Genomic DNA, 118,034 nt, shown 5'->3' on the forward strand with positions numbered 1-118,034 from the left:
ATGAAAGAAATATACTATATCAAATGCAAGCATTGTATAGAACTGCATTGCGCTGCACTGTATGTAAGTGAAAATTTTATATGCTTGTGTGTCCGTGTGTGTGTGTGTGTGTGTGGTTGGGAGTGTGGAAAGCTGGCTGGCAATGGAAGTGCTGGATTCAGATGACTAAGCAGAAGAAATGAGTTGGGTTTCTGAATATAAACTCAATTCAGTCCATGCCAGACTGTCTCTCAGCCTAGCCAATGATCCTGAGGGACTTTGGGGGACATGAAAACATTTCTGACTTCCAAGTGTTATTTCTGACCTTTAGATTGATCGGCTTCCAGGTGGCCGTTTGGCCTAAACGATTTTGCTACCTCTCACTTAAAATTTCAACTCAATTATTCGTGAGGGATGGGACACTCACACATGTTGCCCGCTGATGAACTGCTGGCTGCTATACTGACCCTCAGAATCTGCACTGAGGTGATAGATTTAATTCCTTTAACAAAGATCAATACATAAGCTGATGAGTATAGGAGGAAGGCTTTGGAAAGACAAGGTTTGGCCATTGCCCACTGGTCATGGGGGAACATCAAGCACTGCTTGATAATTTGACAACTTAATAGTTTCTTGATCCTTTTCGGTGAATTGAGTTTCTGATTGCTCCTGTCCTTTATAAGGTCAGAGGTCAGGGTCAGCTACTGAACAGCATTACGTTGCTCAAGGAGACATAAACTAATTTAGATTTTCACACAGAATAAGGGTGACACTGGCTGAAAACTCTGGTTTTGACACTGGTATGACTCACAGCAAGCTCACACCACACTCAGTCTCAAACATTATGATGTGTGTGCAGCAGGTGATGCTGCACAGCTTCTGCAATTTGAAATAATCCTTCACAGCTCTGTTCAGACCAGGATTGACAGAAAAATGAGAAGAAAATGAAAATATACAGGCTGATTTTTATTCGAATAAAAACACATATCACATTTTAAATGTCATTTTCAGAAGAAAAACACTAGTGATCTAACACATGGCCAACTTTCCAGTTTTGTAAACCTATTTGTGAATGCATTGGTAATGTTATAAACATGCCAAGTATATCCAACAAGTGGTGGCAACAACTGACGCAACATGAGGCAAGAGCTGAGATTAGCTGTGTAGTGAGGGTGGAGTTAATATGTTAGTCCCCTGAGTAACTAACATCCTTACTTACAATCTTTAAAGGCATGTTTTCTGTTTGTCTCTCTTTTTAAAGTATATTTGGCTTACATATTCTGCTTGTTTTGCAATCAGTTTATGCTATATTCTTATTTAAATTGTATTTTTTTTTTTAAAGTTTTCTACTTTTTAACATTATGTAGGTCATTGTCCTGTTTCCTGTTTTGCCACCAGACTGATTTTCCCATGATACACTTTTGAGCTTCATCTCACTAAACAGGCTTCATTGTAATGTTAAAGTACGACTTTATCTTCATTTAATAATTCACCTTGATACAAATAACTATAACAAGCATGATATTTGAGATTAAACATAAAATACTCAAATAAACATTGTGGCTAAATCCAATTAAACGAAGCGGTTATGTGCACTGCCCCTTTAAGGATGTAGTCAAAACAAAGCGTGGACTAGCCAGCCGCACGGAAGTGGTTTTGTGTCGGTGTCTCCCCATAATACTATGTGAGGAATGAGAGCTATTATGTATTTCAAATTCCGTTATCTCTCGTTAAAGCTTTTTTCCATTTAACTGAAAAAATTCCACCTATCGTTGAATTTATTTTGACATTAAGTAAACGGAGGATAGCTGGCTAGCTAGCTTGGGAGCTAGCTTGACTAACGCAAGCAGCCATGCCGCCCTACTCTGAACTGAGGAAAACCAACCACTTCTACTACTTCATCAAATTCACCTTAAATATCTACTCAATGCTCTTTTCGGTAAGTGCACGACCAAGTATTCCCATCAGCATCTAACGTACATTGATAAGTTCTGCTGAGCTGTATCTGCTCATGGTAGTGAACCACCCAGAAAACCATCACAGACATTAAACCAAATTTACTTCAAAACATTCGCGTTTAAACGTATCATCTCCTCCAAGCGTGTATATAGTGTTTAGAGCATAACATCAGGTGTATTACGAATCTACACATATTACTGTACAATTCGGCATACAACAATAAAAACAAGCACGACTCTTTTAATTATAATTTCAAGTTTTAAACCTGATCTGTCACAAACCTCAGCGAGCTTCCACCGATATAGCGTCATGATTTATTGATAATAGATGCTCTATGATGAATAGCAGGCATTCCGTATTCTCCATTGACTCTAGGTTTAATATTGTACGTGTGAAACTGTTCATCTATCGTTACTATGAGCGATATTAAATCACTATATTCGTCAATGGGATTTGGTGTGAAATTCTCTTGACACTAGCTAGCTGTGATTGATTAGCTTTCAAAGCAGGTATCTCCACATCATGCTAACTCATCTGTGATGAAGACAAGGTTTATGGGCAATCAAGAATGAAAACAACACACTTATACGATTCTATACATGTAATGTGTTTGCAATACTAATCCGTTCACTAGGTAACAAACAGCACCGTGGTGCAGGGCGTTGATCCAGTTAAAGGGATGATAATGTGGGTAAATAGTTTAGCCGACAGAAAATAAGAGAAGGCTGAAAGGAGCTTTTGTTAGTTACACACTGAACCAATTCAAGTCCATTTTCTGAATGAAATCAATCACATAATTTAAATATATTAGATATTGCTAATTCACACAGTTATCCATTCTATAGCTTTATATCTGGAGTTTTATCATAGCCATTGGTTGTCATACATTTTGCCTGATGAGCTCAAAGTGAACGTTTTTTGGTACAGAGAGAATGTTATATCACTCAGTAAAAAAAATGTGTTGAGAAAATTGTGAAACTTTATTTATATCTTCATTTCAGTCAGGTTTAACTGCTCACCATTGCCCTAGCTGCTTTAACTTGATAGTAACTTTAGACTATAGCAAGAAGACTCATCCAAAGTCACATTTTATCCAACTGAACAAGTGTGTGTCATTCTGGGCTGGAAATTGGAGAAATAAATGGGGGGAAATTACTATATGAGTTAGTATATCCAAGCCAGATGAGGCACATATTTTGAGCATAGCATTTGAGCATTTCCCTCACTCCCTAACCCAGTTCTATTTTACACCGATCTGTCAATACACGTTAATGAATTTGGTAAAGTTTGGTTGAAGCTGGATAGTTTGCCCACACCACCATCCACTTTGGCAGTCAAATAAACAGTCTACTTAGTTGCAGAGCGTCAGCCATGTATTTGTGTTTGTTAAAGTGGCAACCGGGGGGGGGGGGGGGGGGGTTAATTTGAGCAAAAAAAATCCAGCAACCAAACACTGGACGAGTCAGTGAATTTCTTCCTGAGACATTAAGTAGTAAAAATGAGCCATTCTGAGCCTTCATCACCTCGATTACATACCCCTGTGTTTTGTGGCTGGCATCCCCTTCTCTCCATCTCACCCATATACCACTTTCATCTCTGGGAACAGCATTTGGAATAATGTTCAATGTGCACCACTACATACACACATACACACACACACGCAAACACACACTCCCCAAAGCACATTATCGAATATGACTCCAAAACATGGGTAGTTAGCATTCCCTCAGTCTCTTTCATACAATACTATCTCTCCTCTATCTCTCCCTCTTACTGCTGTGATTTAGGACAGTGTAGCTCAGCTCAGTGCAGCAGAATACAAAAAAAAAACTCCTTTAGCCCCAAGCTAACAATGTAGACTTAATTAAAGCTGTCTTTGCTGTTGTAATGTGAAATTTGTTTAATGTCCTTTGACAGAAATAAAGCAGCAAGTGGGATTATTTTTGCCTAATCCACTTAACAGGACCGGTTGATTGATTTTCTTGATATTTTTAATAAGCAGCTACATTTTATTGCCATTATAAAAGAGTATAACGCTTACTTCCAAAGCAGGCTCCCATACATACAGTATAGAGGCTGGGGTTTGTGTCTTTGCACAGTATCCCTCATACCACTGGACTGTGACAAAGTATGTTTGACTCCATTTCTATAAAGTCTTCCTTCTTATCTTCATTACTGCAGCGGTGAAGGTAAGGAGGCTGACACTGGATGTGGGAACAGAGCCAAACGTATCCGCCAATGCTTTATAGAGGGGTCGAGAGCAGTAAATGGAGTTAAAGTAGATGGACCCCACTCTTAAGGCAGATTGCCTCTGTCTCCGATGGGAAAATCAATAGCAGGGAAGCAAACGCTGTTGGTCGCTTTTCTGTTTTTTGCAGAACTCCCCATAGTGCAATGTAAACAGTTGTGTAACTCTCTATTTGGCTATTGACGATTTGTGAATGTGAGTTCCAAAAAACAGAAGAGTTAGACTTTGTTAGGCATGTCAATATAAAGTAGTGTGACAGTTATTTACTGTGAGGCAGTCATACAGTGCTCTGTCAGTCTAAAGCAAGGCTGTGGACTGGCTTTGTTTGTGATGATGCTCTCATGTAACACCACTATATACCCCCCATTTTTCAATTTTCGGTGGCTCTAATCATCCTTTCACATTTTGTAACCCTTATCCAACATGATGTGAGTACTCAGGACAGCTTCAGCACATTTTAATGTTCTGTACCAGGAATGAAAATAATAAATTGGTCAAATTATAATTATTGTGCAATGCAGACCCATAATATCTGGGGAAGAAAAAGAGCACTTCCTGCCATGTGTGACGGAGGCAACAGTTGAATCTGACAGTGATTTAGATTTGATGAAAAAATGTTGTTTACATTTAAAAAAAACGGTGACACAGAGATCAAAAGTAATGTAACATAACTAGGGCCTGACTGATAATGGATTTTTGGGACCGATAGAGATATTAAAGAGCATATCGATGTGTCATACATTTTTTGCAGTGATCCCTTAAATGTAGTTATCAAACACTTAAAGATATGTAATGTAGGCATGACATTTTACAGTTTGACGTTAAAATTGTATAAAATGATGTCATAGCACTGAAACAGTAAACTGCACTGGGAATTTAATAATTACAAATAACTAAACAAAATAAACAATATATATATATATATATATATATATATAAAGAAAATACATGTCAAATGCCCTTTACATGCTGTTCATATTTTAAGTCCCTATACCAGATGTTGAACAACACGTATATTTTGCATCCATACATATCTGATCAGTCATTTATAAATAGGTGATCTCATGTTATCTAGATCAAGACAACATGACAGCCATAATTATTTGTATTAATGTATTGAAAGTGAAGGATGGAACAATATTTGAATAGTAGATTTCATTTCAGTAACTCAACACTGACCCAGAACACCCTCAAATGAATCATTTTGAAATATTTCCATCTTTATATATTCTGGGTCACCGAAAAGTCATAAAGCAATTGCTTAACAAATGTAAGTCAGGGTGTTGTATGACTTTCACTTATTTGACTCAAACAGTGTGTGACTGTGAGGGTTACATTTGCAGCGGCTGATCCTGCTTTTAATTTGAAAATTCAGTCAAAATAACAGAATCATAACACAGTCATCACAGCAGCCATCTGTTGTTGTCGTCCTGTCGCACACTGTGATTCCATCATCACAGGTTTGCAGCTCACCCAATCAGCTGTCTTTGGCTTATCCCGTCTCAATCTCTCCACACTAAAGACCGGAGGAGGGCCTTTCATTCACTGCTTCATTCCAGTAAGTGGATCTGGTGGCAGTGTATGTGGAGTCTTATCCTGCCTGGAGAAGCAACAAACCCACTTAAATTAATTTCATTAGTGTGGATTACAGTGGAGCATGTCAGTTGCCCTTTTGATAGTGTAAATACTGTTTCACAGGATTTTCCACAGTCGTATAAATCAAATCCTAAGGGAACCACTGAAACCTTTATGAATTTTGATTTATGATAATAAGCATTGTCACTTTCAGATAAATAGGTCAAACCATTGTGTGGCTGCTACAGGTGATGCTAGAGTAGAGAAACATCTGTTTAAGGCATTGTTTCCATCTACATGCAGCTGTTATTATTTGGCATGTATTTTCCCACAATATTGTTTTGAGACTGAAAAAAAAAAAATTAAATTCCATCCCAAAAGGCCCCATGACAGTCAATATATAAACATATATAGCCCAAAAAACTCAGCATCGTTTGTTCTCCATACACACAATTGTCAAGGTTGTCATCTCATTGAGCCCTCTCCCTCTTCCTCTCTCCAGCTGATGGGTCTTTGTGTGCTGTGCGTGGGGGTGTACGCCGAGGTGGAAAGGCAGAAGAATCGAACCCTGGAGGGTCTTTTCCTGGCTCCTGCCGTGGTGCTCATCCTGCTGGGCTTGGTGATGTTCACTGTGTCTGTGGTGGGCATGGTTGGTTCCCTCAGGGATAACAAGACCCTGCTGCACATGGTAAGCATGGGAGGACGAGGAGGAGGAGGAGGAGAAGGAGGAGAAGGAGGAGGAGGAAGAGGAGGAGGCGGGGGAGGCGGGGGGGATTGGGAGTATGTGCTGATGGCATGTCTTATAAAGTTTATACATGTGTGTTTATCTGTGTGTAAATATAGACACACATTAAAACTGAGAAAATGGTGGTGCGTTCAAAGTTTGTTCATCAGCAGCAGCAGCACCTCATAAAGTATTTAAATCAGTGATCACAGCTGTTGGTTTTGCCAATAACGGAGAAAGAGCTCAACGGAAACAGTGATATATTATTGTGTTTGCTTCCCAGCTGTCTAATTAGCTTGAGCTAAATAACCAGGAAGTGAGAATTAGCTTTAAAACAGGAAGTTATTGATGTCTCTGCTTATGCATTGATGAAGAAGATGAGGTGTTGACTCTCTGCTGAATGAATGTAATATGTTCCTCTACACGCTGCATGTCTCAGCACTGGTACTGGTACTGGTAGGTAGATGAAGCCAAGCGAATGCACTGTCTGATGTTGTCTTTCTGCCTTTCCCACAGTTCCTCTGTGTGCTCTGTGTGTTGCTGCTTCTCCAGGCGGTCGCTCTCACCGCAGCTCTCATCTTTGAAAAGAAGGTAAACCATTTGTTTTTCCTTTTGTTTTGCACCACATGTTCACACAATCTGCACACTATTGTATTTTATTTTGTCACAACAACCTTCAAGTCACAGTCAGGTCACTCCTTCATTGTGCTGTATCATTTTTGTCACCGTTCATAACGCTGACCTATCTCTCTCCTCTGTGCCTCTGCCTTTTTACAGACCTCCACCTTGTTTCAGAGCAGTATACGAGAAGGAATAAAACACTACTACGATGACCTGGACTTCAAAAACATCTTGGATTACGTGCAACAAAAGGTAGCGCCGTGTTGTTCTAGGAATAGGAATAAAATTGATTCTTTTTTATATTTAAGGTCATGGTCAACTGTCGGTCCGTGATATAAATCGTGACATTTAGAGATTCTCATCCCTCCCAGTTTGTACCTGTGGGATGTGACTCAGACAAGAACACAGTTATTGTTCCTCTGATGTTTTTAATATTCATCTCTGTTTGTTTTTTTGTTGTTTTTTTTTTCATCTGCCTTATTAAACATGTGGTGTCTTCTCTACAGTTATCTCTCCCAGCAGTGGCATGTTGCTCAGTGGGGAAGCTGGATCTGATGTTATAGGAAGAAAAGAATTAAAGCCTGACAAAATAACAAAATAAAGAGTATAATAGAACAAAACCACACCAGCACACACACACACACATGGTAGAGTTATATTACAGGACTTTTAAAACGCTGACAGCCTTAAAACATCTTTTCTTTTGCTATTCTAAATACAGACTCTTTGAAATGTTCAGGTGTTTTTAGAGCGGGAAAAAAACTAAAGTGGTGTGTGTCTCCATTAGAAACCCTCAGGATGGATGAGAAAGGTTGGGTACAGTTGAGCTGTGGCAGCCTGCAGGTATTAAATGTAACAAGAGAATAAATGAAGTGGAGCAGCCTGGTAACCGACATTGGACATTGGATTGCTACATAATAGCAGCGTGCCATCCCCATTTATTCCCTTGTTTCCTGTCTGTCTCTTACCCAAAGGCCCAAAGGCAAAAAAGCAAAAAAGCCCAGAGCAGAAAATCTGAATGAATAAAACAAAAAAAGAATGAATAAAAAGAAAACTGTACAAGTGGATATAAAAGAAATGTTGCCTTTCTGTGTGAGACTCATATTATATCAAAGTCAGTACAGATGACTTTACTACTAACTCCACTGAAGCGTGTACTAGATGGTTTGATTGTCTGATTATTGAACTTGAAAACAGATTGGCCGTAATGGCTATATTTAACCTTTCCAACACGAGCTCAGAAAATAATCTCTTGTTCTTCAATCCCACATTTTCACAGTTTGGAGCCTTTCTATGGAGGGATACTTACAGTTTTTTCATCATGTGCGTCGATAGGGAGGACAATAAATCCTGCTTCCTGCCTCTTGCCCATTTTTTCTTTTCTTTTTTTCATCCCTCCGCTTGTAAAAATGTCTTATCTGCAAAGCCAGAGCAGTGCCCCGTACAACAGCATGCAGCTGAGGTTAGGCGATCACAGAGATAGTCTCCTTCATTGTCTGGGAAAGGTCTCAATACAATGAACACTTTATTACATTTTGTCCGTGCGACACTTTTTAAATCATTTTAATTTATAACCTTTTGACAGATTGTCAGAAACTCTGCGGTCTGTACTTTCAACTTTGGATTTCTACAGGAATGCAGTGCACAGAAAGATAATTTGTCTGTCTGTGTAGAGGGAGTTGGGATCAGTGGGAAGGGACCTAAAAGACACTTAAGCTCCTAATTGTCTTTTATTGTTTTGTTTTCTAGTTCTCATGCTGTGGAGGGGACGAGTATAAAGACTGGGGAGTCAACCAGTACCATTTCTGCAATGGAACTGGTCCACTAGCCTGCGGGGTTCCGTATACCTGCTGTGTTCGTGGCAAGGTGAGTGCCAGCAACACACCACACACCCACACACACACACACCCACACACACACACACACACACACACACACACACACACACACACAGTACAAGCAAGCTGTCACATAAACTCTGTGAATAGTCCTGTTACTATAATTATCGACTTATAGTACTATAACGTAATTATGGACATCATCATGTCTATATATGGACTTATCGTATAATACATGGACATGACCCTTATAATTTTTTGACCTCAGTATTACCACACTTCACATTAGCAGCTAAGAGGCTATTCATGTCACATTGGCTAAACAAGTAGTGTCCTCCATTCCTCACTGTGTACGTCCTGAGTGGAGACTGCAGAAGAATTAAAGGTAAATAACTCTGTCCCCAACCATAATGGCAGAAGCGTAGCGCCCACTGTACAATCTCACCCCACCCCACCCCACCCCCCACTCCCTGCATTATTATGCTATTATATTGTCATTATATCAGCGGTATAAAATGATCTTCAAATGACAATAATATTGTTTATCGCGATTATTTCTGAGACAATATATCGTCCAAGAAAAGAAGTTACAGGCCTATCTCTGAAAAACATCTGCACCAGCTGTGTGTAGTATATCTTAAGAAGCAAAGTTATTAAAATGTAAAAACATGATGAAAGTTGCATGACAACACACGCAGCATATAAAGCACTCGAGAAAAAAAAAATGAAACCAGAAGTTAACTTTCACATTTATTTGTTACACTCTCTATTTTGATTGACATTTCCAGCTTATTTGATCTTGTTCCAGCTGTGTGGGATGTTAGGAGACTATTTTCACAGCAGTAGGAAAAAGCACAGGTGTTACCAATAACCTTGACTGTGACTCTGTTCCATGCTCCATGCAGGAGTCTCAGTGAGCCAGCATACACAATACACAGGCAATGAAACCTGCACACGTGAATGGACTGCAGCCAAGGTTCATGTTAGTAATGACACCTGGGCCTTTTCTAGTATGCCTACTGTTAAAAAAAAAAAAAACGCTTGTGCAACAGACTACAGTTTCTTAAACAACCATCAGCCTCCAGATTGAGGGTTGGAAAGCACAGGTGAGACTGCTGCCATCAAGCGACTTGGCAGCTAACTTTACCCCTCATTAGTTTACTCAGCTGTCAAGGGAACAAAACTCCAAAACTCTGCTCGCCTACCTCTCAGAAGATGCAACAATCAGGTGTTTAGGTTGTGATGTTCAGCCTGAGGCCACTACAGCTTGCATGCCTGTATGAGGTGTGGGGGGTGCTCCTTTTATCTATTTGAGTTTCAGTGGTGGAAAAAATAAAATGCATAAAGCCACACAGCTGAAAGTGACTGTTGGTATATGTAGAGGGTTAGAGTTGTTGTGGCAATGGAATTATCCAACACACTTAACTTGACTGAAGTTTCATTGATTAGAGAGATAAAGTGTGTTTTTGTCACACCCAGCAATAATATATCACATAAATTAGTGTGTGTTGATTCTCTCTCTTTCTTAGATAGATATCAGATTAAACCAGTTCAGCCAGTTAATTAGCTAGTGTTGATATCATGTGATCAGGTGGGCGATACTCCTACCTGTTATCAATACCAGATAATTAATCCTACACCCTGCTGACTGATAGTATAGACCAGGAGACTCAAACTGACTTTAGTTCAGTGGCCACATATAGCTCAATTTGATCTTAAGTTACCTGTGAAATCATTGTATAATAACCTAAAAATAATAAATATATATTATAACTTTACTATAATAAACCACACATACAGATTGATGGACAGCCTGAGATGTCTCAATCTTTATTTTGAAGGTGCTGATTGACATTTTCACAACATGTTTTCATAGATTTTTCCAAAGTGTATTCTGGTCAGGTTGGGGAAAAAACCTCCTGAAGCAGCAATTTATATGAAGTAGACTCCTCACAGTTGAACTTGATCCTGAAACTGTGCACCTCTCAACCTTCACCAGTGCATTGATATTAGGTGTCAGCAGCTGCCAGTATCAGTTTGTCATTCATGTTTTGTTTTATTCATGCTCATCGCAGAAAAAGCTTGTTCACAATAGATGGGTCGTCCCAAACATGCACAAACTTTTTTCAGCCTGGACTGTCAATCTGGGGTTACCCTGGTAACAGATACTGATAAAATATGCTGAGGCAGATTTGTCTTTTATATCTGAATCGCATTGCAGGTCAATTATGCTGTTATATTATCATTACATCATTGGTATAAAATGATCTTCAAATTACAATAATATCATTAATCACAATTATTTCTGAGACAGTATATCGTCCAACTAAAGTAGATACAGGCCTATCTGTGAAACATCTGCACCAGCTGTGTGTAGTATATCTTAAGAAGCAAAGTTATTAAAATGTAAAACTTTTTTTTTTAAAAACATGATGGGCGCGCAGGTGGGCGAGTGGTTAGAGCGCATGCCATATACGACCCCGGTTCGAATCCCAATCGGAGGTCCTTTGCTGCATGTCACCCCCCCCCCCCTCCCATGTTTCCTGTCGATTTACTGATGAATAAAGGCGTCTATGCCAATAAAATCTAAAAAAAAAAAAAAAACATGATGAAAACTGCAGCAGGTTTGTAGTGAGCAATGAAAGGTATCCTGTATTATGACAACACATGCAGCATATTAAGCACTAGAGAAAAACATCTAAGCAGAAATTCACTTTCACATCTTTCTCTTTATATTAATTGTCCTTATATGATCTTCCAATGACAATAATATCGTTTATCGCGATTATCTCTGAGACAATATATCGTCCAACAACAGTAAGGTATAGTGATGGGTCTATCCAAGCCTTTACTGTGAATGGTGAGCAACAATAAGTGAGAACAGCAGTGTTTTATTGAAAAATTGGAATTACTTTTCAAAGTTATCAAGCAGGCCAGATTGAACTACTTGGCTGGCTGGTTCTAGCCCACGTGCCGTATGTTTGACACCCCTGGTATAGACCCACAAACCATCCACTGAGTCATTGACGTCTCCTACTTTATCAAAGCAAGAAAAAGACATGCATTATTTACACAACAGAGACATCATTTCAGCCAGCTAACAGGAGACATGTAGCAATTGGAAGGTATACAGCCTCTATGAGGTTTCTCTCTAAATGAAATGTTGGGTCCCTAGAGGCCCCCACTCCGCCCTCCATATGTGTGGTATCACTCCTGTCCCTCGCCTCAAAGCACCGATACGGTCTCTGAAAGCAGTGGAGCTGTGCTGGAGAAATTAATGACAGAATCATCCAATACTCTCACACACACATACACACACACACACACTACAGATAGAGGGGTTGATTAGAAAGGCTGAACATTGGCTCGGTTTCTGCTGTTATCAGGTCCTACCTGTCAGGGCAAGGAGTCATTTTTGCTAACACTTAAGTTCACGCTCTGGCTGGCAGGGGACAGGTACACACACACACACACACACACACACACACACACACACACACACACACACACACACACCTCCCTCCTCCCCTGTGAGGAGCATTGCATTTTCACCTATGTCCCCACGGTGTTGTGTGTGTGTGTGTGGTCACCTTGGCTCTAACTTTCTGAATCTTTCCAGATGGGAGAAGTCATCAACACTCTATGTGGATACAAGACTCTGGATAAAGAGGTAAGAGGAGCGGCTGTACACAGATTTGAATCATCCATGTGCATCCTAACTCAATTTAGAATATGTCAACATTTGTTTCCCCTATGATTAAATGATGCCTACTTTCACAGCGTTCTTATATTTATTTTCATGTTACATTAGTTGTAATTAGTGTTAATGGCTTGTTTTTGTCATAATGAGTAGGCTGAGGTAATACAGGAATTAAAATGTTTTTAAAAAAAATCAGTTTTGCAAATGTTTTCTGTGTAAGGCAATGTGTTAAACGTGTTTCTACATTTTTATCCAAGAACTATTAAAGGACAGATTCACAGTTTTTCAAGTATGTCCTAAAACAACAGTCAGGTGCTCAGCTGTAATCATTCCTCCTGTTCATACTGGCTATTACAGCATCACCTTAAAATACCTTTTCAATGTACGGTGAAAATCGTTAAAGTGAAGGCGGATCAAATCTGCAGTCCTTGTTTTGAGCAAAAATGTATTTAAAGTTTGTGTAAAGTCAGAATAAATATGTGTTCTGAGTTTGACATACCACAGAAAAGTGTGTTGTTAACCACCCTGCCAAATTTAAATGATTAAAAAAAATCGCCAAATATATGAAATTAGGCTTCAAAGTTGTGTAAAAAACGCTGTGGGAGTGCCCGCAGAGTCCACTGAAACCCCGCCCGCCCCCTACCAAGTGTCACCTGTCAATCAAAGTCAACACCTCTACCAGAAACTTGGACGCTACATCTGAGAGCTTTCTGCTGCTAACTCAGCTGCTAGCTCGGCGGCTAACTCAGCGGCTAGCTCGTCGGCTAACTCGGCAGCTAACTGGCTAACTGTAGACTGTAGTAGTAGTAGTGTGTGCTGAATATATTTATACCTCTACAGCAGCAGGGGTGGTTTATGCTAACGCAGCTGTGATTTTCAGTCCCGCCCACTAAATCCTGAACACAGAAATCTTGAAACACAGTTTGTGAAGCCTAGCTCCACAATTCAAATCTAAACGGTTGAAATGCTTTTTACACATTTTTTAGAAATACATTCATGACGTATTTAATGTGTTTAGAAGAAAATGTCTGAATTCACTTTACACGGTCTTTAAAAGTTAAAAAGGTTCAATATGAACAGGAGGAATGATGAGATGTGTCAATGGTTATTTGGGAACTGAATGTTGTTTTAAGACACAAATGAAAATGTGTGTCTGTCCTTTTTAAGAATAGAAAGGTAACATTTATGAAGATAATTTGACAATAACATAGACAGTATGTCTGTTTGAGAGCACTACCTCTTGTAAAATAGGGCATGTTTTTAATTTATAGTGTTTCATTACTTTTAAGGATCATACATACTCTTATTATCACAACTTGAATTTTATATTCATTTTAACAGTGCAGTAGACTGAATGGACACACAGTTCAGGAGTTTGAGAGCTTTATTGGTTTAACTTTCTAGTCTTTTTTTCCCCAGTGGAGTAAAATGTTCAGTTTGAGTTTTAAACAGCAAACTTTCCTCCTCGTTGTCTTCCTCTGCTCTGCATATCAGCGTGAAACCCTGCATGAGATGATCCACGTGCGAGGCTGTATCCACGCAGTCAACCTCTGGATGAGTGACAACATTGGAATAACCATCGCGTTCTGCTGCGCCATCGGCCTGCCACAGGTAATTTAAACCTACTGACACTGAGCTGCGTTTGAAGCCTCATTTCATTTGAAGGTTCCCAAAAGCTAATTCAAATTTTTAAAAATGTTCATCCTAGCAGCACTATTTGTCGCCTTATGCTTCATTAAAGAAATGTTGGAGGTTTTGGCAGAAAGATCACACCCTGTCAGAATACTTGATGCCAAATACAAAAAAAGTATCTTTTCTAAAACTTGCTTCAGTTGTTGACAGTTTCATTAGCTCTGAATTCACCTCTTACTCATTGAAATGTCCAAAAGTGTCTTCTAATGCATAAATTTAGATATGTAACAGCCCCCTTCACATAGTCGTAATTATAATAATTACTTTCCTGAAACAGCTGCATCCATAGAATTGACTCTTTGCTGAACTACTGCACTAGAATACATTTAGAGTCCATACAAGCTGCAAGAAAAACACCTATTTGTCTAGTTAATAGAGCCCTGTTTTGTTCTTGAGGAAAAACTCCCTCATTTTAACTTCATTAACAGACCTTCATTGTGGTTGAGTCTCATTTTTTCCCACGTGTTAATAGTGTGAAAACATCGGTACGGTCTTTAGACTAAACTAACGCTCGAGTGTTTAAAAATTGAGATCTTGAGTTATTGTAAATCAAAATAGCACTTTAATGTGTTGAGGCTGTGAGCACGTATTTCATTGGCTGTGATAGAAGGTCAAGATGGCAGGGCACAGTTATTGATAACAGAGCTTCATGAAGGGCTTTATAGTGGTGAGATGGACCGCTGCCATAAAAAGAATAATACACCTGTGAGAGGAAACATTAAACATCAGGAGGAGGGATGGGAGCACATAACTGTTATTTAAAGACTTGAAAAATGTCAACTCATCCTTTTAAAACAGCTGAAAGTAGACGAGTCATTACAAGAAGTACCTGCAATACAATTAGTCTTGTTACGCTTGATTTACACACACACACACACACACACACTTATGGTCATGATGACTTTAACCCTTACCTACTTAATGTTCTGATAATTAGTCTCTACAACAATTCACATTCATACATCCCCCATCAGTCATTAAGGAATTCATTAGATCAATCCTTAATGAAGCTGTCAGAGTTTGTCTGGAGGAAAAAAGACCTTCACTATCACTATATTACAGTCCAGGAGAACATTTGATAGATTATGAGGGGTGCACAGGTCAAATTTGGATAGTTGCATATATTAAAATATGTATCAGCTGCACAAAAAATAAAAATATGATGGGTTTTTTTGTATATCTGGGGTCACATGTTTTTTTTGTAGAGCTTTCCATGTAAAAATGGGTCAAATTTGACCCGTAACAGTATATAAGGGTTAAGGCCAATTGTGATAATTGATTATTGATAATTGTTAAGTCATTCAACAGTCAAGAAAAGTTTTAATTGGGTTAGTTGGGCTTGTTTAAGATAAGAAGGATAACTTATAATAATAATTATAACAAAAATAATAATGAGGCATTCTATTTAAAGTCGCCTTTCAAAGCACCCAAGGACACTTACAAGACACATAAAACAACAACAACAACAACAACAACAACAACAGTACATTAAACAATATAAATCAGCTAACATCGATATGGAAGTTAATATATATCACTTTGACATTTTTAGGCAACAATGAAGCATTTAATGAATTGATTAATCATTCAAACACTCCTTTTAATCAATGACAATAATCATCAGCTGCATCTATGCTACTGTCTATAATGCCCCCCCCCCCTCCAAACTCAACACTTTCAACCAATCATCACGTCTCCCACACAGCTGCTCGGCATCATCCTCAGCTGCGTCTTCTGGAACCTTCTGGTGGACATGAGCGAGTCGGCCGACATGGTCGACTTCAAGATCAAGAAATCGGAGTTCGCCTACAGCGAGCTGGACCTGGCGGGAGCCGGCTGGTGCATGTGCCTGCCGAGGGACGGGGGCTACCTGCCCGTCCCGGCCTCCGAACCCGAACTGGACCCCATCGACGTTCACCTGCGGAAGCTCAAGAAGCAGCAACCCCTCACGCACGCCCAGCTCCGAGAAATGCAGCAGTCCAGATCGGTCACCGGGCTGGACGAGGTGGACATCGGCCGGAAGCAGAAAAGAGAACACTGAGCACTCTTTTCTTTTCTTTACTTTTTTTTTTTTTTTTTTGGTTCCTCTTTCTTGCCTTTTTTTTTTAGGTTTTGCCTTTTTATTTATGGGGTCATTGTAATCATTTGTCGGAGTTGTGTTGCGCTACTTGATGGTTGAAACCTCTCAGTTATTGGATCAAGACAATTCAGTCAGCTAAAGGGATCAGAAGTATTTTGGCACTTTGTCAATGAATTTGTTTACACTAAAATATGAAGGCACAACATTGGCTTTTTAAAACAAATGTTTCTTTTCTGTCTTATTTGTGAAGATTGATATTGAAAGATTTTTTTTTCTTGCCATCGTATCACATTTTATCTCTTTTTATATCTTTTAGCCTTTGAAATTGAGCTACGTCTCACGTGCTAAAGCTTACCTCAGGCTGTTTTGAAAATAGCCCAGAAGTCAGAGGACAGTACTATTTGATGTATAAATTAATGGTAGCTTGAACAGAAGTTTTTTCAGTGTACGAGAAATAGGAATAGCCAAGTATGTCTTGCGTGTAGCGTCTGTGACGGATGTGTACAGTTTGTGTATTATTTCTTGATTGATATGATTTTTTTGAATTTGATTTTGTGCAATCAGTGTACATTGTAAGACTGATAGTTGTGGAATTATATGGGATGCATGTTTTGTACTGTATATGAAGTAAGTTATTTAAAAAAAAAACTAAAAAAAAAACAAGCAACAACTCAGTTTACATGTTCTCATAGGCTCTCATGGGGGAGGGGGGTTCAATCTATTCCATTTTTCAATAAAACTTTTTATTCCTCCCATCTTTTAAAGGAATGACTAAAGGGTTTATCCAGACTACAAATCCAGTGAAAAGCTATTCTATGACGATTTTTTCTATCTGAGTTATGCACTGTTTTGAGCTTCCCCCTAGCTCCTGCCTTGTATCAGCACTACTGTTCTTGTCAATAAAGCTGAATTTGTCTACTGATTTGTGCACTTCATTACTTTTTTTATTGCTGAATGTGTTGTGTTTGTCATGTAAGCAAGTCAAATCTTAATCTGAAAAGCAACTAGTATCTGTAATGATTAGAAATGGACAGAAACTGAAAGTAATATTGATTAAGAAGGATGTAAATTATAGAATTTATACAATTAGTTTAAGTATTACTAACACTGATCACTCTACCTGTGTATATCCTCTCCTGTTCCACACACTACCTCCTGAACCCCCCCCACCCCCACCCCCACCCCTCCTCTGTGGATGAGAGACATCAGCCACATTGATTCAATCCAAGCAAGCACATGAATGCACACAATTCTCTCCTTATTCATTTCTTAGCTCTTCCTTTTTCATTATGACCATCAAGAGACAGCAGGTGGAATAATTATGGGAAGTAGAAGAACTGCATCAGCTCAAAAAAAAGTACTCCTTAGGCCTGAGTGTAGAATGATTCTATAATATGGACGTGAATGTTGTCGTTCCAATCATGAGACGCACACAGTTATCAGTGTGGGAACAGGCTGGTGTTTGGAGGCTTTGTATCATTTTCAATTGTTGCAAAGAGAGCACATTTTGAGCTCACATACAATTGCTATAGGATTCTTAGAAAATTGCTGAAATTGCATCAAGCAGCATTTCAGCAGCCAGCAGCATATGTTGTCAACAATATATAGAAATGTGCTGCAGAGCCGCAGATAGGCTGAATAATGTTGTTTTAGAGATTGTCATCTTTCCCATCATCATCATCATCATCATCATCATCCCCACTTCGAGGGCTATTAAGATGAAAGTGTGTTTTTTTAAATGGACAAGATGACACAAACTTCACTGAATTTACATTTCTGCCACTGGTAAATCTGTAAAGTCCCCTTACATTCAAATATATGTTTTTCTTCTGGTTCATGCAATTGAAGGTTTGAGCTTCACTGTGCAGAATGATGTTTGTGCAGAGTGTGTTTTCACATTCATCTGCTAAAAAAGTGAAATGTTTTTTCTGAACTCACCTAAAATCTCACTCACATTCGTCTATGAGCAGGATTTGTGACATCACAACTTTGGAAACGCTGGAAGGTAGTCGTGGTCCAGAAGACAACTGTGCAGAAACACTAGGTATGGACTTCATAATGTAATATAATATAATATAATATAATGTAATATTATATTATATTATATTATATTATATTGTATAGAATAGAATATTTATGATATAATATAATATAATATAATATAATATATAATAGAATATGTATGATATAGTATTGACTGTATTTATGATAATATGTATTGTATTATATTGTATTTTATTGTGTCAATGAATATGTATATTATATTATATAATAATGTATAATATACATATTCATTGATTTTTTAATGATTGAAAGAAGATGAAGAAGAAGATACAATTTTATAATTTATTTTAGGTAATTAAACTTTTTTATGGAAAACTCATTACAAATGATTAAATTTGATTTAATAATAGATTTCAATAAGTAATTTCATGTCTGAAAACATGTGATCTTTAATTAAAGGTAGCAATACAGCAATTTATTATTATCACATAAAATGTGCTAAATGTATCAAAGGTGAAGGCGCACCCTTTCATGTGAATGGCCATTTAATAGGTTTATTATTGTATATTATGTCCTTGGATAATTAAAACTGATGCACACACGTGTAAGACAGCAGCTTCTCTGTTATTCTAACTGTTCTATATACCGTTGAATAGTTCAATCTTTAACAATGCATTATAGTTTATAAACATGTATGTTTATATGAATGTACAATAACTATAGCTTGCAGGTAAAGCAGTAGAAGCATAAAAATAGCACAAAAAAAAATGAGTCATGTAAAGTGCAGGTAACTCAAAAATGTATTAAAGTACTTCCTGCCACCACTGCCCTAAACACTGCAATGCCTCTTAATGGCTACTAGGGGTCAGACTGTGGGTGAGGGAATATATTCAGGCCTGTCAAATTGTCCCACATTAGAGGTTTGTAGCATGTCTGTCATTTCAGTTGTTGTTTCCTTTTAGATATTAATTTGTGACAACTTTTTTGTTTATTTTGTTTTTCTAGGGTAAAGAACATAGTAATGTCAGTCACTTGCATGACTCTGAGGTAACTCTTACTTCTCTCTCTTAACATATGTAAGACAGACAGGTGTCCACAGCTCTGTGCAGCCAGGTTTCTGACTTCAGCTACAGGGAAAACTTGACCAAGCAACCTGCAGTCAATTTCCTACTAAATGCTGCATTTATATTTGGTACTTTTACCAGAAGCTGCTCCTTCGAGGTATCAAGTCTGCAAATATCCTGCACAGGACAGTTACACAAAGGCTTCTCATCACGTTTTCCCTTTCCTATTAACCTCTTCATAAACTCTACGCTCTCTAAATCTGCCTCTTCGAATCTGCGGTCTCACTCCATTAGAATTTAACAGACTCCCTTTAATAGACTATATCTACTCGTCCCTGCTCTATGACTTTCTACAATGTGAGGAGAGGAGGGAGGATTGTCATGGATGATCAACTGATCGAGCGTTTATTGATTTATAGTTGAGAGGTAACCCCCCCTCCTCTCAGATACTCACTCTGAATCAACAGTCCTCTGTCTGGTAGATTTCGTAAGTTTCCTAACTTGTTCCTAAGTTATTTTGTGATGAACTGCTGTAATTAACTTTTTGAGTGTAGCTATTTTTCCCTCAACCTACCCTATCCACCTCCACTTTAGTTACTGATTTTCTCCCACAGATGCTTTCAACAACCTCCAGAGAAGGGAGGGAATTGTTACTCTCAATTAAAGATGAGTCTACATATATCTAAATCTATTAGCATGCTTGTGATCGTGAAACTAACCTGAAATCAGAACAAATCATCATTAATTGCTCTTTTTACAATTACATTTATGGATCATTGCAATAACAAAGATATCACCTACCTTGATTGAGAACGACAAAGCCCCTAGCCTACCGAGAACCAACATTACCTAAATTCCCATGAGCACAGCAAAGCAGTAAAGCCCCAACTCCTCTAAGTGCAGAATATGCTAAATTAATGCTTCCTCTCTTAATGAATTGAAAAGTAAAGTGATCTTTTCTCATATTCTTTGTGTTTCTACAATTGGGAATGCAAAGCATGAGGCTTCAGAGTTGATGAATGGCTGCCCATTTAATAGTCATTAAGGACACTGTGTGTGGAAGACACAGTTTAATCCTTCTTGGAGAAGTCATTTCAGAATGCAACTGAAAAGCCCATTTCCACAATATCATACATCTTTTAAGCATCTTTAAGCAACAGAACGTTGGAGTTCTTCTAACTGTTACAAACAAAGGCTGAACAAGGGACTGGTGCTTATGATCTTTCAAATTTGAATTTTGTTTTCGACATGTGTTGGTTTCCTCATCTTGGAGCCTGCCTCCTCAGTGCAGCTGTAATGAGTTTGTTGCCAAAGTGCAGGACTTCATCAAGTGGCCTTCAGTATGCTTAGAGTTGAAGAAGATCAATAATGGTCATGGTCTAGTAGGGGTAAAAGGTTCACAGCTTAAAGAGTCGATCCACGCAAATGACAAAAAAGCAAAAAGGCATCCCTCCTCTGGCCATGTAGCTAGTTTGAGTTTTATCTGATAAAATCACAAACAAGGAGTAAATCTACACATTGCCTTCAGATTATTTGAAATACTTGTTATCTATGTGTACTGTGTTGTGTTGTGGACCTCTCATCTCTACGTTCACTGAGAGATGGAGAGTAGTAGCAGAGGCAGTGAAAGAGGAGTTAATGTTCATATTCAATGGCCATTATGAATAGCAATCATCAGACTTGGTGGCTCCCAGTGGAAGCCTACAGTACCATTATTGATCTGCATCTGTGTTAAACCCTTTAGATCCTTTTCCCAATAAAAAGAACCTGTAGATGTATAGTGGAAGGTCATACACCTAATGATTGTATTCTTGAGTAGCTTACCCCGTCCTGAAAATAAGATTGCTTGGCTGAGACATGTAATGACAATTCTTTAAGGCCTTGAAATAAAGGGAGTAAAGATGAGAAAAACACCCTGTGGTTCAAGAGGTTAACAGCTGGCAGACATGGTGGACTGAAAGCTTTGTGGCTTTCTTTATACACAAACTTTAATAGAGACTACACTGTGAATGCAGACAGAAAGGAGATTTGTCTGTACACAGTATATACCATCATTACCAAACCAGGAATGTCATTATGTACCTTTTAGCCATGCTAGTGGTGTAGCTCCATGCATGACAATGCTGGTACGTCCACTGAAATATCTCAACAACTATCAGATAAATTGCCATGAAATCTTATACAGACCTTCATGGTGCCCCAAGGATGAGTCCCTCTGACTGTGGTGATGTCCTGACTTTACTTCTAACACCACCATAAGGTTAACATTTGTGGTTTTGGGTGAATGGTCTCAACCATTATTGGATGGATTGTCACAAATGTATACAACTTCAGAAAGATCTGATTTTATCTGACTGGGTATGCCACTCAACTCCTTGTTCAGGCAGTGGTCATCTCTTGGTCTCACTACTGTAACGCTGCTCTAGCAGGACTGCAACCATGCAAAGTAAAACCTCTACAAATTGTCCAAAATATAGCAGCATGTCTGGTCCTCAACCAGCCAAAAACAGCTCACGTGACTCCAGTTTTCATTACACTGCATTGCTTTTATGTAGCTGCTTTTGTTAAGCTCAAGTCACTAATGCTTATATACTCACTGGCAAAGCACTCACCAACCTTCTTGCTCACTACGACCTGTGAATGAACAACGACTTGTTCTCCTGTCATTGTTCCCCTGTGTAGTCCATGGAACAATGGAACAAACTCAATTAGCTCAATTAGCTTGAAGATCTACCTCTTCTGAGAGTACTGACCCACCTAATATGCTCTTTCTCCATCTCTCAATCCTTCTACTACACACTTCCATGATACTTGTCCCTGCAAGCTTTGTAGCACTTAAGCTCAGGTGCAACGTGCAGCTGAATGTTGATGAACTTATTCTTGAAAGCTTCTCCTTTACCTACTGTGGATAGGATAGTACTTCATTTGCACATTGCTTTGGACAAAAGTATCTGCCAAATGAATATGTCATGTACCCCCCAACATGGTGAACATGGTATATATTGTACTACTTGCATTTAACTCAAAGCACCACTGCTACCCTGGCTGAAATGTATTTACCCTTCTCTTTCAATTGATATCTAAACTATCATTTCTAATTCTGATCAGATAAAATCTCTAACTACTCTTCCCTCCACCTCCAAATCCATTTTAACCCGCGGTGTGTTGTCACAAGCAGCATCCTGTAGCTTCCTATCCTTTATCAATTTTTCCACAATGCCATATATTGATCTGCTGGTTCAATATATTGAGAGACTTTCTATTGGTGGTTGGTGTCAAGCATATTTTGAAACAACTTCCTGCCCGGAGCTCTGTGCCCAGTCCTAGTTTGCCCATTATTGAACCAGTCATGAGAGAGAGAGAGACAGAGCGAGAGCCATTCAGACAGACGGTCAGACAGACAGACAGAGACAAATAGAAAGAAGCATTTTCCTCTTTGCTGCATTCGTCCCATTCGATCCCGTTTGTTGGAGCTTGACTGGCATGTTTTCATTGATGCCACCCTACAAGCAGCGAAGGCCTTTTCTCCTTTCACTCGTTCCAGCTGACAACTAATCCAGGTAAGTTGTCTCCTACTTTTGACTTATTGTCTTCTACTGTTTTTGTTGTTGTTTTTCTGTCTTGGCATCATTGATTCCTCGCTCCATCTCTCTGTGCTCTCTGGTCCGAACTGTAAACATTGCTATTTCATTTTATTTTCTCAGCTTGTTGAATCAGAGATAGTGTACACAGAGTAGAGTTCGTTTCTCAGTCTTTCTCTCCTTAGCTCAAGGCCTAGCATATGTTAGTCAATGATGGGTGAGAAAAACAAGAGACAAAAGACTTGTAGCCAATTAGGAGAACTGTGGGTTCTCAAATATCACCAGTAGACCAAGTATTGCCAAAAAGCGGTTGCATCTGATATTTCATGTTAAATGTTTGTAGCAGTTTAGAGTGTATGTTTTCATCTGTAAATATCTAAAAATCTTCAGAAACAGTATGGAGTCATATTAAAGAGGCTGTGCTCATCTCTAGTTTAAAGTTGGTGGTTTAAGTGGAAGGTGGTGAGTTTGTCAGGGTTCGAGGTTTTTGGTTCTAATATATAACATGTATAAATGTGTGACACCATCGTCTTTATGGAGTTAAAAAAGGGTTATTTTACAAAAATGTAAAAACGTTCAGAGGAACTGATGAGACAGATAGTAATTTCTTTAAACTTACTGAAGCACTAATGAGCTCCACTTATCCTAATAACTCCAATCTCTCTCTCTGTAACTCTACCTTGAACACATCAGTTCCTCAAAAGTGCACAACTACTTAAAACTTTAAGTGTTATTTCTGATGCATTAATAGATATTAAATGCTGTCTGTACTCTGTAATGTTAACGACTCATTCATGAGACAGAATGACATGTTTGATTTTTTTGTACCATATCTGTACCATATGCACATTGCTGCCTGAGGCTTGTGTACATTGCATGCATACTCGCAGAGCACATGAACACATAATCCCAAGCGCACGTGAGCATGATTGTGTGTGTGTGTGTGTGTGTGTGTGTGTGTGTGTTGGTGTGGGGTTTTTGGAGGCAGGGCGAGCCCATCGATCAGCTCGTGAGGGGGGCAGTCTGTAGCTCTCGCTCCATCTGCCCACTGGGTGTGAAGGACACCGATGTGACAGCACTAATTACAGAGGCAGGAAGCCAGAGCTACAAACATTCACAGCAGCAGCTCAACCGGGTTCTGCTGGGCTAAACTCATCCTCCACCAGCCAATTTACACCTCTCATCCCTCCGGGCTGGACTGTATTTCAGGAGTGACATGCCAAAATAAGATATTATATAGAAAGAGTGAAGTCTAAAGAAACAGTGCTTTGAGTAAAAGGATATAGAAACAGACATGCTTGGAAAAAAATAGATCAAACTCTGCAGTGAAAGAGAAAATTCCCAACAGCAATTCACTTGTTTGACTTTTGCAGCTGGTGCATTATTAACCTTGTAATATCTAAAACAGTATTTTAATAATTTCTTTGAACTGATCAGCTGGAAAAAGTATGAATAACAAATTGATTTAATTTGAGTGGTTTTATTTCTGACACTGGAGGTCATTTTTGAATTATAAAGTAATTAAAATTTGCCTTGAATTTAGAATCAAAGGGCTATTTTGCAGGACTTGGTGTATGTATCCTAATTGTTAACTGCCTTACTGTAAAAGTAAAGAGGAGGTTTGTTCAGTACTGGCTGATGTTTATGCAGTGAATGACCACTTCACTTGGTGCTATGTTACACCATTAAAGCATGATATAACTTTGTGTAAAAGTAACCATGCATCTTCATACGTTCATTAACATTTTTTGTTATACTCACACATCCAACAAAGAAAATCAGAATTCATTTGGAGTCACGTTCTGCCTACATGAAAAAACTGGTCTCCACCAACTGCTTCACATCAATAAAGTGCAGGTCATAAAACCAAAACAATGAACTTACATGTGAGTTTGTCCCAATAAATGACACCTACTGTATCACATTACAGATAGTCATTTGATCGGTCCACAAAAGGCTCAAAACTACAGACATCTCTCACCCATTCTGCCCTCTTTGGCACAATCCTTTATTTTCAGTGGGTGGCAAAACATTAGTCAATTAGTCAATTCCCTCTGGTCAGTGGTAACAAATGTCCTCTACTGCACTAGGAGACAAAATAGATGGGTCGTCTGTCAGCAAAATGAGATGTGTAACATTAAGTTGTCTTGCAGCTAAATGGAAAATAGATATACATTGGAAAAAAGGAACTTCAAACTGCTTAAGCAGGTGGATGGAAGAGTTTATAGACTTAATAGGGATGAAAGGAGCTGCTGCCACACTGAGGCATCTTGATCTGGGCCTAGAGGGATTGCAGGATATAATAAGATCATATTTGAACTCTTCAAAAGATTATATGCAATGATGTTTAATATGATGAGCTACAACATGAAGATTTTCAAGGATCTTTTATTTTTAAAAACCCCAACAGCTACATTAAGTATTATTGTGTATATCATTTGATGTGCTGTTATGATTAAAATAGTTGATTAATACATGATCCTTCATTATACTTATGTAGATAATCATTTCATATAAGTACTGAAGTCTGATGGTTTGCCAGGCAGTGTGATGCAGTAGCCCTTCCCACAGCCGACATTTTGACATGACAGCAGTTAAAGCACAGCTATAATTCATAAACACGTGTCACTTGAATGGGAAGTGGGAGCACTTATGTAGCGCAGACTAATTTAGGTCAGCCAATTGAAAAGTCCTGGTGTTATGCACAGTTGAGTTCAACACAGACCTGAAACTGAAGCCTGAACCCGGCTCATACTCTTTAATTTTATCCAACATTACTTACCATTTAACTCACAGTGATAATGCATGTCTCTTTCCCTCCTCCACTGGGAATCACTGTGTCTACATGCATGAATGCAGAAGATCAGCACAGAAATGTCTTAATAAAGGCTGATATATGCCTGAAGCTCAAATGAGACATCATTTATATTAGTTACACCAGGACTTTCCCTGCTATGACAAGTTAAAAAGTTTGTTTTAATGCTGCATAATTACTGTAAAGATAAACCCACTGAACACAACTTGGCTGGCCAGGAAGTTCTAACCAATCTAAACAACTAATAACACGACTAAAGGGGAAACTGGATATTTGAGATTTGGATTTGGATATTAGATTATTAAGCACAAACACAAATTTACTCAATAAATGCTAATGTTGCACAGTGTTTGCTGGATGTGTATCACAAATTATTTGCATGTCAAAAATAAGTTTTCAATATTTTAGGCTAACATCGCAACTTCAGGCCAAACTGTATCTCATTAGTTTTTTCTAATGTGCATTTTAATAATGAAATGAACATTATTATTATGATCTGTGCTCTGTCCTCCTCTCATATATAATTTTTTGTGTGAATCAATGATAGAATCGAATATTAAAAAGAAGGGGAAAAAAATGCTGCTGATGGCTGAGGCTGCCCCTGCTGTGGTGTATCTGGTCCAGCTGATGATGTGACCTCGGTACAGAAGTCTGAACATACATGCCAGAGCCAGTGTTATTGATTTTACATGACAATCTGACCAATGATGTCCACATTTTTTCACTTTTTTATTGAAATCTAGAAACAAATCATAATTACACACAGTACATAGAGTGCATCCAGTGCCAAAGTGCAAAACATCCATAAAGTGCATAGAGTTCAGGGATAAGTGTATAAGAGTGCTGTCAGTTCATTAGTCCAGTATGTTCCCACATGCTGCAATGATTATGATAATTTGTACAAAAAATAAAGTGTAACCAATTCTTACATCTTCTCACAGGCTTTGTTTGCTTCATTGCTTGTTTTAAAATAATTAAGAAAATTCCCTGTCAAGAGCATTTAGGTAGTTGTATCTAGCTTTCAACTACTGTACATGTAACTGTGAGTGTGTATATATATATATATATACTCCCAAGCTTCTCTCCAGCCGGAACACGGTGGCCTTAAATTCTGCTGGTGGCATTCATTGTGTGAATTGGTGTCACGTGCAGTAAGTTACCCTCACATTTGTTTTAATTATGCACATTTCCATCGACTTGGCCTCGCTTTTAATTATTTTCCCATTGATCCACACTGTAACCTAACATGCAGGTCATCGAACAAAATCTTCTGCTGCTGCTGCTGAAGCAACATAGTGTACGTACGTGTGTGTGTGTGTGTGTGTGTGTGTGTGTCATGCAATCACACACACACACACACACACACACACACACACACACACACACACACACACACACACACACACACACATATACATACATACCTAAATCACTGAACGTACAATGTACAATTACATGAACAGTAAAGGGGACACAACAAGGACATACGACAACACACATATGCTAATGTTATATATTCCTGAGTTGTCTTTTAAAAATTCAAAAATGGCCAACCTTTGCCTCTTTTCCTCTTCATCAGGATGGACCATGGAGACAGAGGGATGGGCGTCTCTCACCTTCGCTATGAGGACGAGGAGGGTGAGTGTGTGGGCACGCATATTATACACTGTATACACTGCTGCTCTGCTAATAGCAACATCAAATTAGGTCATTGCACCCACTTTGTCTCTTAATATGATGCCGAGACAGTAGTTTCATCACACTAAGTTATAGCTCCTAATTTGCACTGAGAGTTTGTGTGGGTGAATGCAGTTAATGGGCTGAGTGTGTGTGTGTGTGTGTGTGTGTGTGTATGTGTGTGTGTGTGTGAGTTTGTGTGTGTGTATATACAGTATGTATTTTAGTAGTCATGTCAGTAGTCATGTGTGTAGGGGGGCTGAGTAATTGTGTATGCATGTGGGTGTATTGTGTCTTCATAGTGTGCAGCAGGTTAGAAGGTTGTGTTTTCCCAAACATCCAATATTGGTTTACACCACCCTGCTGTTTAGTTATTCCACATGGACTTTTGTGTGCAATTAGTTTTACAGAAACGTCTTCATTGCCAGCAGATGATCAAATCCACACCATCCAGGTTTTTGTGGCAATATTGAGATTACACGCAGCAAACACTGAGTCGGAAAGCTACAGGACTGAATGATTCTGAATAGACTTGATTTGCTTTTATTTGCGACCGTGCCAACACAGAACGCTGCTGTTGTCAATAAGTAGATATGAGCTGTGAAACATAATTTATTCAGTTTGTTAAAGTGGTTTAACATTCATGAAAATACTCCTCTGAGTATGAGGGATTAATGAAAGATCTCATTAAACAATCTGCAAATGTTATTGGCTGTCAGTCAATTATTTTTGGTGACTTTCATCAAACATTCATTTAAGTCACTTGTTTTGGGAAAACTGCAGTCTTATTAAAGCTTGTCCCTCAACTAAATTGCCAGTTTTCTTCCACAGAAACCAATAATGCAGCTTTAGTTTTGCATTAGAATGTACAACCATTTGTACAGTGGGATACATGAATATGTACTCATGTAACCATTTACTAACCCTCCAACTTTTTCCACAGACCATCAGTCCATCTACATCGGTGTCCCAGTGCCTCGAGGATATCGACGCAAGCGCAGGCGAAGGCGTTCTAGTCGTGAGACCTCCGATTTGGAAAGGGACAGCAGACGCTACAGTCACCAAAGACACCACGAACATGACCGGTACAGAGACATAGACATTGAGGAAGGACTCATGGATTCAAATGATCAGAGTCTACAAGACATCAACCGTACAAGTAAGTCAGTGGCCATGGGAGTCATGATCTTCCTTGAACCACTTTGACAATACACTCACAAGGTCCTCAAATCATTTGGTCAGTTTTTACCTGTATCTCCTGTATCTATCTGTTTCCCTTGTGCTGGATTTCTATGCGATTTCGATTGGCTGCTTGGCTCTCTCTTAAATGCCAACCTCTACCAAGGTACTTCTGTGAAACCAAACATTAGAGTGGTGTCTGAGTCAAGAGTGTTATCGATCTACCTCTCATCCAACTCTCTGTAAAAAAGTGAATGAAAAAAAGAGAGAATCTCCCAACATTTTGAACTATTTATTTAAAGACCATGAGGTTGGTCTTAGATCTGGTTTTTGTCCCACAGTTACTTCATAAATACATTTTATGCTCACAGTATGGAGGAATTACCAGGAATTACTTCATGCTCCTATGCTTTTGTGATTTATTTTGTACACAGTTTTATGACTGTAGGAAAAACTAGGAACAAAGGTTATAAAATAAATAATGATACAGGCAATAAAGAATATTTTCTTTGCCAATTCTAAAAAAAAACCTTTTCTAACCTTGCTTTAAAGTACTCTGTTGAGGACAAACACTACGAACAGCCTCTAATACACTTCTCATTCTAATTAGTGTGCTGTGGCTGCAGGGGAGTAAGGCTGCAAAGAGAAATAACTCGAGAAAGCTCAAGTGAAGTGCGGTTTATAGAAAATGTCTACTGTACTGCTGTGTCAGTGTGGCTTTTGCTTCAAATATCTTTTTTTCTCAAAATCCAAAAGTCTAATCTCGACATGAATCAGACTGTGTCAAGTTTTACAATTTTGCACTCTATCATTTGATTTAAATTTGCTTCCTTCCGGCAGTATTAACAGCAAACAGCGGGAGCCTGAGACATGGGCTGAGAGTGTGCTTCTGTTTCAGGTTGGAGTAATGAACAGCCTGACAGAACACTGCTGCTTTGGCTTTCAAAGAATTTGGCCGGGAAGGTTTCCCGCCTTGGTGAATTACTGTCGTGCAATCAGTAGTACGGCAAGCAGAGGAGTTAACTGGACTATATGCACAAATGCATACATACATTCTTTGTGTGTGTTGCAGTACGTGTATCAATAATTCATATGTTGCCATGGCATGGACAACAGCAGGAGAAAATGGTGCCCAGCATGGTATAAACAACTTAGAGAGTACAGGGAGGAAAATAGACTCTGATGATCGTCATTCTGTTGAGCGCTTGTCTGTGGCAACCACAGCAGTTAATTTGTATTCACACGGCTCTGAGGAATTAGTAAACTACATGGCAAACCCTACTTTTTCTCTGGCAATGCTTTCGCCCATTCAGAAAAAACAACATGTAAGTGGAATCCACTCCGGGTTGCTGTCAATGCAGCCCGTCAATATTATTGATCACTGGTGGCGTTAAAAGACACACCTCGTTTACTGTAATTAGCATACAGCTCAGTCCATAGGGTAGCAGCATTGTGGCTAGCTGACAGGTCATTACCCTGCAGCACCATTCATGAAGCTGGAGTCCTCGCTGAATGGATTGTATGTACAGGAGGCACATGATTGAATACCTATAATCAGGTAGTAATCTGCATGTAGGCTTCAATACAGCAATCATTACTGCCAGTACAGTAGAGGAAATACTGCACATGGAACAATATACAACAGCCTACAGCTGGTTAAACATGGTGAATTATAATTACAAATACCATGTTCATTGATTAAAATCAAAGATCAGTGGGTAGGTTCAGTATGATAAGTGATGCATATTGTTTAGGTGAAAGGTCAGCTTTGATTTGATCTCCCAGGCCAGGATAGGGGACACCCTGTGTGTATGGTGGAGATGCTCTAGGCTACAGCGCTGAGTCCCAGGTCACTAGTGTCATTTAGCCCAGCTGGTAACTTCCAAAAACAGATTAAAAATATATGTATTAAAGTATTAGATTCACTTTGATTATCTGACTTTTAATTTAAAAAAAATCTGTTTTTATTTTCATCTGATTTCTTTGGGTTTAAAATGTGTGCTTAAACTTGGTTCTATCTTGTGATTTTTTTTCACAACCATCTGCTATGCAGATAAATATCCATATGCTTATATTTGTATATACATATGCCTATCTTTTTAAAGGATTTTGGTGTAAAATCCATTTGCTTTTTAAAGCACTATATAAATAAAATACACTTGAACTTATTAAAAGTCCAAATTAAATGGGGGTTTTTCATCTGGTTATTGTTCTTCATGCATCTAAAACCGAAGGGGAAAAATCTGAAATCAAAGGGAAAAAGTTATATTTTGTTTGGTTTCATGATGGCGCCCCCTAGTTTTGTATTAATTTGTCAGAATACCAAGGGTTATCCAACTATGAGCTGGAGACCTTGTTTCCATACAGCCAATCTAATCTTTGCATAAAGCAGCAACGTTCTATCATAGGCAGAGCAGACACACTGAGCCTGGTTGCATCCTGCTACACTAGTGGCTGCAGCACACTAGTCCTGCTAAAGTCTCCTTCTTGTATAACTTACAAACATGAACACACATATTGTCCTGCAGCTTAGCTTGTTGAATAAACCACCAAACAAACATTCACCAGCAAAAAGTGCACCACTAATCATCACATTTTTGACTGAAAAATGGGACAAGTAAATGGTGTTTCAGTTGGACTTCCAAACATCTTTATAACATTATTTTACATGTTTTGAAACCAAACATATCATTTGAAATCATTCTTTCATGTCATTAAGTGTCCCCAGCAGCAGAGCGGCTACGTTACATCCTAAGTGAAGAAGATGACATGCCCACGCCGACGCTCTTCACTGAGATGGACACTCTACAACGAGAAGGGGATGAGCTGGAGTGGAAGGAGTCTGCCAGGTAGATGATTACACTCACAAACTCATACATGGACATAATCAGTCACAGTCACAGTCCTCGAAAACCCAAATGCTGTTATGTGTTATGTTTGTTCTAGATTTAAATCTCGAAGAATATCCTCATGAGATTTGCCTGGTTAAATACGTGCCAGCTTCAGACAGATTTGCAAACTATGAAAAGTCATATTCTGCAACACCCTCATGAAACTTAAATTTAGACATACATTTCATGTCTAACATTTTGACTTGTTAAACATAGGTGAAACTAACGATGATGGCATACCATTTAGATGTGTAATTTCCAGAGTCCTAGTATTCTACACGGTGACTCTGTGGCATGGATTAGTAAGATGATTAAATGCAAAGGGTCATCATTGATGTCATTAGTTCCACCTGTACTTCTATGACAAATCAAAATGTGTACTGTGAAGTGGATTAATTGCAAATGCAAAATGAAGCATGATTCTGCAACTGCATGACTAATACCTATCTCATCCCAAATGTTTTCAGAAACTTGTTAGATAGTTTAGAAGAAATTTTATGTTTCCAGAAGAGATAACATTTTTTCGATGGCGCATTTGGTGAGTTTGTAAATTCAGGTGTAGGAAGAACTGTTAATTCCCTGTTGTACAGCCTATTTAAAATTAAGTCTGGCTTAAGCAAATCCACCCTAGATTGCAACGAAAATTGTGCGTTTGCTTTACCAAACCATGTAGTGCTAGGAGGTCTAGGAGAAGATTTCAGTTCAAAACAGAGAAGTACACAGGAAAGTTTTCACACACTTTTTTGGTGCTGTCATAAAAGAGATTCTTTGATATGATACAACACAAGTCACACACTGAGCAGCACAGGTTTCCTCTGTGGGTGAACTCAACAAAGGTCTTTTCAACACTTTGCTTCCCATTCAGACCTTGGAGCTTTCAAGTCCAAATCACCAACAGAGTAGAGTCGTTTGATCAAAGAAAGCCCAAAAGTTGTGCATTCATCACGTGTTCTGTCTCTCAATCTGCCTCCAGGTGGGTGAAGTTTGAGGAGAAGGTAGAGGAAGGAGGAGAGAGGTGGAGTAAACCACACGTGTCCACGCTGTCCCTGCACAGTCTTTTCGAGCTCAGGACGTGTCTTCAGACAGGGACGGTTCTGCTGGACCTGGAAGGCTACTCACTGCCTCAGATAGTTGGTGAGATGTTCAAGACCACTGATAGTTATATTTCTAATGGTGTGAGTCAGTTGCAGTACATCCATATCTCTGGTTTGTTTATCTAGCTAATGAGGATGAGGATTTAGCCTCAAGTAGTTGTACATACTCTTGTTGACAGCTGCATTCAGCCAGTGCCAGTGTAGCTTGTAGTAGCTTGTATGTACATTAAGCTTTCATGTCTCCTTTTACAGCTAGCTGGCATATACAAAATAGCTGTCTACACTAAAGACAGTTTAGACTACTGGGTCACAATAGTCTAACCAATATTTTTGAACTAATCCACTGCACAACAATCTGTTTCTCTATTAATTGTCTGAGTTGTTAAATATTAAAACCTTACTACTACTATTTATACAATTTTCATCTCAGTTTTTCTCTCTATATTCTCTCTTCACGCCAAAACGGAAGCTGCAGATACATTAGTATGTAGTTGTCAATAAATCAATAAGATAATCCATTGAAAAAGAATCAATGGCAGCATTTACAGTTTCATTTCCTAAACTACTGCTTCTATACAGCAACCGCTGGTAGTTTTAACACAGTGTACAGCACACAGCAGAATATTACTGATTAACAGTATAAACCATAATTTCCTACCGGTTGCTCAAGTGATTAAGTAGGATAATTTTAGACTAATATCATTAATTTATTTGTACTGAAAAATTAAAAAATTGCATAAACATAAACATTTGATGAAGTATTAACAGTTGGGTGTGAATGGCTCAGAGGCAAATTTTCATGAAAAAAGAGGAAAAACAATTAACTTGATAACAGCCTGATAGTTTACAGCTCTTTCCAGACAAATTAAGGCATTTTCCTGACATAATGATGTTTATTTTTCATGGTAAATGCAATGCTAGAGGGGAAAAATTGTAGCAGGTTCACCACAGTCATCTATTTACACTGCATCACATTATTAATTCTTCATCTTACTGAGCAGAATTTGTTAACTGCGCAAAAATGTATACATTTGGCTTTTAAATATAAAATTAGCATGTTGCATGTAACAGTGTGCATCCCATATTTACACGCATCAGAATGGGACCTTGATATAGATATGTGTCATTTTCATATTCTGTTCCTTGTCAGCCATGCTGCTAGTAGAGCAAAATGTCATTTAGTTTCTTGATTGTTAAATTGAGCTGTGATAGCAATGTATCGACTAACCAGCTAAAATATGTGCCTGTTCACTATTTTTGGTGAATGTTTTCTGCAGGGAGTTCTCTAAATTGTCTGACAGAAGTAAGTTTGGCTTATAAATGTGAAATAAGCATGCTGTGTGTCTCTCAACTCATCACCGAAAAAAATAGGGGGGGATAACAGTTTCCATGGCAGCTAATCTCAGGAGAATCATTCTTTACACTGAACACCAAACATTGCTTTACTGCTATTTAGTGTAAACTCTTGTTGAAGTTAGGCACACTGACATTTAACTGTCAGACTACAAGTTTGGCTTTATAGTCTAGCAATATAACAGGGTGTTGTATATATATATATATACATATATATATATATATATATATATATATATATATATATATATGTATATATATATGTATATATATAGTTTATAGTTAAAGCACATTTACAGAGTTTAAACACAGCTTTCCAAAGAGCACTCACTGTCATGCATTGCACACTACTCTGCATCATATTTAGTCACTGAGCTGGGAAGAGGAGCACTAACTATGGCTGTGTGCTCTATACTGCACTGCATACATCTTTATGAATAAAACTGTGACACATAACTGTGTATTCTTCTAGATGACATCATTGAGAGACAGATCGAGGAAGGCATGATCTCTCCCGACCTCAGGGACCAGATCAGTTTCGTCCTGCTGAGGAAACATCGACACCAGACCAAGAAGCCTATCCACCGTTCGTTAGCCGACATCGGCAAGTCCAGCTCCTCAACCAGTGAGTGCCCATAACTGCAGCCACTGAAAGGCATCATCATTCAGGCATGTCCAAACTATTCCGTAGAGGGCTGTGTGCCTGTAGTTTTTTGTTCCAATCAATCAAGAGCCCATGATTTGACCAATCAACTGTCTGAAGACTGAGATCAGTTGATAAAATGAGTCGAGCCTGGTGTGCTCCTGCTTGGTTGGAATGAAAAATTGCAGCCACATGGCCCTTTATGGAATAGTTTGGACATCCCTGATCTAATTTTATATGAAAGAAAAACATTACATAACCTACTGGACTGATAATAATAATAATGATGTCAAGTCAGTCATCAGACATAGCAGCGTTTTTCATTTTTATAATGTTAATAATTATATGTAAAATTAAAGGTGTTTGCATTGGCAAATGGTGGTACTTATACCATGATTAATAATACTACATGCAAAGCTGGACAGCATATATTATGATATACTATCACATGAAATGACACTGTAATATTGAAATGTATCAATTTCTTTTTTCTATATCAATAATTGGTCCATAATGGGCTCCATTTATAATTTTTTGCAGCCTCTGATATATTTTACTATGCATATGTTTGACTCACTTGGTAAATGACTGAATGCGCTCCAGGAGTCCACATCCACAAGGCTCACATCCTCCACAGGGAACACATTAATGTTTGATGAGTTAATTACCGCTGTAACATTTCCTCATTTTGTTTGGGCACAGCACATACTGCTAGATGAATCATAAAGCACCACCTCTGACCAATCTGTTGCTGTTTCTGTCTTGTTTTTTTGTGTTTTCTGCTACCCTCCACCCGCTGCCCCCCCCACCTCCAATTGCCAGATCGGAACGTGGGGCCTCGTGGTGGTCCGGGGCCAGCGCCAGGGCCGGGGCAGATGGCCAACTTTAACCGATCCACAGAAGACCTCCGAATGAAACAGCAGCCAAGTAACTATGGCCGCCTGCGTAAGTGTCAGTGTACAGGTTAACAGCATGATAGGCCACCTCCTAACTATAGTTGTAGGTTATTTATTGCCAAAAAAAAGTCTTTCTCACACCCTGACTTTTTGTAAAACATATTTTATCCACCTTTCCAACAGCTTTTATTGACTGTGGACTTCTACACAATAACTCCTACACCACTATGTAGTGTTTCTCTTGTTAGATGTTTGATATAAAAATAACAAAGACTTATTGACTCAGTAAGGATGGCTGAATCCTTTCACCACATCCATCCCATTTCGAATTATGGTTGTTGAGTTGTTTGAGTGCTCACTGCAATTTGGGGTCAAGTAATCTTTTAGAAGAAGCAGATCATGGCAATTAAACGTCTTCAGTAAGACACATTTGCTGAGGTCGCTTTGTCTCCACGAATTAAACTGTTGTATTTTGATTTTCTCTTTCTCATTTTCAACCAGCATCTTGATACTGAGCGAGTGATTTGTGCAGCAACTTGTGTTTTGCATTACAAAGAGCATAAATAAATCAAACATCTTCTTAATTGTCCAATGTTGAAAAGATGAAAAAAGAGAGAAGTAGTAAAATAACAGCATTGTCTTTTTCTGCCTGATTGCTTTACCTCACTTTTTATTTGTTATAACTGTATCTATTGTTACACTATCTATTGTTACGCTACATAACAATATCAGAGTAGACATAATTATCATATAGTTGAAGTGTAATAACTGTTACTGTTGCTGTTTTTTGCCCTCCAGGTCACGCCCAGAGTAGGAGTATGAATGATATTGCAGATACTCCCAGCACAGACCAGGTAACTCATTTTAATCTTCTTCCATTCATTTACATACATTAGATAGTGATATTGAATGGAAAGAAACACATACCAAGGTGGCTTTACAACCTCAACATATCCTCAGAGTGTCAAATGATAAATTCATGCTCCAACATAACTTTTACAATAGAATAAACAGCATGATATAAATATCTATTTATTTGTATGGAAGCATATCTCTGGAATGTATTCTCGTTTTCCACTTGGTTGCTTTCCATTATTGGTGAGATTACATATATCATGTCTTGTTAAAGCGTTGTGTTGAATTGATGTTGTACCGGAGTGGTGAGAGGCAGCTCTGTCCTGAATGTCATCAATCTCTCATTGCAGTCCCTAGTGATAGTGACAGCTACTGAGAGAGAAAGCGTGCAAACACATAACTCACTCATTTGTTGGGCTGATGCAATAATGTGGCTTAAACCCGGGGAACGCATGCTCGCACTGATACAAGGGCGTGCTGTTGCTTAGGTTAGGCTGCTAGGCTTTGAAACGGACAGGTCAGGATTAAGTGTCATTCACTTCAATGAATACTGTGTGAAAATTAAATGAATGACAATTTATGTGGGAGTACGGGATGTGGACTCTGAACTTTTTTTGTCAGTGCGACTATGAGGACGAGCACTGGTTGTCCTGTTTCTAAGTACCCCAGTTATGAGAGGCTGCCTCGATGTTCAAATTGTATTTAAAGGCCTACAGTAGGTCACATGTGACAATGAACAAGTGATAGTTTGTGACTATGTGTGTGTATGTGCCATATTGTGTGTGTCAATACTGAGCTGGCACGGGGAAAACATGGATCTCATTGTGCAGTCCGCGTGCTAGGCTCTCACATGTAGCCACGGACTCGGGCTGTGGGTTATTGGCAAGGCTCTTCGTTATTGAGTGTTATTTTGCTGCTCCAATTTCCTGCCACACCTTTACATGCAATTACACAGGTCAGGTTAGTTTGCCATCCCTCTTTCAGTTACAGCTGTGTCAGCCTACATTTGTTCTGCCTCTGTGCTTGATGTTTCTTGAGGTTTAATGCTAATGGAACAACACAGTTGTTATCTTGGAAACGTCTATGGATTAAATGTTGTCCTTCCGGACTAATCTGCCAGGTTTAGGGGAGGCTGTTAGGAACAAATGTGTAAGAAAAGGAAATTTTAATTGCTCCTGTAGGGAGAACAGGTCATCGCAGCAAGCAAATAGGGAAAGGATAAACACTAAAGCATGTAAATTAAAGCACATACCAAAAAATATGACTATAAATATGAAAAAAAGACACAGTAAAGAACAGAAGAAAAAATACACATGAATTCACCAAAAAGTAAAAGGAATGGGATAAACTCTAAAATGAGATGATGTCTTACTACTGTGTCTCTTTCTTACCTTTCATTTTGTGTAGCTCAAAAATAAATTCATGAAGAAGATCCCCAGAGACGCTGAGGCATCCAACGTGTTGGTGGGTGAAGTGGATTTCCTCAACAAACCCTTTGTAGCCTTTGTCCGCCTGTCCCAAGCTACAACACTAGGAGGTCTCACTGAGGTCCCTGTACCCACCAGGTGAAATGATCTGCAGCTTCTGACACTTCTTCACTATCACTCAGCCAAGTCCTTATCACAGACACCTGCCATCTCTGTGCATACCTCACATTCATCTCGTCGTTTTACAGATTCCTGTTTATTCTCTTGGGCCCCCAAGGAAAGGCCAAGTCGTATAATGAGATTGGCCGAGCCATAGCAACGCTAATGGTGGATGACGTAAGTACCTGCCATTGTGATTTTAAATTTTTTTTTCATTGTCATTTTTAACAGACAGCACACAGTGACACTGATTCTGTAAATATAGAGACAGAAAGTATGATTTTCTTTAAAACATGTAGGTTGGAGATAAAGCTACAATGTATGTGGTGTGTGCTTTACCGCTGATCCACCGAATGGTACCCTGCTATTGTGTTTTAATTACATCAGGAAGTTATGCTGATTGATAAACATCAGTTAGGAGCAGGCTTTCTGTTGGGTAATGGGCCACCCACGGCTTGATAATGGTAGTGTTATTCTCACTCCTGAATGCAGTTTCAGTTGTTATTGCTTCCTATATCACAAAGAAAAAAGCCAAATGTGCCATTTAATAGCAAATGCATGTAGCAAAGAAATAATAGGCTGTTATTTTAAATTGAACTTGCTCAAGTCCAGGCAAGCACCAGAAATAGGGTGTTTGCTAGTCACAATCAATCAGCGACAGTAAGGTTGGTGGTACTGTAGGAAAAACTTGCATTTAACTCCATTATAATCTGGCTGTTTAATAAGGGTTGTATCTTCCGTCTTATACACCAGCTTCAACCCGCCTCAATGTGGGTCAGGTTCAAAAGCAGGAGATCTTCATAATGTGATGTTGTAGCTTAGTGTTGATTTTTTTTTTTTTCAATTCAGTTTTAAAATAACATCACAAATATGTTTTGGTCTGGCAATGCAGGTAGCACTCCAAATTCATTTCAACGTGGAACTGTTAAACCACACTCATGGCTCTGTGGGTCATCAGTTGGTTCAATATTTTGTTCCAGACTACATTATCTCAACCACTATTGGATAGATTGCTATGAAATTTGGAATAAACATTCATGGTAGTCAGAGAAATAAATCCTAATGACTTCTGTGATACTCTGACTGTAGCGCCACCGTGAGATTGATATTCATGGTTTTGAGTCAGGTATCACCTATTATAGATGAATTGATGCATGGATTGAACATTCATGACCCCCTCAGGATGAATTGTAATGATCACTTCACTTTCACTCATAACCAAATACCTGCAAAATGAATAGCATTCCCATCAGCCAGACATTAGCATCACTGTGCCTCTGACAGAGCTAGCTTGCTGACATGGTTTTAGACTTTAATCTTGTTTTAGTGCTTATTTCTTATCTATTTGATGACAAAAGGCATCACTGTGTTTCTTCTTGTGCTTACTTAGTTTAAGAATAAGAATATAGTGTTTTTATGACCTTAGAATGAGCCCTTTATATCTACATAGGGAGCGGGTCCTCTCCTATGGAAGCTGCACCACCATGTTTCTACAGTAGCCCAGAACAGACAAACCCAACAATGGCTCTAGAGAGGGTATCACATTTTCTGCAGCCACTGTAGATTCTACCACACACTTTGAAGAGGAGAAGGGTAATCAGTTGGTTGCAGTCTACAACCTCACTGCTAGATGCCACCAAATCCTATACAATGGACCTATAAGTGTTCACGATATTATTAAACATATGTAATCAAGTCAAGGCAACCTATAAGATCCATATGCAGTTAGATTTATTAGTTATTAGATTTAAGTCTACATACTTGCAGTACATGAGAAAAGGCCCCAATAGCCTACATTCAGTGATTGTACAACAAACCAAAATTGAGTTAAGCTGTTTGTGTGGGAGGGAGAAAATCAATGACGGTACCACATACTACTGTTGGGAAACAATGTTTTTATTTTCCACAGGCTTTCACTGTGATATTCAGTCTGTGCTGTTTTTTGGTTTACAGAACTAATGACCTGGGGTGTGTGCAGTCAGTAGCAACCATTAACAGAACCAGACTCAACCAATACCCAAGTCATTGCCAATTAGGCAATCAACTCTTTGATTTTTTTTCAGAATTATACTCCTGTGCACTTGACCAGCAGTGTTTCTAGAGCATGATTAGTTACTGAGTGGCAGTTGTTTTTGAACGTAATCCGACTGAGGTCGAAGTGTCGATATAGCTTCCTTAATTTATGTTTAACAAGTCTCCAGAGGCCATCGCAGAGGATGAGATAGAGCTGAATCCTTCTTATTAAACATGGTAGTACATACTGATCACTATCACCATGATACAAGCCAAAGTTAAAATCCTCTCCCATAATCTGTCTCTCCCTCTCCTAGCTCTTCAGTGATGTAGCGTACAAGGCCAGAGATCGCGAGGACCTTATTGCAGGCATAGATGAGTTTTTGGATGAGGTGATTGTGCTTCCACCTGGAGAATGGGATCCCAAAATCCGGATTGAGCCACCCAAGAAAGTCCCCTCCGCTGACAAAAGGTTGGAGCTTTAACATCCACGTTGTGTGTAATGCACATTAAGCTCTCAGCTTTTTTGTCTGTGGCACAATGACCAAAAACAACTTCTTTTGTCAAGGATTTAGCTGTACGTCAAAATAATTCTTTCCAGCATGAAACCCAGAGGTAAGAGCTTAATGCAAGGTGGAAAATGGCTCCAATTTAGCAAGGATCAGCCAAAGCTTGTAGGGGTGAAACAGTCCTCACACTTTCATGGATTATTACTTTAACTAACACAAACGAATCAATGTGCTTCATATTTTCTCCCATCTGTGCTGTTTTGTATGTTTTCTTCAGGAAGTCGGTGTTTTCTCTAAATGATCTTGGGCAGATGAACGGTACAGCTGGCGGAGGAGGAGGCCTGACTGAGGACGAAGAGATGCCAGTACAGCATGAGCTCGGAGAGGAGCTGGCATTCACTGGACGGTAGGTAGTCCAAACCACATGGTGCACCGCTGAGAGGTTTTGATCAATCTTAAACTGCTTAATGAAAGGGAATTCATCAAAATTTGGCAAAGTAGGCAAATTACTTTGGTACACACTCAACTCACTAAAAGATGCAGACGCTCCAAAATGAGCACTTCAGCTGAGGGTCCTGATTAGATGCAGTTAACAGGGTGGAAGAAAAAAAATCTATCATTAAACTGTCAAAAGTAGTACTGACAGTTTTCATGACATAAAAGAAACTTGACAAATGTTGCTCTCACAGATGTGTTTTGATAGCACTTTAAATCACTGTTAAAGAATCACATCCAGTCATGGTAAATACTCTCCTGCTTTGGAGAAAGTAATATCTATCACGCTGAGAGGTGGAATAGGTGACACATTCTAACCACTGCGTGTGTCCATGCACAATAGCTTCTGTGGCGGTCTGTTCCTGGACATAAAGAGGAAATTGCCATGGGTGCCTAGTGATATCTATGAGGGTTTCCACATTCAGTCCATTTCCGCTGTGCTCTTCATCTACTTGGGGTGCATCACCAATGCCATCACCTTTGGTGGCCTGCTGGGAGATGCCACTGACAACTACCAGGTAAAAGAGTGTACCAAACTTACAAAGCAGTACAAGTCGGTTTAATTTAGTTAATTTACTGCATGTAACCTACATTTATTTATTAATATTATTATATATATTTATATATGCAATTGAACGGAGTTGCAGTGTGTCTCCAGCTTTACACAACACTGCAGAATGGTACATGGATGATGTTCCAAAGAACCCCCCACCGTCCCCCCTTATTATTCCGAAAAGATGTTTGGACTGTATTTCATTTAAAATAACATCACGTTTAAAGGTTTGTTTGGGATTCACACCTCTTTCAACAGATTGTGTCTAGGATAACTGGTGCTATTGTGAAAATGCACTCCATGTTAATACAAATGTCATTTATGCATAATACAACAGCTCTGCTTCGAGATGTCACAACAGTAGTTTTATTTCACTTGTTTCTTTTCTCCTCCAACATTAGGGAGGGCTGGAAACCTTCCCACTTTACAAATAACAAAGGCGTACATAATATCCCCGAAAAGTCATAAGATTAATATGTTAAAGCACGTCACATTTACTTTGAACATGTGTTAAGAGCAGAGCCTGGGAGCTTTTAGACTGTAAGCCAAATATAAACACAGGCAAGAAAGCAGCACTAGATTAAAATCAACTGGTGTCAGCGCAGGAAGCTGGTGTAATTTGTGTGTCATAGTGATCAGGTTAGGTGAGATATATTGTCAGTCTTTACCTGTGCACAGCCAGTTTGTTATATAAGTGACACTGCTTTCCTGTATTTAATTTGGTTTGTCTCCAATCAACTACTTCAGCTTGTCAGTCGTCTGAATGTTCTCATGTCAGAAAAACTACACGGCATCATGATTCATTTCAGTTTCTTTCTGCTTGGTCATAAAACAGTGATGTCTCTGCGATATGTATTTCTCCTAGTGAGAGTACTGGCTTCATAAATCTCTCTAAGTGACTCTGTGCTGTGAGGATGCAGTATTTTTAGTTCAGAGTTTTACATCAGATCAGGTCTCGCTGTTTCTATTTGCACATCAATACCTTTGCACCAACAGCATGAGCACGCACACACACACTCACACACACACACACATAAACACACACAATGCACGCAGGAATCCTTTTAGATAAGTGCTTTGACCGGAACTCACTAGTCCTCCTCGCTGTCAAGTTGAAATACATCTTGACCTTTTTGTGTAATGTCTAATACACTCACACACAATTGCATCTACCACCCCCCACACACACACACACACACAAACACTTCTACTGCTTCTTTTCTCTTCTTCTTTCCTTATCCCATGCTTGATTTACAGACTTTACCAACACTACAGAACGACCATTTCCTGTCACCAGTCCTTTATTTTCAGCCACGTTTTTATTTCCCACCAACTTGGTCCGGGAACTCCATCTGTGTGTGTATATTAAGTTTCTGTGTGTTGTCCTCTTCCAACAGGGTGTAATGGAGAGTTTCCTGGGTACAGCTCTGGCTGGCTCTGTGTTCTGTCTCTTCAGCGGCCAGCCACTCATCATCCTCAGCTCCACCGGACCCATCCTCATCTTTGAAAAGCTCCTGTATGAATTCAGCAAGTGAGCCACTTAAGAGCCTAATGACACTGCACTAGGCAGACAGGGTGGGAATACTGTGGAGTACCGTGGGCAGCCTTTTAAATACCAAGTAGAGGATTATTTGATAATCCTATTATTGAGAAAAATGCAACTGAATATCCTGGTCTGCAGTGCATGACCCCCCCCCCCCCCCCCCCCGCCCCATTACGTTAATGATTATAGCTTTCACAAAAACACGCAGCAAATACAAACACCAACAACGGAAAAAGCATACAAAATAGAAACATCCTATCTCTGACCAACATTGATGAAGTATATAGAATGTGTACAGAAATATAAAAGGAGCTCTGTAACACGTACAGATAGCACAACTGGCCTTTTTTCTTCCAGGGATAAGGAAACACATCTGTAATCTCTGTACGAAAGAATACAAAGGTTTGCACAGTCTCAAGAATGATTAGTTATTAATTAATTATTTAATGATTTATGATTGAGATCATGGGTCAGTTTCTCCAGTGGAATAACAACAGATATCTATGCTATCTACATGTTGATTATAGGAATATGTGGGGCAGATCACTGCAGCAAAATCCGTTTTTTTTACTAAAAATAAAAGAATTTTGAGATTTTACAGACTTGACGTCCATATGAAAAACATAGACCAAAACATGTTTTAACAGATAATGCAGATAGGACAATGTTAACTGTCTACTAGCAACATCTTGGAACAAAGAGTGAATCAAAATATCTGGATATGATCAAATGACCAGAACAGGTGGATGAACATACCTTTATGTGTTTTTACATTTATAGTAGAGGTTTGAACTGGGGAGCATTTTCTGGAGCTGAATAGATATACGTTAAGATAAGACCAATTGACGTATTCATAGAAATAAAATACATTTTACCTTTGAGAGATTTGGCAGAAACGGTTTTTACAGTTTTAACAGTTTTAAAGTGATAAGGAGTTTAAAGAGTCAGTCATCAACAGGCCTGTAAAATCTGATCAGCAAATAACAGAAGGAATATTTAAACATGTTCTCATATCCCTCCAAACCAGCAGTGTGTTAGTGTGATAATTACATTGTTACTGACAGAATTGATCTGATCTGTGTTGTTAATAAAGGGGAGGGAATCCTGTCTATTCAGAAAAACATACATTCACAAAAGGTCTGTATTCCAATGTGAACAAAAAGCTGATTTTACTTTTATCTACCTAAAAATGCACAAGTGGAAAGTGTCTAATTGGCTTCACATATTTGATCTAGAGGCAGTAAAAAGAAACTTTGAGGTTTAGAGATAAAAAGTAAAGTCATGTCTACCAGCTATGATAGAGTCAGACTACCTGTCAAACTGTTGTGTAATTATTCCTCCTTATATATGTATACTGCCAACTGAGTGAATTACTGAAAAAGTAATAGATATGAGAAAGTAATAGATAAGCTAGATAGCTGCCTAGGGCAACTCCAGCTGGAGGGCTGCTTAAGAAGGGGGAGATTTTTTATTTTTTTTGTAATTCACTCCAGACCACTCAATCTACTTTAAAAATGTAGTTACAGACATCTAATGTCTGCTTTCATTGACTCTTAACATTGCAAAAAAATAGAAAGATACAACCTTGATCCTTTAGATCTGCTAGAGATGAATAAATCCAGAAATTGATTATTCTTTATCATTTACCACTGTGCTCCATTAAAACAGTGACCACACAGTACTGTGAGCAAGTGAACTGCAGAGCCTCAAAATATATAGTTTCAGCTCATTAGGTGAAACTCTACTAATGCAGAGCTATCCAGCTGTAAAACATAAACTTCTTCAGTAATGCTGGCATGAAGACTTCTTTCTTCTTTTTTTTTTAGCAAAAAATAAAATTTTAATAACCATTGGATCATAAAATATGGTCAGGACAGATGTATGTGTCAGCTAGGGGTAATATGTACAGCTCAGTACAGAAATGACACAAACTGTTGGAAGTGTCAACAGCACTCCTGCATAGATCATCACAAACCTGCATAAACAAACAGAAATATTAATAGGAGAAAGAAGAGGGAGTAGCATGCATATACTAACTGACAGATGAACTTGATGACATGACACAGACTTTAAGATGAATTAGGTAGAATAAGTTAAATTTAGAGTAATAAAATATCATATAATGACTAAAATTATCATAAAATAGTCCCTGAGGAGGCCAGTGAAGGTCTGGGCTAGAGCACCAACATATTGAGATAAAGTCCTATGTATGTTCATGTTCTGAATAAAGATAACATGAATACATACTGGATATGTATACATACACTATAAGTATGTATGAGTCTTAGTGAACTCACTTCATCAATGCATTCACCATGACTCTCTGACCTCTCCCTCCCAAAAGGAACAACGGTATAGACTACATGGAGCTGCGTCTGTGGATCGGTATGCACTCCTGCCTGCAGTGTTTCATCCTGGTGGCCACCGACGCCAGTTACATCATCAAATACATGACGCGCTTCACTGAGGAGGGCTTCTCCAGCCTCATCTCCTTCATCTTCATCTCTGACGCCATTAAGAAGATGGTGGGCTCTTTCAAATACTACCCAATCAACACCGACTTCAAGCCTGACTACGTCACCGCCTACAAGTGCGAGTGCCTGGCCCCGGACCCAGGTGAGTTTACCCCTTGGCTCGGGGAGATACAGGGGGCATTCTCCACAGGGAGGCAGTGTGGCTACGAGGGTCTCGTTTTGGGCTCAGTAGACTGACATTCCAGGCGGGTTGTGATGGGCAGTTAATCAGTATTCAGGTTGGAAAAGCAACCAGACCAACACTTCCCCTACTGGTCTTTTATAACATGAATCTTCAGAGCAGTTACTATTATACAAACCATTTTAAAATGGTACTAAACAATAATTCTATGTTTAAGGACCATTATCTTATCAGTTTAAGTGATAACGTTGGGCTTAAACTGAAGGAGAATCCTGTTTGCGTTAATAAAGTGTAGTCACTCTTTCTGATGGCAATAAAGTAGTAATTGCATATACATCACTACCAATCATTTTCTAAAGCATACCATACGTTTATTGATCGATTTCATGGTATTGGTTTCAGCTCATTTCACTACAAAACTAACCCGTAACATTAGCTGCATATGTGTTTCTGTTTAAAGTGTTGTACGGAAGTTGCAAGCAGAAGCTTCTTTAAAAATTCTCTCTTTTTTTTGGTGCTTTTTTTCATGTTCATGTTGATCCCAGCATGTGCTCTTGATTTTATTTTCAACACGTTCTACAATGTTGAGAAGTTAATATTATAGCTGTGAAAGTGATTCCTGCTCACAGCTGCAGTGCACATGATAAGGTAACATTGTCAAAATAAGCCCTGAAGACACTTTTTCTCAATAAGCTTATCATTATGAGCGATGACGTCCTACATAAACACATTATTATCTGTCTCTAAATTAGAACTAGTGGTTATTTCACAATGAGAGATTTCTATGTCCCATACTTCTGCTCACCAATCAGGATTTAGGCAACATTTGATTAAAAGTCTGATTACATTTGTGGGATTGTCTGTTTTTGTTGCCAGGCTGCTGTCAAATCAAATCGGATCAAATGACACCCATGCCATCCTGATAATGAGAATTAGTTTAGATATTTGAGTGTTCATTATAAATAATATCTAAAGATGTGTTTGTTCATACTTTACTGCTTTCTTAGACATTAATACTTAAAAAAGAAAGATCAGACTTTTCAGAAGCTTTAAGATTATCCATCTCAACTCAACACCTTACTGAACAAGTTTCCAAGTCTATTCATTTTTATACAACTGAAATAAATCTAAACCAGTGGTGGCATTGGTAACACCTGCAAGTATGTGTTGGAAAATGGTGGTAGATAATGTGTAAGGAATGTGATGAAGTATGCACATTTTTTAATTGGCTAAACAACCTCAGATTTGTTCTTCTAGACCTGGAATTAAAAAATCTCATATATATAACAGTTATAGCATAGACCAGATGATGTCATTCTTATCATTTTGGTATCTTCTGTTATAAACCATCATCTGACCAATATGACTATGCTGTGATTATGGTCAAACTGTTAATGTGAGTAGTTAGAGTGCCTCAACATGCAATGTTACTTAGTTAAAGATGCCCTTTGACAATTTCCTGAAAACTAAATTTGTGTTAAATTTTTAATGCAGTATGTTCCTTGAGGTCTGGCAAAGTATCAAAAAACCTTTACAAAGTGGATTTTTAAAATACTATTACTCCGGAATTTGTTTACATCCTGTTTGCTAGCTTGCAGGCTTCTTCTTCACTGCTCATAGCTGCACTTCCTCGTAGGTTACTGCCACCAGCAGCTGGTCATCAGGAAAGCATGAAAACAACAGCATGATGTGAATCGTGCCCCAGCATGCATGTGTGCTCTTGTAAATTACACCAAACTAACAAGAACACACTCCTAAAAAGTTTGGTCCACAGCACCTCTAGTGGTGAAAAACTGCATAGGGTACCTTTAAGTTTTAAATAAACATAATCAATTCATAATTTTCCTCAAATATCATAGTGTTTTGGTTTTGTAGTTGGTTACATTATATAAAGATGACCTAACTGAACTGGACTGTAGCTCAATAAACATCCATTTTAAATGAAGTTCTCAATTGCTCGCTTCTTTTGAATATTGCAGTACTTTCTTTTGAAATTGATTTCTGTAACTGATTTGTCTCTTGTTTGTTTTCGCCATGCACAAACAATTTGGCCGTCGTCTCTTGCAAGTGAGTACCTCTTTTGTTCGTCTGCATGGTCCTCAGAGTGCTTTCTGCAATGTCCAGGAGCTGGATTCTCATAATGTTTTACGTTTCTTTTTCATTCCCTTCTGTTTTCCTCCTAACCCACCTCTTCATTTTCTGTCTCATTAACCTCCCTGTCTCTGTCTGTCCCTCTCCCATCTATAAACAGTGGCTGCAATGATCTTCAATGGTTTAGTTCCAATACCAGATAACAGCTCTAGTGTCTCTGGGGTAAGTGCTTGTTTTAATTCAATTTTCTTTTCTTTTTTTTAACCCTACTTTGATGCATTGCATTATAAGCTGAAACCTTAAAAAGTTGGTTACATTTCAGCTTTTCCCCAGATTGAATTTGAAGCTGTTTTTGAAGCCTTACATGGCAGCATTGTTAAAAACAAAATAGCAAAAAAAAGGTTTGTTTACAGCTAACCAAGGTATCAACTCTCTCTGACAATGAAGTCGCTTTGCTCTCCTCTTTCTCTCCTTTGTTTGTTTATCACCATCTGTCCCATCATCCTCGCTCACTCTCCTCCGTGGATTACACAACTTCACATCCGTGCTGACGATTTTCACTGTTTACTTCATTTTATTATATTTTGAACCTTCACGTCTTTGTCAAAATACTTCACTCTTCTTCCTCCTCTCCTGTCTCTCCATCACTGCCACCCACCACCCCAGTTGAATGTGACAGCTCTGGACTGGAGCCAGCTGAGTAAGAAGGAGTGTCTGAAGTACGGAGGATCTCTGGTGGGGAACACCTGCAAGTACGTCCCCGATCTGGCCCTCATGTCCTTCATCCTCTTCTTTGGCACCTACTCCATGACTGTGTCCCTCAAGAAGTTCAAGTTCAGCCGATACTTCCCCACCAAGGTGACAAAACTACTTACTACTACTGACCAATCTATCTATGTGTGTCTTTCCTCAATCAGGCGTTAGGATTAACAGAGAAATGACATGCGGCCTGTTGAGTCTTCTTGTAAACAAGTTTATGTTCATCATCATCTTAAATCTCTCTTACTTTTTTCTGTGAGGCTCGTTCATGTGAGTAGTACTCCAAGCCTGATTTACCAAACTCTCTTAACTGCACAAAATTGCAACTTGATAAATGACACCTTCTCATGAGTAGGGGCACACTCATGAGACTAGATCATTAGAATAATTGGCTCCCTTAAACTGCACTCTGTTTAGCAGGCACGTTTCTTTTCCTATAAAGAGAATCACCAAAGTTTGAGCTGTGCTTTGGGAAATCAGCACACAGAAACAGAACAAACGTAGGAGTGTCGGTGGGGTTAGGGGACCCGAAATAATTAGAAAATATGAATAGAGCTGCCAACGATGTGTAATCAGAGCAATTTTGTATTGTGATAGAAATAAAGTGGAGAGAAGAGAATATTATACAGTAGGAGATGTCACACTGTCAGGTGTTATAACATAGAGAGGCAGCTGTAAGGGTGAGAAACATTTTCCAAGAAAAGTATGTATCAGTAAATTGTGATGACAGTGATGATACAGTGAGCAGATTTTTTTCATTCACACCTATGAAAATTGGCGAATGCAAGTAGTTTTCTATCTTACAGTATTCTTCTTCATTGAATGTTGCATTGCTTGATTCTTTTTGCCATTATTGTTACAGACTGTTGATCGATGGAATTGAGTAAAACTCACAGCAGGAATGTCTATTACATCAGGTGCACCATTCAAGCACAAGCAAACATTGCTCCACAGCCCTTACAGTAACTTCCCGTGAATAAAAAAGTCAATATATGGCACAGCAATTAAAACCTGTAGTTTAAAAAGTGTTTTTAAAGGTGTACAACAAAATAACAAGTAACAAGTACACTGTCGACCATAAAGTGGGAATCATTTTGTTTTCAGACACAATCCTCTGTTTATACCTATTTAAATGTTCATTGTGATATGTTTGGAAGAGATTGATGAATACACTTTTAAGAAGATATACACTTTATCTGACAAGAATGAATCACATTGTCACAATCATTTCATGAAAAGAGGTAAAAAATATTTTATTCCAACATTATAGATTTCCAGCAGAAAGTAACTGCTGTGCTCTAAATTTCTCAAGCAGATGGCTCACTTATTGTCACTCTTGATGTATGCAGGTAGTTTTCAGCACAGTGACTTGGTACAATCCCCTCAGGCCTAACACCACAGTGCTGCTCTCATCTATCTTGTGTCTGGACTCTAACAGGAATTGGATAGTCAAACATACAAAAATCTGGTCCTTTCTTCTTCCAGTCACAGGATTACTGCCGACTCAAGTGTAGCCAGGCACAGCTCAGCTTTTTCAGTATTTATGAGTTTCCTCCTATTAGACATTGCTTTTAGTTCTGATTTGTTCAGTTTTGTCACGTAGTTTTGTCTCATTGTTTCTCTCTATCTCCTGCACCAGTTGAGGAAACTCATCAGTGACTTCTCCATCTTCATGTCCATCATGACGTTCGTGGGGCTTGACATGTTGATAGGTCTCAAAACTCCCAAGCTAATCGTCCCAACAGAATTTAAGGTAAAGCAAGTCATTTTTAAACTACAGTATCATTCACAAATTAGATAGCTATTTGTAAAATAGGCTGCTCGCACAAAGTTAGTCACAGCATGAATTAAAGGAAGTAATGGCACTCTAAAGTAATAGCCCCTGACATATCAGTCCTGTTAGATTTGGTGACTCATGGCTACCGGTGGTAACAGCAAGTGTGGTTTAATACGACAGTAAGCAGTAAACATGAAAAAGCTTCTTGGTGTATCTGTTTCAAGTGCAGCCAAACCAACTAACACTGAATAAAGATGATAAAAAGAATAAAGATTTTGGCCTCATGCCATCAGCAAACATGATGTGACTTCTTGTTGCACTATGTTGGGACACAGTTAAATAAGTTAAAGGAGTCGTGTGCGGCTCACTGAGTCCCTGCAATGTTTAAAACTGATCCACTGCCAAAAGACGATGAAAATATCTGGCATTTTCTCGTGACTACTTTACAATAAAAGCCGTGTTTCACCAGTTGAGTGCTTTGAATATGAAGCAGCAGCAGTGTAAAATGTTCCATTTGCATTATCAGTAATTTAATACAGCTCTGACATGGCTGGAGGAACACTGGGACTGATATCAGTGAAGGAATATTACAAACAGTAAGACTGGATAACTTAATTGTTTGCTATGAATCAAATGTGCATGTGAAGTTCATTTGAATCCAGTACAGGCGTGCCAGACCCTGCCACTGACAATTTAAACTACTAAATAAAGAGATAGTTAGAGAATGTAAATGCAATGTTTTTTGCAGGAAAATGCAGACCACAAATAGCATCAATGGGGTTTGGCTTCATGAAAATCTTAAGGAATAAAACTTTAAAGTAAAGTCATATAGTCATTTCCAATACGTTCTTGGTTTTATGAAACAAACAGTTTCTCAGGCTAGATTAGTTTGTTTTTAAAGATCTTGTTTTTCATCTAAAATGTTCATGTACAGCTGCTCATTTGTTGTGGAAATAAAATGGCCTGTCATCTCCCACCAGCCAACTCGGCCGGGTCGCGGCTGGCTGGTGATGCCGTTTAGTAAGAACCCGTGGTGGGTTTATGTGGCCAGCTTTGTCCCCGCCCTCCTCGTCACCATCCTCATCTTCATGGACCAGCAGATCAGCGCTGTCATTGTCAACCGCAAGGAGAACAAACTTAAAGTATGTGTGCTATTGGAGGAAATGGATTATCACCAAAACCTTGAATTCTTAAATTTTCATTTGAATTTTGTTGTCTTTTTAATGGCCAGTGTTGATCTCTCTTGAAGTGTATTGTTTAACATTTGTTATATATGATCATCCGTGTTTGTTGTCCTGGACAGAAAGGTTGCGGCTACCATCTGGATCTGTTCTGGGTGGGGGTCCTGATGGCTGTCTGCTCCTTCTTAGGCCTTCCCTGGTACGTCGCCGCCACCGTCATCTCCATCGCCCACATCGACTCTCTGAAGATGGAGAGCGAGTCCAGCGCTCCCGGAGAGCAGCCTCAGTTCCTCGGGGTCAGGTTGGTCTCAGGCTAAATAAAATCACCGGACACAGAAATAAAAAGCGAAAACTGCAACTTGGGAAATAATGCCTTCAGGCTGCCACTGGCAATATCACAGTATAAGAGAAACACTTTGCTAAATCCTTTGTACTGTTGTTGAAGCATGTGAGGTGAAGGTATGTGAAATTGACTTGACAGTCTCTTGTGTATCAATATCCAACATACAGAGAACAAAGAATGACTGGCATTTTGGTGTTTGTTCTCACCGGAGTCTCCATCTTCCTCGCTCCAGTACTTAAGGTATGAAGTACACTGTGGATGATTGACATGTGTCACATGACTAATACATGGCTTTGTTCTGTGTGCTGTTTCCTTACCACAGTTGTAAAGGAGGGCAATGCAATCTGAGTTCAGGTTACTCGCCACTTAAGCTTGTCATGATTACAACATGAACAAATGCTTTCCTGAGACTATATAACTGTATTTTCCTTTATTCATATCAGGTTGTTTTTCTTACAATCTCTTACTAGTGTTCAAATTTCACTGGCTTTGTTATTATTTTCCACTATATCACTGCCTATAGTGTAGGCTTAAACACACTTCGCTAACTGCCAATATTACATGAGTTTCTGTCCTTCCTCTTCCTTGTAGTTCATCCCCATGCCTGTGCTGTATGGTGTCTTCCTCTACATGGGTGTAGCTTCGCTCAGTGGAATCCAGGTACGACGTGTGCCAGCTGCGGATGTCATTTATCATAATAAATTAAGTTATGGTGGCTGGACATCGTCCTTATCGTCACATTTTTTGACAGTAAGCAGGTATGACCTTATTTAAATCTGCCAAGTAAGCAGACAAGCAGGCAAGCAGGCAGATATGATTGGTAATGAAGGGTTGCAAATTTTGTAAGAGTTTAAATTGTGCAAAGTGGAAAAACAAGAGTATATTAGCCCTGGCTTGAATATATAATTTCTACATGTATCTCTAGGTTGTATATGTGTTTATGTGTGTGTTTCTGATGGCCAGACGTCACATTATAACTAATATCTGGAGTAACAGAGTAGCATTTAGATGGTTTTGGAATCCTAAAAGTGCATGCTGGGTGACTTTGTGCCAGGGCAGGTGCTCTTTGATAACTTCCCTCCACTCTACCGCAACTCCCTGCACAGCCAAGCTGAGCTGCGGTGCATAGAAATCCTCCTCCAAATCATTTAAGATAAATCATTCATACTGCAGGTCTGCATGAAATTAACTCATGCCCCTCAAACCTTTTCCTCCTCTCACACTTCTGCCACCTGGTCTCCTCCATCCTCCATAGTTCTGGGACAGGATCAAGTTGTACATGATGCCGTCCAAGCACCAGCCGGACTTCTCCTTTCTGCGCCACGTTCCTCTGAGGAAGGTCCACCTGTTCACGCTCATCCAGATTATATGTCTGGCTGTGCTCTGGGTCCTCAAATCCACCTTCTTGGCTATCATCTTCCCAGTTATGGTATGTGATAGAATAGACTTTTATTTGTATTATGCTGCCCTGTCCATGTATATATACATTATTGAGGGATCTCATGTTGTTGTATCCGTGTGGAGGAAGAGACACAGCTGTTTTTGCTTTAACATGCATAATGAATGTTCAAAAAGTTGGATATAATTTCAATTTCAATAATAAAATCCAGGTTTCATCCCAAGGATCAAACATGCTTCCCTGCTGCTAAAATATAGCCTCTCAATTATAGAGCCCAAACAGTTTTTTTCTATATTGACCTAAGCAGCATTTTCAAATAAAACCATATCTTATTCTTATTGATTGTCAGGATACAAGTGAATGGAAAGAAACATGACCTGAATGAAGGCTTAAAGCCATTGTTAAGAGTGTAAATATAAAGAGAGGAGGCGATCAGATTGCATTGTGTATACCAGTGATTCATGTTAATGTCATTTATAAATGCCACCCAGCTAAATCATGTGCAGATGATAACCAGGTTATGAGATGAATGTTAATAAGAGGTACAAAGAAGGCCTGTGTGTCACTGTATCTCTGTGTCTAACCATCAGATCCTGGGTCTGATGGTGGTCCGGAAGATGTTGGACATGGTCTTCTCCCAGCATGACCTGGCCTGGCTCGACGACTTGCTGCCTGACAAAGAGAAGAAGAAGAAGAGTGACGCCGAAAAGAAGGGGAAGGATAAGGAGAAGAAGAAGCCTAAACCAGATAATAGCGAGGATGAGGTGAGAAACTCTGGCTTCTTCTGCCCCCTGCAGGAAGAATGAATCATGAGGGGAGTTTCTAATGATCTGACCTGAGTGTGTAACGCTTGTGTGTGTTGGCTTGCAGGAAAAGTTCCACTCCTATTCAAACCATTCGCCCAGCTCAGAGTCGGACTTGGATCGCAGGTACTGTGTCCTCAAACTGCACATCCCCTACAGAGATCTCGTCTATCCTGATGTTGCACAGTCTCATTGGGGAGCGTACTGCCAGGCTGCTGCCACACACAGTGCGCTTTAACACACACATGCACGCACACGCACGCACACATACATACACACACATACCGTCTATTACACAGCCATGAACAGACACCTGTTGCAAGTGAGTGCATGCGAAAATTTTGTCATACACTGTAAATACAATAATTGAAAGGGTCGGTTCACCCAAACAAAAAATAAAACAAAGAATAAATAAGTAGAAAACCCACCTCCATGTATCTTGACACACAAGCCATTTTTGAGATGTATGACTCAAAGAGACAATACAGGAGATGTAAATACAATTTCATTAGTGGTGCTCACAGCATTGAAAACTAACATTTATTTACTATTTTCCACAAACAATAAGTCACTGACACCTGATTATTTACAACTGTTTTCTAAGGAACTATTTCTTAAATTAAAAGCAGTTAGAATCAAAACAGTCCACACCAAGGTCTGTGTATCATTCAAAGTATCTGGTACATTGAAAACTCTGTTAGGTCAAAACTAACTGGAATTTGAACCAATATATCTAAACTAGATAAAGGTTTTTAAAGCTCTGCCTGAAGAAAGATGTATATTCTGAAAGAGGTTATTGCTTTTTTATTTATTAAATGTCAAGCTGAAATGTTGTGAGCACCACAAACAAAATCCCACTCTTTTCCATTGAGGTAGAGGCAGAGATCTAACAGTGTGTACAGACAGAATACAATGCAATTTTTTACTGTATATACTGCTGTATATAAAGACGGACGACACGTCATCACTTCCTCCAATCAACAGTCAAGTGAGTCCAGTGGCTGCAATGGAAAGGTAAACCAGCAAAAACCAGTCAGTAGCTAGTTAGCTATAGCCTTAATCAGTTTTACATTTAAGTTACAATGTTCTCTTTTGTCTTTTGGACCCTTAAAGTTAAGCAGTATGTACTTGTGACCCTTCATGATTACAAACTTAAGCTTTTTTTCATTCATAATTTGAAGGATATTTAGAGCCCTAAACAGCTGAAGTATATATTTCAAAAGAAAAAAGCAAACAAATTGAGTTTAATGTAAAGGTACAGTGTGTAGAATTTAGTGGCATCTAGCAGAACGGAAATTCCAGACATGGAAGTATTCACCTGAAAATGAGAATCGTTGTATTGTTGTTACCATAGAATTAGCTCTTTATATCTACAGAGAGAGTGGGTCCTCTTCTACCATGTTCCACCCCAAAACCGACATGTTGCACCCCTGTTTCTTCAGTAGCCTCGATTGAACAAACCAAACATTGGTTCTGGACGAGGCCTTTTATGCTTTTCACAAGTTTTTCCTCCACACTTTGAAAGGTAGGGGAGGGGTTGGTTGCAATCTGCAACCTCACCACTAGATGCCACTAAATCCTACACACTGATCCTTTAAATAAAAACAAAATATACACACTTATGTGTAACAGAAATCTCTTATTCTTTATTATCCCTTTAAACAACTGGGGGACCCCTCAGATATTCTCCACTGGGAGTATTAGAATATCCGTTCTGTGTAATTTGGGTGAATCAACCCTTTAAAGACATGAACAAAACAGTACATTTCAATATAGCATCTTATCAAAAGCATCCAATGTTCAAATGATGGCTACAAACACTAACTTTTTTCCAGTTTGACTATTTGATTTATTTTATGTTGCATTGCATGCGTTGCATTATATTTTGCTACCTCTAATATTTTCCCCCCATGAAGAACGAACTACTAGTTGTGAATGTGGTGTACTGTTTACTACTAAATGAATTTGTGTTATATTACATGACCTCTGACAAAACTGTGCCCTTCAGTACTCTTTCATTCCTTCCTTCTTTCATTGTCAGATGTTCGGATTAAAAATATAAATGTTACACACAACCACTTTAATGGCTCTCATAGTCCCTCATGTTTGGGCTGAGGTGTAATTACAGTCTCCTCTCCATGCACTTTAAGGCAATGCAGATCTTTGTAACTCTATTAACTGTATAATCCTTGCTGCTACTCTTCCTGTGTCATGTGCTAAATGTCTCACAGTATGTGCACTGTGCTGCCCTTTGTACACTCATCTGGGCATATTGTAATTCTTCCTTGATGTGTACTAGGTTATTCTGAAAGGCAGTGTCTGTGAGGTGAAGGGTGATGAATGGAAATGCATGCTGTTTAGTTTGCTCTTTGTTCAGATTAACATACAGTGTGTGGACTTTAAATAGCTAAATAAAAATTAAGCTGTCTTATGTTAAGTCTCTTGTGCATCTAGTATGTTTGGGAGCAGTAAAATTAGAGGATTTATTGTAGGCCAGTTCATACATAACTGTATAATCATCCACATGCAACAAGCATCACTGTTTTGGTTGTTTCTTTTTCCTCCATGTGCTGAATCTCTTTAGCAAATCAGCCACACCTGCATGTGAAACGTAGCTTGATCTTATTGTAGCTTTTTACTCTCTGAACTACCATCTCCTGAACTGAAAGTGCAGTTGATAAAGCTATATATATATATATATAAAACCTTTGCCGCTAATTTACACAGCACATGCTAAATGTTTACCTTTTTGGCCTGTTTTTTTTTTTTTAACTTCCTTTGTGGAAAATTGGGAGATTACCCATCATGTCTGCATTGCTTTGAAAGAGGCATGGTTTGGATTTGACGGTGTAAGTGATAAAAAAAATCTGTATTTGTTATACAATATAATTTTGTTCATGACTGATTAAAATGCATTTGTCACCAGGCCTTACAAACCTATTTGTTTGGCAATGTACAATAATAACTGAATTACAGTAAAACGTACAAAATTACCTCTGAAATGTAAATTACCATAAAATTGAAATACATAAATACCTCAAAATTGTAGTACTTGAGTTGAGAGTACTTTCCTCCATTGTTTTTATAAATTTAACCTGACTCTAAATTTCCAGTGTGATCAAGATCCTGATTTTGACATCAAAGCCTCCAGTCTCTTTTTTTGAGGAATTCCAATTTCAATGATCAAATCCTCAATTTACAGTTTGGAAAAACTGGTGTTGAAATTGGGCTTGATCTGTGCTCTTCATTGGTTCTGTTAAAAATGACTTGAGGTGAAAGTTTGCAAAGTGCCATTAAAAAACGTATATTCCCACTTCCCAGCCTCTTCCCTCAATCACTGTTTTACACCCAATCCTCATAGAGTTAATCCCAGAATTACCTTCTCTTATCACTATCAGCCATAAGACATTGTGACCAAGGACTCTGTGAGTTTTCCTTCCAGTCAGTCAACACAGCAGCTTTTGCCACCCGTTCATTTTTCTTGCTCATCAGCTGTCATGAGCTGCTAGTTTCCGGCTGTTGTCATCATGCCATGTGGCTGAGCTCCTTTGCCCTCCCTGGCCTCCACCCCCCAACCCCTCAGTGTCTTTGGCTGTGGGTGTGTATGGTAACCGGAGCTTGCCCTTCCTCAGCATCACCCTCCACCTGAAGATCTCCTGCCCGTCGTCTCCGGCCATGCCCATGGGCCGAGGGATGGCCTGCCCCGTGCCCCAGGTCAAGATCGAGATGGAGTCGGACTACGACTCGGACATCGACCCCCACCGGCCCCGCGACATGAGCAGTGAGACCACGTTATAAAGCGGAGACTCGGTGTCTCGCTAACAGAGCACAGTGAGGTGTGGGCAGACTACAGGATGCTGTACAGAGCCACTGCTGAAACACGCACAGTATGAGCTGGCACAGACTGACAGCTGTGTGCAGACTGACACCTGAACAGATAGCTGAAACAGGACTGATCCAGTCAGTGCAGCTGGAGAAGTCAACTTTTAAACTGGTGCATTTGTGAGAGATTTTTCATGGAATAATATATTAAATACTGAATTCATTTATTTATGTGTATGATGTAAATGGCCATAAGAAGAAAGGAAATATTTATCGGTATGTGCTGTATAGGATCATATTTGATGTGAAAATATTCATATTTATATATAATAGACTATTAATATTGTACTGTTGTTGTAATTACTCTAAATCCAAACTAAACTTGAAACCAGTAAAATCTGATTGTACAATAATTTCACATCAGCCTGTGTGTACAGAGTTTGATTTTTGAGGCAGGAAATGTGGAGACAAGTACAATTTAATTACAGAACTATTTTACACAAAACTGTAAAATCAACTGTACAAAGCCATGCCTTTTCGTTATGTTAGCTTTTGATGCATGTTGGTGTTATGGTGTGTTTGAATATGATCCCAGAGATCGAGCTCTCCTTTTACAAAAAGAAACAACCAAAAAGTCCTGATGTTTCTGTTGCAGGTTTATCTTTGTCTTTTTGCTCTCATGGACTCTGTATGAGAATAGAATTAACTTCCAGCACTACAACACTACATGCTTGACAATAATTAAGAAATGCACACACATATGTAGGATACTCTTGAATTGACAGATATAATTTATGTTATTAAAAATATTCTAAATCATGTGTGTTATGTTATATGTGTTGTTTTGTGTTATTGTGACATCAACGGCTGGAGAAGTCAACTGTCTCTTTTAAATCTCCACCAATACTATTAACAGTGACAGTAGTACCAGTACCAATAAAAGTAGTAGAAGCAATTCCGATAGCAGTAATTATAGTATTCTAGTATAATACTGAAGCCATATAATCACCTGTCTCATATCACCAAAGTAAAGGTTGCCTTCAGTGAAGTCCTTGCCCAGTGAAACATTGAGGGTGACCTCTGCGTTGTCATAGTGGTAGCTCAGGTTCAGGTCTTCATTCATATCATATTTAACCACAAAGGCCTTGTGGCTATCCAGACAGCGCCCCCCACAGTCCGGGTAGAGCAGGGAGGTGAGCGGATGCAGGTACTGCTCACGAAGAGGCGTGATGAAGCCCTCGTCAAAGCCCAGTTCATTCAGGAGTATCTGGACCCAGAGAGAAAATGAGACACATATGAAGAAAATGATTTACAGATGATGTGGTCCTCATGTTTAATTCTCTGACCTTCTCATGATTATATATATTAAAGTCACACGTTTAACATTTTATAGCCTCCTAATTTAAGGTTTTTACTGAAGCTCAGCATAAAACCACATAATGAAATGAATTTTTAAAGACAAACTGTAAAAATAACCCGACATTCCCTGACTTTCCTGGAAAATTCATCAAAGCCCCTGCCTATACCTGCCTGGAATACACCTCTCATAGTTCATGGGGTGTAAGATACTTTATGACTGATGGGACCACAGCGGGCCGAAGATTCAGATGTCATGACACAGTAAAGATGAAATATGAATGACTGAGCAGTGAATAAATGGTGTGTTCAGGTCGTTTCAGCCTGTAGAAATGGATCCATTACCCCGTAGTGGTTCATGGTGTTGGGTCTTCCTTTAGGGGCTGAAGACTGCTCAAAGTGCTCCAGCTCCTCCACCAGCTCATCACAGAAGCTTTTCTCAAACACGGGGAAGCGATACACCCTCGGAGCTTCAACACAATGGTGCTTTTGGCAAGCACAATCTATTCTTTGTGGACTTGGTCCTGAGTGTAATGGGCTTTGTTCTATAATTATGCAATAGAGATTGAAGTCAATTACCACTTCTATTTTGAATGTATTGTCAGTAGGGGGCACACTTATATTGGGATCATATATTTAGCCAAATGATACATTTGATGCATTTTGCCAACTACAGCAGTTTTACCTAAAAATCACTCCCAATCACTTTTATTTGTTATTATTGTTACACTTACCTTCACACATCTGAATTCACTTAACATGTATAATGATAAAATATTGACATGAAAAGTTAAAACAGTGAAAATGAAAACAATGAAAAAACTGAAACTGAAAACAATGAAACAGAAATATGAATGAAAAAATTAAAACACTGACTGATCATGTAGATCAGAGGTTTAGGGAGTCATGAGTGAGGGCATTTAGCCGGCATGGTGGAAGAAGGACACCACCGCTTTCTTCATCCTCTTGTAGAACATCTTCACTCGGCCACCTCTCTTTTTGGTCTTGACCTCTGAAAACCACAAAGATGTATGTTGTTAGTTTGATTGAAGCAATAAACTCAAGGAGATCACAAAGGCATCAGACATGTGACTAACCAGGCTGGAACTCCATCAGCAATGCCGAGACACTCTGTGTGCCACTTTCCTCATGAGGAGTCTAGGGTTCAGGGACCGTTGCTTCCATGTCAGCCATCATTTGGCTGCTGATCAAAAGAGATGACTTACGTTCTCCAAGACATCCAGAGACTGGAGCTCAAATGGTCTGCTGTCTTCAAACTGCTGTCCAGTTCACCTGGTAAACTCCTGGGGGGTCTACAAAGAGACACATTACATTATATTGGATGGATGGATGAATGGTTGGATAGACACCTTAAGTTTCCAAGTCTGTTCGTTGAATCTGGCCACGATGTTGAAGCACTGGGTGCTATGTTGCCCACAGTTCAGGAGGTAATCTGGGATTGGACCCAGTGTGTCCACAATGAATTTCGGCTGGAGAGCATCACACACACTCAAAGATATAGTCATTTGATCCAGGAGCTGATATCTCATTTGTAAGTATGCTTTTTTGAGGACCTAATAGAGAATTTAGCAGTCTGTAAAGAGACTGCTTACCATGTTGTGTGATGGGACAGCTGGAAGCCGAGTGTGATCTCTGCGGCTATCAGACCCAGTGACGACATGTCACTCTGCTCTGTGTAGTCCAGAGTAGTCAGAGTAGTCTAAACTCTTACTCTAAGCTCTTTCCCTGTGACTGATACTGGAGCTCCACCAGTACAGCATCTCTGCCATATGACTCTCCAGTTGCTGAACTCACCTGTACAACAGAGACTGAGCGCAGGATCCTGGGAGAACATCAGAGACATAGTGAGCCAGTCCGAAGTCTATGATCTTCACCCTGCTGACGATCAACCACCATGACATTGTCTTGTTTCAAGTCGGCGTGGATTAGTGGATTAGCTTCAGTGGTACAGTCTCTGTAGGAACCCATGTATCACCTTGCACAGGAGAACCTGATGAAGTGTTCATAGTGAGCCAGTCCGAAGTCTATGATCTTCACCCTGCTGACGATCAATCACCATGACATTGTCTTGTTTCAAGTCGGCGTGGATTAGCTTCAGGGTCTCCAGGTGGAGAAGCGCTGTGGTCAGCTGACAACATACAATGATTTATTCTTGTTAGCACACAATGTACATAGATAATGATTTCCCTTCATTTTAGATATGCAGTAAAATTGTTCTTCCAAGAAGAGTGAAGAAGAAATCCATCATACCTGGTGGAGGACTGGATGGATCTCGTTCGAAGTCATGGGCAGAAAATCTCTCTGCTCCATGTAATCCAATAGGCTCAGGTCCAGAAGCTTGAACCTGAGACGAATGATCTGGTCGTGGTGGAAGAAGCCGTCCAACTTGACTAGGTTATACTTGTCAGCAGAATTTTAATCTGTGGAGGATTTTTATTGTTTAGTCACCTTAAAGACAAACTGCATTCATTTACTGAGGGAAGGTTTTAGGTGTATGATAGATGTAATTAGATGTAAATTACATGTGTTGCACAGCTTTAGTTTACCTCTTCCAGAGCTTGCTTGGTCAGGTAACGTTTATCCTTGGTGATTTTTATTGCCACCTTGGTGTCGCTAACCACAACCAGACATCGGGCAACGTTCCCAAAGCTGCCTTCACCGAGAAAGGCCTGGACCTCACAGCGTGAGGCCACCTCAGTTCCTTTGCATATGGGGAAATATTCTGTAGTAAAAAGAGGAGATGAACACAACACATGTTGTCAACACAGCCATATTACGTCTTGCTATTAAATTAAATGATTCTTCAAATATTAAAAACATGATTTTATTCAATTATTTGTTTGGGGGTTTTTTGTTCAAATTGTTAAAGCACCATATACTCAAATCTTACTTCTGCATTAACAGCATCTCAAGAACAAAGACAATATCTTATATATCAAGACAGACTATCTCTGGATTATTCCAACTGCAAAAAATATTTACTCTGATATTGATAAAATAATACACAACTTCTGAATCATTGTAATTGTGTGCAGTAGAATAACTTTTTTCAATAGGGTTAGGGTTAGATTATATAAAGATTATAAATTAATAAAAGTTTCTTAGAATTTTCTGACAGCGTCATTAGCTGGAGATAATTAATAATAAGTAATAAAATAATAATATCATTCAATAAAAACTGTTTTTAAAATTCCAGTTTATTGTATTTTATTGCTAAAGTGGCTGTAATAGATTTTTGCTCTTTTTTGTTCTGCTTGCCACAGCAGGATGTTTGATTCTTTCTGTGATGCTCTTTTTTAAATTCCCAGCTGATTTGCTTCTTTTTTTTATCAAAGATCTTCAGCTGTCTCTATCCATGACTGAGAGAGCATCTGTGGACAAATGACTGACAAAAAATGTAATGTTAATGTAATGGTGGACCTGGGTCAGCAGGTTGACCTCTATTCAGACCACATGTGATGCTCTGCAAAAAGAAGAAGTGGCATCATCAGTAAAGATCAATGGACATAATATTATATTGGTTTCCACAGAGTGAATTCACTTACAATTTATAACAGCTGCCTGTCATCTCAATATTTTTTACTTTATTGCTCTGTCACTGCTCTCTCAGATTAAAAACTCATTAAAAGAGAGTCTGCATTACTGATTTTCTGAGTGAAAATGTGCAATTGATACAGAAGCCAGAGAATGGCCTTCGAAACCTTTCTTTTTATAGCAGTGCTGCTCACCAGAAAGCTGTTGTGAAAACTGACTCGAAGCAATCATAAAATTGTGTAATATGTCAAATTGATTTCCATATCAAACAGTAACACTGGGGCTAGGGAACATCTGAGAGCTTTCAGTTTTTAGTTTTCTGTTATAACTCAGCCCAGCGTGGCATAATGGAGACTCTTTGTTGTCAAGAGAAAATGTGAAAACAGCTCTTATTATGGCCACAATTTCATTTCTTTTGTATTCAAAGTGATCTACTTCTACTACTTCTATTGAAAAGCTGCTGAGACAGAATTCGACAGTCTGCAGTGTTTCCCACACATAGACTAATTCGTGGCGGTGCGCCACAGATTCAACACCGGCCGCCACATATTGCGTTTCGTTATTAATTATTTTTTTAACGCTATTTAAAAAATACGCATCGCATTCGTTAAGCTGCATTTCCTTTCCCTGCTCTCCCTGCGTCTCTGTCACTCACGCGTCTCTCTCACATAGCCTACACACCCACACCCACACACACATAAACACACACACACACACACACACACACACAGCCCCTCCCCTCCGTGCACACCGCGTGTGTCTCCATCAGCGAGGTCATCCCTAGAGGTGTGGAAGCTGTGCCTTAGTGCAGAGAAGACGGCTGGTGAATTCAAGAAAGGTTGGTATCACGTGCACCTTTATAAAATCACACATTAAAAAGTCCTATAAAATATTTTATATTTTGAATACAATATTGTCCCGTCCCGACCCGACCCTTACACCTTCTTTATAAAGTTAATTAGTCGCAAGTTTGCGGTAAAATGTAGTTGGGTTGTCGAGGTCAAAACACTAGCAGCTGTGAATCAAATAAAGTTGTTATAAGTACTGTTATGTAGTTTTTTTTACCCTTACACTGAATGTTTGCTGCCTCAATCCAGATGAGTATTGAAAAATATTTTCCGCGATTGAAAAGGAGACGTGTTGAGGATGAGGACCAGCCTGAACCGGAGGTATCGGTCTGAAACAGAGCTGAACAGTCCGACCAGTGTAATTAGCTATGTTATTAATTTGTTTACAATATTTTCAGGCTTCAACCAGTGCTGCTCAAGCAGAAAGACAGGGTCAGGGTGAGAAAGAGATAGATTCGTTAGGCATTGAAGAAAGAGTAGGAGAGGAGGACAGCATCCAACATGCTGCTGTGACAGAGCCAGCTGAAACAACAGGTGAGGTGGACAAACAGATGTAGAAACAGGCAGGTAAGAAAGCAGGTCTCAGTTCAAGGGAACTAATTTCTATTGTTCGGTTTCTGTTTAGATGGGACTTTGGCAACATCCAAAAGTGCCAAACACAGGTCCACTGGATTCAACCCTGAGTGGTTGAACATGCCTCAGTTCAAGTCATGGTTGTACCACACACCGCATGGTAAACTTAATGTCTGCATAATTATTAATGAAGGAATCAGTAGGCGGTTTACAAAATGTAGCATAATAGGTGTTGTGAAGATGCAGGTGCACATCTGTCATTATTTAAGAGAACATATTATGCTTTTCCTTATTTGAGTTACACACACACACACACACACACACACACACACACACACACACACACACACACAAATCAGACAGAGATGCAAGAAACAGCAGGTAAGGTTGAGGTAGATGGAGAAGAAGGGGAAAAGAGGGATGGAAAGATGAAAGGTGAAGGTGAAGAGTATGAGCAGTCCCTAAAGGCAGCATTCCCTAGCAACAAAGCAGTGTGATTTCAAAGCAATTTGATTTAAGAACTCTCTTATTGATATAAGTGAGGACAGCCCAAACAAAACCAACAAATATACTAAAAGAAAAAGCAAAAAAATTATGGAGGACATATTCAGTTGTGATGTCAGTGAGAAGTCCTTATATTTAAAACAAATTCAATATTTGGAGGAGCAGCTAGAGAGGTAAGCCTGTCAGTTAAGTTCACACACACTTGCTGCTCTTTGAAGGGGAAATATATCCGCTAGTTTCTTTCTCCTGCAATTAAATATACAAGTTAAGTTATCCTAGCTTTGTCTTAGCTAATTCATGTTAGCGCGTTAGCTAAGCGGGTTAGCATTTAGCAGGTGAAATTCCCGCGCTAAACGCTAACCAGTAGTTTGTGCCACTGTAAAAACACTACTGTAAATTACATTAACTATTACTGCCGACATGTCACACATATGTAACGTTAACTTTAATGACTGTACACATAACACATTATACACTCACTGGTCACTTCAGTAGGAATCTCTATGGTACAGTCTCTGTAGGAACCCATGTGCCGCCATTTTGTCTGCAGTTCTGTACTTTTGCAGCTCAGTTCATTTTCAGTTTTTATTGACATTATTAGAAAGTGACAATTTTATTACTGAGGCGAGGTCACAATGTTTGCTGGTGTTGTACTGGAGTGCATTATGTTGAAAAATGTTCCTAATATTTTGCTCCCCTTATTTAAGTTTATGGGGTGGACAAAATAATAGAAACACAATTCAATATAATGCCTTCCAGTACACCAGCCGCACCCACTACCACCCCAATAATTAATATTGAGGTGAATTATCACCTCCATGATAATGTCAATAAAAACTTAACATGTATGAGCCTCTTTAAGGTATAATTTATAGCAGAGCTGTTGTATTGGATTGTATCACCTTGCACAGGAGAACCTGATGAAGTGGCTGGTGAGTGTATTTTTTTATTATTTCAACTAAATGTTAAACATACTAATTTATGTTGCTATTAAGATTTATGGTAGGAATAATTTCATAGTATTATTTTGGACTTTTGCAGAATTAAGTTAATGTAAGTTTCATGCCTTCTCTCCCTACGGACTCCTATAGTTACTACAGTACGTCATATTTCACCTCATGATTGATATAGCTGAAGGCAGTTTTATTTTAAATACTGTATTTAAGTACTCTTGAGCCCAAGTGTCCCTCGTCATCCTGCAGATGTCAGCTTAAATATGACGAGCGGGAAAAACAGAACAAGAGCCTCATGTCTCAGTTTGACACATTGGCGATAGGCAAGAAAGAGGTCACTATGTGCCTGAAACAAACTGAGACTGCAAAAGAAAAGGTGGACAAGGTGGTGGCACAGCTGCAGAGTCAGCAGAGGGAGGCTGAACAGGACATAGAGACCCTGAAGATGCAGCAAAACCAGCAGAGGAGGGAGCTTCAGGACCAGATCAATGAATTGAAGTCACACATCACGATGAAGGGTGAGAAATTCACATGCAGCTGGATTGGTTGACTCTGCTGTGGGCTTTCCATATTTTAGAGATGGTTTCTTTTTTTCCCTCACATGAAGCAGGATGATGTATTAATCAATCACTGTCATCCCCATGGTTGAAACTTGGTTTGAAGCGAGGTGACGTCAACCATAAGAAACTAAAACAGTAACAAACAATACAATAAAACACACATTAAATAACAGTCACAGTTTATACTTTATTTCCATGAAAGAATATCCTCACAAGCCAGAAAACAAAGCTTTAAAGCTGAAAACGTGATTCAAAACAGAGTTTGTGATTAATAACTGTCAAAAGATATTAATAATGATCTAGCAGCCTGATTACATGTGATGAGACTTAATATGAGAAAAATGTTTGTGACACAGTACAAAGTTAAAGCTTCCTCTCCTCTCCTCTCCTCTCCTCTCCTCTCCTCAGCTTCAAAGATTGAGGCACACAAGCAGCAGTTGATGTCTGACATGGAGTCTCTGGTGCAGCAGCATCAAGCTACTATTAACAGCCTGAAAGAGAAACATGAAGCTGCCACCAACAGCATGAAGGAGAAACATGAAGCTGACTTCAACAGCCTGAAGAAAGAAGCAGAAGCTGAGAGGGAAATGTAAAGACTAGGACAGCATTGACTGTCAGCATTGTGTCCACAAGAGAATTTATAATACTGTTTTCCTTCTTTGACTTCCATCTTACTTTCTCCCTTCTTCCAATGACAGTTTTATGGATGAGGCTCTGAGAAACGCGGAGAACTGCCTTGAGGAAAAGACTTCAGAATCTCTTAAGGACGAGAGGGCTCAGCACAGCAAGACGATGGAGCAGCGGGAGCTCTTGCTGAAGGAGAACACGGCCCTGTGGAGGGAGAAGTATGACCTGCAGGACCTTTGCTGCGACACAAAGACAGAAATCAAAAAGGTTACAAAGCAGAGCCTCTTCAATGAGAAGGTAAGATGCTGAAATGTTAAGATTCTTTATTATACAGTCTTTGGGGTAGAAGACATCTGTTCCTGCAATCAACTAACATCTAATCGGATTCATTAGATGTGTAAGGTAAAGATGGAGATGAAGCTAAATAACTGATAGGATGAAATGTCGACAATGAATTATACCCTCACAGAGTTGTGTTTTCAGACAGGGCTAGTGAGTCTGTCTGAAAGGAAACAGCAAAAGTTATCCTGTCATTACTTCTTGTGGCCACAGAGGTCGCTGTTGAGCCGATGTTACTTCCTTTCGTTTTACATAAACATGACATGAAAGTATCTTTGATTCCTGCTAGATTTCTCATCAGATCTCGTGGAAGTTGAACTTTAATTAATTCTGAGAGACTTCCTGTTGGTCTGCTGTTCCCCTGACTTCTCTGTTTCAGATTTTCATATGATGGTGTTGCTTAAAAACAATTAAACCTATTCCTGTGGTTTACTATATATATTCTAAAATAAATGGGTGTCTATGGAATCACTTGCCATTAGAATTGGTACCTTTTTTCCTTCTTACCAAAACTAAACAATTTAAAAATGAATTTAACAATACCTGTTGTGGATGTATTTAAAGTCCTCATCCACTCAAAAATGTTATTTTCTTTATTCAGACATTATTCAGATCACTATATGTAACAGACAGTCCAAACCAGATGTCTGATGGGTGAAAATTCCACAAAATGGGATTTCAAAGAGGGGGCATCCGGATTTGAACCGGAGACCTCTTGATCTGCAGTCAAATGCTCTACCACTGAGCTATACCCCCATCTGGTGGATATTAAGACAGTGTTTGTGCTTTTTTTTAGTCGGGCCCAGTTTCAGTGTTGCGAAATGACGTGTACATTAATTTGACAGAGGTCCAGATTAGTTAAGAGAATGTTTTACTTTATCTTCAGCTACCTGAGCTCATCTGTACAGGATATAAGAAGTTACTGAAGACTATGTGACGTTTTAGGCTTATCACATGTTGTTTGAAATTGTAACATGCAGCAGGTGGGCAAACTTAAGCTGAGAACATGTGATAAAAGCCACCCGAAAGCACTGGTGCCTTTCATTGCTAACTTTTCCTAAAAACCTTTCCTAAAAAAGTTTCCTGTGTCCTTGGTCTTGTTCACTACATTCATGCAGTTGTTAAAAAGTTATCTCCCAAAGCCAAGTACTCTGTGACACACCTGCATGTGTTGCTGAAATTGACCAAAAAAGTAGTCAACCTGTTACTGGACTTATAAAAAGGTATAAACAGGATTCCTCTTAATCCCCAGGTGACAAATGTTATACCTGCATTAGAGAACACTTGAAATAAAGGCACAAAAAGCTGCATCCTTTTTATCAACTGTTCATCATTTCTATTCATTACTCTCCTTTCATCAGTTCTATAATTTTTGCTATGGCAAATAATATTTATACTCATCTGATAACAGATTTAAAACAGCAGTAAATTCTAATCAGGAAACATATGTCAACTTACAATAGACTTTAAAAAAGAAAAGCAAAACTACCAATCATCTCTTGTTCCTCAGGACGCAGGGCAGCTGAGGTCAAAAAACAAAAAGCTGAGGGCCAAGCTAAAGGACTACATCAGTACCCAGGAGGTACAAGAGCAGACCCTGACAGAGAAAGAGGCTGACATGGCAAAGGAGAGGTAAAAGTTCCTTTTCCTGCTGTCAGTAAGCAAGTATCATAATTTTTCCTCCACATGTAAAAACGTAATAATATCAGTCATTTTCATTGTATACATTTTTTAAATAATATTCATTGTGTATTTAGTCAGCATACAGATGTATTTTTCCAGTGGAGACCTAACACAAATTCAAAACCTGCTATGAATTATTGTGTAGTGTGGATTTGAGACATACACACAAGTGTCTCTCTCAGAGGCAAACAGTCACAGTATATTATGGAAGGATTGAAATGTGTATAAATCTGTTTCAGGGGGCATCCGGATTTGAACCGGAGACCTCTTGATCTGCAGTCAAATGCTCTACCACTGAGCTATACCCCCACCCACTATCCAGTTATCTAATACCTCTTTTGTCTTTTCAGACAGCACCTGACCAAGCTCTGCTGTCAAAAAATTGACCAGGTGGAGCAGCTTGGGGTGGAGCTTCACAAGGAGAGGAACAGGGCTCGGGAGCTGGAGATCATCATATGGAAAGCAGTTGTTATTCACAGGCACATCATGACGGTAAAAACACCAAACTGACCCACAGAGCAGAGTGTTCTCTTGTAGATCTGTGATGATTTGTGTGAGGCCACAAAACAAGGGTTTCCCTTAGTCAGGGACTGGATCGTTGGTGTCTGATAGCTGAATGGACCATTGATTGGAAGGCAAAGACAACTGTCAACCCAATTAATTTCTTAGCTCTGGTTACATCAGCAGGATTATTATAAACCAACATAACACCACTGGTCTAGGATTTCTGTGATACAGCTGACAACAAAGACTTTGCACCTGTATGACTGACTGTAACCAGATCAGTACTACACAGGAATCTCACCAGAGCACCGTTCTGTTGATAGTAATGGCTAGCTCACTCTTAAGCAACTGCAAATCTTTTTGCTTTACAGGCCAAGGAATGCTAAACTAGTACTATCTTAAGTACTAGCTAGGTGGGAGAGTTCATCAGCACCAGGTTAAACTTTTTCGGAGATTTATTATTGTGGTTATCTCTTTCAATACTAAATGGTGAGGCTGCCCATACTGTTGGCCTAGAGCAGTTTAGGATTTAGTATGAGGGTGTGGATTATAAGCATAGGCCAATGCAATATGTCGTGCAGAGAGTAGCTTTAGGTGGTCTATTTCTGTTTCCCATGGAGGTAAGAGGTTTGTAAGGGCCATCTTAAGAATTGCAATATACAAGACTGAATATTGGACTTAAATGTGTCAGGTTTACAGAAACATGTTCTAAGTCTGTTAGATGTGTAAATGCTCAACTGTTGCTTTATAAATGTGTCATATAAATTTAAAGGTCATACTTCAATTTCATGTTTGCACTCTGACTTTGTCCCTGTCTCCTTCAGTGTGAGAAGACTCCCAAGACTGAGGTGATGATGCAGAGGATGCTGGAGGTCTTGGAAAGCTGCGACCTCCAAGTAACAGATTCTGCTCTCAATGACGCCATTGAGAAGACCGCTGCAGGAAAAGGACCGTGGACCGGCCGCCGACCAACGAGGTACTTGAGTCACCATCCACTGGAGACTTTCTGTTAGCGTTGTGTTTCAGCAGTGTTGTAAACCCCTGCTGATTTGATAGATCATCTAAAAAGGAGGGTCTTGGTCCACTTCCAAGCAAACTCTGGTGCTGTTTGTTTGTAGCAAGCAGAGACTACCATGGCTTGAAGCTGAAGCCAATATGGAAGTACCTTAAAGTGCCACTGGCAACTGCTGGACCCTCCAACTGCTCAAAAAGCTTCAACTTCTCTCTAGAAAAACAAAATCAGTTGTTTTTTCAAAGAGTCATTATAGTTTCAGTGACTAAATTGAGGTCCTTTAAAAGGTGTGCTGATAGTCATTTTTGGAAACTATTACTGTGTTAAGATTTGACAACTATTAGTAGCTTTAACACCACATCCTGACATACAGCGAGGGAGCAAACTGGCGACGAAATCTTGCGCAAAATTGTCCTGATATGCAGTGTGACAAGCGTCAGATTATTGAGGGGCTAGCTAGCTTGTCAACAGGAAGCAGCGTGTACATTTCAACCAACAAGAAGTGTTTAGGGGCGGGACACGGCCGCAAAATTTCATCTAGATAGAGACAGAGAGAGCAATTCTTTGAGGGGTGGGCGTCATCGCTGGACAGGGCGATGTCGCTCACGGCATGCCAGGAAAGGCTGATTGAAAACGTATGCATTTAATCACTTTTTCTCTCTCGCTCGCATGGCTGTATGTCAGGATGCAGTGTGATGTCTGCTGCTTGGACATTGATAGACGGGTGTTTGACAGTTGGCTCACATATATAAATATTTATGCTTCAAGATCCTTGTCTTTTCTCTTCTTGTACATAAAGAAGAGGGGATAATGAAGGGAGAAAAGAAGTTAAAATATTGATGATATTTTACAAGCTTATCTCATGTTGAATATAAAATTCTAGAAAACAGTAACTACAGCTGTCAGAGGAGTATGTATCCTCAAATGGGAAATACTCAAGTAAAAACCTCAAACTTGTACTGAAAAACAGAACTTCTAGTCTGGTCCTCTTCCCATCATCATGTCTCGCTCCCACAGAGAAAAGGCCCGCAGGATTTTAACAGATCCCCTGTTCCTGTTGGCCAAATTCAGGCCAGGGGACCTTGGCTTCATACCACGGCCCAGGTGGAAACACCATCCAGCTGCCTCCGGGCCAGCAGCTGCTCAGTCCAGCAACAACTTGTCAACAGGTATGATATGATGGGAAAACTGAAGGATTTTATATCCAGGGGACAGTGTTGGATCCATTTATTGTTTGAGTTATGAAACATAACTTCAACTACATCCCTTCCTTATGTGTTCATCATTTGCTCAGGTGTGTGTAGTAGATAAACTGCAAAAAAAGCTGACTTTTGTTGTAGCTAAATAATAAGTAGAGCTTCTCATAGCTGCTAGCATGACTGTTTTAATTCCCTTGTTTAAACATGTTTTTTATATTAATGCTGCTCTGTCCATCCCTTAGAAAACTCTGCAGTCAGAAAACACCCAGTTCTGCTGGAGCATCCACGTCTGAATGCTGGGCCAAATCCATTCCTGCTTAAATGGATAAAGACTGAATTAGGTTTATAATCTGGCTGCCTCCTTTTGCAAATTAAATGCTTAAATGACTGTTATCCTGCTGGTTACTTCCATCCTGACTGACGACCTCTTGGTATTTATTTGAAGCTGCCTGCTGTTTTGCATATTCGGTGATTACATTTTTTCTGTTAGGATTCATCTGTGTACTGCTTGTTTTTAATTATGTGAGTCTGTGACTTGTCAGTGAAATGTCCATCAGAGTTTGCCAGAGCCAAATGTATTTCAGTTTACAGTAAATATAAAACAGAGGAAAGCAATAAATGCTCACATCAGGAGGAGGACAGAACAATAGGAAAGGTTGAGGAAGATGGAGAAGGAGGGATGGAATGATGGAAATGAAAAAGAAAGTTAAGGTGAAGGAGAAATTTGTTGGAGGAACAGGGAGGGATGTAATGATTCTGGTGTAGAACTCCCCCTATTGGCCGTGAAGCAAACTGCTTGTGTATTTAACCTCACTGACTAGTTGAACTGAGACTCAATTATAAAACGGTCGTTGTGACCTCTAACCCTTGACTTCTTTTCTACTGGTTGATTTAGCGTTCATAAATCTTAAAAGACATTCTGCTGTAGATATGTAAATGATTTATAGTTCATCATGAGACTTGTGAACCTGTCCTTTAATTGATGTTTCTTAATGAAAAGTGAACTTTACGAACAGTCCCTGAAGGCAGCATTGCCGAGCAACAAATGAGTGTGATTTCAAAGCCCGGACAAACTGATTTGTTCACTTATTTAGACAAGTGAGGATTAAAATAACATATATATGATAGGAAAAAGCAAATAAAATAGCGCAATGGCGGATATAATCAGTTCTGCTGAAAGAGAGAAGTCCTTATATGTAAAACAAATTCGACAGTTGGACGAGCAGCTAGAAAGGTAAGTCAGTAGTTTTACACAAACCTGCTGTATTAGGGAGAAATATATCCGTAATATGTTAAGTTATATATTATTCGCAACTAACGTTAGCTTAGCGCGTTAATATTTATGCGCAAAATTCTGAAAAAATGCTAAGTAGTTTGTGCCAATGCGACTTCTCTAAACCACATGAAGGCATACTAATTTATGTTGCTATTAATTCTTTATAGTAGGAGTGATTTCACAATATTATTTTGGAATTTTGTAGAATGAATTTAATTGAGAACAATTGATTTTCAGTCTATTGACATTGAATAAGTGACAACATATTTCAGCTTTACTTCCAGCCCTCAAACTATATTTTATTCCAGTATTTAAGTAGATCAACAATGCATTATTTATGTCTTTTGAAGGAACACTTTTCACCCATGATAATGTAAGTTTCATACCTTCTCTAGCTTCTGTCTCCCAGTTATTATTACTACAGTAGTCAATCACTATTTTAAATACTGTATTTAAGTACTCTTGAGCCCAAGTGTCCCTCTTCATCTTGCAGCTGTCAGCTTAAATATGATGAGCTGGAAAAAGAGATGAAGAGCCTCATGTCTCAGTTCAGCACTCTGGAGGTGGACAAGAAACAGGTCACTATGTTCTTGATACAATGCAAGGCTGCAAAAGATAGGGCGGAGAAGATGATGGCGGAGCTGCAGATTCAGCAGAAGGTGGCTGAACAGGATATAGAGACCCTGAAAATGCAGCACAGCCAGCTGGTGCAGGAGCTTCAGGAGCAGATCAGTGAATTAATGTCACAAAGCAAGATGCAGGGTGAGAAGTTCACATGCAGCTGAATGGGATGAGCCAGAAGCTAACTCTGCCGAGGGATTTCTGGGATATAATAAATGACTCAATCTTTATCGTCCCCAACTTAGAAGCATGGTTTGAAGCCAGGTGACATTCGCCCTAAGAAACAAAAACAGTGACAACAGACAAACAAACAATACAATAAAACACAAACTAGATAACAGTCACAGTTTATACCTTCTGTCTGGGGAAGAATAACCTCACAAGCCAGAAAATAAAGCTTAAAAGCTAAAAATGTAGCTTCTTATGAACCAAATTAAGGTGATTCAAAACACAGTTTGTAATCAATAACTGTCCCAAGATATTGTTAATTATCTATCATCCTGAGTTCATGTAATGAGACTTAATATGAGAGTAGACCAGCCTAAATATGAAACTATCAAGGTTGTCTCATGTTCCACTTTCTTGAAAATGAATACATATGTCTATGGAATGGCAAGGATGATACTGTGGGACTCTTTTCTCCTCTCCTTTATTCTCTCATCAGCTTCAAAGTTCGAGGCAGAGAAGAAGCAGCTGATGTCTGACATGGAGTCTCAGGAGCAGCAGCATCAACCTGCCATTAACAGCCTGAAAGAGCAACATGAAGCTGCCACCAACAGCATGAAGGAGAAACATGAAGCTGACTTCAACAGCCTGAAGAAAGAAGCAGAATCTGAAAGAGAAAAGTAAAAACTAGGGCAGTGTTAAACTGACAGTCCACATTGTGTCCACAAGAGAATTTATAATACTGTTTTCCTTATTTGACTTCCATCTTTCTTGCCTTTTCTCTTCTTCCAATGACAGTTTTAAGGAGGAGGCTCAGAAAAAGGCAGATATTTTCCTTCGGGAAAGGATTTCCGAAATTAATACGAAGGAGAGGGCTCAGCACAGCAAGACATTGGAGCAGCGGGAGCTCTTGCTGAAGGAGAACGCGGACCTGGAGAGGGAGAGGTTTGACCTGAGTGAGATTTGCTCTGACGTGATGACAGATCTCAAAAAGGTTAAAAAGGAGAACCTGGGCCATGAGAATGTAAGACGCTGAAATGTTCTTGTTTGTCATACTGACTTTGGGGTAGAAGACATCTGTTTCTGTTACCAACTAACATCTGAACAAATTCATTAGATGTTAAAGGTAAAGCCAAATTACTGATAGGATGAAATACTGACAATGTCTGCAGAGAAATGGCAAAATCTAACTAATTCTTACCAAAGCTAAACAATTTTAAAATGAATTTAACAATACCTGTTGTGGATGTATTAAAAGTCCTCATCCACTCAAAAATGTCTATTTCTTCATTCAGACATCATTCAGATCACTGTATGTAACAGACAGTCCAAGCCAGATGACTGATGGGTAAACATTTTATAAAACAGTTTTTCAGCCAGGGGGCATCCGGATTTGAACCGGAGACCTCTTGATCTGCAGTCAAATGCTCTACCACTGAGCTATACCCCCACCTGGTGGTTCATGTGACACTGTCTCTGTTTTTTTTCAGGGATCAGTTTCAGTGTTGAGAAATGACGTGTACATTTAATTGGATTAAAGTCCAGTTCAGTAAAAGAAAGTTTTTACTTTACCTTGAGCTACTTGAGCTCATCTGTACAGGACATAAGGGAGTTCTGGAGGCTATGTGACGTTTTAGGCTTATCACATGTTTGTAAAATGCAGCAGGTGGGCAAACTTGTATTTCCACCCACAGTCACATACTCTGTGGCACACCTGCATTGCTACTGAAATTGACCCAAAAGAGGTCAACCTGCAAAGCTGCAGCCTTTGTCACAACTTTTTTTACATCATTTTCCTTTAAGCCATCTGCTCTTCTTTTCCACTGTTATTTATTTTTACTGCTCCCACTTTTATGTCGCTGGACCTGTAAAAAGGTTCCCTCTTCATCCCCAGGTGACAAATGCCTTTAGCTTTATTTCTCATCTGATGGCAGTCTTAAAACAGCAGTAAATTCCAACAAGCTGATCTTTGGATAGAGGAAACATCTGTCAGCTTGCAATAGAGTTTAAAAAAGAAAATACCAAAAATATCAATCATCTCTTGTTCCTCAGAATGCAGAGCAGCTGAGGTTAGAGAACCTGCATATCAGGGCCAAGCTAAAGGACTGCCATAACACCAATGAGGTACAAGAGCAGGCGCTGGCTGAGCAAGAGGTGGATATGGCAAAGGAGAGGTAAAGGTTCCATCTCTTTCTGCTGTCAGTAAACAGGTCTCAGAATTTCTCCGCATACTAATTCCTTGTCATGCAAGGTGCTTGTTAAAAAGTAATATCTACTATTTTCGTTATATGAAATCCTATTTTAATACTATTCATTGCTAATGCATGTGTGTATTTAGACAGCATACAGACATATTTTAATGTTGTAAGTTGAGACACACGTACGAACTTCTCTCAGAGGCAAACAGTCACAGTATATTATGGAAGGATTGAAATGTGTATAAAGCTGATTCAGGGGGCATCCGGATTTGAACCGGAGACCTCTTGATCTGCAGTCAAATGCTCTACCACTGAGCTATACCCCCACACCTGTTTAAAATACTGTTAATACCTCTGTTGTCTTTTCAGACAGCACCTGACTGAGCTGTACAGTCAAAAATCTTCCCAGGCAGATCAGCTGGGGGCGGAGCTACAGAGGCAGAGGAGCAGAGTTAGGCAACTGGAGATCATTATATGGGAAGCAATCATTATTCATAAACACATCCAGATGGTAAAAACACAAAAAAGTGTCTGCAGGTTTTCAGTGCAGCTGCGTTAGTTTCTGCTGCAGCATCTAACTGTCTGAAATAAAACCCTCTAGGCTCACAGCTCTGATGTATCATAAAGTCTGTGGGAGCTGGACTTCCGGCAGTGAAGATCATGTACTGATTATTGGTACAATTAAGCTGGTTTTAATTAGGGAAGGTCAGATATCCCATCAACCTCCTGCTGTTCAAACTGGCCATTAAGAGACCCCTTCATAATACAGTTTGAGTGTAAGTGATAGGGATAGAGGGCAGAATCCACAGTCCTCCTCCTGTGCAAAATGTATTTAAAAGGTTATTTGAGGCTAATGTGAAGCTTCATTCATCCAAATTAGTCAAGTCAATTAGTAGATAATTTCAACATTACAGTCTTGGAGGGTTTCTAGTAGAAAGAGGAGTATTTAGCAGTTAAAGAGCCAGATATTTCTCACAGGAATTAGCATAGATTAAAAACAGAGCTAAAAGAAGAGTAAATATTGGACTTATATGTGTCAGGTTTACAGAAACAAGTTTTGTGTCTGTTGGATGTGTAAAGGGTAAACTGTTACTCAACACAATTGAAATTAAGTAATATTTCAATTTCATGTTCACAGCTTCATTTCCACTCTGATTTTGTCTCTGTCTCCTTCAACAGTCTGAGAAGACACCCGAGATTGAGTTTAAGATGCAGAGGCTGCTGGACATCCTGGATAGCTGTTCCCTCCAAGGAGCAGACTCTGCCCTCAATGGCGCCACTGAAAAGACTGTTACAGGACAAGGACCGTGGACCGGCCGCAGACAAACAAGGTACTGGAATCACTATGCACTGGAGACTGTCTGTTAGTGTTATGTGTCAGCAGTGGTGTAAACTCTGATGAAAAAACAGAGTCCTGCTGAGCTCAGCTGTGCTCTGGTCTCATCAAAATATACAAAGAACAATGCACTCCTCTCTAAATAAAGCTGTTCTTCTTACTCAGATTAAAGGTGGTTTTAAACCCAGACCTGTTTGGTTAGGGTAAAACACTTTTTGTAAAGGCTTGTTAGCCTGCTTGGTTTGTTTGTTCTGGTCAGTAACACTCTGGTGCAGACTAAACAGAAGAACCTAGATCATCTGAAAAGGAGGGTCTTTGTCCACTTCCAAGTAAACTCTGATGCTATTTGTTTGTAGCAAACAGCAACTACCACGGCTTGAAGCTGAAGCCAATATGGAAATACCTTAAAGTGACATTTATGGCTGCTGGATGCTCCGACTGATCCACATTTAAAATGCCTCAACTTCCCTCTAGAAATACTAAATAAATAGGTTTTTGCCTAAATTTAGGTCCTTTAAAAAGTGCTCTGGTGGTCATAAGATTTTAAGACTTATCTTAGCTTTGAGTATTTATACTTAAATATCCTTGTCTTTTCTCTTCCTGTTAATTAAGAAGAGAGAATAAAAAGTATATTTCCCTCTGAACTGTAGTGAAGCAAACATAGGATGTATCCTCGAATGGAAACAATCAAATTAAGAATGATAACCTGAAACTTGTACTGATTGAACAGAACTTCTGGTCGTGCCCTGTTCCCATCATCCAATCTCTCCCTGACAGATCAGAGACCCTGACCAAATTCAGGACAGGGGACATTGGCTCCGGATCACGGCCCAGGTGGAAAGACAAACAAAGTGCCTCCAGGACAGCAGCTGCTCAGTCCAGCAGAAGCCTCTCAGCAGGTATGATATGATGGGGAAACCCAATGATTTTGTGTCCAGGGGACAGTTTTTAATTCATCTATTGTCTAAGTCATAAGTCATAACTTCAACTGCATCCCTTGTTCATGTGTTCACCATTTGCTCATTTGATCACCAGGTATTTATAGAAGATAAATTGCAAAAAGTGGACTTTGTACTGCACCTTTGTTGTCAAAAGGTGGAGTACAAACCTGCCTTCCTTTGTCTTTGTTAGAAAGTAAGCTAGAAATGCAGCTGAGTCAAAGTAGGGCTTCACAGAGCTGCTAGTGTGGTTGTAATTCTCATATAACATGTTCTTTATATTAATGCTGCTGCTCTGTCCATCCCTTCAGGAAACTCTGCAGTCACAAAACTTCCAGTTCTGCTGGAGCCTCCACCATTGACTGTTGAACCACATCCATTCCTGCTCAAATGGCTAAAGGGTGAATAAAGTATTTATCTGTAGCTGATGTACTAATTGTTTCAAGTGATGAATAGTTCAGTCTGTGAACTGTCAGTGAAATGTCCATCACAGTTTGCCAGTGCCAAAGATATAACAGTTTACAGTAAATATAAAACAGAGGAAAGCATTAAATGCTCACATTAGACGAGCTGGGACCAAATAATGTTGCATTTTATTATAAATGACTAATCACAATTGGAGTTATGTCAATCAACTAATAGTTTCAACACTAAGTTATCATTTTTCAATATGACCATTTAGACACCAGCTGTTTAATGTCAAAGTTTATATATAGTATATATAGTTTATATTCAATGGTTCTCACCAAAACACATTGTGCCTCATGTAAGAACATTTTTGTAACATCTTAAATCTCTCATGTTGTTTCTGTGAGGCTCATTCATGTGAGTATTCCAAGCCTGATTTACTACACTTTTAACTGCACAAAAATGCTTGTTTTAACTTGATAAAAACACACTGGGCCTCATGTATGAACATTTTTGCTGATGCTGAAGGCATCTGGACATGTCTCTTCAATGTCGAATGGAGGTAGAGGACAATGCCTATGGACTGGCAGACTGGGATGGAGGGTGTTCTCCAACTGATGGGGGATTACGCCAAGGTACTGGAAAGGAGACTGTCGAACTGTCAGATTTAGGAGGAACTATGCAGATTCCATTCTGACAGTGGAACAGTGAACCAACTCTACACTCTTGTGGGACACTTGAGGGGTCATGGGAGTTCACACATCCAGTCTACATGTAAATTGTGGACTTAAAGAAGGCTTACCACTGTATCCCTAGGAGCACATTGTGGGTGGCGCAGTGCGAGTATGGTACCATACTGTGATTTTCATGGACAGAGTCTTAAGGCACAGCCAGGGCGGAAGAGGGTACCCAGTTTGGGGACCTCAGAATTGCTTCTCAGCTTTTTGAAGATTATGTGGTTCTGTTTGCTTCATCACAACATGACCTCCAACGGGAACTGGGATGTTTTGCAGCCGAATATGAAGCGGCCCGGATGAGAATCCGGACCTCTAAATCTGACAACATGGTGCTCTGCTGGTGCAAAAAGTGCAAAAAGCAATCCAGTCCAATAGCTGTTCATACATTTCAATACCAGTTATTGGGCAACAGTCATATCTGTAACAAATTTCAAGGCAATAAATAAGTAAGTATTTTTAATTACACTCTAAATCATCTTCAGCATAATACAGGTTTTGGGACATTTTTGGAATAAGGCTGGCATATTCTGCAAATATGTGACAGTCAAGTCACAAATGTTCACTATCAAAGTGCAGACACAAAAACTGAAAGTTGGGAAACCAAGAAATATAATATTACAATTATAATATAAATAGTTAAAATATCATTATATATTGATCATTCCAATTTGGAATACAGTCAAAAGGCATCATGAAATAAATTAAATCAAATCATTCTTACAATTGGGAATTGCTTCAGTGTCTTTTAGTGATAACACCACTAGGGGGTGCCAACGTCACATCTTCCAATCCCACACATAGTGGCTTTAATAGAAGGCTGACGGCTGCGGGATAGGTCATGTCAATGCACACGAAGCGTTCAGCAGGGGAGCAGAGTGTTTGGTGAATCCATCAGCGAAGCCCTCTCCTTCCTCCAATGTGGGCCTCCTGTTGCACATCGGGCAGAGTTTGTTGCGTTCCTGTGAGGCTCTCATCCAGATAATGAGGTTCCAGCGCTGGCCGGAAGAGATGGGCAGTGCCCCGTGCATTTGTTGGCCCCGGTGGAGGAGGCCATCAGTCACCTTGTGTTCCACCTCTGAGCACTCAGTCTCATTTAAAGGCACCTGCAGGGGGCAATAAAACCATGGGAAGGAAGTCATTATATATATATATATATATTTGCATAACACTACAACTTTAAAACAAATCTCCACCAGTACTATTAACTTTGACAGTAGTACCAGTACCAATAAAAGTAGTAGAAGCAATCCCAATAGCAGTAATTATAGTATTCTAGTATAATACTGTAGCCATATAATCACCTGTCTCATATCACCAAAGTAAAGGTTGCCTTCAGTGAAGTCCTTGCCCAGTGAAACATTGAGGGTGACCTCTGCGTTGTCATAGTGGTAGCTCAGGTCCAGGTCTTCATTCATATCATATTTGACCACAAAGGCCTTGTGGCTATCCAGACAGTGCCCCCCACAGTCCGGGTAGAGCAGGGAGGTGAGCGGATGCAGGTACTGCTCACGAAGAGGCGTGATGAAGCCCTCGTCAAAGCCCAGTTCATTCAGGAGTATCTGGACCCAGAGAGAAAATGAGACACATATGAAGAAAATGATTTACAGATGATGTGGTCCTCATGTTTAATTCTCTGACCTTCTCATGATTATATATATTAAAGTCACACGTTTAACATTTTATAGCCTCCTAATTTAAGGTTTTTATTGAAGCTCAGCATAAAACCACATAATGAAATGAATTTTTAAAGACAAACTGTAAAAATAACCCGACATTCCCTGACTTTCCTGTAAAATTCATCAAAGTCCCTGCCTATACCTGCCTGGAATACACCTCTCATAGTTCATGCAGTGTAATGTGATACTTTATGACTGATGGGACCACAGCGGGCCGAAGATTCAGATGTCATGACACAGTAAAGATGAAATATGAATGACTGAGCAGTGAATAAATGGTGTGTTCAGGTCGTTTCAGCCTGTAGAAATGGATCCATTACCCCGTAGTGGTTCATGGTGTTAGGTCTTCCTTTAGGGGCTGAAGACTGCTCAAAGTGCTCCAGCTCCTCCACCAGCTCCTCACAGAAGCTTTTCTCAAACACGGGGAAGCGATACACCCTCGGAGCTTCAACACAATGGTGGAATAAATGATGATAAATATATCATACCTCAATACATCATTAGAAGTAACAATGGTGTAGTCAATATAAACACATGAGGCGTCATTGCACAATGAAACATTACATAAAATCAGCACCAACATTTCCCCAAATGGCTCTCAACTAATTTTCTTAATTATTTTAGCACATCAATTAGAGTTTATGCTGTATGTGCAGCACTGCACAAAACTTCATTTATGCTGCAAAAGGCTGTCTTTCACTCAAAATATTAACTCATTGCTCAAAAGGAAATAAGTTAAATAATCATCAGACAATGTATCTGCAACTATTTAGATATTCAACTAATTGTTTTAGTAATTTTTGAGCAAAAATGACATTTGCTGTTTTCATCAAGATTTGATGCTTTTTTTTGGCATACATGAAAGTAAACTGACTGTCTTTGAGTTCTGGTCTGCTGATTGGACAAAAGATGTGTGAAGATGTCACCTTTGATTGGGAAATACTAATTAGCTCCTGTTTTATAGTGACATCTCATTGACAAAACTATTAATCAATAAAATAATACTGAGTTTAATCAATAATGAACATAAAAGTTGGTTGCAGCCCTACTGTACATTAATGAAGTAACTTACCATTGTGTAGCAGTGCTGCTCACCAGAAAGCTGTTGTGAAGACTGACTCGAAGCAATCATAAAATTGTGTAATATGTCAAATTGATTTCCATATCAAACAGTAACACTGGGGCTAGGGAACATCTGAGAGCTTTCAGTTTTTAGTTTTCTGTTATAACTCAGCCCAGCGTGGCATAATGGAGACTCTTTGTTGTCAACAGAAAATGTGAAAAGCAGCTCTTATAATGGCAACAATTTCCTTTTACATTCAAAGTGATCTTCTACCTCTCAGTGAAAACTTAATCACAGAGAGGATATCAAAGCCCTTTCCAGCTCACCTGCCTCTTCCTCCAGCAAGTCAAAGAGACCCTCTTCACTGACGCAGCTGCTGCGACAGAACTCGGCAATCTGCTTGAACTTCGGAGCGAGGTAGGACTCCTGAGGAGGGGCGGAGTGCACATCTGTCTCAGCGAGGTGTCACTCATACATTATTAATGAAACCATTAGTGGTGACTGCTGTAGTAAATACCTGCAGATGGTAGACATGAGAATGCAGTGGCTGGTACACATCTTTTATAACAGTGGCTCTCTCTGCAGACGTCACAGCTAGGCTCCTTCGTCTGTCCACCTCCTGGGAAATCTAAACAGCAGTTGGACAGTGTCATCACTTGATGTAGACCCTATAAACCTCAGATAGTGTGTTACAGTCTACCAGCATGTTTATGTTGTGTTGCTTAGGGATCACAATGTATTGTCTCTGAAAACCAAGCTTAAAAAACTAAATATAGAATTTAGTGATATATTGGGTCATTTGCACATTTATTGAAATGAAACCACGTGAAGTTTAGAGCTGTTAACAACTCAGACATCTGAAATGTGAGACTGACTACACACTGCTTTTTGTAAGATGTCAAAATACAAAAAGGTGGAAACCACTGGTTTCATCTTTATCAATGTGTTTTAAAAGCTTGTTATATTATCCATTGTGTCAAATCATCAACTGAAAAGTAACTGAACTACAGTTGTTAAATAAATGTAGTGGAGTGGAAAGTACAATATTTCCCTCTGAAATGTAGTGTAGTGGAAGTATAAAACAGCATCACATGGAAATACTCAAGTAAAGCACAAGTACCTTTACACTCTACTTGAGTACAGTTCTTGAGCAATAGTTACTTTCCAGCACACATTTGTCTTTATATCCTTGTGGGGACATTCAATGACATAATGTATTCCCTAGCCCCTTACCCTAACCATAACAACTAAATACCTAAACTCAACCCTAAGCTTAAAAGTCCTCACAACACAGACAAAACAAAACAAAAAGACATGTTTTCTTGCCTTTTTGAGGACATCCTCAAACTGTTGTTCCGTCACACAGCCGAGTCTCTCAAGAAGCTGCAAAATGAACATGTTTACTCAGGTCAGTAAAGCTCATAAATGGTCCAGCACACTCTAAATACAAACCAAAACAAACAGTGAGACTTACTTTGCGATAGTCCAATCTGAACTGCTGCTCTGTTACGAAGCGAACATGGAGCTTGTAGTCTTCCAGGAAGATGTTATCAGTTGTGAAACAGCTACAGATATAAAACGGCGATTTTCCGTCTTCCTTGTTTTTCATTCCTGCTCACAAGAAGGTGATTACAATTTAAGTAACATAGAAATTCAGAATTACGCCATTAAGACTGACAACTGACAAGCTAAATAGCTACCTTTGCGTTAGCAGCCATAGTATGAGGACTTCTGCTTCATGCTCTACAAAATAAAAGCTTGGTCTTTACAAATACAAAGATGACTTTCTAAATCAGTACAGTTAAAAACAGCAGTGATAGAAAGTAATGTCCAAATAAACATTCAAATTATCCAATATTACAAAAAAAACATAAACATTCAAGCTAACATTCACTGTCATGTAATTTTAGGAGAATTGCAACAGCTGGTGCCATGAGTAAGAATTTATTTTTAGGGATACCGGAAGTGTTTATATATTACCATTTCTACCTTGACGCCTTATTTTCAGAAACGTTTATCACTACACACTGCCCTCAAGTGGTCATACTGTGAAAGTACGCTCGCCTATTTTAAATAGAATGTGTAGTCTGCTGATCTTTTGTACGAATAACATCATGATTGACAAATGGGACAAATTATTATAAATAGTCTATTAGTTGAGTCTATTAGCTTAAAGGCAGAAACAATAGCATAGTAAAACATCCACTGAAAACTTCTTTCTGAGACTGATGCATGTCCTCCTGCAATGTAAAATATTAAATGAAATAAGGAACATATAAGTATGTTAAGGTAATGAATATGTTTGTTTGTATGTCTGTATGTATGTTATATAAGTTTATGAAACTTAAGGAACATACACAAGTTCAGCTCTGTGATTTCACATTTCAAGGAGCAACTTTATGACTCCTAGGAGAAGTAGACAGAAAGAGACAGGGCATGTATGTAAATACGTATGCACATGCCACAATCTGAGGGACAATGAATTACCTACACACACACACACACAGATACACACACACACACACACACACACACACACACACAAACACACTTACGCACACTTATATTCGTATCTTGGTGCTTTGGCAACATTGTTCTTGAAACTTGCATTCCAGTTAAGCCTATTGAATTAAATTGAATTGAATTGTAGTATTCATAGCAGGGCCATTGAGTTTCATTATGTGGCAGAAATATGACATAAACAGTGATATTATTATTCTTAGAGGTGCACTACAACTATTAGAAATGGAAACTTTACAGTTGTAGTTACACATTGGGACCACTAGACGACAATAAACGTCAAATGTCTAAAGGCAAACACGGTATGCAAACCAGCGTTTAAAATCATGGTTTAAGCAAAGCCAGCGGTGTCAGGCATCTACAGAAATGACCCTTTCATTTCAATGTAGCAGGGTCGGTATATGGAAGCGGTGTTATACGATGGAAAGAAGGGGGCGCTCATGCAAAAAAGGTCAAGTTTAAACGCAGGCGAAGAAGAATCTGCCAGGCGCACTGTTTGCAGCTTCATCTTGTTGTGAATGATTTGTTTCTCTCTCGGTCAGCTGTAACCTGCTGCTTTATGCTCACTGAGGAGCACCGTCGCTGTCAGTCGTAGTGTTAGTGAAGGCCTGGTGGAGATGTTAAGTGTGGAGTCGCTGCAGGTGGCGGAGGAGGAGGTGGTTGAATCCAGCACCAATAAACTCACTGACATTTACACTTTTGTGGCTAAAGGATGTTTTCCTCAGGCAATGCATCCTCTAAGAAAGAAGAATCTCAAAAGATACGCCCGGAAATTCATCATTGACGGTAAGTGTTATAGTTAATAAACAAACAACAAGCTGATTTTCGTTCTTCTACCTACTGTTGCCATTACAACCTTCCATTACAAAACCTGCCGATTTAAAATCAGTTTCTTTTGTAAGTTGATGCCCTTCAGGACATAAAGTACCAACTTTAGCCTGTAGAAAATACAGCTGTATTCTTTATATAACCAGCAATGTAATTCAGGTACATTTCAACTTGTGAATGTGTCTCCTGGTACTTAGTAAGTTTAACTCTTGTTTCAGCCAAAGTGGATTATTCCCCCTAGTTTAAAAGTTTACATTTGTGTAAGGTAGTGTTTTGTATATCTACAGTGATGCTAAATTGAAGCACTGACCTAAACTGTTTTCAGCAGGTCCATATATATACTTTATCAGCTGTCTATCTTCCACCACAAGCAAGATAACTTTATATACTTGATTTTTTTTTAATGCAGTATGGTGTGATGTTCTCTTCTCATGCTAGAAGTATTCACTGAGAAGTTGCTCTTTTACATTCGTGTGTAGGGTGTTGTGGTCTCCTGTTTCAGTTAATTAAGAACCTGGTCCATGTGCAACACTGTCATTCATTGTCAAGTTTCTTACAACATGTCCCCATTCATTCATATTTGCATGGAAGAGGGCAAGCTGTACTATGTGGGACCCAAGAAAGAAGAGAAGAGGGAGGTGGTAATGGATGTCGAGAAGAAGAGGCAGATCTTTCTTGACTGTCACTTCAATGACATTGGGCATCATTTGGGCCAAAAGAAGACCGTCAACAGGATCCAGAGCAAGTACTACTGGCTGGGTATCATCAAGGATGTAGTGGACTGGGTACAGACAGTTTTATATTTTGAATATTCAGTTGACATCAATGAGACATAATGATAGAAATATTAAAGTCTAACTGATAACTGTTGGCTCTTTCAGATTAAAGTATGTGAGACCTGTCAGCACACAGAGAGGACCAAAAACCTGGCAAGGACTGTTCGGCCCATCAAAGTGGATGCACCCTGGGATATAGTTGGGATTGACATCATAGGTTTTTATTTAATTTAATTTCAACAAATTTTATCTATTTTTCCGCTTTATGGTTTGTTCCCTCCAGGTTGAGACTTGTTGTCTGTATTGTCTTCGCAGGGCCTTTCCCAGAGACCCAGCAAGGCAACACCAATGTTACAGTCCTCATTGACTACTATAGTAAATGGCCCGAAGCCTTTCCAGTGCAAAAGACAGATGCTCTCTCTATTGCTAGATGTATTTCCAAATGTGTATACAGGTAAAAACACACCACACAAGCTTGACCAACATGACCTATTCATATATTTTAATGTAAGCTGCCTGCACGTGTTAGTTGTTGTCCTCAGTGTGGCCAGTACTATGTCCCCTAGAAACAAATTCTTTGGTGTTTTTGACTGAATTGATGGTATTGTTGCCACTAAATAATAATTAAGATGCCACTATCGGTTGCTGGCATTTTAGTCTAATTCCATGCTTCTCAAACGAGGGTCAGGACCCCACAATGGGTCCAAAGTCAGATAAGTGGGGTCACAAGATGATTAAATGGATTAGAAAGAGAAAAAATATGTGTTTCTTAAAAGATTTTGTTGTTTTTTCACTTTCCTTTATCTATGCCTCTTTAGGCTTTTAAAAACCATTCAAATCAAATAATCTAAAAAGGAAAAATCACCCTTAAACTGCCAATAACTCTTTCCTAAACTTAGGCCTGAACTTCTGATGAGATATTTGTTAATTACACATATGTATTATAGTTTTTCTTCTCATTCTGTTTTCTTTTTAATCAGGTTTGGTGCCCCTAAAACAGTAGTGTGCACACAGAATAGTGACTTCTGCGACGAGGTGAGATGTGAGTCACAAAGTTGATCAAATAACAAAACAGTTCAGATTAGATTAGACCATTGTTGACCTGCTGTGGGTCAGTTTTGTGATTACTCATATGGATGTTTTCAAGGTGACCAAGCTGCTGTGTGATAGGTGGAGCATTGTGCTGAAGGTTTCGCCTCTGGATCAACCTCAGCTCAACCCACTGCACGACTGTACGAGTCCTTTACTGAAGGAAGCCGTCACGCAGATGGTAACGGAAAAGCAGGCTGAATGGGACGACTTTCTAGACCCCGTGCTGTTTCTGTTCAGAACATCCACAAACCCCACGACCAAGTTCACCCCTTACTCTCTCATGTTTAACAGGAAAGCTAATTTACCCAACGAGGTAAGACAGTAGTAATAAGCTGTTTCTATATTAACAGTGTGGTTTGCTTTCTTCTCACTAAATTTCCTTTCCTTACATCTAGACTACACTTAGCCTGCTGAATTGTGATGATCAAGGGCAGGATATGTATTCCACAAAGGAGGAGGCCTCTTCATATGTGACCATAATGCAGGAGCAGCAGAACTCTGTTAAACAGCTGGTAATGCATATTATTTTACCTCCCACAATGAAAATGGATACTGCTAGTGAAGATCATACCCTTTTTTTATCAGATTGTCACACTGCTGAGTAGGTTTTTACAAAATTTGAGGATATTCTTGACCTGTGTTAATTTCTTTCTTAAAGGGATTTACAGTATATAGATAAATATAAAGCTACAGCCGGCAGGCTCTTAACTTAGTATTACCTCAGAAGTTGGAAGTCAGAGCTGGGAATGACATCACACACGAGTTTGAAGCATTGCAATTCAAGAAGTCAGAAAAGCAGTTCTGGCCAGATTAGACATTGATAGCAATACCAGCTGATGAGCAACACGTCCACAGATAGAAGTTGGACAGCGCTGTGTGTGAGACTCATTTAATGAGACACAAATAAGAAAGAAGTGCTAACAAATAGGATATTAATACAACTTTCACACTGTTGATGTATGGGGTTACTATCTTGGATTTTGAAGCAGGGGCTGGTGAGTTTCTTCAGACCTTGATGTCACCTTGAAGTTGCCAGGCAACCAGTGGATACTCCTAGAAGTCACAGTCAAGAAATAGTCCTGCACACAATCTCCCATACAAGCACAACCTGACATTTTTTAGCCTCTGGTTGTTGTATAGATTAATGGAGATAGAAGATGTTCATTAGGCAGACTGTTTTTAACCTTTTGACAGCTGTAGCTATTTCCTGCTTTTCCAGTCTTAATACTAAGCTGGCCTTTAAGCTGTGAGACTTGTATCAATCCTCTCATCTAACTCTCAGCAAGAAAGCGAATAAGCATGTTTCCCAAAAAATATTGAACTATTCCTTTAAATTTTTTTCCTTTTTGTCACACTTATTAGAGCAGGATGAGGTCATCAATAGTGATGCACAATTTTCCAGGACAGTCAAATACCAGTTTCATGCTGTAATTTAAAGCTGCAGTTTTGTTGGCAGGAAAACCAAATCAATCAATGGTTAGTTAAGATTGATAAGTAAAACTTTACTAAGCCTCACTTTAAAACTTTGTGGTCATTGCTGATCGATCATGAGTGGCCGCATCATTTGAGAAATGACCTAATATGGAGTGCTATAAGTAACATTTGGCTCAAGGGACATCTACTTCATTTATTTTGTGTCCTCCACACATGGTACTTACTTGTGAGACATGATGTCATTAGTGCGATGTTTGTATTTATCTCCATTCTTGTGAACACAGTGCCACAGGGAATCTTTAATCAGTGAGTTCACATCATTAATACATGTGTCTTGTGAGAGTTCACAGAAATATTCACAACTCATTAACATGTATGACATATGGTAATTATGGGCGTGAAATTATTCAGCTCAGAGGCCTTGGATTTGTTTTGTTCTGCTGTTCTTCTTATATTTTGTCTCTGAATGTGTGTCCCCCATTTCCAGGTGCTAGCCAATATGAATGCAGCCTACAAACAAGAGAAGAAGAAGAACGCCAAACGCAGGGCACACAGCATGCCCTCCATGACCTTTAACATTGCAGATCCCCTGTTTACAGCAGGAGACTCCCCCTCCCCGAAAAAACTGAAAGAGAGTTTATATTTGTCTTTCCCCGTTGAGACGGTGCTGGCCACCGAACAAAGCGGCTCAGAAGACATAAAAACTGAGTTAGAGTATCACTTGGCCGAGTCTGACGTCCACTGAGGATTTAGGACGGTCTGAAATGAATTTAGCAGGCATGTCAGAGGAGCATCACCACATGTCGTCATGAGCTGCCTGAGGTGTTGGACAAGAGACAGAAATCCAGATGTTGGTGAAATGAGTGTGAGTCAGATGAACACACTGCAGGCCGGTCATCCAGAAATGGGATGTTTCACTCGTAGATGAATCTCATGCTTAGAATCCTCTGACCAAAGAGACTGCAGTAAATATTGACCCAGATGAATTGTTGTGCTTTTTTGCCCCCATTTAAAAGCATTGTTTCCCATGAAAATGATGTTAGATTATCTGTCTATACTTTCTCATACAATAGTTTGAATCTACAGTCCTTCAAAATAAAGGTGTTCATTTGTGTAGCCTTGGTACATACTGTAGTCACTACACGCTGCTTCAGTTGTTAGTCTCTTTTAATTAATAACATAGTATACCCTAGTACATAATTTAATATTTATAACATCAGTCTCCTTGTCACCACTGTAACATCTAGAAACAACAACAGACTAAATGAGCTAAACTAAAATATTTGCAATAATGGACTGCAGTCACAACTTCACTTGATATATTCACTTAGAGATATAAAATGTACAAGATTTTAATTTTACATCTGTAAGCATTGAAGCTGCATTTATTTTTCTTTTGGCCACTTGGGGGCAGCAGAGTGAGTTGTAAACAAACACCTGACATTACTTAAAGCTGTTGTATATTAACTTATCCTGTAGGCACAGACATAATTATTAATTTGGAGTCAAGGTTCTGCTGATCTATCCAATATTTACTCTGCTCTGTTCACCAGTGAGATGTAAGTTTAATGCTGGGCAGGTTTGTGACTATAGTAATTGACACATAGGGTGGATTAGGGTAATGTGGGACATTGACTAATGTGGGACAACTAAACTCCAATGCATTTATCGCATTCATATTGTTTTCTATTCAATTATTTTAAAGCTAAGTAGTATATGCCTACTGTGTAAGTACTGTGTTTTTTAACCTAAAAATTGTAAGCCTACTAAATTAAATGACCAAATATGAGTATGCACACTTCAGAGTGTTTTGGCAGATTAGGCTGCTTTGTATAAATCAAAGTATTTCTAAACCAGTGTCCCCGGTTACAAAATCTCCAAAATCCAAGAATCTAAATATTCTTGGATTTTGGGCTGTTGTTCGGATAAAAGGCTCTTACAAATTATAATGGGCATTTGTCAAGACTTTCTGACGTTAAATAGACAAAACAATTCATCAATAATCAAGAATATAAATATTAAATTAGTCAAAAATGAAAATATTAGTTACTGCATGGTTTTCATCGAAAAAGGCTATTACTTGTAATTGTCTTCTGATTTAACAAGGACCCATCTTTCATAATGCTATTAGGTGTTGATATCATGTATTGGATTCATATGTAAAGAAGGTAAATAAATCCACCCTAGTTATTGACCTCTGAACACTTTAGAGTATTTGCTGGGAGGGGCTTCACACACTCCACTTCCGCAACAGCAGTAGTGCGTCAGCCAGAGAGAGTAAAAATGAGAAGAGGTATTATTCTGCTTTATTCAACGCGCATTAGAACTGCCACACTGCCACATTAATGGTTTTTTAAAAAGCACGGTTGGCAGTTTGAATGTAGTCACGACTTTAAACGAGCCACAAGTCGGTTTTTCAACTAAATCAACCAGGCAAATATCGCTGTATTAATTGATGCATATAGCCTACAGCTTTACATCATTTTAGGTGACTGCTCAGCTGCCCTAGTAAAAGGCCTTTTTTTATAAAACAACACTCAAATTATTAGACAAAAAGCCTACAAGGTATCACCACCGTCTTGATATTTTTTTGCCTACCTTGCAAATGATTGCTTAATATACAAAATTACCTAGAATTGTGGCTCCTATACCCATTAATAGTGTTTGCTTCAATGTGCTCAGATAACGTTAGATAACAACAAGAGCATTTACCAGAGGCAACAGTTATAATCACAATGATAATAATAAACTATATTTCTCTATCTATCTATTTTCTATAGAAAAGAAGACCTAACAAGCCAGATAAAAGTAAGTCAAAGAGGACAATGCTCTACCTTCATGTGACCATTAACCACAATCAATGTCGTATCTAGCTAACTCTGGCACCGTCCATTGTCCTTGTTAAATAAAACAAAATAAACGGAGTGGAAGTAAAAGAGAGTGAGTGCTCTCAGACCTGATGGGCCATGCACACGTCTGTTGTTGTGGTTATTAAAATACCTACCGAGTGTCCATCCTGTCAAACATAGACGACCTTTGATACCGGGCTCCACCTGACGCTACTGAGCGTTCACTAATCCAAGTTTCCTCGCTTGTTTGAGGAGGTCGCTGCCTCTGAAGATGCGCTGTTTCCAGGCTGCTGCGCGTCTCCTATGAACAGAGGGGAAGCTGCAGGAAGTTTTTTGACATGTCACCGGACAAATGGACATAAAGGGATTAAATGATATGACGCAACACAGCTCCCTGCATGCTGAAAGCTAGCTCTGCTACCTCAAACCTGCTCATACTGTGACTGAACATTACTGACAGTGTGGTGGTTGTTGCATCAGGCTAGTTACACCTGATATCTCTACCTTTTAGACACAGGCCGCAGGAGACCGGAAGTAGTTTATTCAAAATAAAAGTAAGTTAAAAAAAATTGGAGTGATGAAAAAAGATTGTCTGGAACCACTACGGATCAGTTTTTGATGATCTACATACACTAATACGTCTTATTTTGAAAAGCTGGTTATTATTATTTGGGATAGTTTACACTGGTTCCCTACTCCATACTCATCAGTATGGGTATCAAAGCATATGTGAGCTGCACTGTGTTGTATGTCCTCTTAGATGTTGTTGTCACTACTGTCCTGTACGCACATGGATCACATTTTAACATATTCACAAAGGATGCTCTGGACTTCAGCATTCTCCATTCGTCACTGGACCTCTGGGGGACTGTGCTGCTCCGGGGCTCCCTGCTCCTTGGTGCTTCCATCGGGGTGTCATGGAACAGAGAGGATGGCCCACCCAGGGTCACTAAACTTGCCACCCTGATTGTTCTAATCTGCATGATAGTCTTCACATACACTCTGGCCAAACTGCTGATGCTGAGTGAACTGGGGCCTCTGTCCCAGCAGCCGTGGCTCCTGAGCTTGATCTGCTGGACTTGTGTCTCCTCTGTGGCTGTCACAGTGTTCTGGAACTTGCTCGGGAAGGAGTCCAACTCGGTGAGCAGTCAGAACAGCAGCAATGGCAGCAGAAACAGCGAGCAAGGAGCTCCTGAGGACACCGAGAAGCTGGTGGAGACAGCTAATGAGGAGGAGAAGGGGGTGGGAGGTGAGAGGAAGAAGAAGAAAGAGGAGGGACAGCAGGAGAAGGAGAGTAGCTCAGGAGCTACGCTTGGACGTCTGCTGTACTATTGTAGAAAAGATGGTGGACTTCTCTCTGTCGCTATCCTCTTCCTCATCATCTCTGCTGTGTGTGAGTGTCCTTCATGTGGTGATAAAGACCATGTAGCTCCTGATCATTGTCGTTACTACAACAACCTTATTTTGAAAAGAAAATGAATCTCATCATCCACAAGTTTTTATCACAACATATCCTGATCATGATATTCATAATAACTCATTACACACATCAGTTTCTCCAAGAGTTGCTCCCTTGTGCCAAAGCTGCTCAAACAGCCCTAACATTATACCTCTGTTTCTCTTTGTACTTCAGGTGAAGCCTTCATACCTTACTACTACGGGCAGGCCATAGATGGTATTGTGGTTCACCAGAGTATGCAGTACTTTGCTAAACCTGTGATCACACTGTTATTGCTGGCTTTAGTCAGGTGAGTATCTACAGGTGGTCCTCTGATGGTGGATGAGGGCGGAGGAGCATTTCATCATTGTGATCCAGTATTTTCAAAATAAAACTGACTGACCGAAGAGAGACACTATAATTGGAGATCAGCATACATTGTATCACTGTTGCAGACTGTGACTTTAATGTTCTTTTTCTTCTTCTTCTTATTATTATTATTATTGTTGGGAGAGAGATTAGAAAAGAGGAGGGTGATGGCATTAAATGAAGATGAAGTTTAGTATTGCATTTTATGTGTACAACAAAATCCACTAATTATTAATAAATAAACATATTATGTAAGCCTTAGATAATTGCAGTAAATATTTGCTAACTTGAACACTTCCAAATGTTACAATAATGATGACATAATCAGATATGACAAAGACTTGAAGCCAGAACATCAACAACCTTTTCCCTGTCCTCAGCTCAATAGCAATGGGAGTACGTGGAGGAGTCTTCACGCTAACGTTTGCAAGGCTAAATGTACGGCTAAGGAATAACCTCTTCAGAAATCTGATGAGGCAGGAAATAGCCTTTTTCGATGAAAACCATACCGGTAAGTAAGTAAATTTTTGACTAATTTGACATTTATACTCTTGATTATTGATGAATTGTTTTGTCTATGTAACGTCAGAAAGTCTTGAAAAATACCCATTATAATTTAAAAGCCTTTTATCCAATCAACAGCCCAAAATCCAAGAATATTTAGATTCTTGCATTCGAGAAGCTGAACCTAATGTTTGCATTTTCCCTTTAAATAAGGACTAGCACAATTATTAGACTATCAAAAGCTTCACTTTCTGTCATTCAACAAATCAATTAACCTACTAATCGATGCAGCTCTACGGGTTAAGATAGGAGCGCGTTCTATCAATCCATCCCTCAATCTTCATCATCACTGAGTCCTCCTATATATATCGCCCTGTAGGTGACATTATCTCACGTCTGTCGGCGGACACCACCCAAGTGAGTGACCTCATCTCCCAGAACGTCAACATCTTCCTGAGGAGCACCATCAAGGGCGTGGGCTTCTTCATCTTCATGTTCGGGATGTGCTGGAAGCTAACGTTGGTGACCATCATGGGATTCCCTTTCATCGCCCTCATCTCTAAACTTTACGGCGAGTACTACAAGGTAAAGCAGTGTTATCTATGTGCTTTTTTTTCCATTTTTAAAATCATGTAGATAAAACGAAACTACCTTCTTTAAATGATCTCCAGAAACTGACCAAGGAGGTGCAAACAACCCTTGCGGAAGCCAATAAAGTTGCGGAAGAAACCATTTCGGCCATGAGGACGGTGCGAAGCTTTGCCAACGAGAACGGGGAGGCTGAGTCCTACTACGCCAAGCTCTTAGTCATGTTCCAGCTCAACAAAAAACAAGCCCTGGCCTATGCTTGCTACATGTGGTCCAGTTGTGTAGGTATCAGCAGTTGCCTCTTTTAAAGTTGAAGTATGTAACTCTGACACCAAGTGTTTAGAAATGGTACTGCGGCTCCACGTTCAAAACACTGGAGAGAGATGTTACTCCTCGCCCCCTCCCTGCCAGAGTCTACTTCACGCGGGTTGCCAGTTGTTGGACGTGATCCTGCATATCCTCCTCCGTATCAGCGGGTGCAGCTGAGTGCTGTATGACGCTGTAACCGTCTCCATGTTTCAAAGGCATCTCCTATACATCCCCTTGTTTTGTTTCTCAGATTGTCACAACGTATTTGAGTCATAATGAGGTTTTTTTGGTTTTGTAACATCAGACATTATTTGCAATGTTCCTAGCTGCAGCTCAGTGGCAACTGGCAACCTGGTTGCTGAAACACTACTGACTTGGTGATTGGTAGCTAGGTGGTGGGTGGAGCATCAGGCCAAAACACAGAATGACAACATAAACATGACTTGAGGGCTGCAACTGAGCTTTTCAAATGTGAATATTCTGGCTGGACTACTACTGTCAGGGATATCAGTGTTTGAAATGAACATGATTCCTTAATGTCTGGTTACATTTTAGGGCCATTTTATGATTATTTGGAATATATATTTGTTACATACAGCTACTTTAAATTAAGAGCTTACTCATTGTTTATGTACATCAATAAGATCTGCGTGTGTTCTCCAGATCTCGGAGCTCGCTCTAGAGGTGTCGATCCTCTACTACGGCGGTTACCTCGTCATTAGTGGTCAGATGAGTAGCGGTTCCTTGATATCTTTTTTCATATACATGCTGGAGCTGGGAGAATGTCTGGAGGTATGTCATCTGTTTGGTCTGTTCATCTATTTTGTGTATTCGAGAACATTTACAAGACACCGTTATTCTAACTTCTCGTGTGATCCATTGTACAGAGCATTGCGTCAGTGTACACAGGCCTCATGCAGGGAGTGGGAGCAGCTGAGAAGGTTTTTGAGTACCTGGACAGGAAACCCAAACATCCAGCTGATGGTGAAGAGGCTCCAGAGGCATGTAACGGTGTGGTGGAATTTAAAGACGTTACATTTGCCTACCCTACACGCCCTGAGACTGATATTCTCAAGGTATGTCCAAAGGCTCTCTGGCAGCAACACTGTGTCGATAGACCTTGTAGCGCTTTTCAGTGCTGAAATATGGAGGCAGTGCAGGCCTTTTATTCTGAAAATCTGTGCTACTTAATAGATTTTTGCACCGTTTCAGGAATACTTTTCTTCAGGAAGACAGGCAGCAATACAGTTTTGTAATTTTATTTGTATTTTGTGTTACTTGAACTAGGCCTGTCACAATAATTACCGACATATCGTACAATAACGTTATTATCAACATTGTCATGTCTATATATCGGCCTGTTATTTGATACATGGACATGACCTTGATCGTTTTTTGACCTCAGTATTACCAAACTATTTTCATCATTATATCAATAGTATAAAATGATCTTCAAATGACAATAATATCGTTTATCGCGATTATTTCTTAGACAATATATCGTCCAACAAAACCGATATCGTGACAGGGCTAACTTGAACTGGATAATGGCCATATTTGATTGTAACTATAAAAAATAGGTTGCAACTAAACAATCAATTTTTGCTGCTCTAAAACAAATGATTAAATATCTCCTTTTAGTAACATCAGTCCAAAACTATTATCTCAGCTTCAAAATATTTGAACTTTTTATAGTGGGAGAGTGTGTCTTGCATTTTAAACTTAAGGACAATCATTTTCTAACTTTCACATATTGTAACTATGATACATGTTGGCGTGCTGCAGGGAGTGTCATTCACTCTACAGCCTGGAGAAGTGACAGCACTGGTGGGACCTTCAGGCAGTGGAAAGAGCTCCTGTGTGAGTCTATTGGAGAACTTCTACCTTCCTCAGCAAGGCCAAGTGCTGCTGGATGGAAAGCCTGTTCACACCTTCCAGCATGACTACCTCCACTCTAAGGTCAGCCTATGTCTGTATGATACAACAGAGTTCACAGACATGTTTATCTTTGGTGACTATTGCCTTACTAGCAGATAAAGGAATATGACATGCATCTGACATTGACCTTTAGACCAGACAGATTACCCTACCTGCTAGCACTTTTATTGTTTTAAAGATGTTTCCTTTGCATGTAAAGCAATATCTCACTCTTTTTTTTGCAGGTGTCTCTGGTGGGTCAGGAACCTGTGCTGTTTGCAAGGACAATCGAGGAGAACATCACATATGGCCTGACTGATATACCCACAGAGTCAGTGCAGCACGCCGCCACCAAGGCTAACGCTCACGACTTCATCGCTGCTCTCCCTAAAGGCTATGAGACAAGTAATTATCATACATTAATTATTTATTTCTTATATGCTTTGAAATGTCTTTTATTTGTGTTTTAATGTACTTTATTTTTAAATTACAGTACTAGAATTTAGTTTATCTATTTTATCACAAAATCTATTATTAGTATTATTAGCCATTGATGTATTAGGAATGAAAACTGTAGGTAAACTAAAACACCCAGTCAAGAGACAGTTGACGATATTACTGTTCAGAAAGCTTTGAGTCATGTTTTCTTACATTTTATAGACAAAACAAGTCATCAATGAATCGAGAAAGTAATAGATAAAAAAAATCATAGTTAGATGGCAGTCCTAATTGCATTATTTTAAAAAGTAGAGTATCAGTATAGGATATATAGGACGCAAGATGACAATTGTAATCTAAAATTCAGTGTGAGCACTGCTTATTATAGTGTGCACTAAGAGGCCTTTTATTTCAGTCCAAAGCATGATGGGTAGGGCATTAGGGGCTCATCATATAACCACAATGTCCCTGATTCCAGTCCTGCTAAGAAAATGCATCAAAGTGTCATGCATTTGAATTGTTGTGCCTCATTGTTCCCCAGGTGTAGGAGAGAAGGGCACCCAGCTGTCAGGGGGGCAGAAACAAAGGGTGGCCATCGCCAGAGCTCTCATCCGCAACCCCCGCATTCTCATCCTGGACGAGGCCACCAGCGCCCTTGATGCAGAGAGCGAACACATCGTAAGTGCCTCGTGAAATCTACATCTGTGAATCCCGAGATATGGTGATGCTGATGTATCTGAGCCATCATTGTGTTCAACTCTCAGGTTCAGCAGGCTCTGAACACCATCATACGGGAGCACACGGTGTTGGTGATCGCTCATCGGCTGAGCACGGTGGAGAAGGCGGACAACATCATCGTGATCGACAGGGGCCGTGTGGCCGAACAAGGGTCCCACAGTCAGCTGATGGCCACCGGAGGGCTCTACCACAAACTGGTGCAGAGGCAGGTCCTGGGCATCGAGACGGGGGCGGAGGTCCTCAACCCATCCGAAAACCTCAGTTGGAAGTCCGACGGAGGACGGCGGCGGAGCAGAAAGAGCAGCAGCAGCAGCGCCAGCGAATCAGAGTTCAACGCTCGCTACTGAGAAATGAAGCAGAGTGTGCGGAGATGTGATTGGATTGCTGGATGCTTTTAAGGGTTTATAGCATTATTTTTTTCATTCAAATCATATATAGTAGATATTTTATGCAGATATCCAAAGAATGACTGGTGTAAAGTAGAGAAGGCTCTCAAACAGAATTGAGAGCACAGAACATTAAAAAGACACCACTGAATCAAGGATTATAGTAAATAACATTAAATAATGAACTCAACCAGATTATCATTATTAAATTATGAATATAGTCAAATGTATCAAAGCATATCAAAAGTGTGAGGGTAAGGGGTTATATATCCAGTAAGTAAAACTTGAATGAAGGGCCAGTGTAATCTATGAACACTCACTGACATATTAGCTTTAAGAAGAAGCTAAATGTTGCCTATGGTGTACTGTATAAGTGGTTTGTGTATTTATTTATTTTTTTACACTCCACACAGATCCGTTCTTATTTTCATGAAATTTGCCTCAGGACGTCATTTTTGCTTTCATATTTATTTCACTGTAGCAGGTGTGGAGATGCTTTATGATGTTTCTTTTTCAAGGCTGTTCTATTATATTATGTGTAATAATTCAACATAGAAGTGGTGTTTATTACAGTGGATGGACAGGTGCCTTTGTGTGTGGAACTGAATGCACTAATAGACATCATCTGTGATTGTCTACAATTAGGATCATACTGCAGTTCTGTAAAGCACTATGAATGAAATAGGAGCAACACTGTAAAAATGTACTGCATGCAGTCCTTTATGGATACTAACATGCTGGATTAATGCCATATGCTGCGTTTACTGTCTTCTGGTTATTCAGATTTCAGCTGATGAAAACATGGACACTGGTGACTGGTTGTAAGTAATGAGCCTGTATGGTGGGTTTATTCTATAGTATTAGAATATGGCAACTTGCTTTTTAATTTATCATGTAATTTGATTATAATTAGGCTTTAATTATGTTAATACTTAAAGCAAAGCTGGTCACACCACGCTCAGGTCAGGCTCCCTTCCCCATCTCACTACCAACATCTGCTGTTGCTGTCATTGCATAGTGCAAATATAGTTTATTTTTTCAAATCAGACGGCATGTGAGATGGATTCAATTACACTTAAATCAATCAGTCCTCAATTTTTGTGTATTGTCTATTTAACGAACCAAAGCATCCCTCAACAAGACAGATGGAACATTACAAATATTGTGCAGGGGTGAGACTTTATTTTCACAGTTAAATTATTTGTTGACTCTCAAAATATTTTCTTACTGACTTTAAAATGAAGCAATACACAGCTAGTTGGCCAAACTCACATCTATGGCAGACTTCATGTAGTTCCAGGCACTTTAATTACCTTTAATCACTTGAAACATGTAAAGGTCTAAGCTGAAATTGAATGATGGCACCTTAAAGATTTGGGATTTTGGCTTAAAAATGTATCTCAACTTTCTTATATTGAATCTAGTGAAAGGTGCTCCTGTTGGTTGTTTTTTTTAAAGGCGGTGTGCATCCAAAATGTTGCCTTCTACTGGATTGTAAAAACTCATTTCTCCTATCTGATCGAAACAATAAAATACATTTAAAAAAAGAAAAGAAAAAATAAAGTTCTTCCTTGTCAGTCTAGGCTCAGAGAGGGCCAGAAATCCTCCCTCTCTCTCTCTCTCAGCAGCCCCTTCACTTCCTTTCCAGTAACTTCCACAAATCTGAAAACTTTCTTGCTAAATCAACAATTATTTTCTATCATCTCATATTTCCCTTTTTGCCTCAGCAGCACGACATTACCACATATCTTTACCACATACACTGGTAAGGAACACATAGACTGTAAGGAACTGGGATTCACCGGTAGCTGCGACGTGTCCGTCGGTCCGTGAAGGCAGCATCGGGCCTGCGTCCTCTCTTTACTTCCTGTAGGGGAAGCTCAGTCAGCTGTCACCAAACTGAGAGGCGAGGATAGGGAGAGAGAAACACACAACAAGAGCTCAAAATGTCTAGTTTTGCCGACAAGTTCAGCGCTTACACGATGACCCAGCTCAACGAAATACTGGAGGACGACGAAAAGCTCACGCAAATGGTACAAGAGATGGACGAGGTGAGTAAAAAGCCTTTTTGTAATACAACGTTAGCTCCTGACTGCTTTTTCTCGGTCACTGTTTTTTTTTCTTTCTCTCTCGCTCCTTACTCCCTTTGTTGTGCTTCCCAAACATAGACTCCGTACAGTGAGGGAAATGCTCGCTTTTGAATGTCGTTTCGGTTTTTGACAATAAAAACGAGTTGTCATTTTAAACTTATAACAGTTAAAAACCTTAGTAACGGTTAACGAGTCGTTATAACCTTGGGACGGAGCCGGTAGCAGTGCATTGTCTTAAGTTTGAAACACACGAGGACACACAGTTTGAGACATTGTTGCTTCACGTAATACCTCCCTAAACAACGTAAGCTCCTTTAAACAGTCGAATATATGAACTAGGTTACGTTATAATTTTAACGCTAATGCTGAGTCACGTCAGAAAACATTATCATTTAAGCAGTGGCCTAGCTTCCACTCTCTTGTCGTTGCGCGTCTTGTCACGCCAAACTCCACTCAAAAAACTGCTCATTTAAGACGAACTAAGGAACACGATACTTAAACACCATTATCGAAACTACTCTTTACCCAGCAGATTATTATACCCATTAGTAGTACTTACAACATTGTTACAAAAGGCTGTTTCGTGGATATTAAGATGTATGTCGATTTCACCAAACTACTGTATAGTGTCTGAAAGTGTCTTAAATGACACTACATGAGATATTTATGACAGGTAAGCCAACATGACACTTGGGCACTGCTGCTTCTACACAACAGGCCTTATGGTCTTCATTGGCCCAGATCCAGTTACACAAGGAGTCAGCAATTTCTAATTACTGTGTACCTGCTTGCATTGTATTGCAAGTCAGCCCTTGTCATGATAAGCAGCTGATAAGCTTCAGTTTTTCCATTCACGGAGAGATTACCAACCGTAGTCCCTAGAAAGGTTTATACGACTGGCAGAAATTTGCCATATCAAGAGAGCAGTGCTTAGATTAGAAGCATTTTTATACAGGATTTGTGCTTCTGATTATTTCTCATAATGCTGTTGCTGCTCCTTCCAAAAACGGTCAACTCAAGCGTAGGCGTTAATCTGCCCACCCTAGAGTCCTCCCTGCTGAATCAGCCACATTAGACCCTCAGTGTTAGGAGTATTTTCCCACCGTTCTCGCCCCCTTTTACTCTGCTGTCATGTGAAAACACCTCAGGAAAAAAAACTTCCACCTCCCCTTTTCTCACCCCGCACCAACACTGGAGGACCCCGCTCAGTAATTACAAACATGAAACGCACATTGTCAGGGAACAGGAATTTTTTCCTCGTCTGTTGTCATGGTGCTGTGGCTTTGACTCTGGCAGCGTGAGCTCATTTGAAGTAAGTGTGAGGACTAGATTGTACTAAAATGTGACAGAAAGCTTCTCTTCTCATACAGTAGGAGCTACTGTCTGTCAGCTCAAGTGTACCAAGATCCATTTCAGCCTCCCAAAAAGCAGGAAGAACACAGTGAGGTATTCTTAGCTGTCTGGATGAATGTTTTGCAGTGAGCCAGCCTTTTTTTGTGTTGTCGCTTCTTGTTTTTGGATCCACGCCCTGTCTGATTGTCTCCATGGTTACGTTTTTTTTCCGCTTCACATAGGTTACAGAGAGGGAGGAACTTATTTACTGCAGTAACTCCACAGTTGTTGACTTAAGTTAGTCACAGGATTATGGGAAGGATGGAGGAGAATCTGCCATGTAAAGACATGCCTCGGCCAAAGGTGAAACTGTTAGAGATTCTTTCTTTGTAATACCTGCACATGGGAACAAAGGTGAGCGGGTGTCATGAGGCATTTAAGTGAAACTGGAGAACGCTGAGAAGCACTGAATGTACAGTTGAAAGCCTTTCTTAACATATGGACACATGCTTTGCTGTAGGCAACACTCCTATTGTTTTATTGTTTAGCAGAATACACCCTGAAATTGCTCTCTTTTTTCCCCCAACATGAATTGACCCTAAATGTCCCATTATGTTCTGCTTCACACTCAATGAGACCTGTTTGTGGCCTCGCTCCAATAATCCAAAACAGTACTTAAATCCTTTCATTTTTAATCAATGACCTCCCTAGTTTCCACTGCTCTGAGCCTGTATGATTTAGATTTGTAGGTGACCCAGTTTTGTAAGGTTCCCACATGATGTTTCGGCTCATTTAAAAGCACTGTACGCTTAGAAGCGAGTTCAAATAAAGCCGCATGGCACCGTTTCGCCTTTGTGCGCTTATCTTTTTGCGAGGCCTTCACTAATTCAGGAATGGTTTGCACACTGCCGGCACGTATACCGCACGTCACCAGCTGTTGATCACCACAGTTTTACCGGTGTTGCTTGAGGGCTGATTTATGGCCAGATTCACACATTTGCATACTTGAAATTTTGATTTGAAATATTGAACCTGCTTGAGCTGATGCAGTGGTTTTAAATATGCACAGTTATGTTCGTCAGTTTTGTAACAGCTCTCATTTCCTGTAAAGTAACGGGTGGGTAAGTGTGCGGTTGTGATTGTGGTTATGCTGAAGAAAAGAAAAGGGAACTGCAACTGACATTTGTGAATCACTGAAGCAAATGTGCATCCAATTTTAGAGATTTGATGCAGCCCATTGTGGTGATCTGTATCCAATTGTGGGTTATTGTGTTAGCTCTCCCAAATTCAGGTCTGCGGTCTGTCCAAAGAGAACCTATATTTCCATTGTTTGAGCGCTCTCCGGCACTTCCTCCCGGCAAACAATTATGTATTCGGTTTGACGGAACAAGCCTGCAGTTATGGATGCTATTTAAAGGTCTGCATCTTCAGCGGGCCATGATGGATGAACCAAATGGATCTTGCAATTAAAAAAACAGACGAAAAACGGAAGAAGATTGGTCACTTCAGGATATGATGGTGCAAAGTACTGCATCAAATGTTGTTGACGACGTCCAACCCAACCGCCAAACAAGGCCTGCCTCAGTCACTTTGAGAAATGTCTCCATAATCACCTACGCTTTAGTGTATATTTAGAGTTTTCCTACATGGTTTCTCTGCTATATTTGCACACTTCCAGCATGTTGGTTGGACGTGTGGAATGAGTCACTTTAGAGGCAGCAGGCAGCTTTTTCTATCTAATCACGCAATACTCAGACTTGAGCATGTTCTCCTCCACACTACAGCTTGTTAAACAGTTTATTTCAATGTAGTTTGGTTCTCTAGATGACTCATCGACTGTACACTTGAGTTTCTATCTAAAATCATAGATAACACAAGCACGCACACAATCTGATTGGACGCCAGCCTCTGTTTTTAATGTCAAGTAGAGATATCGGGATGGTCATACGGCGGCGATATCTCCTACCTGCTAAAAAGAACTGCACAAGCCTCCATCCATCTAATTTAAATCCTCTTGCACAAGCACAGCTGCTGCTAATAACATTAACGATGGCTCTTAGTCATGCAGGTGTCCCAGCATGCACAGGTGCTGGCACACCTGCTCAGAGTACAGTCATCATTAATGTAATTAGATCCACCTGTTGTTTCCTGTTACGACATGTCAGAACATGGGTCGTAAAAAAGGGTCGGTTAACTAACACAGTAGCCATTATGCCTTGATAGGACAGCGATCGAAAACGGCCTTGCAGTTGGGTTTAAGTCTATTTGTTTTATAGCCAGGCTAGTGAAGAAGGCCATGTCAGTCAGTCCACCACTTTGAATTATTTAAACATTTGTTAGATGGACTGCCTTGAAACTTGTTCATTCATGGTTCCCAGACCAAGGATGTGTCTAAAAATCAAGATCAAGATTTCGGACACCAAGTATCGTCATTATTTTGTGTTGTCACCATCAGCAGTAGAGTCATGTGACTGTAGTTTTCACATTGTGGGATTGTTAACAGAAAGTATTGTACATGACATGGACCATACTTTTTTCATTCCATTGTTGAATAGAAGAAAACTTTATTTCGGACACATGTGCAGGTCCATATCGACAAAATAAAAATAAGAGATAATAGAAAAATGAACAGTACAGATATATAGAGGGCCATGGTAGTTTTGGTTGAAATACATACAGATGTGTTCCAGTGCTTCCAAAACCAAGAGTAGTACCTTGTATTCGGTTCAGTTAACGCCATTATGACTTCAGCTTGTGATTCATTTAACCCAACCATACATTTGTGCATTAAGTCTTTAACACAGCATGAAAGGTGAGGACATTTTTAATAACAAACATACGACTTGCACTATCTTAGAATATATTAGGGCTCTATATAGTGGATATATTTGCATTTGATCCAGGCTTTTCCTTTAGTGATACTATTATGTTGACATTTGTGTTTTTAGTGAAATATCTCAACAACTATTTGATGGATTACTATTAAGTTCAAAACACATATCAACAACCCCCTCAGGATTAACTAGAATAACCTCTTCTGACCCAATGCCTTCAAAACCAGAGACGTTCCCATCAGCCTCAACTGTACTTTGTGTTTTATGATAATTAGCAAGCATGCAGAACTAAGCGTGGAGTTTGGTAAACATGAGCCAATTAGCATTGCCAATGTGGGCATATTAGCATGCTGATGTTTGCATTTACGTCAGAGTACAACCTAACGGCTGCTACTGTGGCATCGACTGTTTCTGATGGTCTCCCTGGTTTCAATGTTATCTTCTGTTTCAGTGTCAAAAGGCTTATCATTCTATTGAAATTAGATGATAAACATTAGTGAGAAAGGAAAGAGTGGTCTTCTCTTGTTTCAAGGGAAAGGTACTGACACACTGATCTGCTGAGATCTTTCTAAATATGTGTAGAAGATTGTGGGTAATAGTGGTCACTACAACATATTTTTCTATCTTTTCATTTTTCAAACATTGTAGAAAACAATTTCTGTCACATGGTGAGATTTGATAGAGTCCTGCATGCATTGAAGAAGGGCCAACATAACTCAGACTCAACTAATGGTGCATGTTCTTTTTGTTACAGATGCAGGAGGTCCAGCAGAGCAAGGAGACAACGCTGGTCAGCAACCGAACCCTGGCAGAGCAGAACCTGGCCCTGCAGCCTCGACTGGAGCACAAGAAAGAGGAGCTCACCAAGCGCTACAACTGTCTTCAGGAGAACTTTGAAACCTACCAGCTTCGCAAGTCCACCCTAGGTACGGCCTGAATATTGTAGCTAATGCAAGAAAGAGAAAGAAACATTTCAACTCCCTAGAGAACAAGTTGATATTTTGATATTGCTTGTTTGCTTGTTTGAGTTCAAGAGAGTTCAAGAGAGTTCATGTAATGTGAGTCAAGGAAAAGGGCAAGCTGTACATGTGCAAAGCTGGAGAAGCATCACATTTGGCATTTTTACACATTAGTCAAAACAGTGTCTGATTAATTGCCTGCTTATCGACCGATCTGCATAAAAATGATGGCTGTCGTAATGCAGATGATATCAAGATGAGGGTGACTGCAGTCATCTGCTTTTCATACTGGTTATCAACAGGGAAAGCTGAGATATTATGTAATATTCTTTTTCTCCACATTGTTTGTTCTTATTGTGCACACATGCTCAAGAGACCCGTTTCACCACATCCAACATTTTTCCATGGGAGGCCGCAACAATCCTAAATTCCTGTCACACTGCTGCAGGAGTCGCTGTTGTTTGGGGTTGAGCCAAGAGTTTCAGATCTGTGCTGCAGGATGTCATAAAAGCTTACGGGGGCTGTGATATCCATTCACTGACACACCTCCACAGCGCTTCCTAGTGTGCGAAGAAAGACAGGAGTGACGATACTTCTGACCTTGTTGACGCAGCGGTTGCCAAGCAGCCGTCTCAAAATAGCATGCCAACCGTTCACTACTCTGCCACGCTGATAAAAGTTACTCTCTGATGACTTTGTACAATACATAAAGGTCATCAAATATTCTTGTTTTTATTGCTTTGGGAGCCAAAATGAAGTATTTAATCAGAATTACTGCTCTTGTCAAAGCAAAATGTGCTTTAAATGACGGCTGAGAAATATAACTGAACTTTATTTTGATAAAATGTTTAATTTCAGTCTTATTGATAATTATTGATCATTTTTAATGGCCAATAAAAACTAGCAGGAAAAAGGTTGGGTTGAACCACTTCCACCACCTGATTTGAACCACCACTGTATTTATCAAGACACACAGCTAGTAATAATAAACTTTTATAGCGCACCTTTTATACAAGGGATGTAGCTCAACGTGCTTTAAAAATAAAAAATAAAACAGCAGCAAATATACATTTAGTAAAAATAAGAACAATTAAAAAAGAAAAGTCAGATTAAATAAATATGTTTGCAGCTGTGGTTTAAAAAATGTAAACAGAGCCAATGTCTCTCATAGCTTTAGGTATAATATTCAATCATTTTGGAGCGTAATTAATGAAAGCTGCAATTCTTCTTATTTTGTTGTGTCTCCACGTATTTCCTCTACCTCACGCTGTTTCTGTTGTTGTGTCACATGGATGGTGAAGCTGCATGACACCTGTTAAATGATTGGCTGTTTGCATGTCACTGGTAGCACTCTCCATTATCAAAGGATGGTATGATAGATAGGCATGGGATGATAACCGTGTTCAAGGTATACCACGATATGAAAAGTCACGATAACCGAAACTGCCAAATTTTCTGTCATACCGTTCCTAAGGTATGAGCTGTTTTTTGTCTGGTCAAAGACAGAAAGTGCTGGTCAGAAATCCCTCAGGTGGTGCAGCTGCAGCGTAGACTAGAGTATCACGACCCCACACACTGTCATTACAGATTCAGGTTAAATCGTAATACCGCAATACCGCAATACCGCAATACCGTGAAACCGTGATATTTTTGCTTATGGTTATCATACCGCCAAAATCTCATACCGCCCCATGCCTAATGATAGACCCAGCAATTTTCTTTCTTTAAGCATCGCAATCGTTTAATCAGCCAGGCCTACTTTACATTAAAGGTGCAGTGTGTGGGATTGAGTGATGTGGTGAGGTTGCAGATTGCAACCAACTGAATACTTTTCCCCCTCCCCTCTCCTTTCCAAGCGTACAGGAGAATCTATGGTGACTGAGAAACTCGTGAAAAACACGAAAGACCTCTCTAGAGCCAGTGTTTGGTTTGTCCATTCTAGGCTGCAAACATGGCTGTTCAACATGGCAGGCTCTGTGGAAGTGGACCCGCTCTCTATGTAGATATATAGAACTCATTCTAAGATAACAAAAACACAACGATTAATCACTAATTAAAACATACTCATGAATATTATATTCCATTTCTGCCAGGTCTGTTCAGCCTGATGTCACTAAATTTGACACACTGCACCTTTACATATTAATTATAATGTGAGTTGTTTCTGTTTCTAGTTAGATCTAAGTAGTTTTCAGCATTCTAACAGTCCATGTCCCGGTCCTGGTGATGGTGGAGAATATTTTTCATACACCACATCATCATCATCATCATCAGCAGCAGCAGCAGTGTGGATTTATTTGTTGTCAGCAAGAGATGGCTTTTGTCAAATGTAGGTTACCCGGTGTCCCCCACCACCCTCCTCCCCCCTCCCTCCTTCCCCGCTCTGGCCGGCCTAGTTATGGATTTGCTGTTGAGCAGCTGCAGAAGGACGGCGATGCTCAGAGCTGAGAGACTCTCACAACCATTTGACCCAGTTGAGTACATTGCTCTCTGGGTGTGTGTGCGTGTGCGTGTGCGTGTGTGTGTGTGTGTGTGTGTGTGTGTGTGTTCGTTTGCATACAGTAACACGACCAGTACCCCCCCCCCCGCTCCCTGCTCCATTCCTTTCTCCAGGAAATGGGTGGCCGCTGCTTTGCCCTTCATCGTCCATTAGGCTCTAGAGGCCAAAATGGCAGGGCAACTCCACTGCCTGTGAGGACAATAACCCACAGTGGACCATTGTGCTGCCAGGCAGGCTGGTGTAAAACAGCAACAGTGGGTGGAAAGGAGGGAGGGAGGGAGCGGTGGATGATGGGTCCAGCAGGAGGAGAAGTCGGGAGGGCAGGAGAGGGAGAAAGGCGGCGATGCAAGCCAAAATCTCCCCCTTCCCCGGACCCCTCCCCTCAGATTCACAGCAGAGGTTGATGCGGATTCATTTACTAAATGGCTGTCTCATGATCTCCAGACCCAGACTGTGTGTTGCGCGCTCGGCAGGCCATCCTCCGAGCCAGAGAATCGCAGCTTTGTGTGGAGGAGTACTGCTGATACGCCTGAGAGTCCGCCTTGTTATGGAAGAGAGAGAGCGAGAGAGAGACATACAGAACGAAAAACGAGAGTTCACCCTGGAAAAAGGCTTTGTGTCAAGAATGAAGCCTCTGTCTCTGAAGGCTTTTCTCTCCAATTGAAAACTCTGTCAGGAAAATTTGGCGCCACGACATGAGGTTTTACGATCCAGTGCCAACAATTGAGAGATAAAATGACCAGATTTCCAGTAAATTGTCCAATTTGACAGCTCTTTGTTTTCAGAATAAAATCACTTTCTTGGCTTGTGATTGACCAGTTGGATTTGCTGCTTGTCTTTAGTTAGAGAAAATTAGAAGCAAAAGACATTAAATTGACTCTGGGAAGTCGTGATTGACGTTTTTGGTAGTTTTTTTTTTAACTACTTTTTGACATTTCATAGCCTAAACGTTCAATCACTTAATCCTTAAAATATTCTGCAGATAAATCAATAATGAAAAGACTCATTAGTTATATCCCTATTCTCACTGATTTATTATTAATGAATGCTTTATCTCTCATTGCGTTCCTGTAAATGCTTTCCTGTGCTTTAAGTTCAAAGTCTTAAAGCTCAAGAAATAATGAGTCATCTTATCCTCATGTAGTCCGACACACTTAGCATTACTGAGGAGCCAGTTTTACAAGTTTGCTATCAAGTAGTTACAACATTGTGGCATGCAGACAGTCATTTCAGCATTATGAGCACTGACGAGTAAAATTGCTATTGGTTTAGCTATGTTTCACCTACAGATCTTTTGTCTAAATTAAACAAAGGGGCTAGCTCCGCCTCTCCTGGAGCCTACAGTACCAAGAATTCAACTAGGCTCCCTCCGCTCTACAGGCCCACGTTACACCTGAGACCAGATTATAGCCTGTAACTAGAGAAGAAGGTAGCGTGGCCGGGCCTTTTGTCAACACCTGACTCCGCTGTTATTCTTGTCTTTCAAACATTTAATAGTCATCTGTCATTCAGCTTTTCAACCCATACTTATCCAGGGAAGCAGATAAAAATGAATAAGTGACAGTATGAAGCAGAGATGATAAACAGTGACACCCAAGAGCAACAAAAACAACAGTCAGGTGCACAAATGAACACTGAAACCTGTTTTTCTTGCTGCAATCATTACCTCTGTTCATACTGACCATTAGAAGATCTTTTACAATGTGACTGACAAAATCCACCATCCTCCTGTCGAAAAAAGGGACTTTTAAAGCTGAAAATAAGTCAAATTAAGTAGATATGTTTCAACGTCTTTTTAGTGTTAAAGTCCCTTTTTTTTGTTACTATACTAGGGAAACACAAAGAGGGGGTTTGATGCTTAAAAGACTGTAAATGTGGCAGATATCCACTTGATATGACTAACTCACACTGCTCAAGCCTCATAAAAGCTTCACATCTAGACTTTAACCCCTATCATTTATATTGAAAGCACATTTTATTACAGTGAGGTAAACTTATTTCAGTGTTCATATGACTGCTGTTTTTAAGACACTTCAATAATTGTGAAATGGTCCTTTTTTAAGGTCAAATCTATGATAACTTTCTGACAGAAGAGTTCTAGTGCTTGTGTCTGTATTTTATGCTGGTTGCAGTAAAGTAACCTATATAGAGGATGAATTACACTTTTGGCTCAAGCATGCTGGGAAAAATATGTTCAGCACCAATTTTGGATGTGAGTGTAGAACTAAAAAACCTGGGTAACCCTTATTTCACAAAGATAAACACACACACACACATACACACACACACACACACACACACACACACACACACACACACACACACACACACACACACACACACACACTCCTACACAATATTTTCAGTTGAAGCACTAGAGCTCCTGTGAGGATTGTGCTGTCCAGTGCATAAATTAATCTTTGTCTATTTATTGGCATGCATATAAAGAATCCTAGAGTAGAATATCAGGTTAGACTAGACGTCTCCTACAATTTAACAGCCACTATATTGTTTATGCTTGTTGGAATGTAGGAGATCAGTAACTAGTGATGTGTTTCCTGGGTGCTGTTTATCTGTGTGTGTGTGCGTGTGTGTGTGTGTGCGCAATCCCAGCTCCAGTCGGTATTGACTTTCAGCCTCCGCTCAAGAACACAAACAAAGCAGCCTCCCCTCCTTAGAGACACCAAGTCAGTTTTGGTTGACACGACAACAGCAGTTCACAGCACACACACACACACACACACACACACACACACACACACACACACACACACAGAAAGAGAGAGTGTGAGAAAGACAGAAAGAGAGGTGCTGTGGCTGTTTTGAAATCTGCCACTCACGCCACCATGACTGGCACACATCCTGCCTCAGCTGTACGTGACAGTCTCATTAAAACCTGTTATTACTAACACATTGACTTCAGTGTGAGAGGCGAGGGAATACTCACTCACTCACTCACTCACTCACTCACTCACTCACTCACTCACTCACTCATTGGCTTTAAGGAGTGGATCCATGTAGCCTCAAGCGAAGCAAGCGTGCGGACAGTACATGAGAAGCTTGTGACTCAAATGCGTTGAAAAGATTGTGTAAAGGAGGTGATGAATTGCAGTGTAGTGTTGTGTCATTATAGGTCTTCACAAACAAAAGGTTCCTTGTTGTAAACACTGACACAAACAGCAGTAACACAAATGCATCATCACAGTTAATTAAATCTTTATAACATACGTGTCTGAGCATATTCTCACATTACATTTGACTCCATCAGAAAGTGCAGCTTTCAGCGAGCATCAAAAGTGTCTTTCGCTTTTTTAATGTGGGACTTTGCATGTTAACACTACACCTATTTACATGTATGCTGGGTGGAAAGGTACAGCTTTGCATCACGGACAAAAAGAAAAGTGAACACACAGTACTCGCTGCATGTCTATAAACAAGTTTCCAGTGGAACTATTTAACTCCTGCTCTCCCTAATAAATGAATTCAGCAGGAAAGCCACTCATGATGAAGTTAGGATGAAAACAAGATATCACAGTCTGCACTAATGTTGGATAGTATTGAATTGACTAGTAAAAAAAAGTGTATTCACCAAACATTTCAAAGAAGTAAATGAGACATAAACTGGAGAAGGGTCTTTTTTTAAGTAGCTAAAGAAATCCACTTTAAAATCCTACATAAAATATGCCCTGATGATGTTTCTTGCACCTTGTTCTAAACATAATATAGAAGTAATCTCTCAACTGTTTTTCAATTGTGTGATATCCCCAAAATTTTAGGACTGATGTGGAGTCTCACCTCAACCCTGCATGCTCTTTTAACCTCAAAGATATCATCTGCTACTGTGATAAACTAGAGCTCTAGCCTCTTGACTTATCTGATTTAATTTTGTCGTTCCTCAACAAAAATTATCTAAATAATTACCAAAAATTGCACCCATAATTACTGAACCATTATATATACTTATTTACTTTATTTCTATTCTTCTTATTTTCATATGTAATTCAATATGTTGTACTCCTGTTACTGAATCCTGATCTGTAGGAGTACTCTCTGGATCTGCTTCCAGTCTTATGGTCACACAATGTTAAGCTTGTCTGCTGAAGAGACATGCCTTCACTCAGCTCAGGCCCGGCAGTATAATAACATTGGTTTTTGTTCTTTTCATGTCTTGTTATTTTACAGACCACAAGTCAGGAAACACCTCCCTGGACATTTTGCTGGCTCTGCTGCAGGCAGAGGGAGCCAAAATAGAAGAGGAGACAGAGGTAAGCATTATACTGTTCTTTCCGTGGATGACTTCATGTACTTTCCCCCCCAAGTGACAGCAGTCAGTAAGTTATATACCTGTCCTCCCAGTTTTTCATGTACTGTGCTACACAAAGACTTTGTTGTTTTAAATGTATTGGACAGCATTGGGGGCAGCTTTATGGCTTATTAGCTCTAAGGTCACAATTTGTGATCGCTGCAGCAGCTTCCTGTCCTGTCAGTGATTTTCAACTGTCACTCAAACTACTACGTGGACTAAGATGCTCATTCAGACATGGTTTTGGGTAATGCTACATTCTGCTAGGACACTACCTGAGTTTGTTGACCTGGTTTCTTCAGCCTCCTTAATTCTGGTGTCAACATCAGAGACAATGAAACCAGGGATATTATTTATCAAGCCTGCATAGCCTCATTTTTACATACAGGATCAGATTCATCATAATGTACATGTAGATTTTAGAGCTGCTCTTGAACCCCATCTAGTGGTACGTATTTGCAATGGCATAGTAAATCAACCCTAAAAACAACCATGTAAGCATGACTGATAAACTGTAAACTATCATTCCTGTAATCATTTCTTTAAGAGTGAAATGATGTGTTTAATTTCCTCTAGTTCAACTTGTTCCTCCGTATCACTGATCACCTGTGGTTCCACATGAGATCATTTAAATGTTATCAGTCTGCATGAATAACATACCTGTGTTTCCATACCATTCATTTTAATGAACTGTTCTAATAGACAACAATCAAAAAGCTAAATGGATAATATAAGTAACCCTAAATTAAAACTACTAGGACTTCCAAAGGGATGTGACCATATTTGGTGTGCTGTATCTAAATTGGCCTGTAAAAGCAGATGGATGTAGAGTAGGTGGGATTAGTCATTTATTTTTCAGATGTACGGCTCCTATATACACATTTAGATCTTCTTCTACATGTGCTTTGGTGAACGAGGCTTCAGGTCATGTTGCCTGCAAATGAGAGGGCTGGGCTGTAAAGTTGCTGTGATTAAAACATAACTTGAGATAAGCATCACAGTTGTTTAGTGCTTCAATGATTCAATTTTCAAAGGATTGAGAGATCATTATTTGGTCCCTTATGACGGGTATTTGTCATTATGTTCCACATTTTACTGGATGAATGAATAAGGCATCATGATTAGAGGAATCTCTTTAAAATATTAAGCAATTATCTGAGTGACTGACTTTGTTTCTTTGTGTTTTTTTTTTCTTGATGTTATTTTCATCCTCATGACTCATGTTGGCTTTCAACTTGGTGTTGAATAAGATTCAGAAGGGACCTCCCTCCCTCTCTCTAACGCTCTTCCCAATGTCTTCTCTTCTCTCAACAGAATATGGCTGACTCCTTCCTGGACGGCGACATGACCCTGGACTCCTTCATTGACGCCTACCAGAACAAGAGGAAGCTGGCCCACCTGAGACGGGTCAAGATCGAGAAGCTGCAGGAAATGGTGATGAGGGGCCAGCATCTCCCACAGGCGTCAGTCCCTACCTCCCGATCTCAGGACGTGTCAGCTGCAGCCAGACCTTCCTCTTCCCTCCTCGGCGAGGACGGCAGCGGCTCGTCCCCGGTCCCCCAGCCTAGAAGGAAACCCCCACCTCCTCCATCCCAGCCAGCCCCGATTCTAAATCAAGTCCCCACTAACCCCCAATCTCCCCTCTTCTACTCCGCAACACCATACCCCCCAATCCCTCCCAGAACGGGCCAGCAATTCCCCAACGTCCCCACTGGGTACCCCAGCCCCTACCTATCTCAGTACCCGCCCGCTCTGCCACAGAGGCCTCCACCTCGCATGGCTCCGCAGCCCGGCTTCATCATGCAATAAATAAAAGCCGTTTCCGCTCAGAGGACACAGTGCGTGTCTCAGACTTTTTCACCACTTGACCTCCTCTGAGAACTATTTTTCTATGTCGTCCGCCTTCTTGGAATTCTGACCAATTACGACACGAGAAAGCGGACCTGCGCTGGCTGGACTGGTCAAGTTCAGCCGAAGCAGATCTCCATTAATCTCCGCGGATCCACGCTCACCTCTCACACTCTCATCAACGCAACCGACCAACCACCAACAACAACAACAACAAAAAGATGTGACGAGATCGGCCTCAACTCCCGTTTGTCCCTTCAGAGGAGGGGGGAGGGCCTTCCCCGTAGGCTGTAGTGAAAGAAGCGTCAGTCTGTGGGTCACCGAGCTGGGACTTTTTTTCCCCATTTATCAGCACTTTCTGTCTCCAGGTGGCGCCCTCAGCTGTGCATGCTCCTTAGTTTTCAGTCTCTCACCTCCCCACAGACATGTTCCTCAAGCTGCTGCTTTTATGGAACACTAGAGCAAAAAAAAACAAAGGGGGGGGGGGGGGGGGGGGGGGTTCAGTTAATCATTCTATTTCCCACCTGCAGCATACTAATATTAACGATACATATATGCAAACAAAGAGAGACCCTAATTACTGTGCAGTTTTATTCAGATATAGAAAGAATACATTCAGGCAAAACTGCATCTATGCTGTAATTTTTATTTTAAATAAAAAATTCACAAGGTACATAGAAATATTTGACATCTTTTTATGATATAGTACTAATGGAGTTATGTTAACAATAGCCAGGATAGACTGATTAACAAGCAGATAGGAAGGAAGGAAGGAAGGAAGGAGGAGGGGGGGGGGTTGGTTGGTTGGTGTATCTCTTCTGCAATATGTGGATGTGTCTGACGAGGGTCCAGACCTGTCAAGGGTGAAGGTTGTGGTTCTTGGTCCGTCTCAGGGCAGAAGTCAAAAGGGAGTTGAGAGAGAGGATAAGTAGCTGAACCATTGTAAGAAATGACTAGGCCCTTTTTTAGAGCCTTTGCCTAAAATGAAGGATTTATGTATAGCCATACAGTACACTTCTTATGTGTGTTGTTTTCTGTGGGTTCCTGTTGTGATGCTACACTCCTTGTTTTATGATGTCTTTAACAGCCTCAGTCTGGACTGGAAATGATGCCAACAGTTCTTTGGATCACTTACATAAGGTTCTGTTCAGTTTTCTGTCACTGAGCACCAAAGACTTCCCACATCACTCCATGTTTGTAAGGTTTTGTTTTGCAATGGTCTTTTTTTTTTCTCTTTTCTTTCTTTAATGTAAGTGAAACTTCTAGTGAGAGAATCTGCTGTTGTTCCCAACATATCTGTTTGCGGTGTAGAGCTGAAACACTCCTTTTTGTAAAACATGCAAGCCAGATTTCTTCAAGAGGAACTTGCAAAGTCAACCTGGCTTCGGGAGGAATCTGATTCTCTGGTGCGATTAAAAATTCACGTTTTTTTTTTGTTTTGTTTTGTTTTTGTTTTGTTTTGGGGTTTTGTTCCTCCCGACCGCCGTCGCTGTGCACTGTTGAAGAGCCACGAGTGCCTACACTTGAAGTGACGTCGATCACGTCCTGCTGACTACTCTGTTTCTCTGTACTTCCATTTTTTTTGGACTTGGCCTAACAGCTGTAGGGGTTAGAATCGTTCCCTCAGCCCTTCAAAGGAAAAAAGAAAAAGAAAAAAAGAACTGGTCTAGCATTTGGTGTCCTCCTCCTGCTACTGATTTCGTATTCCACCAGAAGGTAGAAAAAGGCAGCGTCTGACTGTTATGTCAGTCAGCCAGCCAGCCTTTTGCTTCCTCACTCGTAGCAGAAGGCCAGAATAGAGCGCTATTGAACATGTGCCAGAGAGACAAGAGACGCCCTCAGGCTGTGTGCCTACTGGTGCTTGTGCTTCTCTTCCCATCTTCCCACATTGTTTTGAGGTATGCCAGGGGTGATGTCAAAGATGTTTGCATGTGTTCTTGTTTGTTGTTTTTTTAATGGTGAAATAACAGGGCTCTTAAATGTTAATATCATATATCTTTGGTGATCATACTTACCTTCAAGGCAAAGAAGTGGACCCCAGGATGGACAAGTTAGAAGCTAAAGCATCAACGTCATGATGAACCAGCATTTCTAACAACTAACAATGGATCATTCTTTTTGTGCATGGCCTTCGCTCTTTGTGTTCAGTCTGAAGATTCCTCTTTAATACTTTTTTTTTTGTTTGTTTTTTTGTTTAGCCATTGAGCTGCTTTTGTTCGAACTGATCCTCTGTATCCATGGTTTTATATGTGGTTGGTGATATTTTCAGTGTAATGTTGTAGGTATTTACTTATAATGAATGTGTAAGTGGAATTTAATGCTATTTTCCAGTTCAATAAATCTCAATTTTTTGTATCTATTTTTGCTCAGATTCTTTACTATCACACATTTAACACTTCCACTCTTACGATTTAAGAGATGGTGGCATTCTTGTACTTAGCAACGTTTTTGAAAGTGAAACAAGACAGCCATCTAGTGGTTTATAATGATTTCCTTTTTTTCAGTAACTGATGGAAAACCTGAAAATCTAGTTTGAAGGTGTCTTGTGTGCAGTGAACAGATACTGGCTAAGACAAATGAATTGCTGAAGTTAAACGTATCTTTATAAATACACCTCTACCATATTTATATCCAATAGTAACATTTCCAGAAAGCAGAAATACTAAATGTTATAAATGATTACAATGCATTTAAATGCAAAGTACTTAAGTCGATACATGTTAGTTTCTCTCTTATGTGATTTCAAAGCACCATCTTTTACTTTCAAAGTTATACTTAAGATACAAATTGTAATGCAGGTGTTGAGTCAATTGCACTCAAGTAGACTAGAATCTGATTAATGTCATTATTAATCCACTACACTCTCTATAGTGTGTGAAACAGTTTAGTATTGTAATGTTGCATTCACGTCTGATTGAAAGGGATGTAAAATATAACATTTGTCATGGAAAAACCAACTAATGTTACCAGTAAATCCACTGAATTTGAAATAGATTCACTAAAAGACTTAAATGTTTTTTCCATGTCATTATCATTACGATTTGCTGGACAGGTATGTAGAAGACAGGCCAAAAGGCACAACCAGCATAACACTGGGCCCTTGTTGTTTTAGAGTGGGAGTGACCTGTACTGGGCATGTGCGTGTGTGTGTGTGTGTGTGTGTGTGAGTATGTGCTGAGAGTCTGCAAGCTTTATGTGGATCCATTGCAAAAATAGAAATAGACTTTTGCTTTGAATTCATACAGTTCCTGATATCTAGAAGAATTACAAAAACAAAAAAACATCATTAGACACCACAACAGTAATAAGATTACTGTGAGGTGTATTTTCATTTGAGATTCTTTGGGTTAATACAACTTTTTTTTAGTGTTACAATTGTCCCCAACCACTGTTACAATTGCCCCCACCAAGGGGTCAATTATAACACTGTAACTTCATGCATTAAATGTAATATTAGTGTCTTGTCCTTAATTAGTGCACATATATATGTCTATTATACCATAAGATGACTGGTGTATGTCATGTGGTATGTAAGTTAAAAGGGAAAATGAATTTAAAAAATGTCACAATTGCCCACAACCAGGGGCGATTCTAGGATCAGACCTTTAGGGGGGGCTCAGCTCCTAATGAGAATTTGACATACAGTACAATGCTCTGCAAGTGTTCAAACCCCATGCAAAATGACTAATTTCACTGATTGCAACAATAAATAACAATACATAGTTGAGTGGTCTACTATAGTGTATAATAATAATGATTCAGAATAAACAATCACAGATTTCTACAGAAAGGACCTTGAGATAGTTAATGAACCCTGAGGGAAAGATTATATATTAATGACAGGACTATCCAAA

The 118,034-nt window shown here is 39.6% G+C and overlaps 9 protein-coding genes and 4 non-coding genes across 13 annotated transcripts; 7 read left to right on the plus strand and 6 right to left on the minus strand.

Annotated features, from left to right (window-relative positions):
- The first annotated feature begins 1,635 nt into the window (after window positions 1–1,635).
- zgc:110329 (uncharacterized protein LOC550500 homolog) lies at window positions 1,636–17,094 on the plus strand. Its single transcript, XM_053326234.1, has 8 exons — window positions 1,636–1,918; window positions 6,264–6,449; window positions 7,002–7,076; window positions 7,263–7,358; window positions 8,856–8,972; window positions 12,564–12,614; window positions 14,139–14,255; window positions 16,042–17,094. Exons 1-8 carry the CDS (start codon window positions 1,832–1,834, stop codon window positions 16,375–16,377), a joined length of 1,065 nt encoding a protein of 354 aa, XP_053182209.1. The 5' UTR covers window positions 1,636–1,831; the 3' UTR covers window positions 16,378–17,094.
- A 10,366-nt stretch (window positions 17,095–27,460) lies between these two features.
- Window positions 27,461–57,973, plus strand: slc4a5a (solute carrier family 4 member 5a). Its single transcript, XM_053326225.1, has 25 exons — window positions 27,461–27,518; window positions 28,501–28,716; window positions 31,456–31,585; window positions 32,601–32,761; window positions 34,547–34,699; window positions 35,540–35,662; window positions 36,412–36,467; window positions 37,876–38,033; window positions 38,144–38,231; window positions 40,385–40,539; window positions 40,854–40,982; window positions 41,415–41,589; window positions 43,022–43,155; window positions 45,512–45,783; window positions 48,101–48,135; window positions 48,580–48,771; window positions 50,312–50,425; window positions 51,430–51,591; window positions 51,753–51,931; window positions 52,141–52,213; window positions 52,565–52,633; window positions 53,229–53,402; window positions 53,963–54,136; window positions 54,243–54,301; window positions 57,808–57,973. Exons 1-25 carry the CDS (start codon window positions 27,461–27,463, stop codon window positions 57,971–57,973), a joined length of 3,405 nt encoding a protein of 1,134 aa, XP_053182200.1.
- A 701-nt stretch (window positions 57,974–58,674) lies between these two features.
- LOC128364976 (2-oxoglutarate and iron-dependent oxygenase domain-containing protein 2-like) lies at window positions 58,675–60,097 on the minus strand. The gene is made up of 4 exons (XM_053325594.1): window positions 60,088–60,097; window positions 59,699–59,823; window positions 59,007–59,264; window positions 58,675–58,683 (listed from the first exon to the last, which is right to left on the minus strand). Exons 1-4 carry the CDS (start codon window positions 60,095–60,097, stop codon window positions 58,675–58,677), a joined length of 402 nt encoding a protein of 133 aa, XP_053181569.1.
- A 5,984-nt stretch (window positions 60,098–66,081) lies between these two features.
- LOC128364977 (cilia- and flagella-associated protein 157-like) lies at window positions 66,082–71,691 on the plus strand. Its single transcript, XM_053325595.1, has 7 exons — window positions 66,082–66,304; window positions 66,755–66,935; window positions 67,045–67,270; window positions 68,823–68,944; window positions 69,346–69,487; window positions 70,324–70,475; window positions 71,529–71,691. Exons 1-7 carry the CDS (start codon window positions 66,082–66,084, stop codon window positions 71,689–71,691), a joined length of 1,209 nt encoding a protein of 402 aa, XP_053181570.1.
- Window positions 67,997–68,068, minus strand: trnac-gca (transfer RNA cysteine (anticodon GCA)). The gene has a single exon. It is a non-coding gene; the product is annotated as a tRNA-Cys (tRNA).
- Window positions 69,233–69,304, minus strand: trnac-gca (transfer RNA cysteine (anticodon GCA)). Its single transcript has one exon. It is a non-coding gene; the product is annotated as a tRNA-Cys (tRNA).
- Window positions 71,692–72,861: 1,170 nt separating the features above from the next.
- LOC128365482 (repetitive organellar protein-like) lies at window positions 72,862–75,981 on the plus strand. Its single transcript, XM_053326237.1, has 5 exons — window positions 72,862–72,944; window positions 73,480–73,748; window positions 74,272–74,452; window positions 74,571–74,796; window positions 75,825–75,981. Exons 1-5 carry the CDS (start codon window positions 72,862–72,864, stop codon window positions 75,948–75,950), a joined length of 885 nt encoding a protein of 294 aa, XP_053182212.1. The 3' UTR covers window positions 75,951–75,981.
- Window positions 75,151–75,222, minus strand: trnac-gca (transfer RNA cysteine (anticodon GCA)). Its single transcript has one exon. It is a non-coding gene; the product is annotated as a tRNA-Cys (tRNA).
- A 243-nt stretch (window positions 75,982–76,224) lies between the features above and the next one.
- Window positions 76,225–76,296, minus strand: trnac-gca (transfer RNA cysteine (anticodon GCA)). Its single transcript has one exon. It is a non-coding gene; the product is annotated as a tRNA-Cys (tRNA).
- A 3,758-nt stretch (window positions 76,297–80,054) lies between these two features.
- Window positions 80,055–83,822, minus strand: ogfod2 (2-oxoglutarate and iron-dependent oxygenase domain containing 2). The gene is made up of 7 exons (XM_053326235.1): window positions 83,603–83,822; window positions 83,455–83,511; window positions 82,646–82,756; window positions 82,455–82,554; window positions 81,386–81,510; window positions 80,691–80,948; window positions 80,055–80,492 (listed from the first exon to the last, which is right to left on the minus strand). The coding sequence occupies exons 1-7, from the start codon at window positions 83,735–83,737 to the stop codon at window positions 80,226–80,228; spliced, it is 1,053 nt and encodes a 350-aa protein (XP_053182210.1). The 5' UTR covers window positions 83,738–83,822; the 3' UTR covers window positions 80,055–80,225.
- Window positions 83,823–85,144: 1,322 nt separating this feature from the next.
- zgc:113436 (uncharacterized protein LOC503528 homolog) lies at window positions 85,145–90,031 on the plus strand. The gene is made up of 8 exons (XM_053326231.1): window positions 85,145–85,434; window positions 86,068–86,261; window positions 86,358–86,469; window positions 86,568–86,706; window positions 87,233–87,287; window positions 87,400–87,657; window positions 87,740–87,856; window positions 89,266–90,031. The coding sequence occupies exons 1-8, from the start codon at window positions 85,266–85,268 to the stop codon at window positions 89,521–89,523; spliced, it is 1,302 nt and encodes a 433-aa protein (XP_053182206.1). The 5' UTR covers window positions 85,145–85,265; the 3' UTR covers window positions 89,524–90,031.
- Window positions 90,032–92,269: 2,238 nt separating this feature from the next.
- abcb9 (ATP-binding cassette, sub-family B (MDR/TAP), member 9) lies at window positions 92,270–98,327 on the plus strand. The gene is made up of 11 exons (XM_053326248.1): window positions 92,270–93,020; window positions 93,261–93,375; window positions 93,815–93,945; window positions 94,318–94,523; window positions 94,610–94,807; window positions 95,499–95,627; window positions 95,723–95,911; window positions 96,621–96,794; window positions 96,998–97,157; window positions 97,732–97,868; window positions 97,955–98,327. The coding sequence occupies exons 1-11, from the start codon at window positions 92,339–92,341 to the stop codon at window positions 98,273–98,275; spliced, it is 2,442 nt and encodes an 813-aa protein (XP_053182223.1). The 5' UTR covers window positions 92,270–92,338; the 3' UTR covers window positions 98,276–98,327.
- A 1,892-nt stretch (window positions 98,328–100,219) lies between these two features.
- Window positions 100,220–114,932, plus strand: vps37ba (VPS37B subunit of ESCRT-I a). Its single transcript, XM_053326236.1, has 4 exons — window positions 100,220–100,365; window positions 105,325–105,496; window positions 112,212–112,294; window positions 113,647–114,932. Exons 1-4 carry the CDS (start codon window positions 100,261–100,263, stop codon window positions 114,139–114,141), a joined length of 855 nt encoding a protein of 284 aa, XP_053182211.1. The 5' UTR covers window positions 100,220–100,260; the 3' UTR covers window positions 114,142–114,932.
- The last annotated feature ends 3,102 nt before the right edge of the window (window positions 114,933–118,034 follow it).

This window comes from Scomber japonicus, chromosome 9 (assembly GCF_027409825.1).
Source record: "Scomber japonicus isolate fScoJap1 chromosome 9, fScoJap1.pri, whole genome shotgun sequence".
In the NCBI taxonomy this organism is placed as follows: domain Eukaryota; kingdom Metazoa; phylum Chordata; class Actinopteri; order Scombriformes; family Scombridae; genus Scomber; species Scomber japonicus.

Bases quoted from the DNA above. Each gene is read 5' to 3' on its own strand.
- zgc:110329 (XM_053326234.1), top strand. From the start codon at position 1,832: ATGCCGCCCTACTCTGAACTGAGGAAAACCAACCACTTCTACTACTTC. The intron at 7,359-8,855 runs GTAGCGCCGTGT...TTTGTTTTCTAG, and splicing joins TGGATTACGTGCAACAAAAG to TTCTCATGCTGTGGAGGGGA. The intron at 12,615-14,138 runs GTAAGAGGAGCG...TCTGCATATCAG, and splicing joins ACAAGACTCTGGATAAAGAG to CGTGAAACCCTGCATGAGAT.
- slc4a5a (XM_053326225.1), top strand. From the start codon at position 27,461: ATGGACCATGGAGACAGAGGGATGGGCGTCTCTCACCTTCGCTATGAG. The intron at 31,586-32,600 runs GTAGATGATTAC...ATCTGCCTCCAG, and splicing joins GAGTGGAAGGAGTCTGCCAG to GTGGGTGAAGTTTGAGGAGA. The intron at 34,700-35,539 runs GTGAGTGCCCAT...TCCAATTGCCAG, and splicing joins CAAGTCCAGCTCCTCAACCA to ATCGGAACGTGGGGCCTCGT.
- LOC128364976 (XM_053325594.1), bottom strand. The intron at 59,265-59,698 runs GTAATGGATCCA...CTCTGGGTCCAG, and splicing joins ACACCATGAACCACTACGGG to ATACTCCTGAATGAACTGGG.
- LOC128364977 (XM_053325595.1), top strand. From the start codon at position 66,082: ATGTCTCAGTTTGACACATTGGCGATAGGCAAGAAAGAGGTCACTATG. The intron at 68,945-69,345 runs GTAAAAGTTCCT...TTGTCTTTTCAG, and splicing joins GCTGACATGGCAAAGGAGAG to ACAGCACCTGACCAAGCTCT. The intron at 70,476-71,528 runs GTACTTGAGTCA...TCGCTCCCACAG, and splicing joins ACCGGCCGCCGACCAACGAG to AGAAAAGGCCCGCAGGATTT.
- LOC128365482 (XM_053326237.1), top strand. From the start codon at position 72,862: ATGGCGGATATAATCAGTTCTGCTGAAAGAGAGAAGTCCTTATATGTA. The intron at 72,945-73,479 runs GTAAGTCAGTAG...TTCATCTTGCAG, and splicing joins TTGGACGAGCAGCTAGAAAG to CTGTCAGCTTAAATATGATG. The intron at 73,749-74,271 runs GTGAGAAGTTCA...TTCTCTCATCAG, and splicing joins GTCACAAAGCAAGATGCAGG to CTTCAAAGTTCGAGGCAGAG.
- ogfod2 (XM_053326235.1), bottom strand. From the start codon at position 83,737: ATGAAAAACAAGGAAGACGGAAAATCGCCGTTTTATATCTGTAGCTGT. The intron at 81,511-82,454 runs GTGAGCTGGAAA...ATTGTGTTGAAG, and splicing joins CTTGCTGGAGGAAGAGGCAG to CTCCGAGGGTGTATCGCTTC. The intron at 80,493-80,690 runs GTGATTATATGG...TGCCCCCTGCAG, and splicing joins ACTTTGGTGATATGAGACAG to GTGCCTTTAAATGAGACTGA.
- zgc:113436 (XM_053326231.1), top strand. From the start codon at position 85,266: ATGTTAAGTGTGGAGTCGCTGCAGGTGGCGGAGGAGGAGGTGGTTGAA. The intron at 86,470-86,567 runs GTTTTTATTTAA...TTGTCTTCGCAG, and splicing joins AGTTGGGATTGACATCATAG to GGCCTTTCCCAGAGACCCAG. The intron at 87,658-87,739 runs GTAAGACAGTAG...CCTTACATCTAG, and splicing joins AAGCTAATTTACCCAACGAG to ACTACACTTAGCCTGCTGAA.
- abcb9 (XM_053326248.1), top strand. From the start codon at position 92,339: ATGGGTATCAAAGCATATGTGAGCTGCACTGTGTTGTATGTCCTCTTA. The intron at 95,912-96,620 runs GTATGTCCAAAG...GGCGTGCTGCAG, and splicing joins CTGAGACTGATATTCTCAAG to GGAGTGTCATTCACTCTACA. The intron at 97,158-97,731 runs GTAATTATCATA...ATTGTTCCCCAG, and splicing joins CCCTAAAGGCTATGAGACAA to GTGTAGGAGAGAAGGGCACC.
- vps37ba (XM_053326236.1), top strand. From the start codon at position 100,261: ATGTCTAGTTTTGCCGACAAGTTCAGCGCTTACACGATGACCCAGCTC. The intron at 105,497-112,211 runs GTACGGCCTGAA...GTTATTTTACAG, and splicing joins GCTTCGCAAGTCCACCCTAG to ACCACAAGTCAGGAAACACC. The intron at 112,295-113,646 runs GTAAGCATTATA...TTCTCTCAACAG, and splicing joins AAATAGAAGAGGAGACAGAG to AATATGGCTGACTCCTTCCT.